This window comes from Calonectris borealis, chromosome 3, assembly GCF_964195595.1.
Source record: "Calonectris borealis chromosome 3, bCalBor7.hap1.2, whole genome shotgun sequence".
Classification (NCBI taxonomy): Eukaryota; Metazoa; Chordata; class Aves; order Procellariiformes; family Procellariidae; genus Calonectris; species Calonectris borealis.
In genome coordinates, this window is record NC_134314.1 from 60,665,244 (window position 1) to 60,787,139 (window position 121,896).

The window sequence follows — 121,896 nt, forward strand, 5'->3', positions numbered from 1 at the left end:
TGGATTAGTTCACCCCTAGAAAAATTATCAGCATTTGAAAAGATGCCCTCATTAAACACTAATCAATATGAGACTGTTTCTGCAGTCTTTTTCCATTGAGCTCTCTCTTTTTCCCCAATTAGTCTTGTTCGCTCCTTGCTACAAACTCGGGGTTTTGATTAAAGTCTTCATTATCTTCCAACCTGTCATGGAGACAAAACCACACCAGAAACTTCTTCCCTATCCACGGAGAGTAATCTAGCAGAGGTCGAGCTCCCTCCTGGGTGCCAGGGAGCCTGCTGTATGCCCCGAGGGACTTGGTCACATGGAGAATGCCAGATACCATGCAGCAATATGGAGAGGCTGAGGAGGAGCTGCTCTGGGGGAGAGCAGGGTCCATGGCTCCAACCCTTCTCTGCATTGCAGAGCAATTCACTCAGTTTTAGTCAGACTTTGCTTTTGCCACTTTGCTGAGTATGGGTGCCTTCCCTCACCTTTAGGCATCAGGGTAAAGAGGAGTCTGCTTGGATTACTTTTGATGCGTATTTTAAATGATGTTTTTAATAAGCCATTAGAAAATTGGCTTCAATGAATATTAAAAGATCAAGACCCAGTAATTTCACCCTCCGATCACCTTACTAGAACTATTTTTAGAAGTGAGACAGGCTGTAGTGGGGAGGAAGGGGACACGGGGAGAAGAGGAGGGCGGGGGCTCTGTGTCCTGTCGGAGCACACTGGATTGCCACTTGCATCCTGCTACGGTTCAGTTTATGAAGTGCAAAGGGACCCTTCAGAGGGCTCTATCTGAACCCAGTTTATCAGTATCCTTCCCATGTCAAGTTGTTGTGACCCAATGAAAACAGGTGGGGGTCAGACTACTGCAGAGGGCTAAGCAATCCTCTGGTGCTGGTGACAATCTGCCCACCGCGCAGCGGTGTCCATCGAGCAGGGGACAGGCGAGGCAAGCAGCTGAAGCCCCTGTGTGAGAGCTGCACGCAGCCACCATTGCTAATCAGTGCCTTTGACCAGATAGAGAGACCCTTCTCACCTTGCCTTCATTTGGTGTAGCTGTGGATGTTGTTTGTTCACACTCTGATATGGAGCTACAGGGTTGCTAAAAGAAAATTTATCAGGCTGGGTATCAGATCCTCACTGACAGGAGCAAGGAACATGGGCTATAAGATTGTTAGGGAGGTTTTTTTAGGGTGCCTGCATAGCAACTGAGTTGTACTGGGTATTTCGGCTTGTATATACCACACTGTTAAAAAAGTTAAACACAATGTTTCTTTTCATTTATTTTACTCCAGAAATTGGGTTATGTGTAGACCTGAGTGAATGCATTTTTGGCAAATATAAAATATAAATATAAAATATATCTGCTTTGTAATGCAGCTATGAACTGAAAGACTTCCTTCATCAAAAAGATGAGGGGAAGATGTAGGCATTTCTAAAGTCTAAACATTTTGTTTCAGTGGCCTTAAGACAAAAGAGTTTAATTTGTCATTTCAGAATACCAATTTTATTTTGATGTTGGGCTGCAATTCTAAGTGAAAGAGATAAGAGTTCAATTGCCTGAAAGCAAAGTGTTTTATTTTGGGTTCCCACAAAATAATTTCTTTGAGTTATTTAGGGGCTGCTTGGCTTTGGGCAGTGACAGTAAACCCTTGCTGTGACTCAAGATCTGGGGAACTGGAATTGCTTTTCCCAGATCCTGGCTCTCCCAGTGACTTGCACAGGGACTTTTCCTGTGTCTCTCCTCCATTTTCTGCTTGCCTGGCTGGGCTGAGAGCTCCTGGGGACAGGCATCGTTGTCAGACACCTACTCATGCACCTACTCTGTTTACATAGGTGCTGCTGCAGTGGGAGCACTTTAATAAATGTCTCCCCTCTCATATAAATGTTATTATAACTGCTGAGCATTGTAGAAAGTCCCACACCTGTCCTTTCCCAAGACTTTGAGAAAGAGAAGGGAACACAAACCAGCTGCAACTGGAGACCACAAAAGGTTTGATCAGAGTTCATCTCTGAGGTAGCAATACCAACCGTGCTATTATAACCAACATTTGAACCTACATTCGTAAACAGAGCTGACATTTGTTCCCAGGAGAGGCTGCTGATATGTCATGCACACATGAGCCATATGGGTGTTTCTTCTGATTCTCACACGCTGGTTACAAAAGGCAAGTAGCAAATCCAGACTGATACCACCTCCCTGCTTCTGTCATGTAGATGTAGCAGGTGGCTGGAGTGGTTGGGTACGTAATGTTTGGATGTCTTCAGTCCTCCAGAATTAGCCATGAGGCTTCACTAAAAGACTCCCTGAACCGTAATATAAAAATAAAATGTCAAACATATGCTATACAAAAAAGGAAACAAAAGAAAGGCTGTAGTTATAAATGTAATATGAGCTTACCAAGGTCTGGGCTGCCATGGACGTCACTGCTGTAGGTTTTAATGTGCTTTGAAATAGAAACCATTAGCATCTCATGTATAACAATTCTAAATATACAGTAATTTACAATCTTACCCCAGAGCCCATTGCATAAATCATTAATGTACTTTACTACTTTTTGTAGGCAGTGGAAGAAGGAATGAGATGCTCCTGCTCTCTGCCATAATCCCCATTGCTACCACGACACCCATGAACACCATGTGACAGAAAGGGACATAAATGGGGCAGAAGGAATCCAGTCTAAGCAGCTTTCACTCTTTGGGTTTTTTTATTTTCACAGCCTGTGACCATTCTGCTCCTCCCAGAGCACAAGCACTGGCAACAGGGTCACTAAGCAGGGCGCAAGCAGTCGAGGGGACCCTTTCTCCTTGAGGCCTCTGCAACTGCCTTTAGTATTTCAGCAAAGCTGGAAAGTATGCAGGGCTGTGTTTCAGTGCAGACACAGAAGGTTTGATCACTGTGGTCCCCTCTGCTGGTTTTGACAAAAGAGAGGAACAGAACAATCTGTCAAGCAGATCCAAAAATGTCCGAGGTCTAGTCCAAACCCAGAAACTCCCAACTAAGGTCAACTTTAAATCTGGTCCAGAACTGCGGACTGTGAAAAATGTGGTGTGATGGTTGGATGGAATGTCTGTGCAACCCCTGGTTGGACTCTCCTGAAACCGCAAATCCCACTCAAATCCCACCTAGATGATAAGGTCTCCAGACCATGGAGCATATCTTTTATTTGACTGCAAGACCCCAGGCAAACTTATTAAAAAGCATGGAAAAAAAAAATCAGCTGTGGTCTCTGCCATACCTACTTATTGAAGCTTGAAATTGGAACCTTTGACAGGGAAAGCCATGCTAGTGTATAGTATTACATATCCTACGTGTTGAAAAACAGTGAAATGAGGAAAATTCAGCGGCTTAGCAAGGGACAGCTGTCACAAGAAAGAGGAGAGATACTGTTCTTCCACGTTTTTCCTGTGCCAGACCTAAGCAACCTTCCTCATGGGTGGCACAACACAATGAGGTCCTTCTGCAAAACCTCAGAGTTTTCAGATTCAGCTTTTTCCAGAAACTTTTCCAATTTACTACTTGTAAGATCCTCAACCCTCGGTCCACCGCTGCCATCACCTTTCCCCATGGCTCATCACCATGCTACCATCAGGCTGTTGTTCACCAGATCTCCTTCCCTCTCCCTAGCACAACTGCAGACCTCATTTCACGGGCTCCTTTGTCACCTCCTCCAAACACAGCTGCCAATTCCTTTCTCTTCTGCCCTGTACACCCCTCACAACTGCCCTTGTGGTGCTTTGCCTCTCCTGCTCTGCTCTGAATTTGGATTCCTTCCTTCAGCTGCTGTCTGCAATTCCTATGTCCTCTCCAAAAAGATTTCAGAGAACCAAAATTACTTTATGCTGCCCTCTCCCTAGATCGTGTCCCTTGGATACCTGTATCCCCCTCTCTGCCTGTCTGTATCCCTTTCCCCAGCTTTCATCAGGATAGCCATAATGGGCATGTTCTCTCCTATTGTGGGATGTGTCCCCGTGCTTTATCCTCCATGCAGCACTGCCTTGGGCTCCTCCCTGGCTACAGCTTCCTTTCACCTGCCCTTCTTCCGGGTACCCACTTCCCTCTCACCTTCTGGCTTCTGGTTCTCTTCCCTCCTCTCCAGCCATCCCATTAAAGACCCAAGCAAGATCCTAGAGGGTAATTTCCTTCTTTATTCTCCTATAGTCCTCTGGCCCTGGTTTAAGTCCTCACTCACCAAGAGTAGCTGACCTACAAATTCTGCTGCGTCTTATCAACCAGGATGCAAGCTTGGGTGCCTTCTGAATAGTGCTAGAGTGCTACATTGATGGTTTCAAGGAGAAATCACTGTTCAGCTCTAAAATTCAGTGCTGTTTGTTTTGGTGTGTAATAGCTAGACTCGTTGGTACTAGTCCATTACAACTGACTTTTATTTTGTTTTATGATGATGCAATCAGTGTAGTCATGTAGCCACACAGAGAGAAACAGTATGGCACACAGTGAATTTAACATTCACACAGGTAAGTAGTAGGCCAGACTGCAATACATTGCATTAACTGTGCTTGTCTGACAACTCTGATTGAGGCCTAAGTCAAAAATATACTCTGTCTCTTCCCAGATAAATTATTTCTGTAATTCATTAAACTACATGTGTACGTAAGTCTGGAGAAGCAAGAATTTCTGAATTTAAAGACTTAAAGAGAAAACTGCAGCGCAAAAAAGTAAAGTTGTCATGTGTAATGAAGATAAAATACCTTTGCAATAAATTTAATTATGCAATAAAATGCCTGTGTGGTGTGCAAGGAATTTGCTCAAGGTTCCCAAGGTAGGCTTTCATTCATTTTATCTTGCATTCTTGAGCACTACCAGTCAGAATTCCGAGAGAATAGATTAAAATATGTATATTACCTCCCTTCATTATTTGTCTTTTTAAAATGTACCAGAAACAACGTGTACAAGTTGGTTAATGCAAACTCCTCAGTTTAAGAATGCAGAAGCCAAAAAGAATTCATGTAAAGGTAATTATTTATTTATTTGGTTTCTGCATAACATATTCAAATATAACATCTCAGTTTCTTTGAATAAAAATATCAGTGGTTTATGTCACTGTTTCGCACTTTTCCACAAACACATTGCCCCACGTCTTTGGCACTCTGGTTCAGTAATACAGATGTAGATCTCACAGATACTTTATCTGCATGACAAATATGATTATAAACTTGGTGATAATTATTCTGTTTCTTGGGTATTCAGTCAGCTGCTATGAATAGAGGACTTGGGGAATGGCCATGCAGCTTTTACAGAAACAAGATCATAACTGAAATTGATGTGATTTTCCCTGTTTGTGTAATTTTTAACCACAAGACAACGATAGCTTTGTATACATTTTTGGGTACAATGACCCACATTTTATGCTGATATATCCTGGCAGAGCCTCACTGACTTCAGTAGAGCTCAAATTAATTTGAACTCCCAGGAAATTCAGCCCACTTTTCCCTAGGAGCATTTGTAAATATTCCCCTGAGGAGGCAGAATTAGTCTCAGCATTTTCCTTGAGCACAGTCCCATGTGCTGCAGCCCCTTCTGTTGCCTGTCATGTTGGTCATTCCAGAAGGTAATCAGGTGGTCTATGGGCCTGTGGTCACATTTTGTTCTGCGTTTGGCCTGCAAACTGGTGGTGTTCTGTTGTACAATCTTGTGGCTTGCTGTATACGGATTTGGGCTTGGCTTGTACTCACTGTGGTCTAAAGTCATGTAGGAAGGATTAGAACCAAAGTCTCAAGCAAGAAGACAGTTTAGAGCCCTACAGAGTTTTTCTCATGGAATGGGAAAAAACCCTCCCACACAATCATCTCTAAAGAAGGGATTACCTGTTTTCATTTACCACTGAAACAAACCCAAACATCTCTGAGATGTTTTTGTGGTTAATGCACAGCTGGTATTGTGAGAAATACCGTAAATTGCAGCTGAATCCTCTTCTCAGCAATGCCCATGTAAGGCTGAAATGACTACTTTTTGCTGAAGGAGTAATCCAGTTTTACATTGTCATAACTGAAGGCAGAATTTACACCAATGGTTGAATGTCTTTGACCCAATGAAGAGACTAAACATAGTCAAATCAAAGCAGCACATGAGTACTCCTCAGAGGCACGCTAATTTATATCAGTTAAAACTGTCCTTCATATTAGGCCATTGTTCTGGAAAGCATTTGGGCATGTCCTTATCTACACCAGCTGAAGGCAGTAAAGCAGCTAAAACACATGCTGAATTTCAAGCTGATGTCCCTGAGATTGTAATGCTGGTAGTAAAGACTTTTGATGAGCTTCTACCTGTGCAGCAGTGCAATAGAAATTAGGTAAATGCGTTGGGTCATTGCCTTCCCTCCACTCCTGCAAAGCAGCTTCTGGACTGAGCACCAGGGGCCAAAGGGACCACATGTCAGTGGGAGCTAGCCGAGTCTGCAAGCGTGGCAGGACCAGTGGAAGACCCTGGAGGCTGTGGGCAGGACGGTGGCATGGACCAATTCTGCCTCACATCAGTAACTGGGAGTGATTTGGTTGGGTTCACGGTACGTTCGGGATGGCATTACTCTGCCCTCTTAGAAAGTCTCTGTATGCTCTGCAGTATCTTTCCAAGACCCCATTTTCTGGGCACCTTGGAAACCGGCTGCTGCAAAAATGTGGCAAAAGCCATGTCCTTTTTGTTTTCATACAGGACATGGCATTTGGTTGTGTAATATGGAAAACTCTGTGGCACACAGGATATTTGGCAGCTCTTGCACTGCTGTGTGGGAGTTGGGAGCGGTATTAAACTGAATGCCCAGGCTCGTGTTTTGACACACAGCTGGGACAGGGTTCTCACGAGCCCATATAAAAAGGAGTTATCCCTCTACGCTTTTAGTCTGGTTGCATGCAGTAAATATCCTTCCCTTGAGGTGTCCTGCTGAGTGGGTTCAGAAAGGAGCTGCACCTAGAACTAGCATCAGAATAGGATTTTGGCAATATTATGTTCCCTGCAGAGCATAACTCACAGCATGAGGATTATTCAGCTTTTGGTATCCAGCCTCTGAAACTCATTGACAAAGATCTGTGAACCACAGATGTCTGTATAGTTTGGGAGATGTGGCTTTTTATAGAGTCATAGACTGAACTCTTGGATGGCTGTGTATCAACAGCTGAAAAACAGTTTGCAGTCAATAATATCATGGTTCCTGTCTTCCTCCATCACTAAAAACTGTTAGTGGAAGATATATCCCAGCAGTTATACCTTCCATAGTGGAAGATAACCCAGGTTCTATGGAGGCTAGAGATTGGAGTGGGTGGGTTATACAACTTTCAAGAGTCCATAAAAATAACTAAAGGCTTACCTATACTTTATATCTGAAAAATAAAATATAATTAAGGTCTCCATTCCTCTGTGTTAAGCTTTTCCTGTTCCAGATCTCATACACCTCTCTCTTCAGCTGACAATACACAGAGATTTTTAGACAAATTTAATAGTGTTTTTGCATGCCTGCCTCTTTCCCAAAGGTGGACTTGACTCTTGTGTAGATGGGGAGCACAGCACTATACTGCTGTGCAGACATGCTTGGTGTGTAAGCAACATATTTACTCGAGACCATGTATGCTTTAAGTTTCATAACAGGACTGCTAAGGTCAGAGATAAAGCTTGGACATCATGCTGTTTGCAAAACATCTCAGGGTTACTAGAAATGTGCTGGAACAGCCATATTATACCCTATGGAGCCACAAACTTTTGCTTCTAGGAAGTTAGTCCTGCTTGGAACAAGAACTTGCACTGATCATTGTGTAGTAAATTACACATTTTTTCCAACGTCAACCTCATACTTTGGTTTTCCCTTGACACCTCTGATATTTTCCCAGGCCATGACCTGTTTGTGTATCTCATGTAGAGGACTAGTTTTATTACAGATGTTAAAAAGACATCATACTGACTAGGAAGTTTTGATACGTGTTCTGAAATCAGCTTTTGTAACATATCACTGTACCTTCTTTTTTCAGCTTGCACGTCATAGCAGCGTACGGTCATACGTAACAGGGACACTCCTGGGACAGCACAGCATGACACCCGAGACAGTCCGTGGTGGTGTACGGTGGCTGTGGTGAAATCCCACCACTTTGCTAGAGCATCTTTTCAAAAATCTTCACGACCTGACCCAAAGTCTGCTGGGAATCTTTTGAGGGCTTTGCGTCAGGACACCCTGGTCTGATTGTGAATTAAATGTGTTTAGGTGAATGTGCAGTACGGGACATTTGAGGACGTACCACAAAAGAACACTTGTATATAGTAGGCAATAGGCAGGATCGGTGAACTAACTTAACTTTAAGGAATTACAGTAAAGCATGATTATTTTCACATGCATGTTTCAAGGTAAGAAACTGGCTCTGTGTTTCTGTACTAGGTTCAAAGAGGAAAAAATATCATACATGAATCCAAACATTTATAAATCAGAGACGTCTCTTTTCAAAATTCCCTGTCAGAAAATTGGCAAAATTCTGCCTGTGTAGATTTTTGTATATAATAAAGTACAATAAGATGAAATGTTGTCTTAGGAACAGAGAGACAGGTTCCATGAAATCTCTCTGCAGAAATACGTGTTTTGCTTAGAAATCCATGGAATGGGAGCTCTGGAGCTTTTGCCTTTTTCTTTTTGTTCTGCTCGGCTTTAGCACGTACTCCCAGGTGCTCAGAATGTGTTACCATATTGCTTTTGCACTAGGTTGCATCATGAAAAAAAGTGAAGGTAGAGTTGATGAATCCAGAACACATTTTGTGCAGAAAATTCCTCTCCTTCCCCTTCATGGTGAGGGAGCATGTTAAATTTTGAGGGTATTTGAATGGCTTTAATGGAGCTGGTGTGAAGGCAGAAGTAGAGTTTATATATAGCAACTTAGAGCAGGGAGAAAAAGCAGCACATGTGCACTGGAGGGACAAGGACAGAGCTACCCAGAAACATCGTAAATTAACATAGTGTGATGACATATGAAAAAAAGGGACCTTGTTAACGAACCAAATTGTTATTGCAATGAATGTTTATTTTTAGAGTTACAGGAGGTATGTTTTAGAGGCTATTAGTCAAAAAAAAAAAAAAAAAGAAGTGGAGGGGGATTTTGTTCAGCATCTAACCACATGCTTCTGCCTTGCAATGCAGGGAAACAAGGAGAGCATTGGATTTCACAGATAGCACCACAGACAGCTATTAAGGCCTAATCCAGTGTCACATTTCTGCCCAGTGCTGGCTAACTACCAGCCCAATTTGCTGGCTTCTCTCTCCCTGTGTTTCTTCATTGTTTCAAGCCATGCAGAGACTTATCCTAATAATGGGTCAACCCTCAGCCAAATGTGTTCAATTGAAGGCCACCATGGGAGAATGGCAGGATATTGTCTTTCCAACAGCAAGTGAATTTCAGGCAGCTTAAGGCGGTATCCATTTCACTATAATGCTGGTTTATGTTACAGCCCTTTTCAAACTTCTAATTGCCCTGTACTGCTGACATTTATAGACATCCCCGACTTTAAATGAAAACACAACACTGAGGTCAGGAGGAGGTTCTGGGACAGCAGAGATCCCAGGTGAGGCCAAGGGAGGAAATTACTTCAAAACTTCCAAATGCCAAACATGTTGGGGTGGGGGAAGGAAAAGAGAGAGAAGAATAATACCCAGAGGTGAGGGAAACCCTATTCACAGCCCCAAAGGTATGGATGCTTAATAGCAACTCTTACTTATCCACACATTCGAGGCCTGGAGCACAGCTAGTCCTCTCTCTCCTCAGTTTCTCCCCCCTAGGTGTAAACATTATAAAATATTTATTCATCTGGATGTGTGACTCTATTTCAGCCCAGCTCTTCAGCTGTGTTACGTTGGTGGAGCTCCAGCAAAGCCAGTGACTTTATGCCAGCTGGGAATCTGGTCTCACTGGAATGAGAAAGTGCTCTGCCTATTACAGAGGAGAAAACTCCCAGATTTTCTTTCTTCTGTCCAGGCATCCTCATCTGAGGGAAACTGATTTAGCAGCGGCTGATGGCAGGAGATATCATCACATAGGCTGGCCCTTTCTTTCCAACCCGCTGCACAACCTGTCAGCCACAATGTGAGGCGAAATCTGAGTTAAAGGGCCAAAATGAAGAAACAAGACACGTCTCTCATTCACGCAGGTATCTGTTAGAATAGTAGACTTTATCTGCTTACTTCACATTACCCCTGTGGTGTAAACGGCTACATTATTCCAGGGGAAAATATCTTGCAAGGACAAAAGTGAAGGGATGCTACCATGTTTTTGTGGAGTGTTATTTGTCCTCTTGTATCTACAACTGTTCTTACACATGTCTGGGGGGCTGAAGCCCCGGCTGCTTAGCACCCCTGGGGCTGAGCAAGACAGAGCAGGGCAGGCCGCACTTTCTTCCTTCAGCCTGTTCAAAAGATGCCTATGCCTTCAAGGCATCATCCCATCCTATGTAAGGGAAACTTGCATCAATGAGAAACTGGTGGGAGTACCCAGTGAGAAAGGCTGCAGCTCCTCAATGAGGCACAGAAGCAGCGCATGATACCAGGAACGCTCACAGATCTGTCGAGCACATGCAAGGGGAGAAGACATGGCAGCTGGAGGGACGCCTTGGCTCTCAATCATGAGTGCCACGGCTCCTCAAGCAGTCTTAACAGGTCATCATTTTGCTCCTGCTGAAGGATTTCCTACTGCATCAACAGGGGATGATCTTTTCCTGCTACTGAATGAAGCGAAATTCAAGGGGAAAAGGGATAGGGAAGGGACTGCAGAGATGATGACCTTGCTAACGCCACTAAGTAATGGTACCCTGGGAATTTATTCTTTCTCTGACTTTGATTTAACAAAAACACAGGCAGGCAAGGAATAAGACTGCAATCCACAGTTAAATTGGGAGGAAAGATAATGCCAGGTTGGATGGAGCTTTGAGCAACCTGATCTAGGGGAAGGTATCCCTACCCGTGGCAGGGGTTGGAACTAGATGATCTTTAAGGTCCCTTCCAATCTAAATCATTCTGTGATTCTATGACTCTACGATTGGGATATGAAAAATACCTATGCTGTTTGATCTGCTGTTTGGTGCTTTATTTTTTCCCTTGGATCACTATCACCTTTTGAAAGATGGGATTATGAACTATGAGACTGAGATGAAGGATACATGATATTGGACTAGAACTTGGACAATCAACCCAGATTACTATTCTAGAATTGGACAAAATTAAGATAATTGTGCATCAATTATGTGAAAAGTTGTTAAATGGCAATGTAGACAGATGAGAAATGGACAAAATATTGCTTGTGTTTCAAGTACATTGTTTAAAAAATGTTTAAAACTTTTGAGTACATAATATTTTTTACTTGAAATACAATCAAGTTTATATATAATTCTATATTTCTGTGATTACAGGTTGATATTACTAATGAATATTTATAATGCTTTTATATAGCAATAAAAAAATCTTCTAAACATAGTCTACTGTGTGCTGATTTTAAAGTCCTGTGTTTTATCCTGCCCATAGATACACTTCTACACCTTTCCTGGTGTCTTGCAAATCATCTAGTAGACATGCACCAGCTATTATGCAAGATATTCAATAGCTGCATGGTGACAGGTTAGAGTACTTTAGGCCAGTTATTTAGGTTGCTAATGATGATAATGACTCAAATGCACCTCCAGTGACTTTCAGTGGGAGACAAGTGACAAAACATTTTTGAAAATCCTGTGACAAATGTCTTAATGGGTTTGATTCAGTTGCTCATACACAGATAATTAGTGTCACTCCAGAGACCTTACAATATCTGAGAGAGGGTATCTGCCACACAGGATTGGCAGACATAAATAGGATCTCCAAGAAAATCATACATTTCTGGACCAACAGCTTGAATATCTTATGGTAAGGGCAGAGGAGTGCGGGATACTCTCCTATGTTTACGAGAACTGAGCCCTGGGTGTCTCACAATGCTTATAGATATGACCTCTCCTGTTTATAGCAAGTTTAAATTCGAAATTATCAACCCAAAGGCAATTTCTGATGAAGAAATGAGGCTTTCATTGTGCAGGAAGAGGTTCACTTGCTTTTATTCCTGGTGGAAAAGAAGCATGGGAGCCACATAGCCAGCCCGTAAAATTCAGAGCAGATCCACTCACTTTAGTGGGGAGATGTTAATCTGCCACACTTAAGGAAAGGGCCTGGCAAGATTCCACTTCCTGGGATTTTTGCAATTATATAGAATCATAGAATGGAATATCACTCAACCTGTCTCAGCGATAGACAATGAGGAGAAACTCAAATTCCTTTGACTTGGTGTTTGCCTCTATTTTGAAAATACAGTTCAAGTGTTAAGTAACATCCTGTTAATACGGTGAAGGTTAAGACCTCAGTGAAATTTAGGACCTTATAAAGCAAACCTGGACCCAAAGTAGCTGTTTCTCCCTGTGTTTGTATCTGTTCCTACCTCCAGGCATCAGCAGAAGGTACTGAAGCTCCTCTTTGTAGAGACGACAGTGAAGTCCTATGGGACTAGTGTGGTACTTTGCAAGCTGGGACATAGGTGTGAAAGTGCCTACTGAGCAGAATGCACAGGACAGTCCTCCTCCTTCACTCCTGCAACTGCTCATCAGGCTTCTGCTCCTCACTCACAGAATGGAGACTTAAAAACCTTGTCTTTCACAGCATCCCACTGTTGTGTCAGGGTTAGTCAAGTAACATTTGCGCTGTGTTAAGCTTTCAGTGGCTTTTCTGCTGACACCTTGGAAAGCCTGGGCCACAGCAATCTTGTCCAGCTTCACTTTCTGCCTGATCCATCCTTGTCCCATGCTGCGTGGGAAACTCCAGAGCTGGAGAGAGGGAAAGCAGAGGGACACCTCCTGCAAGTGCATTCATACAATATCCCATGTTTGACTTTTTTTTCCAGAGTGGTGACAACCTGAGTGTGTGTTATTAATAGATCCTGTGACTGCAAAAAACCTCACCCGTTATTTTATTTTATTTTTGTGAGAGATGATATTTCCGTTAAAAATTCTCCAACTCAAATTTATTGCCGGAGTATAAATTATATTTTCTATTTCCTCTCTCTCCTCTTAATTTCTGCCAAGTGACAATACTGTCTCAGGAGGAAAAATGTCATTCTGCTAATGGGATGTGTCAGTTCCCTTAAGCCCTGGTAGTTTTTTATTTGATGCTTTTGTTCCTTTCGATTCTAGCTGTTCATGAAAAAAAGGTCTCTTCAAAACAATGCTTAACATAAAGATATTTACGAATGGGAAACCCATTTCTAATGCAACTCCTTGTTCTTACACTATCATTTCTGAGCAGAAACTCTGACCTATGTTTCCACTGTTTTCAGATTTCAGCTTGTTAAAGGGAGTATTCAGTATGCAGCACAACGTTCAGCCAACATTTCATTACATTTTGGGATCCAATTACTCATGCAGAGGGTTTTTTTTGTAACTTGGTGTAAGTTTCCTTTTCCTGGGGAGGTTTTATTTTAATTCCCTTCAGTCTGCCATCTCCTACAAGTATTTAGTGATATTTTTTAAATTGTGGCAGAGCTACAAAATAAATATCATTTTTTTTCTTCCTTTTTTTTTCTAACAAATCTGGAAAAGAACCAAATCCAGATGAAATGTATCTCCAAGATTTTTGAGTGAAAGCAACATTAAAGGATATCTAATTAGACCTACAGTAATAACATCACCATCCTTGTTATGGGACATATATATATCTAAAGGCTTGTGATCTGCTGAGTTAGGAAGTTAGCAAGCTGGAGGGTCTACCACAATTTCTGAGCGCCCAATCAGCTACACCACATATTACACACACCATGGAAATTATAACCTACTCTATAGCTTTTGTGTAATCAATTTGGAATGACCAGATTTGCTCTCAAAACAAGACTTCCAGGATGCAAAAACCACAGATCTGAACAAAACCACAACTCCCTATATGCAAACTATCACATTTTTATATAGTACAGTGAATCTAAAGAATTTAAAACAAGATGTAGAAAATCTGAAATGCCAGCAAAGTAGTTGTGCTGTTTGCCTATGACCACAGAAAATGACTCTGGATGTCCTATACAGCCTGTAACTTTTTGAAGAACATTTAATGAGTACATAGGAATTGCCATCTATGAATTCAGGCATATAGCCTCACCAAATCCTAATATAGCATCTCTTCTGCTTGCTGTTGCTTGGCTCCTGAATTCCAACACAATCTTTAAATGATAAACTTCCTTACTCTCCGAAATGTTGATCTGTGCTTGTGAATTTTAAGTAACATCTGTTCTTAAGAATTTCGATTACTTTGCTCAGCCTTGATGTAAATTGTTGGGGTTTTGTTTTTTTTTTTTTAGTTTTCCCCTTCTAGTGCATCTATTTGCCATTTTATGCAACATTGAGGTTTGATGCTTTTATTAATCTTGGCAAAAGCCAGGAAATTAAATATCATAAATAAGTAAGTCTGGTCAATTGGAATAGCCCATAACTGCCATGCACTGAAGGAGGCATTATGGACCACTTCTGTTCAAACAAAGGTACAAGGCAGCATCTTCCCTTGCAAAAGCCCCATCTATTTTGCTACATTTCAGTTGCCTTATCCCATATGTCGTGAATATGGTGAAGTTAGTGAAGTGAAAAAGAACACTAGAGGATAAATTTATCCCAGGCATTGCAGAGTCTGCATTCAACCTATATTCTGGACTAAATCTTGTTCTGTTTAATACTTTCTCCTTGTTGAGGTTTTAATGGGGAATGTTACCTGTTTTCTCATCCAACAAAGCATTTTTACTCACTAATTTTCATAAATCATCTTCTTTCTTTTCCTTTATTTTTGCTTGAGAAGCCTAGATTTGAAGCCAACAACCTAAAGCTCAAAAGACCTGGACCTAACTCCCAGACTCTTAAATAGCCCACTGGTATAGCCTGGGGAAAATCCTTCTGTCCTTATGGACATGGGCAGAGACAGGGGGAGAATGGAGAATGTTGACCTTCTCTCTTGCACCACACTGTCCTCCTCCGAGCATTACGTGAGCTGAACCCATCCGGCCTGAACAGCTGAACCCATCTATTTTAAAGATGCAGCCACTGCTGTTGCCTCAGAGGATAGACAGACATGCCTTTGCAGCACTTGTAAGCGTGGTTTGAAAACTGCAAATAAGGTCTAAGTTAGCAGCGCTGAGCAGGCTCTGAAACAAACTAAGAGAGCTTATAGGGACGCTCATGTCATCCCAGCAAGGGACGTGGCAATAAGCTCTCGTGGACTTGTGGTAACAAATCGAGAGGGCAGCAAACTGATAAAATACTCTGGCTACTTAAGTAAAAGTACATCTGCCCATATCCTTTCTTCTTCAAGCATAAATAGGAATTATGTCATTTTCCCCTCTAACACACATTAAGGATAGAAACGTTGGTGCCTGTGGTGGTTCTATACTACAGCAATAGGGACCGTACTCACTTCTGAAGAGGTACATTTCTTCATAGCAACTGGCCCCCACATTTTTGAGGGCAAATATTCAGTATTCTAAATTCAACCAATTCACATCACCCTAATAGTACCCTCATTTTCAGGTCATTTTATGCTGTCATAAATATTAGAAGTTTCTTAATGTCATGAAACTCTAGTCATTTGACTATAAATATCTACACAATAGATATCAGTCCCTGAGCTGCCCATCCTTTCTTCCCTTTACAGCCTTTTGGGAGAAAAAAAAATGTTTAGAATGGAATTTTTTTATGACACGCTTTAAAATTGTCTAAATCCCTTCTGCAAGGAGGGATAAGAGAGTGCACAGAAACTAGCTGGCAGTTGTCTTTATTTTATTATTCAAATCTTACCCACAGAGGCTCTTGGAGCGGCAATGCTTTTAAGACAGAGGTAGCTGAAGCCCTGATCTGAATGAAGGGGCTGCACAGCCATGTGGCCCCAACTGCCTCACGTAATACAGGAGCACATATTGCCCTGGCTGATGGCTCAGGGAACTAAAGCTCTCTCCTCTCACCTCTGTGATAAATCCATGCTTGCAAGTTATGGCAGCTGTAGATCAGAGAAACAAAAGATAGGGAGCAATAAGTGTCTGGTTAGAGAAATAGCCAAGCAACCTGAATCAACTTGCAACACAGAGGTGTCTATTTTGACACATAATAGCACAGTATTTATAGATCTTTTCTGGGCTCCAGGAAAATGTTCTGCTTTCTGTTGTACTCAGTGAAATAGATCTGGATGCTCTGCACCCCTCCTGTTATTTAAACACCTAACCCCTTATTTCCATCATGCTGTGGATCAAAATGACTGAGTGAATGTTCTGAAACTTTAAGCCATTAGTTTGGAGTTATTCCAAAAAATATTTGCAGATAGAGCCCATAAGGAAACAGATTTACCACTTTTTAGGAAAATATGATGGGGGGAAGGGGACAAGATTTCTTTTAGTGTTTGGTCCATACTGGGCCAAATAATGGTTAAGCTCAAATCATCTCTTCCTCTATCCTGAAGCTATTTAGAGAAATCAACACTTTTCCTGAGTCCTAACAGGGGGTTCTGATGGTTCACTGTTCCCAGACAAAACCAGTTGCCCAAGGCTGGGGACCCAATGCTCCTGTGCTTGGGGCAGAGCTCTCAAGAACGAGGAGAATTTGCAGAACACTTCTTTGTTTTGCTGAAAGTGTCTCAAATTCATTACATTTTCAAGAAAACAAATGCACACATTACACAGAGAGTGTTCTGCCATCCGGAAAATATTGACTGAATGTATTCGCAGTAAAAAACAAAAGCATAAAGATAAACAAGACCCTGACAAAAAAAAAAGTATTTAAACATTTTGAAGTATGTGTTCAAAGTTAAACATCTCCATAATCACTTTGTTGAAGTGTATCCAAAATACAAAACTAACCTACTTATTTTTCTAGAAGTGAAGTTGGACAATGTGGTCCCGGTTCTCTTGCATGTCCTGTTGTATCAACCACATAGCCCGAGAGAGTACAAAACCTCTGCCAGATGAGAACAGTTGTATTTAACATGCAGTTTCAACCCGCAGAAATATATCAAGCCCAGCAAACAGTTTTTGCATGCATATGTACAAACTCATCTACACACATACAGTCTAAACGTGTTTGCATTACTTCCTAAGCTGTTGCAAGGCATAAGAAGACAACACAGTCAAGTAGCCTACCATAGGACATCCCCCTATCAAACAGAATGTGACATAAGTAAAAACTGCGGTGTAGCTTCACACAGCTTAAGCAAATGCATTATTTAGTGGTGAATTTCCTGGGAGATCTGGTGGAGCCCTAAGGAGGTCCTAAAGTTCCTCTTGCATCAGCACCCTGAGTGGTGTTTCCCAGGGTAATAGCCACACCACTGAACCGTTTATTTGCTCCCACCATAGCTGCACCCAGCACCGTCGTGTCTCTTCTCTGTGTCCAGACACTTCCTTTTACCATGTTATTATGTATGAAGAACACTCTAGTATGATTTTCAGCCTACAAAAGCAAGTACTTAATGTCCCTGTGTAACCCATAAACTCTGAAGTTTTCCTATCACGGGTAGCATCTACTCATTGTGGGCAGGGGGGGGAGTCTGAATTGCAGCAGCCGCCGCTCAATTACATCTTATGTAAACTACCCTTCTATAGGAATATATGTGGAAAAATGTGAAGGTAATACGTGCCACCTTCCCTACGCTTGCAAATAGTTGCACTTTCACTCATTCCCCGTAACTTTAGACATCTGCCTCTGGCAGCGTTCCTCTCCCTCTTCACTGACAGAAAAAGAAATTTAGCGAGTCTGCCCATAACTGAAGCATCACTGTCAAGGACCTGAAATTAGGTGGGATGATTCCAGGTTTCTGTGATGAACTGCCGTGATCCATCTCCACTTAAATTTCTAGGTGCAGCTTCAGTAATGAGACATTTTAGTCATTGAAACTGTCCTTGCCCTGCCCAAGATTACACACTGCTACATACGGTCATGACGGTCAATGCTGCAAATGAGCCTAGCAGGTAGTCTTTCATGCACTTCATGATCATGTACCTTGGACGCGTATCCTAAGACTTTTTCCTAACTTTCACACTGACACAGTAGCTAATTATAAAAGCAAACTGTAAGCCTATCTGTTTGCCCTTGCCTGTTGCCAAGTAATGTTTGGTTTGACGTGTGACAATAGTATCAAGATGCTTGAACCAAGGTTGATATATAATAAGAGAATGATGTTAAGAGGAAACAATTGCAATAAGTAACTTTCCTCATAAGGAAAAGAATCAGAAAACTATACACAGTCTTAACATTTTAAATGCTTTTCCACTTTAGAAATAGCTTGTATGTTAGAGGATAAATTTCACTTTGTGTATTAAAACTACGGCCATCATTTCACTTTCTTTGATATTTATAACAAATAAAGAAATATGTAGCTCTCTTAACAGACTTACAAAAACCCAATAATATCTAGAGGGCTAAACATCCAGCCCTGAAAGATCAGATGAACCTTTCTTTTTATAAAAGAGAAGAAAAAGAAGAGGAAGATAATATACTTATAAACTATCCAAGTAAAGTTTTGGATCCGTGATTCCAGAGCTGTCTGTTTACTTTGTCTGTGACTTTGGTCCGGCCAATGTCTACAGCTATGCATAATTTTATATATTCTGACCTTTGTGCAGCCAATGACAAAGAAGAGGTAGCTAATGCAAAACCAGTTACAGATTCACACCCTAATCAGTGCAGCATCCTTTTCACCTTTGTACACCTTTTCAAGTTGTGATAACCTGACTAAAATTAACATACTTTCTCAGGCATCAGAAAGCAAACAAAAATGAAGCCTTGCTCAGAATATGTATAAATATTTTGTCTTCAGGATTTCTAGAGAAAAGCTGAATCCACCAATTCCAAAATTTCTGAAACCTTTTCCTAATTTAGCCATTTATTTTTATATGTGTTATGTTCAATTTTATATCCTAAATCCACAAGTTTTTAAATCAAGCTACTTAGAAGCATATGGGAGAGTTGAGCCGGCATTTTTATTAATGCTACTGCAGTACTGACAAGTTCCTAATATGCAATCTTTTGCATTTTAAATTCTACTTGGTTGTCAAACCCAGGCATATATTGGAATAGTCTGTCCATACATAAACTTCCTAAATTACCATTCAGTTGATAACATCATATTCTTTTGGAATTCCTAAGAATTGAGAATAGTTACTGTTTTCCTTGCTCAGCAGTCAAAGGAAATCCCCGTGGCTTCTACTCAAGTCACTGAAACATAGAGGAGAAAAAGAAGTGCAACTGTCCGATATTCGTGTACCTTTAATGTTAGACGATACGAGTTTGGATCTGGTTTGATGAAAGAGTGGTACCAATATCAAGGTGCTGAGTGTCTATTAATTTCTAATAGAGATGCACCATGGCTTCAAAAAAAAGCAAGAAAGCAAATCTCTTCATCATTCTCTCCAATTCATTTATGGCTTGCTCTTTCCACCCAACCTTCTGGAGGCATTTTTGTTCCTCATGACCCTTCAGCACTTTCTCTGGATGCCTCTGCCTGTAAAGAAAGATAGGATTGGCTTTTGATTTATCAGCTAAGTCCCTGGTGAGAATGAAAATACTTTTCCTGTTGTGGGTGGAGAAGGAGTGCTTGCAATGGCTTGACCTGCCCTGACAGCTCTCTGTTTAGTAACTTGTCTGAAATACTTGTTTTGGGATGTCAGCCATTTATCTCAATCAGTGTTGAAATTTTTAATAGGAGACTACTGGAAAACAACTTTCTGTTAGAACTGTTGTACCTTTACATAACAAGCAACAAAATACTTAATGTTCATATGGAAAAATCTGAAGCAGAATGGACAATAAATTTTAAAATTTTACTGACATTATGTATTATTGGGCCTTGTTTAATCACATTTCTAATTTAAATTAAAATCAGGGTCCTCATTGCATCCAGAAGAAAAAATACTTTCACCTCCACCATGTAGTGTACAAAGACGCAATAGCAGATTTAAGAGACAGTACAGCCTATTTCTGGATGGCAGATGCTCTAGTGTAATCATTATTCATTGGCTGCAGGGATTCTCAGGCAGGCTGCCAAACAGTCCATGTGCCTCTGCTTATTGCCACATTTCTTAAAGGTAGGCTTTTCAATTGGAAAGCGAAGAGACCATGTGTGATTTGCTATGCAGTTTTTGACAAGTAATTTTTAAAATTAAATGCTATGCTATTTTTTCTCATGGAGGAAACTTTGGAGAATGTGATCTGCCTCTCCAACAATCACACATTAAACTATAAAGCTCCACAGAACGCAACTATTGATAAGAAGAGAGAAAAACTGGAAAATGATTTACACCGGGCTGCAGTTCGGGCCCTTAGATAAGTGCATGCAAAATGTAATGCACATATCCACCATAAAGAGCAAGTGGTATATTCACTAATGCATTCCTTCTCCACTGCAAAGTGCTCTTACCAAGTACTCTTCATCTTTACCTAGACCTGTGTCTTCATCTATACTTTGTATAATATACCCCTCCCATACGGCAGTGGATAAAACACAGATCTACAGACGAGTCTAATTCCAAGATTTGATGGGCATGACAAACATATGGTTTGCATCTTCTAGACCCTATCTAAGATTTCACAGCTGTCCAGATCACCAGATCCTTAGGTCTTGATCTGTAGATATAGGATGTAGCCCTATAGGGATAAAACTATAGGATTTTGTCTTAGAGGAACTAGAATATGGTGAAAAGATGAATACATTTCTTCACTGCAAACTTGAAAGGCCCAATTTTCACATCTGAATGTCTAGAACCCATAAATCCATTTGTAACCTTCAGCTTATTTCAAGTTTGTAAGACTTGATTTCAGCACCTCCAAATGAAAATGTCATCTAGATATATAGATGTCTTAACAGGTACCTAGCTGGGCTTCCTCTTACTTCATGTGTGTGTCAGCAGTGTAAATGTGTGCATCTGAGCTGGTCATCTAAGCTCTTCTTTTAGACAGTCAAGGAAGAGGCTCCTGTAAGGTACTGCTTGTCTCTTCCTGAAGTAGATTTCGAAAGTAAATTTGTTAACCACACCCTAAAAATGCCTTTTTTTTTTTTTTTTTTTTTACATTGACAATAAAGAGAAGCTAGGGAACTAGCCCCATGTAGACATCTGCATTGTAGACATTGCACACACCTTGTATACTAGCCCACAGGGCTAATGAAACACAACCAAGCTTAAAAACTGGAAGCAAGAGGGACTGCCTGTGAGGAAAGACTGGAAGTGCTAACGCATTAACACAGCCTCATTAAGCTGTGACACAAGCCCTCCTTCATGTTCTTCAGCATCATAAGTACCAAGAAAGAAAAAGAAATTTTCTTGATCTGCTGGGGTTGCCCAGCTTTATCTACATCACTTGACTGGCAATAAGACTAGCTTGCCTGCAGACTGCTGGGATGAACCCATCTCTGAATGTGGGAGGAAGGAGACCAGAGGGTATACCAGCATCCCACCTGCACTGTAATGTGGCCCTGTAGGAGCCACTGCCACCTCCTGTGCTTGTACCCACTCCTGGAAACCCCCCTTCACCATGCCTCCTGCATCTATCCTGTGTTTCAGCACCTCATGAAGATTTTGTGATACATTACCAAGGGTCAGGAAGGCTGTGCTAAGACATATAGCTAGAAATAATGAAGTAGAAATAAAAACAAACAGAATAAGGAAGAAAAAAAGCTTCCTGACAGTGAACTCTCAACAGGCATAAAGGAGAAGCAGCTCATTACTTACAGACATTTTCTTCAGTGTCTTCAACACCAAAGGAGTTATGCAGCAGACAGACACACAGTGTGCTCACAGATTCCCAGACCTGGTTGATCAAAAGGTGTGAAGTCCCCTGACACTTCTGAAAATATCCCTGCAGGTAATCTGCTGCCTTAGCTACTTTAATAACTTCAGATGTCTGGCACTTTGCTCCACCTTCTTTAAACATACTAATGCACCTGCTCAACTCTCTTCACAAGATCTCCTCTGAAGTTCCATTTGATTATCGCTTTCCACAAAGTTACCAAGATACGAATAAAGATGTCCTGACTCTCATGTTCGCTCCCTTTCTGACTTATCCTCCCCTTTTATGAAAGCTGCTTAACTGAAGTTATTGGTTTAAATTACGTAGATCAAGTCTGCTAAGCTTTCAAACAATATTTTATGAGTAAACGTTGTCTTCCTCCCACTTGGAGAACACCACTTTGGTTTTCTTGCTTTTGCACCCTGATTGTTAAGGTTAGGGTATGCCTCAACAGAGATTTTTTTTTAGACCATGTAAAAAGTTAGGAATGTAAAACCTACAAAGGATGGAGAAGCTCCATTGTAGGGTATGATGCTGAATTGCCACAGGATAGATTAAAGTCATAGTGGCCAAAGCTGGGTTTCTGGGGGCTGCTGTGGGTTCTTCAGTTGGCAGGGATTTTCATGTGTTCATTACAGCAGGAAAGCATCCTACAGGTGAAGTGGTGGGACAGCAGATCTTTCCCATCCTTCTGCGAGCAGAAGGGGGTATTGGGGGTGACGAGGTACGTAAGGGAGAAAGGGGAAGGACCCATCGGTCAGGAACATCAGGAGCTCCAAGCTGCTGGCCCTGCTCCTCAGCTCCCCAGCTAAATAAGGGGTCTAAGATGTTTAGGAAGGAAGGAAAGGAACATCTCAGAACAAAAGCGTCTGTGAAATGTTCTCAGATGCCAAAGAAGTCCTTGTGGAAAAAAATAAAAATTAAAAAAAAAAGGGTTTGGGTCTGGTCTGAATGATTAAGCAGCTTTTTCCATCTCTAATTTCTATGACTTCATACTTGTGTGTTGAAATCCAGACTCCACTGAAACTGATGATGAAACTCCCACTAAATTCCAGGAGCCAGGCTTTTATCTTCAGTGTTTAAGGAGAACTTTTGCTAATTCTAAAAGTCCTAAGTGCTATTTGAGGAATTTCCAGCTGCCGTAAAAAACAGTGTTGTCTTCCTAGTAATACAAGCACAATTCCATTTGAAAAGAGATCTCTACAAATATACGTATTTGTGTAAGTATAAGACTCCCTTTCTGTTTCTTATTGTCTTTAACAAGAGACATTTCCACTGATCATTCTGAGAGTTAAAAACTAGTTATCTTACAGATGGGTAACTAAACCTTAATGGAATCAAAGATTGGCTCTCCAAGTTTATTTGGTCTATATGCTGCCTATCAACTTTTTTCAGACTGACAGTTCCTGCTGCTCACAGCTGACAGCCTGAAGTGAAGCTCGCAGGCTCCACCGGTCTATAGCTACAAAGGGAATAAGTGAGATCTGCAGGGAATTTGGAGAAGCCAGTTTGTTCCACACAGACGTGCCCATTGCAACTGCTATGAAATGTGGAAAGCAGGAGAATACTTTAAATGCTCCTTCTCTCTCCATGCTAGACTCTCTCCTCAGCACCACTGCAGTGCAGATGTCCTTCTGGGTTTGGTTTCTTTCCCTGGCTGAAAAAAGGTCACACCACGTCTCCCATGTTCCTGCAACTCTTTCATTTTCGGGAACTAATGAGAGGAATGCAACGTATCATTTCCCTTTAGCTGTAGCAATTTAACCTTTAGTCTTAGGAATGAAATATTCATGAACAGGGTAAGAAGGAACGAGTGTGAGTGGATCTCTGTGGTTTAGTGCCTCTCCCTTGATGATGGAAAGGAGAGTGAGAACCTTCTCAGAGGCAGGAGGGTATTCAATAATGCTCTCGCTTCTTGAATGCTGTCACCCACAACACGTTCTCTGAAAAGGGTGAGAAGGACTCTTACCTCTTCTACTTGTCATGAGGGGGAATGGCTAACGACACTGCCTTGCACAGACCTGGTTTGTGTAGGCATTTTCTCACCTTTGGGTAAGGAAGGCAAAGCAATATCCAGCCTGTGGATCCCAGGATCACTCAGAGCATCAGTCACTTGGACTTTCTGGGCTTTCTGATTTTCTTAGGACACATATCCTTCTCATACGTTTCCCTTTTCACAAATGGCAGCAGGCACTGGAGTATTTCCAGTCCATCCTCTGACTGGAAATGCTCAAGCTTCCAGTTCTGTTGCGTGGACCAGCATCAGTCTTAAAAGGGAGGGCAGGCCTATGTTTCCTCATCTGTGCCCAGGTTTCCACTTCCTCCCATGCCACCTGGGTAGCCTTGGACAAATGGTCAATCTCAGACCCCAGGAAGCAGCAAATGCCTAAAGCAAATCAAAAAAAGTTAGGTGTTCTGAGTCATCCTAGTGTGTAATTAAAGAAAACAAAAAATATGTGTGTCGCAAGGGTGACAGGTTGCCACAGCTCAGCCCAGCACCGCATGGTTGTGCTTGCTGTTGGCTTTATCCAGGAATCGTCATTTGGTAGGACTCCTTTCCACATCATCTGTATGGCAGAGTCAATGTCACTTACTGTCCTTTCTCGCTGTGGTGGTTTGGATAATATCTGCATAGTTTCATTCCTACAAAATACTAGAGACTCTTGACATTGATTCTTTGCAAGACACTTTTCCAGGTTCTTTCATTTTTAATTCATTCTCTTCCTTGACTGCCTTGAATGTTCCCATGTGGTTATAATTGCTTTTAGCGAATCCATGTTCCTTAAAAGAAGCATACAAGTCAGTACGCTGGCGCGGCCCACAACAGACAGATTGCAAAGTTGTGTTCAAGTTTGTTGAGGTTTCGTTCTTTACTGACAGAACTGGAAAAGGGTATATGAAAAGAGCAAAGCTAACTTTAGAAAATCCTTGTGACAATTGTTCCATCCTGCAAATGCCAATTTACTGTGCCATTTTCTTCATCTGATGTGTAAAATGGCGAGAAAAAACAGATTTGATCAGAACCATGTGCACAGCAATATGAATAACAGATTATATGAATATCATTAATAATCTTTCTATCAAAGGGTCGGGGCTTTTTTTCTTTAGTTTTCCATTTTATATAAATTACCATTATTGCCTGTTTTTTTCAGACATCAAGGCCTCCTAAAAAATCCTTAGATAAGGATTGAATTTAGCAACCATAAAGCAAAGCAGATACCTGTTGATGGTGACGTAGAAGGAACACTGTTGTGCAGAAAAAAATCTTGTATGGCAACCAGCCTTCAATCTACATTTCCCAAGGTAAATAACTGTAAGACTACAGTTTTTGACAGCTCTAAATTTATTCCTGGATCCCTCTTCTATAGGTATTTAACATGAGACATATGAATTGATCAAAACACACACCAACCTTCCACAAGTTGCGAAATAATTAAACCAATATGCCTTAGATTATCACCATATAAATTAGTAATACATCATTGTCTCAAATGAATTTATATCAATTTGGATGTGCTGCAAGTCTGGCCCAACAAGCAAAAATTCCCTGCTCTGGGGAAATTCCTTGGCATCAGCGCTATCCATATTCTAAGACTCAGCAATTAGTTGCTTGTGTTTAAAACAGCAAAGAAAAAAATCATGAAATTCATGGAAAATAGCTTTTCCCCACAAATGCTTGCAGAATATTCTGAGAGAAGATCTTTGAGATGCTAACAGTAAAATAGCATGAGACAGAAGAAATATTTTTGACCGGAAAAATCAGCAAGAAAACAACCAAAATGATCTCTTGCGTGTAACAGAAAACAGAAGTGCCAGGGAAGCTTTTTGCCATATAACAGACTGGTTTCTAGCAAGAAGGAAGAGCTGAAGAATGATGGTTTATGTAAATAAGTCAAGAAAATAGAGACTAATAAATTAAATGTCATTAACAAAAAGTGTAAATAAATCCCATGTTTATATTTGGATGCCAAAAAAAGTACTGACACTTAAATGAAAAAGGGTGTTTCCATTGCTATCAATACTGCAATACCTTAGCAAATTGCCTAGAAAATCATCCAAACAAGACAGCAAAGCCTCCCTGTCCTTACTGGAATCATATTCGCTGGAGAGAACTACAGTCACACTATTAAACAGAATTAAAGTTGCTATGGCAGGTTTAGTGGCCAAACAGCAGATAATACGTTAGAAATATATAGTGTATTTGTCAGCTAGACTGTGGCTTTCTGAACACTTCCAAACTATAGACATGGCAAAAAGCTTCCAGGAAACAAGATCTCAGTATATTTCCCAAAAAACCCAGACAAAATATGGAAAGATATTTATGAAAGGCTTAGATTTCCCTCTTTTGTATATTAGTGTTTGGACTCCATACCCATGAGAAGCCCAAAGAATGTATAACTTACAAGCTAATATGCCATCTTCGTGTGCAATGAATCATGATATGGATAAGTTTTGCAAATCTCTGTACAAGAAAGTGTGCTGGAATCAAGGTTGTCTGGGAGAGCACTTGGCTTCCTTTCCTATGAGACCGTCCCTTCCCTGCGATCCCCTGCCTTGTCCACTACAAACTTGTCATATTCTGCAGCAAAGGAGCCAGAAACCCCAATGAATAAAAACTGTGTTCTTACCATATGATTCTGTTTGAATCTTAGCATATGTATGAGGGCCTGCTTAACCTCTTGATCTGGTTTAGCAAAAAGAGGAGGAAAGGAAAGAGGAAAAGTGAAACAATGAAATAATAAAGTGAAGTGAAGTGAAGTGAAATTAAATTAAATTAAATTAAATTAAATTAAATTAAATTAAATGAAAGAAAAAGGGAAAATTTGGAACTTCAGGTAGATTTCTCAGTGTCTTCTTTAACAAGCGTCTTATGGAAGCAAGCTGCCACATGTCTGTGAGAATTTTGGTTTTTTTTTTCCTTGTTAAGCAATTTTTTTTTTTTTAATTGGGATAACTTCACAGTAGCTTGGTTTATAGTGTGGACCGATAAGCAGCTTCCCCTGGCCTACCTGAAAGAGTCATGAGCTGCAGTGCAGGATGAGAAGGGGTAATGAGGTAATGAGTGTGGGGAAAGGAAGTAGAGAGTATGCGTACAATGGCTTTGCCATCAAAGTTGTTGTTCATGTAACTGTCCTGAGGAAATATGATATTCTAACTATACATTTCAGATATTCTTAAAAATTTTCTGAAGAAGCTGTTGTTTGTGTTGTTATTTTCAGTTCCATTCTCTTGGGGATTTCCAGAGCTACAAGTAAATCCACACACAGCCTTTCGGAAAACTTGGAATCACCTTTTCTAAATTACTCCCATTCTTGCTCTAATGAATAAAGCTGAGAAAAAAATGGTATTTCTGCTTTATAAGAAATGTAGAAGTTCTGTTATTAGCTTTAATTTAGAATTGCAACAAATGTATTTTTCAATTTCCTATGAAATGCAATTTTTAAAAAATGTTTTAATACTTATTTTGTCAGCATGGCAAAATGTCATATCAGAAGTGCAAGGATTTTTGAAATCTTTACTAAAACTTGGGTTTAGGCAACACATGACAAAGCTCAGTGGCATCTGTAATTTGTGTAAACCTAAGAAATCAGTTGTGCCATACACGACAAATAGATACTTCATCAGTTTCAGTGAGGCTTCCTATAAGAGTGGGAGCTGCTTCACTGATTAAAGGAAAGACAAATACTGAGTTCTGTTCTCAGATATATTAACACAAAACTGGAATGATTCCAGTTAAAGTCAATCAAATTACTTTAGCTCCCCAAAGAAGTTGCACTGTAATGCAATTGATATCATCCCTCAATTTTCACTCATGTGGAACATAAGAATACTGTCCACAATCTGCAAGTCTCTTCTAAAAAACCTATTCATACAAATCTATACACAAGTGGAAAAGATTTTTGAGACTTGCATTTAATCATTTTGCTCTCTGAATTATGAAGGTTTCCTGCATTGTATCATGGCCATGCTTTGCATACCAAGAGATATTAGTAATGGCCATTAAAGTATCCTGTCATTTAAAAAAAAACAAAATTACAAAATCGTCATGACATTTGACAGGATTACCATTTGCAAGAAGAGAATTACACAAATGCAAGAAGCTGAAAGGGTCATCACTTTCTTTATTTCTTCATATTCACTTCATTGGATACTAATCTTCCTACCGTGTTTCCAACACAGGGAATTATGTGGGGGAGACTTTCAAAAGTGTTTTCTGTCTACTATTAATTGGCTTCTGTTGATGTCCATGAATTTAGACATTCACTTTAATAGCAGACTTTGTCCAACATGAAGCATATTTGAAAATCGCTTCTGCAAGTTACTGGGAACTTACTAGTTCTTACGAGTGACTGGGAAAAATGTTTTCCTCAGGCTGAGCCCTTCTTTGGTTAAGTATTGTCTCAAAATAGATCCCACAGTGGGACAAATGTGTTTGTTGCTTAGATATGGTCTGCCAGATTTTCATGTGGAATATTTCAAGCCGAGGAGGGAGAATGACCTGTACCGTGCAAGTTCTTCATGGGCGTTTAACACCCACAGTTTGAAATTCTAGCTCTGTTTATTTTCTCAAATAAAAACCAAGTGCTTGTTTCTGGGTCCTAGGTTTGGACCAGACCTCCCTGCCAGTGAGGCCTGGCAGGAATGACTGAATAAGTAACCACTTTGGGTCGTGCTAAAGTAACCCCGGGTTACTGGCTGGAGAGAGCAGCCAGAACTTGCAGTTGCTCCTGGGCTGGCTGACAACTGAAGCCTGTTGTTGCTAGCCCTTCCCCTGACCTTCAGCTTGGCTTTTGGCTACTGACTTTGTTTTGGTCCCTGAATCCAGATCTTCATCCTAAACACTCACTTGGACCATGCGCGTCCTATTGCTTAAACAAAGGTCATGTGATAGGTTTTTCAAGTGTGGAGAGTAAATCTTAAGAGTCTCATGTCTTCACAGAGTGCTTCAGAATATGCCACCCCTCGTGGATTTAATTCATGTGCTCCCTGGCATCTGGGTTAGCTGAGTGTGGATGTGAACAGCTACAGCAGAAAGCCATCCTCTCATTACTGCATCCAGATGTGCACACCTCTCGTATGAGGTGCTAGGACTCATAAGGACATATCCTGTGACTCACAGCGCTGTATGAAACGGCACCACTCTGAATTGTTTTCATTATGTGTTAGGAGAGACCCTGTTCCTTTCCAGATGCCTATGCTGAAGTGCTCGCAGCCCACCAACTCAGTAACATTTCCTCCCTATTTGTTATGCTCCATACTTCTGTCTAGGATTTTTATTCTAACAGACGGCAAGACACAGACTCTACAGACCTGTTCTAGCTGTTGACATTAATCCAGCTTTCATTTTGTAGCCCCAGAGCAAATTTCGTGACGTGAGGTGTACAGTGGAGCAACCTGGCATCCGAGGAAGGCAGCTTGGCTTTGTTAAGAAGATCACACACATTACAAGTGGATACAGCAGGTTTTAATAACTACAGCATTTCCTCATGCTGATTGTCAATATTGGAACAGAGTGCCAGGACTGTATCACCATGCTTTCTGGGGTAGCCTTTAAGAAGTCGCATGAGGGACATGCTCCAACCTAGACAAGGACACACAAATCAGAAAAACCCTATCAAGCCACAAATGGGTTGTTATTAAACATCTCACTAGAAATTGGCCTTTAAATGGCCAAAGGTTTGTGGTTTACAACAGTTTAATGCTGACAATTGCAGGGATTGTAATGAAAGGTGAGCTGTTGCTGTGGTATTGGTACTGTTGAAAACATCTAAAATTCCTGAAACCCTCAAACAAATCAAATATCGAGGCTTCCATCTAGTTTGTTGAGCTGGACTTTGTGAGGAAAGAGACAAGAAATCTGTTACTAGCATACACTACTAACATTTTGAGGCTGAGGTGGCACTGGAAGAGCTAAATTTAGCCAAGGAGCAGGACCTTGGTAGGAGAATATCTACCTGTGTTTGTACCTCTTCTGAGATTTGATGACAGAGTACATTGAAGACTGAGGAAATCTGTCTGTTATAAGAGAACACTAGAAGTTCGTTCTCCAACACACTGCCTTGAAATTTTCTGCTGCAAAGGAAATTGCCCTGCACCACTGTGCAGGCAGGGATTGAAATTTGGGCTAATAGGAACAGGATGCTAAGCGAGGTTTCAGGAGCCCTGTTCATGGCAAGCTGCTGTGGGATCTGTGCGCTTTGCAAGTGCTTGAGGCTTAAAATGATCTCAGGTCAGCCAGTAGATTGAAGTTACACACTGGGCTTCCAACCCAGATTTCCTCTGAAAACTCAAGAGGTAAAAAAACCTCATATGGATCAATATACCTATGCTTGTGGATCCTGCTTTTTCATCTGCAAGAATTGCTGGATTTCTATCACTGATGCTTGGATTGTGCTCCCTTTGATACTGTAAACCACTTTTTACATATTTGAAAATGTGGTTTATCTACTTAGATGCTGTCCTGAGTCACATCTGCTAGGGACCAAAAGTGAAATAAAGAAAATGGAGGTCCTGCCCTCAACTAAATCTTTATGTGAAAAATCTCACTTTAGCTCAGGGGATAAGTGATTTGTCAGTACTAGGCAAAAGCTGGACCAGTTAATGGCCTCACAGTAAGAGTAAAGACAGTGGTCTCTGAGTTACTGTGTGGCTGGCTTTTCTCTGTTGTCCTCTCCAGTCTGGTCTTCCTTCTTGCCCTTACAGAGGTCAAAGAATCCCAGTTTGGGGTTTTCTTGACTGAAAGGTGCTTACTTCCCTCTAGTCCCAAAGCTGCTAGTGACTGTTCCAGCTCTTCTTGTCTTTCTGCTCCCAGATGAGTTTCAGTAGCTCCCATTTTTCAGAATGAAAATGGGATTTCTTCTTGGGGAAATGGTAAGCAATTTGTCCAACTCACCATAGTATAGACGGGATCTTAGTGAGCTACCAGACAAAAACACTGGTCAGGCTTACGGACACCAAGAATGTCAGGTGCAACAGATTTGCAGGGACATACTGGGGCAACTCCAAGTGCAAGACAGTGCAGACAGATTATTAGGAACAGTTCTGAGAAAGTCTCGGATGAAGTTCAAATCACTGAAATGACTAATGCGTTTCAGATTTGGCCAAGAAGCGGCATTAAGCCTTCATTTTCAACAGAAGGGCACCTACCATTAAACGTGTTCTCTCTGACACATCACTTTTTACCAACTTCACTCTTGCAGCAATTTAATCACTAGTTACTTTTACTACCAAGGCAAGCTGTTATGTGAGTTTTGTGTGCAGATAGGATGATTCGTTTCGTATGTCCAAAATATGTTTGCTGCAGGCTGGGTTTGCTGCTAAGTAGATAAACCACATCTGAAGCACTAATGCTCTCATAAACTGGCTTGTGCTTTCTGATCATTTCTTTTAAACACAGCTTCTACTCAGCATCAAAAAACATTAGCACTTTTCAGAGAAACCAGATCCCTCAGCTTTGACACATGATTTAGCACTCTGATCATTACACAACACATGGTTTCAAAGTGTCTGTTGCAATTTTAAACATGTGTGATGCTACTTGAACTACACTGTCTTTTTCACAAATTGCCCTGGGGAGTTTATTGAACATATTTTCAATCAGGTTTCCTGGCACTTTAAGTATAGTTTTCTCAAATAGCCGGGAACATTGAAGCACTACATGAAACAAAATAATGCAGTGTGGACTATGCAGGTGCAACTTTCATGGCCTGTACTCAGAGGTGTGGTGAATTCACAAGTGTTTTGAGTTATTCCAGGTTAGTTTTGATCTGTCTTATCCCATCTTGGCATTTGGAGAGAGTCTAAAAACAAGTACAACACAAATGCCACGACTGCTGGAAAGCAACAAGAAGTTGCTTCCTGCCACCTTAATTTCCTCCTTTGTTATCCTGAGCCATTTATGGGAGGCAAACTCCTAGCAGAGGCAAACCAAGCACTTCCGAGGTAGCACTTGCTTACACCAGTATGGAGTTTTTCATGGTCAAAGGAGTGGGTGAGAGAGTTTAGTTTGTAATGGGACGCCCTCTTTGATCCAGCTTACCACAGCCCCACATAAGTGCTAGTGACAGCACTAGGGAGGGATGTGGGAGTGAAAGACTGAGCCCACAGGACAGGATGAGACCACCGCTTTCAGCAAAGATTAGATTTATACCAGATTCAAATGATCCTGGAGGTGCGGCATGAGTAATAGCCATTGCTCACAGCCACTGAAAAATCAAATCAGCCCAGGCTATGCCTATTGTTGAATCAACTCCTTTCTTACAGCTTCAGAAACACAAAGCTGTGCTGCCTGCCAGCAACAGGAGAGAACAAAACGTGGATCAGAAACTCCAGCCTGCAAGAGAATGAGGGAACTGAAGCTCTCTGCTCTCCCCTGAGCATCACTGACTGCGGCACACCGGGAAGAGGAGGCAGGATATTAGGGCTGATGGGAGCAGAGACACTTTGTTGATGGGCAAACGCTGGCAAGGATTTCTCCTTGACAGCAGGTTTCTGTGCTGGCTATCTTGACTGTTCATCCTTCTCAGTGACAGTTTTGTTGGTCCACAACACTGTGCAACAGCTCCCATGCTGCAGCTGAGGCGACAGCCTCGCATCCCTGCTTCAGCCAGGAGGCTGAGTGGGTACAAGGGATCCCGGCACTGCCTCGTGGCACACACCTACCCCGTGGCAATGGCCTGGCTGGGGCTATCTGAAAGCCAGCTGGGTTCTTCACAGCTGGGAATTGGGCTTTTCCAGCAAAAGCTGTGTTCTATGAAGCCCCTTGATTGTGTCAGCTTGGCCAGACAAAGGAAACGATGGAGCTTCTGCAAAAAACCCTTTTCCTGAGAGTACATTCAGTTCCCACCAAGTTCAGTACCAAAGTCTGCACTAAATAAGAGGCAGAATTTAGTCCTACCTATGCTAATATGGGCAGGTATTATTTCCACGGCTATTCCAAAGTAAATGGGGTACATGCCAAAATATCAACCCCCTTCACCTTGTGATTGCTCCCTGGCGTGCCCCTATTTCAGGAGGAGTAGGTTAATAAGGAAAGAGCCCGCTGCGTTACCTTAACCGTCTGAAAGGGGGATATGGTGCCCTGGGGGCTAGCTCCAGTCATCCAAGTTTTCCTGCAGACACTGATACTGATTGGCCATGAAACCAAAAGACATACCGGTTCTGAAATGTAGCTTAGTGAGATGAGCAAATAGTCATGGGCTGCTTCAAACCCACTGTTCCACATCTATAGACTGATGAAGAAAAACCTCTCCCCCTGAAGAACAAAAGCAAATCTCACCTTGTGGATGAAAGGATGTAATGGTATCATTGTCAGTGGTATTTTACTAGACTAAGATTTCTGTGTTGTGAAGACTCGGCTGGAAGACACATTTGTTTTTTTGGAGACGACAAAGATCTGGTTTAAAATCACACAATAATCAAAAGTTGCAGAAAGCTGCCCAATTAATGAAATTCAAAATTCTCAAATATAGAAAAGAGAGTTATTAGTTTGCACACACAAGTATAATATGAAGGTCTAATCTCAACTGATTTTACCTTTTCTTAGGCAAGACATGTAGACCAGGGATCTGCCACTGTGAAACTTTAAGAAAAATTGTATTTTGAGTCATGATAGTAAAGGTTACTGATCAAGATAAGCTCTGGCACTTTTGAAAAATGGTTGCCTGACCCTTGGAAACACTTCTTGTGACTTTAAAACTTGTTATTCCACTCACACTATTTTATTCTCTTCTGCTATTTGTCAATAAGGCACATATCACTGTTAGCAGTACGCATACAAGTTGACCTGGCATTTTCTTTCTCAGGTGGAAGAGTTGTTTCATTGTAGGCAGTCATGGTGATATAAGATGATATGGGGTTCATAAGATAGCAATCAAATCAATGAAATCATCATCTGGTTAAAGCAGAAAGCAAAACATATGTGAAATAAATTTTAAGGCAGCAGAAAGAAAATCCAGTTCTGTCATCACCCCAGTACTCTATCACCTGTACAGAAACAGTGCATGTGTGCTGGGTGTTCTTGCCACCCACCTCCTAAAATCACGTGCATGCTGACCAGTCCTGTCGTGCTATCATAAAGCAGAATTTATGCATGCTACAGCAACTGTGGCAAGAGTGCAAACCATCTCATCCCACATGCTTTCAGAGAATGTGCAGAGAAAACAATCAAAGGCTTTGGAAGGTTTTGGATCGTATTTCTGAGCAAGCAAGAAGCCTTCGTTCATGAGGGAAGTGTTCTTTCATATAAATAGCTTTATATCTCTGGAGTCTTCTTCCCACCTTCACAACCACTTCTCTGCTGTTGAGGACTGTTACTGTTCTATGGGGAATCCAAATCTGGGCAGTGGGTTTTAATTACGAAAGAATTACCACATAATACAGAAGCAGCTATTTCTGTTAAGCTTTGGTGTCAGGTTTTTTACACAAGTGGTGTCGTAGGATGATTATGAGGCTAATGTAAAAGCCCTGACTGAGTGAGGTGGAGGGCCAGCAGAGCGCACAGCACTGAGACCCTGACCACGGTGTCTGCCAGAACCGGAGCCAGCTCCTGCACAGACATTTAACACCTCCACTCCCTTCCAAGCTCCTGCTGTGCCTGGCCATGGGTCCACAATGATAACACCAGATCTGAGCCCTCCCAGCTGATCCACGTGCAAACATTTCATCTGGATAAAATGTGGAGATGCAACCCTTCTTCCAACATGTTAACTGGAGCCCATTATTTAAAATTCGTTAGTTTTATGCTTTCAAGGTAGCAACCACAGGATGGAGAATGCCTGAGCCACATAAACCTAACTGATGGAAATATAAACCAGTACAATTGACTCAACAAATTGGTACTAGCAAAATGAGTTTATTCACTAGCAAAGTTGTTCAGTACTTTGCATCATGTTTTTGTGGTAGCTCTCGATCTGGTAGGAAGAGCCCTTAAGATGAGGCTGTTATCTTGGTGAACCCCAGCCTCAAACAAAGTACTGCAGTGCCCAAGCCATAATAAACCCTCTGGACTCCAGTATGCCAGGAGTGCAGAGCAGAGACCTTCATTTTGCCCCTGCATGGAATCAGAATAAGATTGTCAGGGTTTATTACCTGGATCAACATTGGAAAATGGCTGAGTGGCCTTGGAAGTAGCACAGCTGGCTGACTTATTGTGAAGCCTGACTTAATAAATCCTGCTAAATTGGAATTTGTGATGCATGGGTCTGCTCTGGGGTTTCTGCACCCGTGGCATGGCTAATTAATAGTCTAGATAAACCATCCATAGATAAAGACCGACGAGGTCAGAAGTACGCATTTCAAATATCTGCTATCTCGACCTTCCTATTCATCAGTTTCTTGATTATTTCCTCCCTCTTCCCCAGTCTCCTGCATTACTAGTGCAGGCATGCAGTGCAATGCCTTTGGCATACTGGAGAAAGAGGTTGAGTTGGGAAAAGACAGCCGGGCAGCACATGCTTCCTCTCCAGCCACATGTCTTCCCTGAGAAAAAGAAAGGATTACTTTGGTACATGCTGTGTTGGCCCTGTGTACATTCTTCTGGAAGGCGAGATCAAACCTACAGGCCAGATTCTGCCTGCAAGCCTCTAGCTGAGCATCCCTGCTCTACATGTTAGAGCAGTGCTGAAAAGCAAAAGCTTACTAAATAAAGATTTGGGTTTTGTCTAATGAAAGGGAACACAAGTAGAGAAAGGAAACAAATCCCTCTGCATCCTATAGCAAAGATTGTTTAAAGTCCCCCATTGATTTTCCACTGGCAATAATGGGGGCTGTTTCCTCTACAGTTCTGCCCTGGGAATGGCAACTTCTAGCTGGACCTTACATCTTTACATTACCTCACAGCACACTCACATTGCTACATAGCACCGTGCAGCACCATGCAGAGATGAGCAACGATGCCAGAAACAAGATAACCAGCGCAGTGCAGCACTGCAGTGAGCAGCTTCTCCGAGTGCGGCTCATTTGCTTGGGTCCTGTGCCATACCGATGTGGTGACGCTGTTTCTGTTCCTGGAGCAACCTCATCCAGTGCCAGCCCAGACATCTGGCACCGAATCTCATCACACAGGCTTGTGTTAACTGTGAAATTTATGAATGGTAATTACCAATCCACATTTCTAATTCACATTACTACCCATGTATCCACTAAAAACTAGGGAGGCTTAACCATAGACCTCCATGGAAGGGCTGTAGTTGGACTTATGTCTCTGAACCTGGAGTCTGATGCACACAGTGAGGGTTCACGTCTGTTAATGTCTCTCGTATTTCTTCTTTGCCCCTTCTTCCTTCTCCCAGCATATGCTGGCCAGATCTTCTCTTGTAGGCAGAAAATCACCTGCGAGAGACACCCATGTCATTTGTTCATGGAGTTTGCAAGGCTGACTGTTTGGTTTGCTTCTAGCCACAACAGCACCAGCAGCCAATATGGTCACCAAAAACCTGTAGCAGCCTGGTCTATCTTAACAGCTCCTATTTCTTATCTCTGGGGTTTTAATAGCACATATTCATTTTACCAAGGCAGGTTCTTTTCTCGACAACACCCACTGAAAATGTGTCTGTGCCCAGTAGGATTCTCAGCGTTGTTATGCCACAAAACTTGTCCCTGGGGGGGTCTGGTGGCAGTAAAGGCTTGAAAGTTGAAGGAATATACTTACAACATCCCCTGTGTGAGAGCCTCACTGGTTTACTGCCTCTCTGAGGAACCCAGTGACTGCACAAGCCCAGATGAAGCAGCAGTCTTGAGGTGGACTCTATCACCGAAGCTTTCTTTCCCCTGTTGACAGTAACACGACTCACGTGTCCTTGAGCCTGAGGGCAAACAAGCTGTGAAAACCTCTGAGAAATTCGGAAGCCGTGGCAATGTTTTGCAGCATTGAATGCCAGCGCAGCAAACTCATCTCTGCAAAATGTTCCAACTTTGCAATATTTCAGCTACACACTACTAGAAAGCATCTAATATTAAGCCATACATCACCAGGAGCACAAGTTTCTCATTCCTTTGCTGCAAAGGCAAAAGTAGGTAACTTGCATGTGATTTATAGGGAAACCCCTAACGAGATGAGTGCAACACATACCCCATGCCAGCGGCAGTAAATCCAAGCCCTTTGTGCTCTCAAGGGAATGTTTCATGCAGTAGCCTGAAAAATATGTGCAATGCCTTTGAAAATCCTGCAGTTGAGGGTTGGTAGAAAATTTCTCACCACTGTCCTATATGGCTACCAGCCTGTGCTGAGAGACTATTACAACAGCAGCAACTGAAAAAAATTACCTGGTATCAGGCCTTATACCAGACTTGCCAAATCACTTTTGCATATAGTCAGGTTAAAAAGTTTATCTATGTTTATAAAGTCTGTCTTACCAGGAAAAAAAAAAAAAGAGAGAGATTATTATATCTAGCCTTGAAAAGGACGCTTTAATTGCAGGACTGAAATGTTTAAAAGTGTTACTCCAGGACTTTGGAAAAGTCATGTTCAAATTACTAAGAGGAGAGCAAAACAAGCTGAGGTTGGTAAAGGACTAGCCTGAAACCAGTATCAGTAAAATGAGTTTTTCTCCAGCAGGGTCCTGAGAATGTGGGACCGATGAGCAGGCAAAGTGGCTGGAGCAGGCAGCAAAATGTACTGAGGAAGAGGAGGAATTCAACTGGTTGTCATCAATTGTAAGTTGTTTTCCATTTTTATTTATGGAAATGGGTTAAAGATCTTTTCTTTTTAAACTCTGCTTAGCCTTGAGTAAGGAAAGGAGCTCATCCCTTGCCATCTAAATAATGCCCACAAAGAAACACGGGAGGTGAATGACTTGCCCAAAGTCAAGCTGTGGGATAGCAGAAGAGCTCAGGGGAAAGCAGATCCCCATGGCGCAGCGCTGAGCATCCTGACGCAGGACGTGTCTCCACCACCTCCGGCAGCTGGGCTGCAGCGGGGCAGGTCATCCTCGGGACCGAGAGGCAGCAGGGCAGCTGCCTCCCACCCTTCCCAAAGGAAAGGTCTGGCCTTGCGGGGTTCAGAGGCTGCTGCCTCCGCTTCTGCTCCTGCAGCGAGGGTTTATTTCTCCCTCTGCTCAGAACAGACTCCTCCAGATACAGTCTCCTGGGAAGATAAAGTAGACGCCAATCTTTAAAGTAATGGCATTTGCCCCCGCCCGGAGCAATATAACTATCACTGCTGAGGGGAAGGGAAAATTAAACCACTCTTAGAAGTCTGGGAGATGGCAGGCGTTAGCCTCTTTAATAAGAGTAATAAAAATAATGTCTTCTATTAATATTAGGTATCTGATTTCCAGGGATTTTGAACAAGAAAAGTGCAATACCTGCCATTTTAAATTACTCTGTCATGTTTTCATTCCTTCCTTTCCCCCTGAGATTTCAAAAATCTTGACGAAATGTGTGTGCACTCTTCAAATATTTCCTGAGGCCAGTGGGGTCCATATGTTCTTAGGAACAAGTTTTTCACTCTGTGGGTCATTCCTGATGACATTTAGATTTTCTGATTAGTATATATTGGCAGCACAGAGCTAGAAGATGATGGGGATTTCCCCTTGCAAATATAATGCAATATTTTATATAGTTTAAGGGCAGCGCAAAAGTGATATAGCATTTTACAAAGATTAAGCAGAACACTTCAGTGTTTGCATTTTGATTACAGCCATGGCTCCTAAATTAGAGTGTCATTGTCAAGGTAAGAATGATATTTTATTTAAACTGCTGCTGAACATATGGTGTTATTTATGCCTTAGACATCCACAGCAGAAAGAATTTTCTAAGTCTAATTTATGCTGTTTGCGAGTAGCCAGCAAAAAGATGAGACCTAGCTGTTTTTATTAGCTAACAGAGTGCTGTTTTAGATTAAAATAGTTAAGGGATGTATTTTTTTGCAAGAAAAAAAATTCTACACTGATTTGTACAGAAACCATGACTAATGTAAGCGTAGATCTATATCCTTCCTCTACTGTCAGATCTTGCCCATGACACCATCTCTGGTTGTCCTCAGCTACCCATTGTACATCATATCCCGTGACCCTCCCCTCTATCAGTAGTTTTTGATGAAAGTATTATTTGAACAGGTTGGGGCAGGTTATGTGTTTCAGGGGACGGACATGTCTGTATTCATCCATGCACATGCTGAGAATCATTTGCTCTTTTGCTTATATGGAACATGAAACTGCGCTGAAGTTGAATTTCAGGTCAACTTTACTTCGAAGTAGTGGCAAATGGTGTAGGAAGTTTTGTGAGTTAGTGCATTCTGGGGAATTTTAATTTTTTTTTAGAAAAAGAGGAAATGAGAGAGTACTTCAGAAAAAAAGCTTGTTTTTTATAAACAATTTAAATATATTTCAGTTCTGAGTCCTCTCTCCCTTCCTCATCTTCCCAGTACTGAGGGAAGACTTGAGCCCATATATTTCACCTTAATGCACTTCTTAACTCAGCTTTGTAGTTGGCCTTTAGAGCTACTACAAAAGTTCACTTCATTCAATATTTGATCCACCTAATCACTTCCACCAGAAAATAGATCTATTTTCTTTAAATGTTAGCACTTGCTCGTATTAGAGAGCTAGATAGAGATCTGCAATATAACAGTCTATGCTAAAAATAAACTTGATGCAGAGTTGTGATATTAATCATTAAAAGGGAGCTGCTAAGGGTGTGAATAGGTGGGAATGGACATAAGAATTTTACTTTTGAGCCAGAACTTCTAAGGATTATCTGATTTACATGTTTTTGTACTTTAGTTATATAGAAAACTTATATATTTTATATGCATATATTGAAATAAAAGTTTTAATTTAGGTTGTCCACCGTACCATTCATTTGCATTACACAGTGGCCACCCCCTGTAGCAGGTACAGGCACAAATGTGTAAAATGCCCTGCCGGCACAGCGCGGTGGGCTGGGGAAGAGGGACGGGCAGGAGAGGCAGCGAGACGGAGCTCCCTGAGCTGGCCCTGCTGTGAAAGGTGTCCATGAAACCTCACCTCCTGTGGGGCACATAACAGGTCAAGGGCTGGATTTGGTGCTGCCCTTGCGCTCCCAGACCCCCAGATGCAGCCCTAACTTCTAGAGCAAGGGCTTCTAGCCCTTCTCCACTTGCAGGCTCACTGGCAGCCGTCCCCCTGCCCATGCACGGCCCCACCGCAGGTGTAGGGAAGCACCAGGCTTGCAGCAGGGCACTGCTGCCTCCATCCTTGGCCAACACGGAGAAAGGTTAGTGGGCACCAACCAAAATGACCAGCAGGACAAGGTAGCTCAAGGTTTCTAAAGTATGTTTTGACAAGAGAGCCTGTTCATAAAAACAGGCATAGTGTTTCTGCCTGTTGTTTAAAAGAAAAGGCACTTATTTCAGTTCATCTTTGCAAAGTGCTTAAGTTCTGTGTTCAAAGACATTAAGCACATGTTTATATCCAATTCACCACCGTTATTAAGAATTTTCAACAGGATACGAGCAAAGTCAATAAATCTGGAAAACAGCCATTTGACAAGTCCTATGGCTTGCAGTAAGGACATCCAGTAATAACACAAAAAGGGGCTGTGACGCTTTCAAAGGCAGCATACGGTAACAGCAGACTGCATCAGCAGGTAGTGTCATTACTTCAACACCCACGTGGGCCCGCACACTCTCTCTCACAGCATCCAGAGATAAGGACTTTATTTCTCAAATTACACTGTTGAATGAAGTGACTTTGGGCTAAATTCCATCCATTTCTTAGCAGGCTCGCAGCTCCATCAGAGGTGGTTTTGCCTAGGTACCAGAGCCAAGAGGAGAGGGACCGAACATCCCATCAGCTCTGAGAATGAATCCAGACCCCACCTCCCTGCTGCTTTTTTACACTCTTTTTTTTCCCTGTTTGTTCCCCTATCCTCATAATTCTTCGAAGCCTTCTAAAAGGGCCTTTTTATTTCTTTAGAAATCATTTATGCAAAATTCTAATGCACAGGATATGCTTTTTAAGTAATTTATCCTCAGATTCTGTGTGTACAGAGCAAGTGTGAGACCCAAACGTGTGCCTGTGCACGAAGCAGATGTACACCTGCAGACTCGGGCAGGGGCAGTCTCTCAAACTGGTATTTCACACACCATGGTCCATGTGAAATGGCCAAATTTCATCAGAATCTGCAGTTTTATTTATGCCAAGGCCACTAACTTTTAAAATACTTGATTATTTTAAACTCTAGTATGTGATTATATTTTTTTGCTCTCATTTAAACTGAAGAAAACCCCAAATAACTTCACCGAATGAGAGGTTGATGTAAATCTGGAATAGGTCAGATCTGGCTCTGACAAACCTCCTTGGTTCTAGAGGTGAATAATTGTTTAATTCTGTCATGAGATGACGGTTCCTCTATTTGTTTCCCTTGCTTTGATGAGGGGGGATGAATCCGGGGCTTTGTTCTGACAGCGAAGGCCTGATAGTGCCAAAGCCGTTCGCACACAGCCCCTGACTTCCAGCCTACAAAAGCTGAGCTATTCCCATCCTATCTCCCCGGCAGATTCTGCCAATCATGACAAATTGTGTGAAATTTGTGGTGAATTTGTGATGTGGAGAAAAGTCCACTAGGGACTAATTTGACACCATCAGATGCAATTTTCCTTTATTACCCTAAGGCAAGATTTAAACTAGTTTCCAGGGGTGAGAGGTTACTCCATTAACCCACGGCGCTCGCCCCAGCAGGCTGCCACCTAGACAGTCTGGAGCATCGTTAAGCGGATGTATTTCTCCTGTTTCCTCAGTCTTTTCTGGGGTTTTCACTTCAGGGTGGCACTTTTATTCTTAGTCTTCAGATGGACACCTCTTTTCATAGTCGGACCGATCTCTACCAAAGCCTTTCTGCAGCCTGTTTTCGCAGGAGAAAACTAAGATTTAGGCTCAGTCGTTCCAACAGATCCGGTTAACCCTGTGTTGTCTGGAGAGGGGAGTGAGGAGGGCAGGGACCCGGTGAAGCTCGAGAATATAGGGAGGCAGAGATGGGCGGGCGTGTACAGAGACATGGAGCACAGAGTCCGCTCAGGTCCTGCAGGGCGTTGCCAGCCGTCCCAAACCGGAGCCGCCTCTGCACACACCTACCCCATCAGTCCGTGGGCACCCGGCAGGAGACCAGAGCTTTTGCACCGGGCCAGGCTCCGCTGAGCACCTGCCTTCGTGTGACCTTGTTCCTGAGGCACTACATCCCCTGGCGCCCTGGGTCAGCGCGAGGCCCGACAAGCAGGCTGCCCGCAGCACCAGCCCAGGCCTAGCAGGGCTTCCTAGCTTGGGGTTCACCCTCAGCCAAGGGAGCTACTTTGCTTCTGGATCCCAGCAGGCGCTGGAAGTGGTACAGCCGTATTCTCTTGAAATCACCCCTGAGTTATAGATCTTTAGCTTGGTGTTTGCTCATGTGTCTGTTTATCCATGGCACAGTTACCCTGCTGTCCGCATAAACTGCACACCAATAACAAATAACTGTGCAGATGTTAATGCTGGCCAACACCAGGTGAGATGGCAGAATCATGTCTGATACCCATCTTATACTCATTCAGGACCCAGTTCCACCGAAGTCCACCATAAAAAGTCGATACCACGAGTAAGAATGGCATTTGTAAAAAAGCTCAGATTGCACGTTGGGTTTTTTTTCCTTCTGTTTCTTCAGGTTTTTTCCTTCTTCCTTCAACTTCAAAAAAGTTGAATTTAGTTTAGTTCTGTGTCCTTGTGCTTCTCTCTTTCACACAGGCACTGACTTATGTGAGAGTTTGCAAAGGACAGGAGAGCTCCTCAGTGTTTTCAGTGATGAGTCAGAGAAGCAAGGACAGAAAATGAGAACTTTCCTCTTTAAGCCTGGGCATGAGACAGGCTCTTCTTACGATGTCGTGTGTACGTGGTTTAGCTGAACTAGGGCCTTCTGGTGCAGCAGAGGCATAACCACTCTGAATCTGCAAATATTGCAGTGTTTGTCTTCAGCAATAATTTGGAAAAGGCACTGCAGAGGCAGAAGCAAGAATCCCCAGGAGGGCAGATGCAACATTCTCCATGGTTTTAATAGCTGGCATAAATCCTGAATGGTGAGGTAGTTCTGCCTCTTTTAAAACACCTTTTTAATTGTCAAGAAGAGCTGTTATGTGAATTAAAATGAGCTAGTTTTAAGAAATGAAATGAAAATATTTATATAGGGGCTTGGACAGGTTTGACTTCACCTCTTTAACTAAATTAGGTGAAGGCAAAATGTTGGGGACTGATGATTATTGCAAAATAATCCGGATGAAGACTGGTTATAAATTTAAAGTTAATTAGTTATCCCTAAATGGTTTTATATTTACACTGATATTCTTGTCCTGAGGCAGACAACTGGAAAGACTCTGCAGGCTGGATCACCTGAGAGTAGAAATCTGGGCCACGGTACTTCTGATGACAGCATTGCATTTCTATCATTAACTAGCACCTCACGGGTCTAATGCTACTCACTGTCCTTCGAGAACTGCCCAACATCCCCGATTTTTGTGACATGCCCCCTGCCTTTTTCCCCCTCCAAGGCCCTGTGGGAGGCAGGCCCCATTGCCATGTAAGAGTGTTTGCAACACACTTCTCCAGGAGGTAGAACACAGGCTTGGAGGCATCTGCTTTCAAGATCAACAATTGCTTTGGGAGGGAAAAAAAAAAAACCAAACCAAACAGGAAAAGCTATTTAAACTGAATTACTGGCACTACTATTTTCACCTCTCCACAACCTAGCCATGACTTACAGAGCATCCTGAGTTAAGAGTTCATAATTCCAGCTGAACTTAATGGGAGTATTTACACAAGAATTATGTTGCAATAGCTAATAGGCTTGGTTGTAGGCAAGTCTGTTTTGCTGTGTCTGTATTGATTTTGGTCCAAAGAACGTTCCTACTGCTGTAGTTCCACCAATAGGTAGGAATAATTGTAACACTGCTGTGACTGATCGCTGCTAATTCAACAACCATATTGTCTAATTGTGGCCCAGGGCAGACTGAAACATTTGCAATCCGTGCTGGTGGCTGCAGCTGGCTTGTCCACACCCGATCTCCCATCACCAGTACCACAACAGAAGTTCTGCTGGTGGGCAACTTGTAAGGAAAATGTGATTTTCATCAGGTCCTCTCTGTCTCCGCTTTCTTCATGGACACGATAGCAGTAATGATATTTTTCAAGGTCACTATGAAGACTAATGAGTAAATGCTTATAAAGTGCTTTGAAGATGAAAAGTGTGAAATATTCTATTTGGTTATAAAAGCATAGATGAGGCAAAGGCAGCAGCCAACCATCTGATTTAAATAAAATGTCCTTTTGTAACGTTCTAGTGATGTTGGGTTTTGAATGTGACAGAGGGCAGTCAATCTCTGTACATAAACAATGACACCAGGAGATGCACTTCCTCTTCATGAACTTTGGAAAACCTGATCCGCTTCATTTAATAACGAAAAGAAAAACAAGGAAAGGAGAGAAAGAAAGAGAGAGACAGAGAACGAAAATATGTTCTTTAAGCCAATGTGAGGTGTAGGGAAATGTTTCATATTAACCCCGGCTTCCTCTTCATCCAGCTGATTTCTTTGAAAAACACAGCCATAGTTCATCCGCTGGTCCTATGGCCCATGTTGTTCCTCAGGGAGGCTCAATATTATGGTTAGAAAGAGCTGAAGGAAAAATATTGCTGAGGAATTCAACCAGATTTTTCAATCTAGCACCTTTGTAAGAAAAGGGGATGCATTGAAGCTAAAGATTCTAACGGAAATCATGTTTTTTTATTGACACTATCAGGAAAGTTTGAACAATTTCCAGCCAGGATGAGACAGAAACCACTGGATTGCACTGGGTTGGGTTCAGTTGGATTGGGTTGGGTTGGGTAGGGTAGGGTAGGGTAGAGTAGGGTAGGGTAGGGTAGGGTAGGGTAGGGTAGGGTAGGGTAGGGTAGATTAGGACGCCTTCTGAGGATATGGAGAGCTGGAAATCAAACCCCTGTCCCTCCTGGCTCCGAACAGGAAAACAAAGGTGGCTCTCCCCTGCCGCAACCAGTGATTTCTGATCAATTACTTCCTTTTTCCCAAATCATCTAGGACTTTTCTAGCAGAGAGACTGTCACAGAGGAAGGGAGATCCTCCAGCCTGCAGTGACAGGGATGCTCACCTGCTGTGCAGAGACCTGGTCACCCATCCCTGGTGCTGGTCAGACAGGCAGTGAGAGCAACCTGAGCAATGTGCTGCTCTGGAGCTGCTCAAAAGCTGGGAAGACTATTGACGGTAAGCTGCAGATGATGAGCTGGAAAAGCTGGAAAAGTTACATGTTACATGTCAACATGTAACATGATGAACACTGTTAGGTAAGATGTCCCATTCAATTTCTTGCTGCGGGGTCCATAGCAAATGTAATGGCAAAGAGGGACATGAGCACCGTGGTTTTCCCACGGAACAGACAAGCACCCTTGTCACCCTAGGAGGCACAGGCGTAAGAGGGGAAGAGAGCAGTGCTTTCCAAAGGTTTCTTCAAAATGCCTGTGTGAAACAGAGACAACAAGAATAGTTTTGGAAATCAGAAATATCAATGAGCTAGGGTTTAATTTCCCATACTCTACCAGTTGCCTGACCTTCCCTCTACAGTGCAAAAGGGAAGTTATTTCATCTAACTTCAGGCATTTACATATTTTAGGACACAATTCAACTCAGCTTTTAGACATCTATCACAAGACAAATAAATCAGTATAAAATACCTGTGTCTTTCCACTGACTACGAAAGCAGTCTAGATGACAAGTTCATACGCAGATGTGTGGTCAGATCAATTCTAACCCCATGACCATTCCCCCCACATCCTTCCCATTTCCCCGATGAAAAAAATATGGATTCCCTCACAGGTCAAGGCTCAGCACAAGCAGAGCTCTGCTTGCAGAGTCACACCGGGTTGTGTTCACTGATGAGTGAAACCAGGTTGAAATTCAACTGCTAGCTCTGGCCTCCCACTCATTATCTCTGCTGGGTGTTTAGATCTCAGGGAATTTGTGGAGTTTCTGGGTTTCCAGATACCAGATAGTCTTTTCTGTGAGGCAGTGGGTGTAATTCCTTCAATGATTGTGGAGGAATCTCTAGAAGGGAACCTCATGAGCATTGCTTTCTCTCTCCTTTAAGGGAAGAAATTTAATTCAGGGTTTTCTGACAAATGCTTGTTTTCTGCTGTTGTCAGAAAGCCAGGAGACATTTAGCAGCTGTAACAGTGGAAGCTAAATAAAAGCAGAAAGTTTCCAGTCTACTGCTACACTGGATACGTACGCAAAGTGAGGTTAAAGAGAGGTAGCTCTGCTCCAGGAGAGACTGTCACCCAGAATAATTTTTGAAGTGGCACAGCTCTCCCTCTCCTCTCACCTCGATATAGGTTTGATTCTTGAAAACACAGTCCAGTGACCACTGCAAAGACAGGATAGTTGCATACCCAAACCACAAATCAATGTTAAAAGTGGACTTACTTTTTAAAATAGAATATGTCCACAGCCTTCATCCAAGATACTAGTGTGTAACGGATGGGATGATATATCCAATTCAGTTACGTTTCTAATATGAAGTTATCATGTAATAGACTTAGTGTGTCACCAGATACTGAAGTCATACAAAGCACTATAGAAAATGATCTTCAATACAAGCAATACCTCCATTTCTTTGGGATGTGAAACTCTTTCACTTTCTTTTCTGCTTTTGTTTCCTAGGGCTCTGCTTCCTTCAAAGCTAAAACTGGTATTTGCTGGTTTGAAGGGCTATTTATTGCTGTGACAGTGACACAACACTCCAAGTAATGCCTCTTAAGTACTATTAGCACATAGCTGATCTGAAAATGTACAAACACATTCAAACAAAAATGCTGTATTAATAGACAGGCCTAAAATAAACAAACAGGAAACAAACAGAACTTTTTAAAAGAAGGAACTGCAGTTGAAATACTTTAAAGATAAATAAACTTTTAGATTTGACTCCCTCTAGAGTATTTTTAAGGAAAAGCTTGATACAGGAGATTCCTTTTTTTTTTGTTGCAGAAACTCCTGCACAGCAGTCCCACCGAAATGTACTTCTCTCCAAATGCAATAATCCCTTTGTGCCCAGCAGCCTCTCTTCAGCGGAGCTCTCTGGCTGGTGCTGGTCACAGCCAAGCCCCGGCAGGGCTCAGACCGGAGCGCCTCAGTGCCTCACTGAGACCAGAAAACAAAGGAAGATCTTCTTTTTTAATAAGAGGTGAAAGAGCCATAATAGTCCATGCCTATGTTTTCCAGAAAGGGGACCAAATCCCGCCTGTCTTCATCAATTAAAGGCAGTAGGAGGGCTTTCATTTGGTCTGCAGTGACAAGTCAGAACATAGTGGATCCACGTCTGTAGGGACCTGTTGTAGTACAGTTCTGTACTGTAGTACAGTTCTCTTTGACCCTTGGGGAGTCAAACAAACTCAACACAGTGTTAACATCTGCAGATCCCAAATGTCTATTTTTTCTAGAAGGAGGATCAGTTACCTCTTTCAAAACGAGCAGTGCCAATGTAGTTACTGAGGTCTTCACAACCCTTTCAGTTAAACGTCCTCAGTCCCGTTGTGCACAGCACAAGAAACACCAACGTTCAGCCATGCTCTGTATCCACTAATGCTCCCACTACCGCTCACTTTGGGGGAGCTGCAAAGGATTACAAGTAGTAGTGAGGTATTGAACAGAAGAAAAGGTAGCACAGAAAAAGCAACTGAATTTTCAAGAAATAACCCAGTGGAAAATAAGACACGGAGTCTTCCAAAGCATTTATATCTATGTTTCTAATGAAAAAAACTCAGAACATCAAACAGATTCCATAAGTTTCATACATAATAACGAAGAGGGAATAAAGGATATGCACAATTTTTTTTCTCTCTTTGCCAGGCAGTAAGATGGAAAGATACCTGGAGGAAAAAAATGTGTAAATATACTGTAGCTGCCCAGATCTGAAAATAGAGAAATTGGATTTCTTACTAACTAGGTGCATCACTTCTCAGCATGTGATGGATTCTCAGTTACTAGTTCTCTAAAGCCACAAAAGAAAGTGGGGGGTGGGGGGGGACAACACCCTAGCATCTTTTTAGCTGCGGAAATGTGTAGGTAAATTCAATCTGACTACAACTCATGTACTGCACTGCAGTCCCTCCAGGAATAAATTTGGATCACTATGCCATAGACTCCAAAGGGTCAACATGACATATTGCATCATATCCCCCTACACGAAAAAGAATTCACTAATAAACATCACTTCCAAAAGTGCTCCTTTATTCCCCTTTCACATTATAGTTTCTTATGAAATATTTCAGTGGATGACTTTGGTGCTTTGCCACATTTCTCTCAATCTATTTATAAACGTTTGGTTGGAAAGAAAGTAAACATTACAGGACAAACACTTTATAAACCTTTACTATTTTCATATAATACTCGAACCGGAATTGGTTTTGCTTAAAAAACAAATAATCCTGGAGTGTTGTGCAGAATGACATAAAATCTCCCATGCTTGTCAAAATGCAAAAAGGAAAAAAAAAAAAAAAACCCAAACCAAAAAGCATAAACCAAATTATTTTTATCTCATCTGAGAACACCATTTTTTTTTTCCTCTTTTATGAGGGAAAAAAAGGCCTGCCAGGTAGATTCCATCCTGCATAGTATGTAGCTGGTAACAGCCTTCAGGGCAATCACTGTTGATTGATTATAAGTAGAATTGACTAACATGCCACAAGAAAAGCGGCACCAACGATGAGCGTGTGATTCCCCCCCCCCCCCCCCCCAACCCAATAATGGATTAAACAAATGTTTCACACTTTAAGGCTCTGGCTGCATTTGGAAAAGCACAACTGGTTTCTCACAGGCAGAAAAGCGCTGGCTAACGTGCATGCTGCTGCTGCGATGGCTGCTAATGCACCCTTCCCACCCCACGCACCCAGTGACTTGCTGCTTGTTTATTTAAATGACACTGTTGTTTGAAATGATGGGGGCTTCTTATCCTCTTGAGTCATGCATTCTCTGTCTGGGATCTTCTGTTTAGGCACTTTTAGCACCTCATTAATTACTAACTGCAACAAAGTCATGCTGTTTTGCAACTCTATTGCCTTTGTTAAGAAATCTCAATCCTGTGTTAGAATGTGAAAGGGGACTGTTATCTACCATATGCCCTGCTTGACTCCGTATTACAAAATTAGCTTTCTAGTTCCTGAAATACATATACATGTGCTCTTTATAGCTATACCCCATGGTTAAACAGCCTGGCTTCTGTTAAATAGCCTGCCAGTAACAATTGCAGAAGCTACTGTTGCAGATAAAAACCACTCTTAACTCCACACGTTATAAATAAATGTTTTATCCAGGCAGATACAATTTCCTAACAGTGATCGTCAAGTCCTGCTACAAAATGCTATTTCAGATGCCTTTTTATGAATCTGTGGGTACTAAAACCCTCTCAGTTAACTATTAAAGATAAGTAACTAACAGATTACGCAGTTGGAGATTTTATTTCACTTTTAGTTGGCAGGTTGGTGGGACAGTATCATGTAAGGAACCGTGAAACTCTTCCCTGCAATGTCCTGAATGTTATTACTGTGTGTAACTCTGCAGGCACATTAAAGCAGGTTGGTACGAGAAGTTTGATCCAAGCAGGGACTTTGATGGCTGTGTGGAAAGCTGTGATCTAAGAATCAACTTCAGCAGCAGCTTAGCCTGGAAGCACGTAATTAAATTCACAGTGTCCTTCCTTGTTTGGGGTGAATGCTCCTCGGAGTGCAGCCCCTGCAGAGACCCAGAGCCAGCCCAGGCAGGACTCCTGGGTGAGCAGCTTGTGAGCCAAAGCTTAGCTTAGCAGAGCTAAATTCACTGAGGAGCTAGACCCAGCCACCAGCGGGACCAGGCCCCTCTCAGCAAGCAGTGTGCAATAGCTTCTTTATAAAACAGGGACAAAAAAAAAGAAATGGTAATGCTAATACCTTTGCTTAGTGGTTAGGATATACGCAGCCAGGAGATACCAGTTTCTGCTCATAAATTTGAGTTTAATGTGAAATGTGCAAGCAATCTTAAAAAAAAGAGGCAGAAATTAAGACTTCCCTTCATGTCGCTTAAAATCTGTTCCTTCTTATGGTCTGACACCAAGAATCTAGTCTCCTTTGCTACATGGTGGCACGGCTGCAGCAAGCAGCCTGTGGAGTGACACCAGCTGAAGAATCCCCTAACCAGGAGCCTAGGGTGTGGGGTGCGATTGCACTCTAAATCACACTCATACTGGAGGTACACATGGAGCATAGTCCACACTCTGGCCAAGTTTTATTGCCATTGGGCTTTTATACTAAAGGGGACTCTGAAAGAAAAGAGAAAACTGACTCAATTCTTTGAAAGAAAGGATCTGAATTCCTCCCCTGATGGAGGAGGCTGGCTGGCTGAGGCATGGCAGATATTCAGCTAGGCAGAAAACCCCAGCTGGGCTGGGTGTTTCCTTATTGCCAGCTCCTGCTGGCTTTCAGTTCAGGATGAATGTTGATTCTCATAGCAGTCTGGAGGAGTGCACCTACTCCCGTAGTTTATTTGGGGAGTTTAGACACATAACTGTTGAGTGTTGGATGTCACTTGCAAAGTCATATGCCTAAAATATAAAAATTGTTACTCCTAGGTTGAAGAGGCCACCATTTATTTCATTAAATCTTGGCTTTCAAGTTGTAGCTGTCTGATGCCTGGTTTGTAGCTTGTTCAGTGTAGTAAATGTTGATACTAGCTTAGCAGAAGTTCCACGTCACTAAATCATTGTTGTTCCACTATCAACCATCAGCCCCATATGACAAAGGACTAAGTCCTGAATTAAAACGCAGGGTGGTTCTTTCCAGTCATGAATAGTGGTCAGAAATATGCTGGAAGGTACACAAAAATGGTAAGGCTCTGACTGAGGAAGGTGTGTCTCTTTGGACAAGTGCAAGGGCTTATTTCAGTTCTGATGATGTCAGTGCAACACATGCATCTGCTTCATGCTCTTCAGGCATAGGGACTGACATCAGCTTGTGCTTGAAAGATCTTCTCAACAGAGACCTCGTCTCTGGTGCACCAGAGTTAAGAGAACATCCTTCTTCACGACCACCATTTTGCAGTCTTTCAGGACCTTCAATTTACACCTTGAAATAAGCAACAAGAGCATTTGAGTACAGAAGTGCTTCTTGATTGCTCAGCATTATCTGCCTAATACGATTATATGTTACTGAAATATCTCATAGAATAAGTATCAGTGACACATACCAATGTTTAGTGAAGGACCACCTCTCATAACATTTTAAATTGCATAATAGTTGTCTTCACCTGATAAAATTCTAATTAAGCACCACAAAGTATGGCCAGTGGAACAACTTTTCCTCCTGTGCCAACCCTGTCGGTTTGTTTAGGAGGGGCAGTGCTGCTGTTTCACTATATTTATTAACATGGGACCGAAGACCCATTATGTGTAGCTCAGCCAGATTCTTGCTGCCCTTCCCTGCTAGCACAGGGCAGGGCACCCCACACTTGCACACTCTGTGCCTCATGTTGTGACAGTGGCTGCCCAGTCCCTCATCAGAGCACAGCTACTACCAGCCCTGTAGTACCTCTTATGCCTTCAGGTCACCCGGGCTGAACTGCTTGAGGACTTCCTGGCAATGGGATGGGGTTGTTGAGGGCAGCTGGAACTGCAGCACATGAACTCCATCCACACTGTGCATCATCGTCCTTCTTCATGCCCGCCTGTTCCTCTGTAGGCACGCTAGCCAACAGGCCCATCACCCACGCTGGGCTGTGAGCACGCACGTTAAGACACAGGCTTCTCCTCTACTCCCTGCCTTTCCAAAGGACCCTACATCTCTAATTTCACCTTCAGTAGTGAGATTGCTTCACTGACCCCTTTGAGACACTCCCTGCCCTTACTGTTTTACATGTCAGGCTTTTCATTCCCACTTCCTCATGGTGAACCAGATCAGGGAACCGAATCTGCTGGAAAGAAACCTTCTTTTTTTGCAGGATTTCATTTTTTCAGCCCAATATTTCCCTAATCCAGTGTACAACTCCTAATCCTTGGACCAGCACAGCCCAGGAAGTGGGAATGAGCAAGTCCCTAGGGCAAGTGTGGGATCACTTAGGCTGACATTACCACCGAAGAAATTCACAGGAAACACTGCCAGAGTGAGAAAACAGCTCCTAACTTAGGTGTTGTGAATCGCCCTCCCAAATACTCAAATCATAATGAAGCGAATGCCTAGACAAATGGATGTGTCAGAGTCCTGTGAAACCTTTGTTGTCAGTTACTCACATCCTCCAGCTTTACCCAGTTATAATTCTACCTTATGGGTTGTCACCACAGGAGAAGTATACTTGGGCAAACTGATGTGTGAATTTAAACCAGTGCAGTTATTCTAGTACTGCCTTCTAGGTGGTTAAAGTTAGTCTAGACCAAAAGGATTTATTTTTCAACTTAGCATACGTTACAAAAACATTTATGTTAATCACTTCTGTTCTAGGTTGAGTATTTACACCCAAAATACACAGATACTTCCATGGCAATGCTGAGATCTTTTCTTGTAGATACAGTTGCTCTAGGCACAGTTTCTGCAAACACAGAACAAAAAGTTGGTCTGCATCCCAAAGGTTTTACAATCTGATCGCAAGTCCGAGAGATGACCAACTGATAGAGAAATACAGGGAAACAATGACTTAGCGAGGTTTGATCATCCTCATATTAACTGCTAAAACTTCCTCTGTGCCAAAAAGTTCTCAGTTTCATTTTGAGGCCTTCCTGTTGGACTTGCTTAACTGAACTGCATCTGGAAGGCTTGTACTGCAGAATGTGCCCATGTGTTTTTCCCACAAATATGCTTTTTTTTCCTACGTATAATAAAAAAACAATTCAGCGCTCTTCCAGTGTGATCCAGAAGACCAGATCCAAACCTCTCTTGGACTGATGAAGGGTCAAGCTGACAGCAGCAGGCTTTGGACCTCGCCCAGGCTGAGGGATAGTCCAGACTGACATGCTAATTTAGGGCCTGATCCTGCAGAGTTTGATTACACTGGGGTTTTATTACAATGACAGAATTGCACAAGTCGGAGATGGGAAAAATCAATTAGGTCATCTAGGCTATTTGTTGCCAGTGTAGGATTGTTCCCTACTGCACATTTTGTTAATGTTCTGCCATTACATCTTTTAAATATCTGAAGCATAAAGGCATTACTAAAGATATTGGGACTGGATCTTTAGGAACCTTTTTATTTTTTAAAAAGTACAGATATTCTCATAGGTTCAACTTATTGTGAGTAAAGCATTTCTCAACACTCACTTCTTCTGGTTTATTCAGACTATGCAATTACAATCTTCTGTTTGTGATATGAACAGCTTTTGAGAATGCTCATGCTGTTACAGAAGATTAACCTCCTAAACTGAACATGCCTAAAGCACAAATGGGTTAGAGTAGGAAACACAGACAAATGTAACAACTGTTAGATTTGGAAATATGGAAAAGAGTAGTAATACAAACACACACACATACTTACATATATATGTGTGTGTGTGTTTTGGGTGATTTCTTACATATTTGTGCCTCTCTGCGTGCCTTGCCCACTCTGTGCCTGCTTCTCAGTTTGTACAGAAAAAAAAAAAAAACCAAACCTGGGGCAAAGACTGTCGTGATTTGGGGTCCTGTGCAGTGCCAAAAATATTGTTGGTGTTTAATAAGTAGTAGATGTGTTGGATTGTGCAACCTTTACTCAGGATGACTGCTCCAGTCCTCTAACCCTTCTCCCTTCAGCGGACATTACTGACCCAGGTCTGTGGGGATGCTACCGTGGGTACCTCCTTGGTGGTGAAGTCTGATCTATGCCATCTACAACCTGAGTAGCACCTGAAAAATACGGATATTGTATTGGACACAGTATGCTTCATTTTCAAGTTATGTATCAGAGGTAATCCAAGGCCTTTATTTCTTTACTGTGTTTCCCAAGTTGAAAAGGCAAATTAGTGACCCTTTTGTTCACTTACACAAACTATTTCCAGTCTAGAGAAGAATGACAAAGGGTTAGCATTCAGCTGTCCTGTTCACATGGCTAGTTTTTATGACTAGAGTGCCATATTAAGCAAGCACAATATCAGCTATTAATTGAATATTATTGTCTTATTTTGGATATAATCTGAGCATCTTGAGCCCACCTCCTTTTTTCCCCAATTTGTTAGCTATTCTGAAAACTGAAATTAACATTTTCTAGCTATGGGAAGTTGCACAGGGAAACCGCTGGGCAGGAATTGCAATAATGAAACCACCACACACTATTCCTCTTTGATTAATTTCTTTTTTTAAAAAAAGAAAAAACACCACCAAGCTGATTTTACAGTCTCCTGCTGCTGGTTTTAATGTAGTTCAGTAAAAGAGCGGGCTCAGACATCTTTGACTTTCCGGCAACAATACGGACCATCAGCCATTCTCCCCCTCCCCACCCTCTTTAATAAACCCCAAAATAGAGAGGCACACAAAACCACCCTGGGAGCTGTTTCTGATTCACCCGTTTCAGTTGCGAGGAAATACTACATCCAGCTCCCTCCGCGCGCGCTGCTGCTGGCTCCTCACGTCCCCAGGCCTGGCGAGAGGAGGCTTTTTTGCAAGGCCGATCCCCCCGACGCCGGCAGCCCGCCGGCCGCAGGCCCGTGCGCAGCTGTGCGGCCCCGCGCAGCCCAGCCCGGCCCGCTGGCTCTGCCTCCCGGGGGCTGATGTCAGCCTGAACTTTGCCACCGATATCTCATCAGGATGAGCGACATAAACAGAGAACTGCACGCCAGAGTTTTGCTCTGGAACAAGCTCCTTCCACACATTTCAGCAACATAAATCTTCTCCTTTTATCGCGGAACGGCAGTAACTGTTTATGGGTTCGGTTTGTTATTGTTGTTGGGTGTTTTTTTCCCCCCTAACGGAGCTGGTTTGGGGGGGTAACCTGGCTCTCCGGCATCCTCTTGCCCTGCCTCTTTTCAGATCCCATCTCGAGTCAAGGCGCAGCTTTTGTTTTCTCCCCGCTCTATGCCTCTGCCCCCTCTTCCACAGCAAATAAGCGACCTCTCCCCCCCGCCGCTGGTCACTCATGCATACCCTGCCCTTCTGCTTGGCCCTCGGTCGGCACACACCGCACAAGTCGGTTTTGCCGAGGCTCTTGGGTGACCCACACGGTCCCCGGGACCGTCTCCCAACACATCTGCCCCACGCATCCCTGCTGTGGCAGGGACACATGGAAGGGAAGACGCCGGAGAGGCAGCGAGCAGAGTTTCTCAGCCATGCTTTGTCAGGACAAGGAGAGGGAGTGCACTCCCCGTTTGTTTAATGTTTCCCTTATGTTTCTCGCGGAGCGTTTATTTTTTGACATGCTTTCTCTGCCCACTGGTGCTAATGCTGCTCGAGTGAGCTGGCTGGCTGGCGGCAGGTTGGCTCACACGCGTGTCCCGTCCTTTCTCCGCAGCCTTGTTTATTTATGCCCCTTGCCTGGCTTGCTCAGAAATTTCCACACGCGCACTAGCACACGAGAAGTCTCAATCTCCAACAAAACAAAACACCGAGGTGAACGTGCTTTCTTCATGTCAGCGTAGCCCCTCGGCTTGTCTGCCGAATGACTTTTATTTTATGCCTCTCTGGCAATCCCACCCCATCCGGCTCAAGTATCCTGGATTAGAAAGACTTTCCCCAGAGTCCTTTTCAAAGGGAGCCTCCCACAGACCTTTAAATCCCCCACATTTTATGGTACAGATATTTAACAGCTCTGAGAGGGGCAGCGGGGGGAGAGACTGAAGAAAACAGTTACAAATGGAGTGGCTGCTCCTCACACCACTGAGGTTCCTGATGCGATCAGCGACGTTTTACCCGGCTTTCTTTCTCACCCCAGCGGTAGCCACTGAGATAAGAAGTGGAGCAAGAAAGGGTTCAGTGAAGTCGCCGATTTTCCCCTGAATCAGCTTCACCTCCCCCTTTCTAGCCCTCTCCTTCCCCCAAAAAAAGAAGCCCTTGCCGGAGAAAAGAAACGCGATACCCTTCTGTCAAACAGACGGCTGTGCCTCGCCTAGGTGCTGCTGAGCTGCGCCTTTGCTGCCAGGGCTCTGGTGAGGGTCCCCGCCGCCGGCGGGGAGGCTGCTGCGGGCACCCACGGGCGCTGCCGCTCGGCCCGGCCCGGCCCGGCCCGGCCCGGCCCGGCTCGGCTCGGCTCCGGCCCGCGGCCCAGCCCCGCGTCTCCCCTGCTGCCAGCCGGCCGTGGGGACGGCCCCCGGCCCCCACGGGACACGCGGCTTTGCTCTGCCCCGTCCCGCCGGAGAAGCCACCCCGGAAAATCCCTGTCCCGGGGGGAAAAGCAACAACGGAGAAAACCCCGAGGAGAGGGAGAGCCTGGAGACCCCTCACCCCCCTCCCATCTCCCCATCTCCTTTTTGAGCAGGGATGTGGGGGGCAGATTCAGGCAAGAGGGGGGTGCTGCGCTGTGTCCCCCTCCGCGGGGAAGGGGCCGAGTACACCGCTCCGTCCCCCCGGCAAGTGGGGGGGCTCCTCCCCACGGAGGGGCCGGGGTGCGGGGGGCAGCGGCAGCTTCGCCGGGGCCCCGGGAAGGCTGGCGGCGGAGGGGAGGCGAACGGAGACCGCCGGGAGGGGGCTACCAGCGAGGCTGCAGAGCCCCGCCGCCCGCCGCGGCCCCGGCCCCGGCCCCGGCCCCGGCCCGCCCCGCCCCGCCGCGGGGGGCAGCGCAGCCGCCGGGCCGGCGCGGAGCGGCGCCCCCCGCCCGGCCCCGCAGCTGGAGGATGCTTGGGCGCTGATGCCCCGAGGGGGCTCGGCCGGGCGCGGGGAGACTCCCCCCGCCGTGCCGGGGCGCTGGGGCTCGCCTCCTCCCGCCCCGCCCCGCCCCGGGGCCTCTCCCCCGGGGCCCCGCTCCGGAGCAGCTCCCGCATGAAGCCCGGGGGCTCCTGGTCGGCGGGCGGGAGAGCCGGGGGGGCCCGGCCCACCTGCGCCCGGCGGCTGGCGGTGCCCGCGGCGCAGAGCGCGGCTGCTCCGGAGCAGCGGCGGCGGCGGCGGGGCTGGGTCCTCCTCCTGCCCCCTCGCCGCTCCCGCCCTCGCACACTCCTCTCCCACCGCCATCCATCCATCCGTCCTGTCGGCACCTCGCCCGCCCGGCGCACACACGGGCGCGCACAGCCGCACGCACCCCGGCACCCCCACAACATGCTGCCGGCCACCGGCCCGGCATGGACCCCGGCGGCGGCTGCTCGGCTCCTCTCCGCTGCTGACTCCCCTCTGAGGTTTGCGGCAGGTAGCGGTTGGAAAGTGCAATAGGAAAAGCGGAGGGGAAAAAAAAAAAAAAGGGAAGAAAAAAAAAGGGAAAAAAAAGGCAAAAGCCATCAAGCCGGCCAAGCCCAGCTTTGGATCTCAGTGCAGGTACTGCTGCTGCTGTGTTCATCCCTTGCCGCCTACCACCCCGGTTTATTTTTTTTTTTAAAGGAAAGAAAAAAAAGAACGAAAAGGAGAAGTCGAACTCTCAAAGGGTTACTATGCAATTGCGACTGATTTCTTGGTTTTTTATCACTTTGAACTTTATGGAATACATTGGCAGCCAGCACGCCTCCAGGGTACGGCGACAGGGAAGAAGTAAGTGCGAAGAGATTTATACTTTGATAACTTCTGCTTCCTCTCGTTGTGCTGTTCACCTGTCCGGGGGGTTCTTGTGCCCCCGGTGCCTTTGCCAGTGCGCTGGGAAGCAAGTCCCGCGCCCGCGGCGCGGCCGAGCGGATCTGCAGGCAGTTTCATTGAGTTGGAGGGATGAAGGCGATTTTTGATCTCTTTCTGCTTTTCTCTCTCACCTCACCGGGATGAGCAGAGCTGGCTCCGGGAAGACCTGCGTCTGTTCCTTTGTATTTTAATGTCTGGTAAAGGGGAACGTCCTTTCTTAGCTCTTTCCATTTCCTAAAGGGAAAGCGCGATGACACGACAGGTAACTTTTGCCGTGATGCCCTAAGCGCCTTTCTCCACCCCGGTCACCATGTGGGGGAGGACGGAGAGAGAAGCCCCCATCAAGAGCCAGCAGTACAGATTATCGCTATAGGTTAAGCCTGGCGCCCGGCGATGCGGAGCGGGGGGCTGGGGTGTCGCGGCGCTCCCCGGCCCGCTGACTTCCAACCTTCACTCGCCACCAGTCACGTCGGTGGCACCGTCCGGGAAGCCCCTGGGCCATCCATCGGCACTGCCCCGGGGCTGTGGCCCCTGATATTTTATGTTTTTTTTTTTAAATCCCATGGGATGAAGGGAGCTCGTCCCTTCTGACTTAGCCAGCCCCTGACCACTGTCGCCTGGGTCCGGAGTGGCGGCAGGAGGGAGCCGGGCGGGCCGGGGCATCCCCGCAGGCCGGGGGGCGCGGGTCAGTAACCGGAGGTGCTGACAGCAGCTCCTTGGGCGCTGCCCTCCGAAGGAGGCGATGTGGGAGACCGGAGGAGAGGCGAGCCCCCCGGCATCGGGGCAGGAAGAAAAGCGAGGCAGAAGCGAGCCGCCCCCTCGGGAAGGCGCTGTCCAGGTCGTGGGGCGCTGCGGGCGGGCGGGCGGGCTCTGGCTCCGGCATGGGGCTCCGGCGTGTCCGGCAGCACCGGCAGCTCCGAGGACCCGGGTCGGCGGTGACCCCCCCTCGGCAGGGCCCTGCCGGGGCGCCGCAAGGAGCCGCCGACGGCGGCGGGCTGCGGCAGCGGGGGGCACTGGGACGTGCCCCCGATCCCGCCTCGCCACCCCGCCTGCACCGGACCCGTCGCCGTTTCTGGGGAGGCATTTTCTGCGCACCTACCGCGGAGGGGCTGCTCATGCCCGTCCTCTTTCCCCGACAGCTGCAGATACCGAGGAAATGTCATAAAACACGGCAGCCTGCATTTAATCGGCAAGAAGTAACTTCCTCAGGGAGGGGACGGGGGGGGTTACTATTATTTTAATTTTTTTTTGCTCAGCGCTCGCTCCCTTCCGCTGCTTGGCATGGCTAGCCCTTGAAAGCCTCCTTTGTATGGTTTGCCTCCTGCACACAAGGTTTGATTCACCTAAAGTGCCCCTAAAGCTGAGCCGAGGACGAGAGAGACCGGGGCTCCAGCTCTCCCATCCCCACGGCCGCGCAGCGAGGGAGCACTAAGGGCTAAGTAAAACATGTCAGGGCATCCGATTTATTATCCTTGGCAAGGGAGGGCTCCGCAGCCTCCATCACTTCCCACCCACTCCTTTAACCCCTGGCAGCCGCGGGCCCACAAGCTGCGGCCGGCCCCCCCACCCCCCCACGGGGGCACTCGACGGGCGCGGTGGAGGCGTTCAGCCCCGGGTCGGGGGCACGGCAGGGGTAGAGGGGCAGGACCCCCCCCGTGGGGCGAGGGTGGGGACCGGTCCCTCCTCCGCCCGACCTCGCTCCGGCACCTGGTGCGCGCCGCGCCGGGCCAGAGCCGGGCCGGCGGCGACCTCTGCTGTCCTGTGCCGCGGCGGGCAGCCCGCGGCGGCAGGTGCGGCTCCGCTCCGCTCGGCACGGCCCGGCCGCTGCCCCGCTCCTGGGGCCGCCCTTTCGGCGAGGGAAGGCAGGTCGCTGGGTGGGCGCCGGGCAGCCGCGATTTCCCAGCACCGGGGCCGCTGCGTGTGCGTGTGGTGCGCGCCCCACGCGAGCGCCGTCCCACCTAGGTCCTTCGTAGGCCCCCTGTCCAGCAGCGTAATTTTCGGGAAAGAGAGGTGGAAGTGCTGGCTGCGCATAATTAGCTGGTTGGTACAACGCGGAGAAGGTACTGAGTACTCGCTCAAAGTTTTCTGGTTAAATCAAGAGTTATGTTAAATTCACAGCAGAACAAGTGGCTGAAAAATCACAGCTAGAAAGAGTCAGAATGAAAGTCTGGCTCATTATTTTGGCAGTGAAGGCAAATAACTGTGAGAACACCTCACCTGGACACGGTGTACATCGTCCACTGGCTGAGGTCTTCAAATCGGGATGGTTGTAAAACATGCTTTGGTATAACTAGTGGTTATTTGGTGTGAAGCAAAATTAGAGCATGAGTGTTTATGAAAGTGATTATAAAAGAAGTTACAGTCACCACTTGCACTGATCATTTTGGCTTTAAAAACCTATGAATTGCTATTAATGAATACTGGAACTTGAAAAAAATGATAGTGTGCGGATAAAGAAGACACCTGTCAAATTCATCTGTTACATGCAAGACTTTCTCTGGATTTCTGTTTCTTCTGCCCAGTTAGTCCCCTTTAAGCACAAGTCCTAAACCCATTGCTAGGGAAGTGTTTTCAAATTTCCATTTAACCTATGTATTTTTAAATACAGTACAAACCACTTGCCATCAAGCAGTCAGTTGGCCCATGTTACTTCATTTTGTTTAATACCTGAGTCCCCCATTCTGTGTATTATATTGTAGACTCCCAGATTTTCAGATAAAGGAATAATGAAGCCTGAACTGACTAATTCAGAATATGCTGGGCCAGGCTCTCAGCCAGCATAAATTGAAGTTTCTTTGTTAATTTACCCCATCAGAAGGCCCTGGTCTTGAAGCATTACTTATTTTGTACCTATTGCCAAAGTAATCTTTACTAGGAGAAAAGTCTGGTCTGCAGTCCTTTCACTCCCCAAACTCCTACTGAAGTTTCTAATTCAAGCATCCTAAATTTCTGTCTCGTGATCAGTAGCAAATGCGTAGTTGGCTGTGCAGAGGCAAAACTCCTCTGAAGTCCACTACGGAGTGCAGAGGATTGGGTCCGTAATTAGACATAGCAGACAATAAAAGTTCAAAAGCAAACATATCGTTAGCAAAGAGATTTGTTTTTATTCTGATAAGAGCAATTAACAACAAGTTGCTTGTTCGGGTCTTACAAGAAAGATTAATATGCAGCTGAGTATAGACTAGCATACCATGTAAATAAGAAGTTCTATGTATCTGCCAGTAATTACAGTTTGCTTAGGAAAAAAGTAAGATTAAGTCAATAGTTCCAAAATATTTTGGCTGTGCAGGCCACCACCAATCCTCCAAACTTAGTACTGACAGTTGTGCACCTTTCTCATTGACCTTTTAACTGACAGAAATGAAGTATTATTTGCTATGGGTTTGTGAATGACCAGCAGAGCATTTGCCATGACCCTGTGGACTACCAGTGAGCCACGGTCTAAATCTGGAAGTCGCTAGAATAAGCAAAGTGATAGAAAATTCTGCATTTGTAGCACAACTTCTACATTTGGGAGTAAAGCTATCAGTATGACTTAGTGGAACTGCAGTTTGGATGTACAGCTACCATGATGTATATTATTGGTAGCCCATCACTATCTGATGTTGGCAATTGCCTCCTGCCTTTTGCTGTAACGGCCCGTTGGCGGTACCCGGCGTTCGTTCATTCCTTCGGTCGTTCCTTCGGTCGCTCCTCCGTTGGTTGCTCTGTTGACGAGGGACTGCAGGTCTGCATTTGCTTCTGGTCACGGTCACGAGTGGAGGGTTCCACCCTGCAAACTCGCTGCCTCTCTGGCTTGGTTTGCATGCAACTACTTATGAATTCAAAATTAGGCATATGCATAATAGCCCGTTTGAAAACATAGCTATATAAAATAAAACAAAACAGGAGAGAACTGACAGAACACAAACTGGTAAAATTACATCTTAATTTTTTTTATACCTTCGTGGAGGGTGTCATTCATATGGAAGTAAAATGTCAACAAGAAAATAGGATTTAGATTGTTAGTTAAAATAACACTGCATTTTGAAAGCAATTTTTTTAATAGTTCACCATCAATATATGTATTACTGATACCTCTGTGTATGTTTAGGGCTGGCATGGCACAGATGGTAATACTGCACATTCTATATATAACATAGGTGTTGTTACCAAGTTTTTTTAAAAGAAATAATTTAATATCTGAGTGCAATAATGTAAAGCAGAAGTTAGCCAAGCAAGCAGCCATCAAGTAAGCTGAATCTGTCCTTGGGCAGGATTAAATTACCCAGTGTTAGTTCTCCTTCAAAGTATTTGTATGCCGCTGATAACTTTTTTTCTGTGATGTTTTCATACTAGTATTGTCAGGGTAAATACTTTGCTGGTGACAAGTGCATCTTTTTTTGCAATGAAACTATATTTCTCATTTTTGGACGAGATCCTGTTTGTTTTGAAATAGACTGTAAAATTCCTATTGTAGTCATTAGAAACAAAAGCAGATGGAGAACTGTTTCATCGTATTTTCATAAACTGTGAACATATTTTGTAGTAGCGATATCTTAAAAAATTAAACATTAGAAAATCACTACCCATTGCTGCAAGCATTAGAAGTAGTATAGGGATAGCCTGCTTGTGTTGTTTTTTTTATAACTCTATGTGCACGGAGATCTGTGCTTGAAGTATACCAGCTGCATGTGGAACGATACATGTTATTATCCCAAGAGACTAAAGGACGTTACAGACCAGTTCCCATTTCATACCTGACATCTGAAAGGGTGATAATTTCAATTTGTTTCTTTCAGCTACTGAAGACGTCTTACACTATTTAAAATTTATGTTAAACTGCAAATACATATATCACCACCACATCCCAAAGCCATTGATGTAGGATGGTATATCAGCAAATACATAAAAAGTCCTATTTCTCTTTGCAGGCAGAATAAAATATTGCTATTATTAATGAGATGGTTTTAGAGCTTGAACCTGCCTCCTTTGCTTTCAGTGGAGAAAGTCCCATGGACTTCACCAGAGCTGGAGAGGGCTCTTTTTCTGCAGGACCTCAGGAAACATTTTGAGTTTGGAACAATTCCTGTGCTGGAGTACTTGCAAAATTGCATGATCCAAATATGTACGATACCTATATAGGAAAAAACAATGCTCTGTACCTTTCAAAACTGTGATATATAACCTGCTTGAGAGGCAATCTCTTCCTTAAGCATATGAAAAGAATAGCTATTTTACTGCTTTCACCTATTGAGCCAACTGAAGTCAAGAAAGTTAACTCTGAGATTAATTTCTTCTTTTAAGCTTTGTTATTAGTGTATCAAGCCTTTGCAAATCCCCGCTCTGCTGCTTCTTCTTGCTGTAAATTTTTCACTGAAGATAATGGAAGTTGTGCCTAATAAAATCTGAGCTAGGACTTAAAAACCAGACTTACTCATTACCTCTTGCTTAGCATGCTCATTTTGCTTTCTGGTTAATAAAGCTAGTGTGCTGGCTCGACCACTGCTCTTTATCACTAACATTAATAAGCTGTCTACCATTTCATATTCAATCATTTATACACAGTGACTAGTAGGAAAACTCATCCATTAAAACTATGGAGGTTCTTAAGAAGTTTTTTCCCCAACAGTAAATTGTCCCTTTTGCTCTTGAAATCAAATGAAAAGTTGCGAAAGCCTGGTGGAGGAGATACAAAAGCCAATAAAAAATAATATTTTTGTCTCATTTCTAATTTTGGAGTCTGAACTACTCAAAATCACTTTGCCAATTTTTTACCAAAATAATGCAGAACAAAGCAATCTTATCAGATGACAAAAGGCAGCTGAAACCATGTACGTTTTTATACAAAAGTCTGTCTGTCTGCTATTACCACAAACAATGCCGCAGATAAAAATATTCAGAGAATATTTATTCATGCAAAACATGTTATGGCTGTCAAAAAAAAAAAAAGAAGAGCTACAACTTTTTAATAAATAATTGAATAACTGAGCTTCTGGCGATGGCAGAATGATTACTTATTAGACGCTTTGTCATAATAAAATCCAACAGATTTTATTAATTATTACTTTAACCCTATTTTTGTTGTTAGCAGCGAGCAGTGCGATGAGCAATGCTACTTAAAAGGAAGGAACGATTGTACTACAGTTATACGATAGCTGACTAATAAACAATTTTGTGTGTTTCGATTTCTAAATTATGAGCTATAGACCATGCATTTTAAAACGTTAGTGTTATTTACTTGTGTGATCAAAAATAGCACTCACTGAAGCAAAGGAGCCACAAAAGTTATATCCCTCCAGTGCTGCTAGGGAAGAACTCAGCTATGGGGACCGGAGCTGAACTGGGAGAGACATGAACTGTGACGGCACTGAGCTCCCGCCTGCTCCAAGCAGCACCCCGGCATTGCGCCGATCCTTCAGCTCCACACAACAGAGTAATTAGGGGGAAGAACATAAAGAAATGCATATAGTGATACTTTTAAATGAAAGTAAAAGCCCAAACCACAGGTCTACAGCAAGTTCTGGTAGCACACTGCTATAAACATTATCCTTTCAAGCTTCTTATTGTGTGTCAGTTTTATGTCCTGACATGTTTCATGTTTAAACTTGAAAGGTCCTAGATGGGATTTCAGACGTTTGATATTTCCTGCAGGGTAAAGCAGATTTCGGGGCACTGTAAAATAAAACAGGAGCTCATTGATGGGTGTCGGAATAGCAACGATGTGTGATTCCTGCGGCTTCCTGTAAAGTGCGAGGGCAGACACAGCAAGGCTCAGATCCAAGAACAGGACTTAGGTGCCTAAGGTGTGTCTGGGGCAGGATTTAAACACCTGAGTCCCTCACCTTCAAAGCCCTGCTTAATTGCCACCTCATCCTCGACGCACAGGCATTTCTCAGATGTTTTGTCATTTCAAACATGAGACTTCACCTTTCTGACATTGAGCGTCCAGCTGGCAGGACGCATTGAGCGTCCACTTCTGAGCGCAGGTCCCTTCTGCAGAGACTTTAAGATTTTCTCTTAAAGAAACCCTCGGTAAAAAAGGCAATAAATAAATCATAACAAATAATTTAAAATTAACATTACAAAGTTCTTCCACAGGGAGCAAGGACTCTGCAGGTGATCGCTTACTGACACTGAATATAGCCACATAGATCCCTGCTCCTGCACCCGGGCCCCCCGAGCCCTTTCCTCTTCTGTGCTAACTAAAATGGGTGCAAGAAAATGGGTGGAGATTACGTGCAAATCCAGGTGATAAAAAGAGCAGATCAACACAGGCTACAGTCATGCTAGATAGAAGAATTAATTTAACTTAGATTTTCAACTCCTGGTCGAATATTTTAGCTGCCAGGGTTTTGGATATATTAAGGCTGCTGCTCCCTTCTTCGTGTGTTTCAAAAGAGTGAGGTCTCCTTTCTTTTGTTAAAGAATATATTGGCTTGCAGGGCTGGGTAACAGTGCCAGAGCACCCAAACCCCCTGGGCAGCCAGGATTTGAGACAGTTTCTGACCCCAGCATTTCCCCGTGACTAGGTTGAGAATCCCTTGTTCAGCGTCCTGGTTTTTGTCAATCCCTTTTGGAGGCGCCCAACTCTTCCCACCTACTGATAGGCAAGTCGGATGCCTCGCTCAGGGCTGCCAACTGTACTTTGATGGAGGCAATTGATGGAGGGCACCGCTACACAAAGCAGGGATGTTCAGAATAGCATAAATCCTTTATCAAGCACCACCCCACTTCTCTGCAAATAACTCACCAGGTGCGCAGCTTCTCTGGTGATAGTGTTTTCGTGGGAAGCTCTGCCAGTTAGGGCTTGAGCCCTTTTTCCTCATCTCCCCGATAAAGTGAGGTTCTGTTTCAAGAGGAAGGAAGAGAAGGCTCTCATGTGAACCAGAAACGTAGGAGCAACCAGCTGGTGGAACAAGATTTCCATTGCATTTCTCGACTAACATTTACAAATATCCACGTGCAGCACAGCTACTAAAACCTGACACTTTAATATGTTTACAAAGTTTATGTATGTTATCAGCACATGTAATACTCCCAACAGGATTTATTACAGGTTTCTTTAGCAACAACATTTTTTATTCATAACAGCTCAACTGGTCAGGGAGAGGAAAACAGCCAGTTTCTTCAGAGCGCGCCTCCCACGCACACTTGCCCAGCGTTATTGCATTGCTTATTTATGAAGATTACAAACACCAGCGTCGGCAAGTGTTTCATAACCTTGTTTCCTTTTCCTAGAACGTTCATAATTAATTTCACTTTTTTCTATGCCACTGAATAAGGAGTTGCTGGTTTTGTTTTACTTTATGTTACACTGCCGAGTGAAGAATTACCCCTCCAAAATAGAACCAAGTGGGACCAAAGGATATTTATTCAACATGGGAGTCGGAAGATGTTAAGTGCATGTATTTACCAAATACATGGAGATGGATGAAGATTCCAGAAAGTTTTAGTATAACACAGAACTGAAAATAATCAACTAAGATGAGACCTCTTTGTGCTGGGCACGATGGCCACAGAAGTCATAAAATCTAATAGACAAGATCTTGAAGGCAGGAAAGGTAAATAAATTACACGATTTGGTATTTTGCAAAAAAAAACAGCTTCTGTTTTGCAGTCCAAAATGAAGTCACACATTTGTCTTTTGTGTTTACGTTTTATCAAGGGTTGAGCAATTAGCGAGTTCCAGAGTTGAGGGTGTATTAAAAGTGAAAGTAGAATTCTGTACGAGAGTGTAGAACTTATAACTTGTGTTATGTCCTGGACAAGCATTTTGAAGCCCAAGGCCCTGGCTTTAGAAATGAAACAACTTAAATGTGCTATTTAAGCTACCCATCAAGGGGAAGCTTCAGTGGTGTAGGAATTTATCACCAGGATTCAGTTGTGAGTGAATGTCAGCAAGAGGACATCCACATGGCTGCTTAGGTCATATATTATTTCGTAAGAAAAGACCAAAATAATTTTAAAGAACAGGTAAATATGAAAACAAGTTCCCCTGGACAGATTGCGGACAAAAATATTTCCCTTTCTCTGTTGGCATAATTTATTTCTGCTAACAACCTACAAAATCAGTATGATTTGAGAATGCTTATTCTCTTCCATGACTGGGTACCACGAGCTTTCATCTGAGTAATCCACTGAGATACTAATCACGCTTTAAACCCCCAGCTTCTTTCAAATGTATGATGTCTTAGAACAAGTAAGCTGTTACATTACTAACTCTGAGTTCAGTATATTTCAGGAAATAATGTAACAAGCGGTGACATATATTATAGTTGTGTGGTCTCTTAGAGGTCAAAGTGGGCTCGATCACTCCATGGACGTGAAAATTATGGAGGAGGTTTCAGATAGGCTTTCTTTTACAATTTATCTACGTATTGTGGCTGGATACTCTGATGAACACAAGTCTTCCCAAGCTTTATGGAGGTTAGAAGCACTGGGTGGGGATCGACCGGAGTGGGGGGTCTTATTCCTATTTGCCAAGATCTTGCTGGCCACAAAGGAAACTGTAAACTGTACCCTTTCAAGATGAGGACAGGCTGCTATTCACCTCTTTCTGAAATCACATTATTTCCCGGCTAGCCAGTGAGCGGAGAAGTTCATTTCTTCCTCAGTATAAATCATACCTGAGTCCAGGTAAAACAGATTAATCAAAAGAGTAGTCTTCTCTTGCATTTCTATGCTTCATTGATTATGTAAAAAAGGATAGCTACCACTAAAAGACCACCAAGCATTGTGAAAGTCAATCCATGATCCTTTCTGAAGCCTTGCATAATTTGTTGAAAAACAAGTTACTCATCTATGGAACTTGCTGGTTGAGCCTTCCTCCCTGGTTCCATGACTGACTGTGGTTACTGCTGTGTGCACCAAAAAGGGCCTGTGTTTTTCATCTGGAAGTATGCAGAGACCTTGGACTCATCTCGTCCAAAAGAGATGAGCCACAGAAATTGCGGTACTGCATATAAGAGAGCTTATACAGAAGAAGAATCTTCCATCTCATACTCCCTGAGTCCTATATAAGCCTTTCCTAGAGCCCCCTAAGCCTACAGCTGTTGTCCTAGGAGTTGGAAAAAACTCCTTCACACAGTCTATGCCCATGATCTGCTAAAAAGACCTTTTTGACCATCAGCATCTATAACACTTGACAAAGGTGTCAGAAAACTGTAAACCTACAAAAAAGTGCAGGGTGGTGCTTAAAACCGTTCACAAAATATTGACAAAATTCATAATTTTGATGGAAAATATAATAATATTTTATAAAATATAAAAATACAAATAACAGAAATGTAAATAATAAATAAAAATAATATAAATGCTCATACATTTAGTCATCTCTCCCTTCTCCCCTACATAAGCATATCTATATCTATATATACACATTCACATACATACACACAAATTCACATAGACACAAGCAAGAATTAAAGATCTTGATGTGTTCTTACAGTATTTTCACTTTGAAATTGTTTTAAAATATAGGTAAAAAGGATACTGATAAGCCCAGACAGAAGTTTTGTTTCAAGCCACACAAAGCCCTTTGGTTTGTCTGAAAACTCCATCTCTTCTCTCACTGTTCTTACAGTCTGTTTGGTCACGGAAAACAAAATAATTAGTTTTGTATAAGCTAAACCAAACATTAAATTTAAAAAAAAAAATGCAGTGGAAGCTTGGTAGGGGATCCTCTTCTCTTTCTGTTGAGCTTGGCATGCTTAAAAGTATACCAGAAAGTTATATGGACTCTTCCCTTTTCGGTTGTGTGCAGGTGAAACTTTTCTGGCTTTCCATATGACGTGTATCACTAGGCTGGAAATTTTACTCAGCCGCTGAGGAGGAAAATGATGTTCCTTAGCCTGGGCTCTGGACAGGGGAACTTGGTGGTGCTAGAGAAGAAGAGTCTTTCCTTGCCCCCGTGACAAGCCAGCAGCACTCCTGCTGAGGTTCCAGGGGGGATGTCCGCGCATGGGGGCGTGCGTGTACCTGCATCTGTGCATGTGCTGAGCGAGCAGCAAGGAGAGTTAATATTCCTCTCTTTCATCAGCGAACAGAAATGTCATGATCGTGAGGGACATGTCAGACTAACAGGAGGTTTTCAACTAAAGTCTCTGCATTGTTTTTAATGGGAGTTGGTTTAGGCAGAATAAACATCTCATAAAGGTTAAGGGATTGATTCTGCTTCTAGTTACAACCCGTGTCAGGAAGCAAATAACTCACAGAGCTCTGCCAGCATAAAATTTGCATGTGCTCAGAATCCAGCCTGAATGTTTATACAGGCTATTAAAAAAACATGATAGTTGGTGGGGGACTTTTGTTCTCACTCACCAAGAGAAGGAGCAGCAATGCAATCTTCGCAAACTTCTCTTTGCGAGGTGCTGGTAAAGGGCGTGAGGGTATTCCACCGTCTTCTGTCAGAGAGCAGCTGCAATTTGCCACTTGAAAGTGTGGGAGGGATACTTTTACTCTTTTCCCCATGCTGCACTTACCCACCCTGCCCAGCACTGTGTACTCATCAGCTTTCTCCTACTTTGCTGTCTGCTCAGCTACAGTTGTCAAGCTTCCCTCTTCCCTCTCTTCCTACAGGTATTGAACTGAGGCACTGTTTCTCAAAGTAGTGACTGAAGTAATTCGCAGAGTGAGAACATACACCAAACCAGACTAGCTAAATAAGAGAGCACAGGGATAGACCCAAAATGCTTCATTTTCTGAAGTGGCAAGTGGTAGAGGAACTCTACATCAGCTCCATTAGCCTGCCTGATTTAATACAGGCATGGTCCATGTCCTCTTCACTATCCGTAACATGCCTGGATCCAACCCAAGCCCACTGGAAACAAGAACTAGCAGGTGAATGTGAATGAGAGCAGACACACCAGAATTCACATGTGACAAGGTTATGTACGTATATGATAATGTGCCCTTCGTCAAATGAATTTTTTAAATAATTTTTTTCTCATTGTCCTATCAATTCCTGTTCTTCCTTAGTGTCACCCCAAAGGAACACTCCCTTAGCGTTCCCTCTCCCTCACTCCCCTATTCGTACCTATAAGCAAGTTTCCTCCTCAGCTACTTTTCCCTTTTGATGCCAAGTCACAAGTTATTGCAACTTACAGTTCTGAGCCCAGGGTTTTGAGGAGAAATGGTGGAAAGAGAACGGATGCCCTTGAGCTGTGGTGTGGTGACTTGATGATAGCAGTGGGCTTCTTGGTGAGAGAAAAGAAGCAGTGAACAGCTTCCTTGATTTACAAAGACAGATTGTAAAAACAAGCTATGAATGTTTGCATGTACAAAAAGATGTGAATCCTTGGAGCCTTTGTCAGACACGGCCTGGTAGAAGTAAGGAAGGAGCTGGAAAAGTTTGCATGCTGTAATAGAGGACGTAGCCCTGAGGTGTCTCAAATACAAGAATATGAAGGGTGGAGTTTGGAAAACGGTGAACTATTCTGAACGTGTCAGTTGACATCAAAGATGGCTATGGCTGTTTGACCAAGCACAGATACCAAAGTATTCACCCAGTTTGTCTACTGCTCTCCAAGCAGCAGTGCAGGACCCTTCAGGGACCAGTGGAAAAAGTTCATCGTTTGCAAAAATATTGGTGGGGAGGAAAGCCCCCTCCATAATGCTTTGCATTTGCCCACAACTTTGTCAGGGAGTGTCATGATGGATGTCAGGGCAACTGGCCTCAATTTAGTACAACTTACAAAACCGTCCTCCTCAGCTGCAGAGCGAACTGCTTGCTGCACTCTATAAGCAATTCCCAGCTTTCGTAATGCCTGATGGTCCTAACTTTTCCTATGCCAAGCCCTTTCTCCGACACATTTAATTCCTCAAAGCTCTGCACATCTCTATTCTCTCTTCTGACAGCAGTTGAATAACGTCTACAAATGGAAACATCTACTCCTCCTCTTGGCTTGCTGTGGAGCCATAACCCCCTCCCCCAATATATTCAGTCTAAGTGGAATTACAGAGTTAGTCTGACAGTTTCTGAGACAGAAAACCTCTGGTTAACAGCAGAGCCCAAGCACTGCTCTTTCTATAGGCAGGCCAGTGCTTCTTGCTTCTTTTTAAGATGGACTCCCTCCAATGACTGGGGGACGGAGGAGATACCACACCCCGTCCAGCCGTCGGCCTCTTGCTGAGACAGCTATCATGACTGCCAGTTCTTTTTGAAGGTTTTACAATGCGTACAGTTTCAAACAAACATCAGATGAAAGCAATTTTGAGTCTAAACCAAGCACAGCCAGGTTTGCATTGGTGATTTATTGGTGAAAGTCATCAGCTCCTATTACCTATTTCTTGAGCCATCCAGTTCTTTGGCTTCCAGCCATTTCTAGGGCCCGATTCTGTTCCTGTTGAAGTTAATGGGAGGTTTTGTCACTGATTTCAATAGGAGGCCATTAACTTTCCAGCTTTCTGTCTGTAGAGGCTTGAAGTGCTTCCAGGTTTCCACCATAGTCTGCGGTTCCCCTCTTTAAGTCAATTGGACATTAACGGATTGCCTGGGCCCACACCTCTGGATATAGGAAAGCTCTAGATCTGATTCAGCTCTCGCTCACACACCAGCTTTATACCTCTGTGGAGTTCCGTCTGATTTATACTGGCAGGAGAGCGAGGTCCAACGTTACTTATGTCTGGGTCACTGCCAGCAGAACGCAGAGAGAATTCAAGTCACTTGTTATCCCCTTCCCTGCACCTCTCAATCACAGCATATACGTACGTATATATATGTGGATATATTAGAATCATCTGGACTCTTTTAAGTTATTCACCATCGAAACTGACTTCAAATTCAAGTTTTAAAGTTGAAATAACAAAGAAGGAAAAAAGAGCCAGAAGGGAGCCAGCTGCAAGGGTACTCACAATTTTCATCAGTCTACAGGACACTCCTAATAACATATTTTACTACTTTGTAGTGAACTTTCTTTGCTTCTGCCATAAATATATTCCCTATGCTGTAAATGAATAGCTTGCAAGCTCAGTAAAGTTAATATAGAAGAATAAATCTTAACTACCTAATGTCAGGTCAGAAATATAAATCTTATCTAATATGCCAGGTCAGAAGGAAAGAATACTCTTAGCTGAAAATAGCAAATACTTTCCAGTGCAGAGTAGGAACTTATTTTTCTCTTTAAAAAAATATGCTGTCCCTAATAAGATGAGTTGAACAGTCTCCTTTTAGAATCTCCAAAAGAAAAATAAACACATAGAGCAGAGTTAATTTATAAAATGCTCCAAAGTTTATCTTGGCAGAACAGTTTTAGGCAGTGAGATTTCTCTCCCTCTCGCACATGCATTCATACACATACACATTCACACACACACACATGCATGTGCGTGCACACACACACACGTCTCAAAAATAGGACAGGCCCTTACAATAGCAAATACCACAGAAAACTTCTATATCTGGATAAATTCACAGATCCTTATTCAGGCAAAGCTCTCATTTTCAAATCCATGGAAATTTTTCTAAAGCAAGACAATAATCCTTGAAGCTTTTTGTGTAAGTAAGTACAGACCTGCTGTGTCACAGTGGGAGACAGTGAGCCACACGAGTGCCTCCTGTCTCGGGTCTCCTCCCGTGCGTCGGCACTTCAGCCAGCTGTAAAGCAGCAATGCAGCTGCCGTCCCCTCCTCCTGCCTGCCCGGGGCCCTGCTTGTTGGGCACAGCTGGATAGCCTGGTGGGTGATCTGCCAGCCAGCTGCTGCGGGCACACAGGTCCCTCCAGGAGCCACAGGCTTCCAATGCTGCCCATCCTCTTGCTCCTGCTCCGCACCTCCTTCACGCACATCTTGCGCATGAGAGCCAAGGCAACTTCAGAGGCTCTGGAGGTGAAGCCCACCGAAGGCTTTCTTTCAGCCTCACGGGCTTAACTTTTTTTTTTTTTGTAGTCCGTATGCCTGCAATCAGCCTGTGCCGGGGAGCTGCAACAACAGGGGAATACTGCAGGCTCCAGATCTAACAGCCAAAAGACTGCCCCAGTGCAGGGTGCAATGCAGCCGACAGCAAACAGCACCGTGCCCTACACTGACATCCCCAAAGAGTTTGGAGCTCCTCCACCTCTTGCAGCAGCCACTGGCCTTTCAGACAGTTTATTTACCTCAGGGTCTGCAAAGCAAACAGTCACTTCCTCAAGATTAGCAAGAATAGAAGCAGTTTACATGGATGAAGCACAACTCGAGGCTGGTGCGCACACAATTCTCTGGACCATCCTTGCTCAGTGCCACCAAGTTACAGAATGCAGACCCTGACTTACTAAAATCCCACAGAAGAATGCAAAAACGCGCGGGTTCATTTTCTTTTCTCTTCTCTTCTCTTTCCTTTTTGGCTGCTGGGAAGTTGCCAGTAATTTCCAGCATTTGCTCTGACAACTGTTCTACTGTAAATATTTAGAAGAATCCATTAGAGATTAAACAAAGTGTAAGTAACTGCTCCTAAGTGATAGCTCTTATTAATGTTTGCAGCAATAGGCGCTTTACAAATGCGTTCTACCTCTAGGCTGCTTGTAGGAAAGGGCAAGATAGAAGGCAGCAGCCAGAACACAGTGTAATTTGAGCATCAGTGTGTTATCATTATAAATAATCAGTGCAGAGACAGCATTCTGTAATGTGTGCACCATGCTTGCAAATCTTCTAGACAGCAATGGGTAGAGTGCGCTATCCTGACCAATGTATTTTACATGATCTGTATCAGGCTGCAAAAGGACTTCTTTACCTTTCTCTGGTCTGCCCCAAAAATATTAAAAAAAAAACAAACCAAAAACCCCAAGCCCCCTCCCACCCCAAAATGTATCAAGAGTCATCAGACAAGCACTGCTCTGGTGGAATTTGTAACTTTTATTGTATTCTAAAATTATCCCGACTATACAGTGTCTGAAATGTTCACTGTGCAGTGTGCTATTACTAGCAGAGAAGGGATGAACACTAACAGTGTTCTGGGGCTGATGATAAGACACTTAAGAAGTAATGCTGGCAGAGGTCACTTTCCAGTGGACTCAATTTTGAGGATAAACAAGGCCGCATTTACAACAAACTGAGATGAATGAAGATGTATAAATGCATCTACACTCTAGCCAATTTCTGTGCTGAAAAAGTATGTGATATTCTAGCCACAAAGTGAACAGCAGATATATGTCTATGTATGCCCATATCATAGCAGAATTTTCTATCCCAACAAAGGTTAATGATACTGATTTTTTTTCATTGTCAGTTTGCAGTGAGTAGAGTGTGCTGGTTCCAACACAGAAGAGGTAAAAAATGGATCACAAGTCTTGGCTCCAGTGTCCACCTTGCACTGGTTAGGTCCTGCAAACAAAAAGGCCTGGGGCTTATGCAGGCCACTCACGAGGCTTTCCTGGGGTGGTATGTCTGATACTCAGAAGTAATGCATGAAAAGCATCGTTTCTAATTTTTTAAGCTGGCAGCCCCCTTCTACTTTCCTGTCCCCTACCTTAAAGGAAATGTCTAGATAGTCTCTAGGAGTTATCTGTGTTGTTCATACTTTCATTTTAGTTCATAGCCACATCTGACTTTTCAAACCATTTTCTGTATGCGAGTTTAGACCTTTACTGAAGAAATAAATAAAAGCAAGCTGAGTAACTGGGAGAGTTGGGTGTGAACTGCTGAGCAGGAACATGCTGACTTGTTGGGTACTCCCACCAGTGATCATGGTGGCTTATGGAGTTGCTGGATTCAGTGTCACAGCAGGGAAGAAGGATAAAACTTGTTAAGGTAAAGTCTGGTGCTGCAGGTTTCCCAGAGAAAGAAAAGGGGAAGATCCAACGCTTGTGATCACCTGAAGCAGGCCTCAGCAAGTTCAACAGAAAGGGTGGTGGCAAAAGAAGTTATTAACAGCCTCTTCACTAGTTCAGATGTTGGGCTGGTGTCAAGAGTGAAGAGGGTAACATCTGGTCCAGCTTCTCCTCTGCATGATCAACTAGTACTCAGCACAAATGAAGTAAACCTGTTGTTATCACCAGTTCCCAAGCATGAGATGGACTCGAAGCATAGGCAGCGATGTGCCTGACTCGAGTGCGTGCAGGTGCTGCTGAGACAGGGCCATCTCTGACGTTTGGCTGAAGTCAGTAGCCATCTGCCAGACAATGACTGCTACAGGCTGGGTCTGGCCTTGCACCACACATTGTTCATGTCCAAAAGCAGGAGACAGAAAGTCATGAAGTGTTCTTTAGGCCCTGGTGTTTCTGAACTTGTTTATAGGCTTCCAGGTGCCCACACTCTTCCATCTCTAGAGCCAGTAACCAGCAGGAGGAGAGGATGAGGGAGCCATCCTGAGCATCTTGACAGTGGCAAGGATGATGAATGTGAGGTAGGATGTAAGGCTATCTATCTTCTTCTGCACCTCCACGTGTGCATATATGGGAGCTTCAGGAAGTCAGGCAGAAGAGACGCTCATGCTCTAGAAAAGCTACAGAGGGGCAGACTAGATGGTCTCTTCAAGGAAGAGGAACATTAGTGAGGAGTGTTTCTAAGCTAGTGGGCTTGGATAGCTGAGAGCAACTGGAGTTGTTCTGCACAAAACTCCCCTAAGTGACTGTATTAAAAATAATAACAATAAGAAGCAGCAGCAAGAATGCACCTTTCAAAACCTGTACAAATATCAGTTCATTGTTCATATTAATCCTCTTGACAGGTTTGCAAGAGGGCACTGTCATAATTTTTCAAAAAGTGAAAAGGAGACGGATAAGTTATCTTCTAAGACGAGCCAACAGCCGTGATCTCATTTTAAGACACACAGATCACTTACTTGCAAATCTTGCTGGATTCCAGGTGGTCAGACCTCTTATGTACCTCAAGGAACAAATCTTCCACTGGATAATTTGGCAGGGCTCTGTTGATTTTTACAGGACAGTGACATTTGACCCAAATAAATTATTTGACCATATCCCTTGACTGCAGGCATTGAAAGTATAAACACCAACAACTGAGCTAGTCATTGGACATTACACGGCAATTCCCAAGTCATCTCTTTCTTAGGCAGAAGTTTAAGATAGTTCAGATGGACTGAGCCCTAGAAGTGTCTGTTTGCCTCCAATGACTGCAAAGTCTTGTGTCCCCAAGACCAGAAGATCTCCCCCTCTCTGTCCATAGAAGAGTTAAACCCAGCAAGACCTATGTTGACACTTGAGGAGGCTGGACAGCTGGGTCCATTATGGATGTCCAAATCTTCAGTGCCTACAACCAGGGGAGATGAATCCCAGCATGGGTCCCTAAGTGCAGGCACCTTAATTTTTAGATAAAAATAGATAAAATAAATTAGATAAAAATATTTCAGAGATGCTAAAATGTAGTTGAAAGGGAACTGAACCTCCAGAGCTCTTAATTCCTACACTGGAGCCATGCTTGAATGTTCAGGGGCAGCAGACATTTTAATTATACATCATTTCAGAGGGATTGCTGGGATATCATTTCCCCTCAAGTTTGTGATGCTGTGGGCCATTTCCATTTATCTTACAATGTAATGATCACGGTGAAAACAATTGTTTCTCAAAATTTGCTATTCCATTGCTGTATGGTTGGTGACAACATAAGCACATGCAATTTGAGTGTGAAACTGCTGATAGAGACTAGAAGCACTTGACAGCCACTTAGCCCAGCTGTGAATGCATACCCCGGGGTCAGCAGGAGGGTAGATCCAGCCCCACACTTCCAGAGCAGGAGCCACAGCGCAGTGGGGATGAAAGAAAAGTGTAAAAAAAGAGGCTATAATAATAAAGGTGATTTTTCTTCTTTTGCTCCCAGCCATGCTGGCTGAGGGAATATGCTGTTTAAGGTAATGGTGTCTCCAAGTTCAGTATAAGACAGCACCTTAAACACTCCTCCCAGATGCTAGTTTGAAGAAACAAAGTGGAATGTATGCTGTCGTTCAGAAAAGACAGGAACAGTGAATAACTTGGCTTGTTATTCCTTCTGCTTTTTGAAAGAGGAGAAGCATTCCATCATTTCACTCCATTTTTACATGAAAAAACATTCCATCTTTGCATCCTTTTAAAAATACTAACTTATTAGTGCTTTCTTAATTTCCCCTGATATAAAGAATAAACAAACTGCGGAAGAGACCGTATGGCTGAAGAATTTTAGATACATGTTTAGGTTTTAAAAAATGAAAAGGTACTGTTAATTTTCTTTTGTTTTGCCAGTAATTTCATATGAATGTTAAACTGTGTTAGACAAGCGGCTAAGACACAGAAAGAGAAAATTATGTGAAATCAAAAGGATACTTTCTTGAGATTCTCCCCTTCTCTATTCTGCACAAATATATCGTGGTAAAATCAACAAGTCTCCTACCATCTGTTTGCTTACACTGATGCCTCATCCAGCAGATATGCTACATTGAAACCTTATGAGACATAAACATCCAATTTTGTTCATAAGGCAACAATGTGGAGTTTGTTTTAAGGAAACTGAAGTTTATTTTATTTCTGAAAACTCCTGTGAAGCAAGTACTTCTCAAATCACAAAGAAAATATTGGATCATCACCCTATATGAAAAATATGGCATTTTTATTTGCTTTTATCCACAATTATTTCATTCTCTTTTTTTATGTCGTCAGAATCAGGTTGATAAGCATAATACAACTCACTGCGAGTAAGAAAATGATGATATTGCTGATGCTACCTTAAGGCAAAATGGTAACAAACGGCTGGCTCGCCAGCGCGTGCAGCCCCTAGCCAGGGGTGCAGCGGCAAGGGATGTCTGCAGGTGCCTAGCAAAAACTGTAGGACCCACTCAATGGTTGCTTTCTCAGGCACAGTAATTTATGGTTAAACTACAGCATGCTTTTAGAAAGATGTCTGACGTCTTATTTGAAGCATACATGCGACTGAGATGATACTGCCTCCCTGAGACTGTTGCAATGATTTAACTACGAAGGCTTTCTGAAATTTGTCTTGGATAATGCAGTTGAGACTCACTGATGCCCGTTTCCAACCATCGATCTATTGTATCTTTACTTCCGGTAGCAGATAGCTTTACAGCATCGATATTTTAGGGGCAACACCTAACTACAGACTGACTTTTTTCCTACCTAGAGAAAGAGGTGCTGTTATAGAGTGTGCTTCAGGCCAGGCTGGTTTTGGAGAAAACACTCCACAAAGCTAGATGCAGTTTTTACCATGCTTTTTTATCTCTGAGAACAGGCATGACTGAGGCTTTAATGCATTTGATCTCAGCCCTGTTCTATGCCAGTGTAACTCTTTTGGTGTTAAACTTTCATGGAGCTGTTCTTTGCTTATAAAGTCATAACAGAAGAATTGGCGCAGGGTCTACAACAGTGCTGTTCCTATGTTGTGACCAAGCAACCGTGTTCCTGATGGAAGTGAAGACCATGAAGACATCCCAGTGCCACTTTCCCTCATGGCTGTGCCCCACCTGCCACCAGCGGCTCTCAGGCATTACGTAGCGTCAAGACACTTCAAAGCTTAGAGATCTTCAGAGGAAGAAAACAGCAGTGAGGTGATGCATTGACCCTCTGAATCCCTAGTAGTGAACTATTGCTTCAGCATGGGCATTGGGATGGCTACGCCTCCTCCTTGCAATATAAAGCGGAATCAGGCCAATAGCAATCATGCTGGGTTTGCTGGTAAGAGCCAGAACTTCAGCCTTAGAGGTTCCCCAAATGTCTCAGTTCAGACTAATAGCAACTATCAAACAGGCGGTGCATTCCCTTTCTTCTCCAAACATGTGTTGTTAAAGAGCTGCTGCAGTCACCTAAGAGAGAGGCAATATGACCCCTAAAGCATTTACTTACATCATGGAGCTGCATCTTAGTTGATTGCTATAAAGTGCCTTGAGGACGACAGGGTGAAAGGTCCTACAGAACTGCACATATATTCGGAGTCTTATTGTTACTGCTGCTGTTGCTATCTGATTATATCGTGTTCCCGGGGGTTTCTTAAGGATGGTTGAAATCACAATACAGTTTGCAATAATTATATTTATTCTCTTTTTCACATGCCCATGAAAAACTTTGCAATCATTTTCCCTGATCATTTGGCCTCCTTTTCACTTGGCTTCCCTTTGAACACCTCTTTCTAATTTTCTGTGAGAACACCTTTGTTGTACTGGCTTTTTTCCATATGGAGTGTTACATATGATGTTGGTATGGAAAGTATTATATAGTAAACAGCAGATTTAAGCTGAAAAAGATACTTTAGAGATTAATGAACAGGCTTTGAGTTTCTCCTTTTATAGGACACCAGTTTGATTCTTACCAAAATCAAAGCAATCTGTTTTCCTTCCTATCAGGATATAGTTTAGTAGCCCCTTATGAAATTATTTAATAATCTTAAAGTTGAAAATCTTTATGTTAAAAAAGCAATGAAATTATCATCTGTGTTGGGACTCCTGCTGAGACACAAAGAAACAGGGCTGCTAACTCCAAGCATTGTAGGAATCTTACTCCCAGATATAATGGCAGTGATTTAAAATGCATGAACATTAATTTTAAAAAAGTTAATAAATTAAAGTAATAGTAGAAGCCTTTCATAAGCCTCTTGAATTCACATAGCTATGCTTTTCTCTTCAGAATTAGGGCAGAGAATTTATTTTTTTAATCTTTTGAAAAAGGAGAAAAGAATAATGGTTTTGCTCTCTGGAACACCAGGAAAACATAGTCATTATGTTGAAAATATTTGATATTTTATTTTTTCTACTACAAAATTACCTAAAAATATTGAAAAGTTAAAAAATGAAAAATATTTTAAACTTTGAATTAGTTAACAGCTGAGAAGTTCAAGGCATTTTTTTCAAAGTTAGTATGTTAAGAGTTAGGCTTTTGCCTACTTCAGGAAGATATGTGTCTGCTCCAAGCACAAGAGCCTCTATTCAAGAATGTGTCCTTAATTTTAATCAGGTATTTAAGTCTAATTGAAGTCAAGGGGTCTGTAACACATGTGTGAAGGTAACCATATGCTGATGTGCTTTTTCAAATGGGGAGGAATTCAAGCATGGGCTTACATGGTAATTGTTCGGGGTTTTTTTCAATTGGGTCTGGGAATGCCGAAAGTAGCATAAAAGGGATCAACAAACATTGAAGCTTGTTAACTTGGTGCTCAGTATGGAGGAGAAAAAGGACCTTTTATTTCCCTGAAATTTCTGACCTTTTTTGTTATTTTTCTTCTCCCTGTTGCTCTTTGCTCACCAACCACAGCTCTCGTTTGCTGTGGACAATTCCCAAAGGGAACATTCCTTGCTGGAGTAACTTACCCAGCTCTTTTCCTTAATTTACAGTAAGTACAGCACCTCTTGCAGAATGCATAGCAGACCCTTTGGCTGCAAGCCAGTGCTAATAGCATGTTTTCCAATAATCTAATCTCTTCAGTCACAGAGCAGAAATCAGAAAGTTAAAAGAACTGGCTTCTCAACTTGTCTCAGTCTGCCTTTGAAATCTGTGCACGGAAAGGTTGTGCGAGTGACTGCTATAAATTGTTACAACACTTGCACCCATGACTCAGTAGTTGGGTTCATAACAATCATCTGATGTATATGTGAGAATCCCGTATAAAGCAAGGTTTAATGCAGTGCCAGGAACAGAATCGCACATGAAGGCTTGCATTTGCAAAGAAGCCAGGAATTTCAGCCAAAGCTGAGGACATATTGTAAACACCCATGAATTAAACACCTCAACACTCCTAAGAGATAGGTATCATTTCTCCTTTGCAGATGAAGAAATTGAAGCCCAAAGATGACAAGACCAAAGCTTTAAAGTTTGACTCTAGAAATGAAGCAGCAATCCTTTGATTGGACTCCTAAATAAATAGCTGCATTTTCAGACCTCTGACCATCTGCATCTTCCACAGGCACTCTGAAAATCAGGTTATGTATGTAGGAATGAACCAGGAGATTAGTTGTCTCACTGGAGGCCCTGGGTTTGAAAATGTGGATGCTAATACTTTTAACTTTCCAATGCTAGAAGGGGACCATAAGCAGGCAACTTCACCAACCTTCAAATCCCAGAAGCCCTAGCTTTCTCCAAAAGCCCATAACTCAGTGGTGCTGTCAGGGGGGTTTCAAATACAGGGAAAGACAAAGTAACTAGATGTTGAAAGTTCGCCTGTTGCTTTTGTTTTCTTCCACGCTGATTGTTTCTTTTTTATCTGTACTGGCCTGTGTATATGTTTGCTTTGGGGTTGGGGAACTGATACCATCGCAATAATTTTTCCTCGTTTCTAACATTATGCAGACCTCTGGGGGTCTACAGATTACAGGTTGATAACTGGGTCCATCACTCTACCCCAGGACAGAATCTCCTATACGTACAATTTTGCTTGCTGTCACCGGGGGCAGGTACTTACGGGGAACTGCTACCTCTCTGTAAGAGCAAATTGCTTGACTTGCTTCATGCAACTTCATGAGGTCAAGGAGTCAGTTAAGAAGGATGTTTTCATACGAGGGCACAGTTCAACCTTTCCTTTCACTTATTCCTTTTTGGCATCTGCTTGTGTCATTTTTTATCACAATTTTTGCTGCAGCAGCCCAGCATTTGGAGTGGTGTTGTTGCGGTCATCTCATATCCGAGCCCTGTCTCAGGGCAGCCCAACGTGGTGCCGCAAGCCACTAGCCACCAGTCCAGCTGCCAAATATTCATCGTATTGGATGCTTTAAAAATAACTGCTATGATTTCATGTTTTTCTAATATCTAGGGGATGTTTAGTTTTCACCAAAGCCTAACTAATTGTTGGTATAACTTATATTAGACGGTTCTGTTTGCAGTAACGGGTTCTATTTCTATCCTTTATTCTGCATTGTCTTAAGTTAATTATTTTACAGCGTGACAAAACAGAACTGAACAGTCCTCTCTTCCTCATTACTGTAGTTATTAGAAAAATGTTCTTCAACAGAGCACTGTTGCAAAGTGCCAAGGATATTTTGCAAGCTGGCTAAGGCATCTGACACCAGAAAAAGCAGCGCTCTCAGGCCACGAAACAGCAAATGGATCATTTCGATGTGCAGCAGGTTGGGTAGGAAGAGGTGTCTCACAAATTTGTACTTGCACGTGCAGCGTAAGGTTAAATATGTGCCCTCAGGATGCTGCTGTGATCCAGCCTAAATTGTGTGACTCCCACCATTGTTACTGGTGAAATACTTTAGCAAAAGTATATTTTTAAGACCACTTGTTCAATTGTGCATAAGAAGTGTCACATATCACTTTGGATGTGCATCAGCAATATTAAATAATGTATCAGACAAATAAAAACCAGTCATCCCTAAAAGTTGTAATTCATAGATTAAGCATTAATCTTTCCAAATGTTTTTGTCTTCAGTTTGGGTTAAATTGGTTTTAAAGACACATAAGGCGCTTTTTTCCTTTTTTCTTTGCTGTTGTAGAAAAACATTAAAGTGGCTTCAAAACATTTGACTTTATAGTTCTTACTATAAAATGTTTAATAACACTCATAACACTAACCCTAAATTTCCTAGATATTTAATTCTTGGTTTTGTATATAATGATATAACTTTGTTTGTTTGTTTGTTTGTTTTTCTTTACCTAGTATTGTCAATAGGTGGCCTCAGTTTATTTATTTTTTTACTTTAGAATTTCCTTTTTCTTTTAAATTGAAATTCTATATCTTACCATTCCATTTCACCTTTACGTTGTTACTATTATTATTTCAAATTAAAGCCACTTGGAGAATCACTGACAGAACAAAATTCCACTAGAACACATCACTCTTTAAAAATAGAAATATTTTTTAAAAAAGCTTTGACATAATTTTGTCCAAAATTCTTTAAAATAACTGAAACCAAGTATTCCCAACAAAGTGAAACAGATTATCTTTTAATCTTTTGTGGAATATTTCATAAATTTTTGCATTTTATGGCAATTTTGCATTAGTCCCACTTCTGAAAATCCTTGTGAAATAGCATTCCTGTCATTCCCTATAGGTGTGACCCTTACGGGCAGACATCAGAGCAGAGCAAAACGTTCATAGAGACCTTTAATCAATTAAACTGATTTCCCGGTTGCTGCACATCCTCTCCAGGGCATCCTCAAGAGGCTGGAGCAGCCTGGCAGCTTTCAGCCTTAGGTTGCAAGGGAGGTGGTGGCCATGGGGCTCCTCTTAGCGGGAAGAGCGTGGGTGAAGGTGGGTACGGGGGACCTGGCTTCATCTTGCGTTGACCCAGCAGCCGCAGGGGGTGTCTTCTACGTTGGAGGTGGCACCACGGGCACAACAGGACATTTTGGCCTCTGCCCGGACCTCTTTGTGCCACTAAGGCACACAATAGGATTGCTGCAGGCAAATCTATTGTGGAATAGAAAGAAAGCTGTGATCGATTGGCTTACTGACCACTGAGGTCGTAAGGGTGCTGCCTGCCATCTACCTGCACGGCTGCACGGAGCTCACCCGGGCTGCGCAACCGCTGGCTACAACAGCGCAGCCTGCAGCTTCTATTTTCAAATACAGCCTGTGCATAAGCTTTCAATTAATTTAACTATCTGGGAAGTTTGATGTGTCAGCGTTATACTGTTAATTGGTTTGGGGATAAAGAACGTACTTTTACAGATGTTACATTAAAAAAAAAAAAAAAGGCGTTTTAATTCCTTTTAATTCATTTTCTCTTGCCATCAACTGAGCTGATTGGTGCACAAATCCTCGGCGAAGTGGTGGTACTCCACCACATAAAAAATGAACTGTATCCCTGCTTAAGCACAAAATGGACGATAGCCTTGATTTCATCACCAGCACCCCAATAATTCAGCTCAAATACTTCCTAGCATGGCTTTAGCTCGCCTGTAAACTGCCTGCTGTGTATCACTGCAGTGATGTTAGATGTATTACGGTTTTGGGGAAGTGAATGATGCTTGGTGTGAGCGCTAAATTTCTTTCATGTGGGTCAGCGTGTGAGGCAGCGAAGCCGGTTGGGAGGGGAAGGCTCAGACTTCAAAGGGAGGGCAGCGCGCAGAAGGGGTGATGAAACAAGCCCTAACTACGTGCCATTCATAGTTACTTCACAAGAAGAGCCAGGCACGCGGAGCTGTTGAACTGAGTCAGTTCCTCAGGAATCAGACGCCTTACTTAAATCTCGCCCGTCCTATTACTTAATCCCAATCAAACCAGGCCATCCAATCACACTGCCCTCTAAAAATCAGATAACTGTAGTCCCAACCATGGACTACACTAACGTCGATTAACAAATTAGTGAAATCCTCGCCCCCGTCTCTTCGCAGGAGTTTTGCCATTGACTTTGGTGGGCCAGGACTTCCGTCAATGAGTCCGAGCTGACTGGTGATGAAGTCTCTTGTCTGTTTTCCATCAGAGTTGAATTTGATTTCGTATCACACTGTTCATGCTTTGCAGTCAAAAACCCTTGACTTCTTTTTTTCAGACTGGCATGGGTCCCAGTGGCATGAGGGAAAGGTGAAAATAGTTGGGTCGTGATCATTTGCTGAGTGTTGACAGCATATGCATCACTACACAGCACTACAGCAGAGAAACAGTCACTAGAGCTAGTATTTTAATCATTAATTTAAACTTGGAATTTTGGACAGTATTTTGTGTCACTGACAGATGGATGGTCCAGTCAGCCTGGAGAATTTACCCTTTTTCCTTTATGAAAATTTGAGATCAGTGTTTCCCCTTGTTACAAATTGTAGAAAACAATTTTTAGAGACCTTCCAGCACTGTGATACTCCTTAGTATCTATACTCTGGGTTCAAATCTTGATATGAGACTTGAATTTAAAGAGACAGGTTCCGCTTCAATGTTTGCAGGCATCAGTCCAGAACAGTTCCACTGCAAACAACATACTTCGGGGCTTTTAGTTAGCTTCAGTATGGTATGAATTTAATCGTTACACAGAAAAAAAAATTTCATTCAGTACAAACTTTTGATCAGTTCCACTTAGGAAAATATACAAAATTGAGAGGATATTAAGTAATTGACCAAAGGCACATCAGAGCAACGCCAAGGCAGTGGGCTGGCTTGCTGTCTGGCTTATTAATTTTTTAACGCTGTAAACATGGTAGTAGAAAATCATAGCTTCGACATGGGATTACAGGCTTTTGCTGTCTAAACCCTTCTCCCTAGTCCCCAGCATGGAAAGTAAAATCTGTTACATCCTGCTGTTCTTTCTGTGGTTTCTGAAACAAAACTTTGAGAGAAAAACTCTGGTCTCAAAAGACCCTGTGGGAAACGAGAAACTTGCAAATGCTACTGTAGTTGTGTAATGTTGACAGTATGAGCTGAGTGATCCTTATACAGCTTGGAAGTACACGAGCATCTGTGTAATACGCAACAATAAAAGTCTCCAGTATGTTAAAGGAACAAGGAGAAGTAAATGGGGGGGACAGGCTCTGCTGCCACCAGGACAACCTGAGCACCAACGAGCTTTGTTAGAAACACATAAATGACAGATGGAACGCTAGCATCAAGCAGAAAACCAAGCAGAAAGACTGCATATTTCAAAGAATGAGCGTGTGCAATATACAGCTGTGCTTTTTTACGTGATAGAAGTATGCATCTCTTGTAGGGAAGAGATTGGGGAGGCATGGGAGTCACAGTGACATTGACAACTTTGTTTTTAGAGTTCTGTGTGCATACGAACAACGTAAAATCAACTGGGGATTTTCATGACGGCATCTTGCAGGATTAGAGTATTAAAATACTGTCTAAATGTATGTGCATCAAATATAATCTCTTTCCAAAACTCACGCTTCCTTTTTTCATCTCAGCACAGATGCTTTATTTGCAAGTAGCCGAGTCTGACAAGTGTCATGACACGTTGGTTATACAAGTATTAGGTTATACAACTATCAGATTACTACTCTTTATAGATCCCATGCTTTCACTTCTATAACAGGTCATCTTACGTAGACAATACGGAGGAGATAATGTAATTCAGTTTTCCATTTTTAGAGAAGATTCATTATGTATAGTCCTGAAGGCTGGGTATTTGGAAACAACTACAGCTGACTCTAGAAGTAAGATCTGTAGTTGCTGATAGGATTTAGAACTTGATGTGAGAAGGTATTGCGTGACTTGGTCCTACCTTTATCATCACCACCAGGGTGCTTAAGGCAACTTGCCTGGGGGATCCTTTTTGGTTGCTATACTGCTTAAACGTCCTGGATCCCTGACTTTTGGTGGTGCTCCGTAGTACGTGGGAAAAAAAAGTCAATTTCCCTTCTCTCTCCATAAAAAGAATTTTTCAGTTTATTTACAAAACTCTCTGGAATGAGAAGGAGCCATTTGTGGTTGCTGTGGCTGATTTCTGTTGTGCTGAAGATGCTAGGAGACTGCATAAAACTCTGCACCCCTGGTGAGATTTTTCAGCCTGTTGATGCACTTTCTAACCAAATTCAGGGGAAATGTGTTCTGGCAGCCAGTATACTTAATTTTCAGCATCACTTTGCCAGACATGTGTTTAATAATGATGAGGCATTCTCCAGTGAGATCTTGGCCATTTGGGCTGAGGGCCTCCTTGCTTGTAGACACCACTACAAAATGGTTACAGATACTCCCTGAGACTGCGGGACACTCCCATACTCACGTTTCTGTTGCTTTTTAGAACTGTTGACACTTGGCAAACAAAATAGGTTGGTTTCTTTTTCCTCAGACGGGAAGTGCCTCTTGAGGAGGAAAATATTCTGTCAAGCCAGGCAGATGTTTGAGGAAATTTTTTTTCAGTCCTTATGGGATCTTCTTCCTTCAAAACACAGGAGGACACTTGAGGATCTTCTTTGTTATGTGTTTTGTACCATAGAAGGCAGCAATGCTCTGAAGTGAAATTGAAGTCAGGCAAATCTCTGGAGGAGTTGTCATCCTCTTAGAAAATCTTAAAGAATTTGTGAAGCACAAATCACAAAGAGAAACAGAAGACGTTAAGCCTTTAACAGTTGATTTTTAGACTCATTTTTCCTCTTTGCTCCTTTTGCAGCTGCCTCTCCTTTCTAGGCTGCCTCAGACTCCCGTAGATCCAGGGGAGGCTGGACGGAGAGTTCACCTTCCTCAGCTATCACCACTGGTTCAGTTGCATCCCAGAAAACTTATGGCCAATCCAATATAGCAATTGCCGTGTATGGATTTATCCTCCCCGCAGAGCTCAGCTGCTGCCCTATCAAGTCCCTTGCCTCCCTGTGGGTGATTTAAGGCCAAGCGATCAAGCAGAGCTTAGCCTGCAAGATTGAGCTCAGGTTTCATCTTGGCCCAGGCTGGCAATCTATTTAGCAGTGATAATACAAACCGATCAAACCCATGCGTACTTGCTCTCCCAGTGCTGTCCCACCACTCCTGGGCTTTCTCCTTGCTCTGCACTGCGTCTTGCCTACACCTTGATTCAGTGGTTTTGCCCCACCATTGTCCGTTCCGCTTCTAATGCATTTCCACACAGAGAAATTCTGTCCAAGAAAGAGTCTGAGGAAATACGCTGTGGTTTGCAAACAGAATTCCTTAATGACTTTCTCATTAGAAGAGCTCACTGCCAAATGCTGTTTGCGTTTGCCTAAAGGATGGTCCGCACGATTAAGAGTAGCTCTGCTTTATGTGAAGTATTGTTTTCAGGCCACCGCCACAGGCAGCTGCTTCACACTAGGCGAGAGAGAGAGAAATGAACACCAGCGAACGCACGGAGCGATCAGGCGACACAAGAACCCAAGGGATATCCCGTCCCAAATCCCCCCACCACAAGGGCTAGTGCCCACGTGGGTGCCGTGTGGTGGGTAAAGCCGAGGCAGGGCCTGGGTCTCGCAGCGAGGGGCAGCCCAACCGGGGCGGCTGAATTCCAGAGCAGCTCTGCTGTGAAAATATTTCCCGTGAGAATGCGCAAGCCTGAGAAATCAGGAGTAGCAGCAGCTCTCTAGCAGGGATGGTTTTCATTTGTCTAGCACATCCATTTCAAGAGCGAGCCTCCAAATGGACAGCTTGTCCTTCAATATTGGTGATGAGACAGTGCATTTCAGCTGCAGCAAATGGGCAAAGAATGTTCTTCTACCCCAAGCTCTTCCCCTGGCTGTCAGAACATATGCCCACCTGGATTCCTCCTGCATTTTCTTATTTTCTTTTTTTGATCCCATAAATTTTAATCTATATATAAAATAAAACTGATAGAAAAATTTCATTGCAAAGGTTTTAGAATTTCTTTGCTGCATGCCGTCAAAATCTCCTATCGTCTCGTTATTGAAAGTTCAGATTCAAATTCAGCTCCTTGTCCCTAACTTTCTATTTTTAACACAGAGACCACAACTTATTGTATCCAGAACAGGGCTTTGGAAAATATTCCGAGAAAGGAAAATCCCCAGTGATTTCATTTGCTAATGAGGCTTAAAACTAATATCTGGACAAACAGCTTGCACAAAAAAAGGCCTCCAAGCCAAAAAGGGATTTTGCCTCCAAGCCAGGAAGGGGAAGAGAATAGTTCAAGATTAACTTAGTGTCTTCTCTGATCTCCAGTATTTAGGTTTTATCAAAAGAAAAATGGAGGGATGGATTCTGGACCTAAAGCCAGTCACAAGCCTGCATGTACATACTTTGTACCTGATGAGTCAGGAAGCCTGGCTGACGCTTGTGTAAGAGGTGGGGAAGAAATTGTCTGTGGGCCTCTGTGCTCCCACCACTTGCTTTGCCCATTGCTATGCTGTATTTTCCATCCTTGAGAGTCTAGGATTTCACTGTGCTCAAAGAATGTTTGAATACAAGGCAGACTGCTTGATGGCTGGTAGGATCATCTCTAATAATCTAGACACTGCTCCTAACAGCCCATGCACGGAATACTTCATCCTCATCGAAGTCAGTTCTGAGGGTTGTGGAGAATTTTTTATATTTCATTTTATTTGCCTTTCTAATGGAGCAGGTTGCACCAAAGACCAAGTAGTTACAAGCGAGAGCATTTCTTGGACCTATTTGCGATGCTAAAACCCAGACCTCCTGGTTCTGCAGCCAGTGCCTAACCAACGAGGCCACAGCGCCTGCCCCTCTGCCAAGAGACTGGACCTCTCTCTGCCTCACTTACCGCATCTAAAACTTGTGGCTAACAGGAGTAGTCTGCACTCTCCTAGTGCTTTTTCGCCTGTAGACTTCAAAGTGTTTCTTAAAGTGGATATACTTACTTACCCATTTCTACTGTTGACCTAAGTATAGAAACTCGACGTAATGCTTACACCAGGCGTACCGTGACCGGATTTCACTGGATGGGGTTTATGTTCCCAGCTTATTGCGGCACATCACTTAAACTCTGAGCTCACAATGTCTGACATGGGGAAAAAAAGGGGTAAAACTTCTGGTTGCTTCCTCGTGGTTATGGTGTGCAGTTGCTGAAGTGCTTGAGATCTGTAGGCACTAACGCCTTGCTGCAATGAGAGAGGAATAGTAAGGGCCAGTTCTGTACCCAGCAGTGATAAGTTCCTTTCCTATGGCAGAAAGATGTTTCAGCGCCTGAGTTTGCCCCGTTTCCTTCTGGAATCCCTTCGACCCCACTTGGCCTCCGCAGGAGGGGAGGGACCGTCCCCCACACTGCAGGGATCAGGCAAGCGCCTGATCTGAACTGGAGAGGGAGGAGGCTGAGAGGTAACTGGAATGAGATCTTCAGCTGGAGCTTGGAGATGCCTTATTTCAAACATGCTATCTCATTTTCTAGACACAAATAATTTTCCTCCACCATCTATTTTCTCCCAGGTTCAATGACAAAGCCCAGTGCTGTGCTTTCAAACAGAACCAATTGCTGGAGCGCTCGGCTGTCCCTGCTTTGCTTCTTGCCTGAGCCAGAATAAAGGCCCACCTAGCATTCAGAGCAAGCGCAGTGAGAGACAGTTTCATTACACAGATACAGGGCTCAAAGAAATGCCAGACACAAGAGGAGACAATCAAAAAAGGATCCCTTTAACAGCTTTTAAGGGAAAAAATGCCTTTCTTCATTTAAAACGTCAATTCTGACTTTTCAACGAGACTTTTGCTCTATGCATTTCCAAGAACAGGAGCTTGTTTTGCTTCACGTGTTGAGTTATAACATGGCATGAAATCAACCTTTAAATGGAGCTTGACTTAAATATTTTAACTTATTCCTTGCTCTGTAATACTAACAATATGATTCCCCATTCAGAACTACTTTTTACATGGCTTTCTTTTTTTGCCATGTTTTTGTATGAGATGTATCTGGGATGCATGAAAGGAGGCAGAAATTGTGAAAATGGCTAGGAGTACATTTTATTTCATACTTAATACTTCTGGAGTTAAAGGGGAGATGGAAATTGGCCATGTAATGGATCTTAGCTATAGAGAATTATCATCTTTTGGTAATAAAGTATTGCTTGTCTCAAGGGCTCACACACACAGCTTGACCTCAGAGCAGTTGCACATAATGTTTTCTCTGTCAAGAAAATCTATACATAATGACGTGTCACAGGTGCTCACACATAATATGTTTCCCGTCAAAAGTGATCATCCATATTTTATATAGCAGCTTTGATGACACATATTTTGTACTTCAGCTGCTTTTTCTTCCCTCTGTCAGACTTAATGAAGGAAAGTCACGGATAGTTTTAAAATAATGTCAGCTTCTTAGATCACGTTACTGTGTCTGCCTTTGAAAGTAGCTTCACACAAGAGCCACAGGACAGGGGAGAGAGAGGCAAGGACATTTTCATTTACTTAACTTTAAAAAGAAAGCCAATTTTTCAGGCTCTTAATTTCAAAATCAATGTACTCTGTATCTTTGGAATCTTCTCAGAAAAAATTACACTATACTTATTGAGTACTCATTATTTTGAGAGTCTAGTGAAAGCAAGTCTGATAACTGAATCAGAGTTGCAGCTTCTCACTACTCAGAATGTCATTTATTCTCATAGTAGTGGTGTGTCCTGGTGGTAAAAACACTTTCCTCCAGGTTGTTCTACAAAGTGAGTGCCTCGAGGGGCAGAGAGAATTGGGTTCTTACATTCTCATTGAAATTGTTTATCCGCGGCAGGGCCAAAGTTTGCTCTTCTCCTACATGTTCAGCCCTACTGAGAGAAACAACCCTCATTCCTCATTCTATTAATGAAAGAGGAAAAGTGAACTTGAACTCCCTTTGAGGTTTCTCAGATTTCGGGACTGGTCATCGAAACCTCAGAGCATAGAGGACTGCTTTTCCCATTCATGGGCCGTGCCTTTTTTGCCAAAACTGTAAGTGAACAAAGTACAGAGGTATTCCTGAACTTCCCTGCCACCAGGCAAATTCCCCTGAGCTAGCAGAGAGTGGTGGCTTTCAACCTGTAAGCCATGGATTCATATAGGCTCCAAGGGATCCACAGAAGGCAGCTGACAAAAACAAGTTCATTGTGTATGCAAGCTATTTAGCAATGTCTCAGATAAAAATAAAACACTAAAATAGGCAATCAAAGTATGGCACGTGCATATTTATAAAATTATCACTGGCCTGAGGAGCAGGCAGAACAGGAAGCCAATAGTATTTACAAATAAGATTTACAAATGTATATGAGGACTGGATTTCTCTTACATATGAAATATAACCAGATATCTCAGGTTGAGAGATGAAAGCTTATACTTAGAAAAATGCCTAGGTTTTTCACACAAGACGAGGCCAAAAAAGAGGGGACACAGCGTCTGCAGCTATTTGATGCTTAATTATTTTTCAGATCCAACTCCTATTTAAGAATGCAACCAAGAGGAATTAAAAGTAGGTAACAACTTCTAAAGTACAGGAAGATGCAAAACGTTATTCTCTGAGAAGTAATGCACTGACTAATGTCTGCTACTGAAAAGACAGTCTGCTATAGCGTTCTCTTTGCTGCTACCCCCAAGCCCCTAAAGAAGAACTGAATAGTCTTAAGCAGTGAGTGTAATAAGTTTTCCTTTCCTTGTCTGAAGAATTAGAACAATTCAATTGAAAGGCAAATATAATCCTACCTATGCTCCATGCTGGGACTGGAGCAGCGTAAATGCCACAGTTAAGTCTGAACATCAGGTTGTAATTGTTAGAGATTAAAAACATACCAAAGAGAACATTCCAGGGAAAGAAGGAGGGTGAGAAGGATGGCCCTCCTGTGTCTTTTTATTAAGGCAAATTAGCATCAGATCTCATAAGGGCATATTCCTGCACAGCAGAACTCAATCAAATGGCATTTAGTCAATGAAGGAAATTATACACTAGGTTGATTTTTAATCATCCAGCTAAGAAAAGCAAAGATAAGTGAACATGTATTTATCTGCTGAGCCAAGTGCATATAAGGCAGAAAAGCCACTGAAAATAACTAAAAGAAAAAGAACTGTTCTCTAGGCTGCTGCTGTTCCATAAAATCTATTTCAAATATAATTTGCTGTTAGCTATTTCTGCAAGATGTGAGCACATCAGCTGAGCTTCTCATTTTTATGCAGATGAAATAATCGCTGAAATGAAATGTCAGGTCAGAAGAGACACAAGAAAAAATGAAGCGATCTTTAAGAGCTGTCAGAGAGGTGGATGGTCCACCCTTCCAAATACAGAGGAACCTTATTTCATGGTCTTGTCTAATATCGTGTTCTCTCACTGTTGTTTTTTTGTTAATGCTTGTCTTCTCAGTGCATCCTAACGTGAGCCAGGGTTGCCAAGGAGGGTGTGCTACGTGTTCTGACTACAACGGATGCCTGTCATGTAAGCCCAGGCTCTTTTTTGTTCTGGAGAGGATTGGCATGAAACAGATCGGAGTATGTCTTTCCTCGTGTCCAAGTGGATACTATGGGACACGGTACCCTGACATTAATAAGTGTGCAAGTAAGTGCTGGGGAAAGGGGAAGCGCATGGATTTGTTTGTTCTCTCTTGAATGCTGTGTCCCCTTAGGAGTCAAGTCAACAGAGAAGCAGATGGATAGGCCGTGTCTTTATTTGTTCACTTCTTTTATAGTAGTGCAGTAAATATTAACCCGAGCAAGAAGTTAAGGTGAAAGATCACAAAATGGCCTAAAGCTCAGGGATCCCGGCTCTGCGTGGCTGACCTGCCTAGGACCCAGGTGATGGTCTCCTCCTCCACAGCCCCAAGCGAAAGGGAAGCGCCGGCGGGCGCCAGGCACTGCCCTCCGGCAGCAAGAGGGAGCGCCGGCAGCTCCGAAGAGCGGGGGCCGAGGGACGCTGAATCTCGGTGGCTGGAGCCGTTTAACCCACTGCCCTTCCCCGCCTGACCCCTGCGACAAGGAGAGAAGATGGCAGGTGGCATTCTTTGGAGATGCGGTTTGCCCTGGTCTCTTTATAGCTTGTCTCACACTCAGTGTAGTCCTCTGAACGCCTGTAGCAGCTGGCCGGGTTTCAGCTGGCCAGGTTTCAGCCTGATTTGGGGGAAGTGACCGATTCGTGTTGCCTCCGGGCTGGGAGACAGAGAACCCAACTCTATTCTTTACTGCTCGGGCAACATTTTGACCCCACTATGTATTTTGAACCATAAATGAACTGGAAAAGATCACAATGTCCTCCCCACTCCTCTTTTTGTTGTTGAATTCACTGTTTTTAATCCCGCAGGTGATATAAAAACATAAGAGCGACGGCCAAGCAACCCTCCCAGTTTTTACCTGGTAATAAAAGTTATTTAATGAACGGACCCCAGAGTAAAGTCTTACAGAGTAACTTGACACCGTAAAGTATTTGCTCACTTTTTAGCAGTGTGTGGCCTTGCATATCAGACACGAGCTGTACCATACACAAGTTTTTATGTATTTCTTTTAAAAATATCTGAGAACTGGAAAATATACCACCAATGCCGATTTGGATAGTCATATAGAGTATACATGAAATACTACAGGACATCTGATTGAACATCAGGGAGTCATTTAAAAAAAGAAAAAGATGTTGATGCAAAACAGTCTTAAGCAGATTCTAAATTCGGGCATATTTTTATTTCTCCTGGATGAATGGAGATAGATAGTGTGGAACTGGCCCAGTACCTGTGCCCTATGGGGTTAATTAGTACCTATGCTGTGTCAGTGTAGGGCAGAAGCAGTATATTGTTATTCTGATGTGCTGTGCTCTGTCTTCCGTTTGCATAGGTCTGCAAGAAGACAAGCAGTGTGGGGCCGTTCAGCATCAGGCCATCCTTATTAAATCCTCACTCATGCCAAGGTCACTTGTGGCTGGCCTCACTGTGTGCACAGGCCATGAAGAAGATCTAAATATAATTTGCTTCCTTTGAAGATCGTTTAACATTGCTAGAATTGTGTGATTCTGGTATATGTGAGAGAGCCCATGGCGTTTCGTGGCAAAGAGCAACAACATTGTTGTTTACTGTTTGCATTTCAGAATGTAAAGCTGACTGTGATACCTGCTTCACCAGAAACTTCTGCACAAAGTGTAAAAGTGGGTTTTACTTATACAGTGGAAAGTGCCTTGAAAAGTGCCCTGATGGGCTGGAAGCCAACAATCACACGATGGAGTGCACTAGCATCGGTAAGTCCGGTCCCCCTGTGTCCTGCCTGGTTTTCTCACAGGGAATGGGGGATCTAAGGAGGGCATGAGTTGCAAGATCAGTTACACCATTAGGGAAGTGCAAAATGGAAATGTTCTGCATCACAAGATGTATTCCCCAGCACAACAAACTCAAGGTATTTCCCAAGTCTGACATCTCACAAGAGGCACCAGCTTGGTTGTGCCCCACAAACACAGCCTTGACGCTAAGGGCAATTCTGCCTCAGGAAATACGGCCTCTTTGGTCTGCCCTGAGGTAGAATGGCATCCATCTGTTCCTTGCTCTGTTACGGTGTTATGCAGCACTGCTACATCAAAGGTTCAAAAATCCTGAGCCAGATCCCACATGTAGTTGAAAGATTAAAATACTAACTGCTTTGCTTTAGCAACCTTGTACTACCTGAGCCTTCAAAGCATGCATGCATGCATCAACATTTTGAAGCTTACCTTCACAAAGGTGAAGGCTAGAAACTAAAACATCAAGGAAAAAAAAAACCCCAAACCCAAAAACCTCCAAATGGTAAATGTGCATAATCACCTGACTCCAGAAACTGAGCATTAAAATAAAACACCAAATAGTGTAGCACTGTCACACACTGAAGGAATGAGATTGGCGACGCTGGTCCTGTGACTCACTGGCTGTGGAGAAGAGACCTGCTTTTGTATCTCTCCAGCCTCTGACTCACAAGCTCCGATTATTCACGTCGGGGCAATTTTGGAGGTCACCACACCTAGCTGTCTGCTCCATCCCTCTGCCACCCCTCCGGCTGAAAGCAGAACAAGTGATATATTTGCCTCTGGGCTGCTGCAGTTGACATCCCCTGCCATGGACAAGCCGAAGCTGCGGCAAGGTTCAGCTTATTTTAGTACGCTGGCTGTGAATTGTGGTGGCTGAGGGCTGCGAACTGCGGTGGAAGCGGTAACCTCTTCAGCCACCAGCAACCAGGGAGCACTTAGGCGCAGTCTGGCCATGATGGAAATCTCCTCCCCCAGAGTATCATGCACATAGCTCTCCCTGGCATCGCATGTGTTAGAGGGGAAGTAATGCAGGAATAAAAATAATGTACAGTAGTTTGGCATTTTCCTTCTCAAATATATATTAGTTCAGGTGGTAGTGATGGTTTTTACGGTTTTATTTTCAAGCAAAGACTTTCCTCTTTGAAAGAAATTCAAGGCATCATTTTTGTTTCTTGATGGCTGTTTCCCAGTGCTGTAGACTTAGCTGCTTTAACAATGAGTCAGTCTCAACTAGGAAAAGCCATTTAAAGCTACGGAGGAAAAACAGAGCCTTTCTGTGCACGTGAAGGCCAATTATTTTAACAGGAGAGCTCCAGTGTAATATGAAAAACAAAATGACCCACATGACAATTCACTGGAAGAAAGCTCAGAGATTGCCTGAGGTCAGTTATATTTTCAGGTTTTGAAAAATTTGGAAGTAAATTCTGGAGCTGGAAAAATGTTGACTTACAAATTCCTCCTTATAGAGGGGCTGGAAGTCTTTCCTTCTTCAGTGGTGGTTTATAGCCTTAAGCACGCATGTGAACATAAAGTAAATATAAATGTTTACTATCTTTTATCAAGAGAAGGATCTTGAGGAGATGGCACAAAAGAAGGATAGTTATTAAGAGCATGTTGTTAAGCTTCCAAGGTTACTCCCATTTTTGTCTACACTGTTTGGACAAGTGTCCAGCTGTACACCTTTTGAGTTCCCAATAGTAGGGGATGCGCATTCAGATCACTGTGATTTATAAACTGTAACCAGCACTCTTCTGAAAAGCTTGCACCCCCCCCAACCCAAATTCTCCTCTGCTTTGCCTACTTACAGCTTGTATATGCTACAGATGATGGCTCTTTCACTATTTAAGCTGAATACCAAGCAGCAAATCACCAAAGATACTTAATTCTTAATATAATGCCTTTTGATATCAATTAGTCCTTTATAACTCTATTGATTTCCAAATTCAATACCTTTGAGACCAGATGCAGCAGCTTGACCCCATGACTTCACTCTCCTTTCACATAGGCATGACCAAAGTTTAATTCCACTGAAAATACAAGGATTTATACCTCCGCAGAACCAAAGCAACCTCAGAACAATCCCCAGTAACTGGTTTCACTGAGACCAATTGTGTTGTTGTCGTACCATTTCAGGAACGGAATTACGAAACATCCAGTATAAAATAGTAACTGACACAATTATTTGACATTATTTTGTGCAGTATATCTTCAGCAGTGCAATTTCTGTCAATTCGCTGCTGCAAATCCTGATTAATTCCATTAATTCTTGCCACCTTTTGGCTGATGCAGAATAAAATTAATGTACCATATGCATTGTGTATACAAAAATATATTGGCCAGGCTCAGCTTGTCCTATGTTTATTGCAGTGCACTGTGAAGCTAGTGAGTGGAGTCCATGGAGCCCTTGCACAAAGAAAGGAAAAACATGTGGTTTCAAAAGAGGAAATGAAGTAAGGGTCAGAGAGATCGTACAGCATCCGTCAGCAAGGGGCAATCCTTGCCCAGCTACAAGCGAGAGCAGAAAATGTATTGTACAAAGAAAGAGATGTCAGAAGGAAGGAAAAGGTACCACGTTATCATCGTCATAATATGAGATTGGTATTGTGCTTGTTTAATAACTCACATCTGAATTCCCAGGCCTCGATTGCGGGCTTCACCAAAGCTCCCATGGATGTGGTGTTCTTTGGGCTGGAGAGAACTGTGCCCTTCCCTGGAGTAAATAAAGTCCTAACGCTGCTCAAAAAATGTGCTTTGTGTGATCCAGAGAGGTCAGGGCGGGCTGGATGGGAAGGCACATTCTCTCTCGGTTCTGCTGAAAGAGCTGCCAAGATGAGGGGTTGCATGTGGAGCTCAGAACAAAAAGATCCATCGTAAAACATGTCATGGTCGGAGTTGTTTGTTGGGTATCAGGGAGCCAAGTTTCACGCTTCAACCATGGGATTCCTCCAAACCAATTCCTATTTCATGCTTCCCTACAGGTAAGACCATAACTCTTGCAACTGCAGCGCTGTGGCCTCTCTCCCACCCTGAACTCTTTCTACTAGCTCTGGCTGAACAATGTGGCCTGATCCTGCCATCTGCACCTGGCTCAGGGAGTCCCAGCATGGGAGAAAGACCACAACACTGCGTGGCAGCCAAGGGAAACTTCACTTGGTTTCACCCAATAAGCAAGACTGCCAGCAGAGGCACCCCTCCACGCGAGCCAGCTTGTTGGACTTATTCCCCATCACGGCACCTAGTGAATGACATCCCACATGTTAAGAATGGGAGATGCTTAAGAAGTCTATGAAATAATAATTTATACAAATTCCACCCAGTAGAGATTGTTGTTCCATTCCCTTTTCTCCCCTTCTTGCAGCAGGGAAGTTACTTGCTCTGTCCCCGTGCAGTTACTCTGGTTGGCACAGGAGTGTCGATGGAATATTTCCTTTTCCTCCCAGTTTCCCATCCTTCCCATTTCCCCCTTTCCTCCCAACTCAAAAGCAAGGTTTCACCCCTTTTGAGGATGAGTGGAAGAGGTGGAGCAGCTGCTCCCTGTGTGAACATCTGCGAGGCAGCATGAGCTGCTGGTACCAAGCAGTAACTTACTGTTTCCTTGTTAAATGATCGCTAGGGTTGCTGCAGATTACTCAGAGAAAGGTTAAAGGGGTTTGGAGCTTGTAATCCTTTTGAAGGTTTCCCTAGGAAAATACCTCATGAGAAGGGAAATAACATTAGAAGGAGGATCTTATGAACCAGACAGCTACAGGTGCCTGCTCCTCACCCAAGAACTGGCTAGACCTACTGATTTATGGGAACCTATGGGGTAGATGTCACCTCCTCCTCCTTGTGTCAAGCAGTGCCTTGAAGCGGTAGAGAGGTGTATCTGCCCCAGGGGAGCAGCCAAGGCAAGCTATTTACGGATTCCCTTATGCTTAGAATCTATGTCCAAAATGTCCATGCTTGCTTCTGCTCCTGCGTAGTGGCACAACTTGAAACACAGCCTCTCACTAACCCATTGTAGCCGGGGGAAGAGTTTTTTTTTTTCTACCGAAGCTAATTTTGCCAGAGCTGAAAATATAGGACTGAACTGTAGTTTTGGAACTGTGAAACTGTTTTTTTGAGGTGATAATGATGTTGTGTATTTGCTTATGGCAATTTGGCAATGTCTTCAGATTGGATATTTCCCTTTGAGAAATGCCTGCTGTTCCTGTGTAGTAAGTACTTTAGAAGAAACTACTCACGTATTTTACTGTCAATTCTTATTTTATGGGATCTGAGTCAAACCATACTTGAAAAATACTGCGCACCACAAGAATTCGTTCACAATCATGAATCTTTTTCTTTCTTTTTTTTTCTGCAATGTGCATAAAGGTGGGGTTTTTTCTTCCTTCTGAGCAAGTCATAGACTATATTCTAGCCTGTTTTACGCTCAGTAGACAATTCCTTCGAAACCAATGCAGGCAGATGGAACCTATGTTCCAACTCTACCCGTGCCCTTGGGATTTGTATGTGTCTCTGAGAGCCATTTTTTTTAATGTTCAGAAATATACCACTATATACTCCTCAGTATCCACAAAAGTCTGTCCCATTCACTTTCATACACCTTCACAGGGAGATGAATTTAATTTTTTTTTTAAAAGATAATTCTTAATAAAACTGAGGAAACTCACACATAAAACATTAGGTTAAAATAGCTTTAAGGGATGGATTATGGTGACAAGCCAGGAAACTGAGAATTAAGCTCAAAGTTTTCCTTCTGTTCCTACTGGAATGGGGAAACGAAGCTTTCCAACTTAATCTCCAGGCAACTTATCTTCCCTACTGCCACTGTCCCTTATTACACAGACAGAAACTTCTGTTCCCCTTTGAACAACAGAATAATTGCATGAGAGACCAAGCCAGGCTCTGTTCTTATGGCTAGCTGCGTCCAGTCAGTGAGTGCAGAGGGAGGCAACAACAAAAACACTTTGGGAAAGGGAAGGGAAAGTAAATATGTTTGTATTTACTGTTAAGAAATATTGAAAATGCTCTTTTGTATTGTACGACTCCGCATTGCTGCTCAGGCATTGCTTTGGAGTTACCAACAGTGCTGCTAATCTTTTCTCCACGGCCACGAAGAGGGAGTTAGCTCGGTCAGCCTCTGCCGTTTCCATGTTGAATAGATAGATGTCTGTAGCCAAGGGAGTTAGGGCAAAGACCACATGATGACGGGGTATGCTCGTCACAGATGCCTCAACGACTTTGCTCAAGAAGTTGAGGTCAGAGACAGGATGTTAGTTAAGTCGCTGCTATCGCACAGAAGCAAGGACATGTTTCTGGAACGGTTACGCAAAACGAGATAAAAAGGATGAAGAGGGTTTTTTTTGTTTCCATCTGCTGGTTTGTCATCAAAGTGGTGAGATCTATTACAACTCTTTTTTTTCCCCCACTGGCTATAAAATGAAGTTTGACTGGGAGAAGGTGCTAGTATTTTCAGAATGAATGCAAACAAATGGGAATAATGAGGATACAAATAGCCCTAGCCTAAAAGGTTCTTTTTACTCATTTGAGCACTAAATTAGTTGATCCCAATGTGTTCTGACATGGTAATTACCATGTGTTTCACATATAGGCTCCTTTTATAGTTCCGTCCCATCCAAACCTCACCATAATTTATTTCATAATTCTCCTCTTTTAATCCCATGATGCTGAGTTCTTTTTAGTCTGCATGACAATATGATTTTAAGCTCCAGTTTCTTCTTCTTCCTTTCTTTCCCTCACACTTTTTGTTCTGTTCCCCCAGTGCAGCGCACTGTTACTTTTACCTTCCCACACTTAACATCTTCTTGGCTCCTACCTTGCACTGACAGACATACGTCAAGAGTCACGTGTTTCTTGTAGCCATGTCCATTAATGGCAAACGGCAAATAGATGTACTGGAAAAGCGTATCTTGCAGAGCTCTTCAAACACTGCAAATTATCCGTCAATATTATTTCTTTGCCTTAATAAATGTGCTCTGGCCAAACACAAGTCCTTTTGGACTGCTGTCTGCAAATGTGTGAGATTGACTTTTACTGCCCAAAAGACAAATATCAGAATTGCATACAAAAGTATTTTTGGGGGGGAATTGCATGCATGAGTAAGTCTGCCAAGAAGAGAACATTCACCATATGACTTTCTGTTGAGTCCCAACTAAACCCCGCAGAAAGCAGACAGTTTTAAGTGCTTTCAGAGAACATGTTCTGATCAGTTTGAAGAGACTAAAAACACTCACCAAAAGAGTAAGTGCATAGTTATGAACAAGGAAGACATCTTAGAAAGCTGGGTATTATGCAAGCCAATAGATAGGCTACATTGGTTGCACAGTTGTATTGTTGTAAAAAAATAAATAATACATTTCAAGTGTTGCTTGTTCATATATTGATTCATTTGCATGCTGGTGGCATTTAGATGTTCAAAGGAGAGAACCAATGTTAACTGCGTCCAGTTCTGTGCAAACACAGACTAAAGAAAGTTCCTGTTCCTGACAGGCAAAAATTAAAGCATTAGACATGAAGACATGGTGAGATGAATAACATAAAATGATAAATAAAATAGCATATTACTTTTTGACTGTGGAGTGTAGGAATTGTCACCTTGTAGAGGTGACACCTCTGAAAGCAGGGTACGGTTATGAAAGGAAGAGGGGTAATTTTAGTCAAAATTCACAAGACTGCAACCCCCTGGAGGCAAGGTAGCTTGTCAGTTAATGGTTTGTGCTGAAAGGAGATACAGATATTATGCTGTGATTCTTTTTTTAGTGTACAGCAAGAATCAGAGAGAAAGCAGTGTCTTTGAGATGAGGAGCTGAATTCTAGATGCAGACTGGCGAACAGAAGGGAACCACGGGAACAGGATTTGTTGTTGAGCAGTTTTAATGAGGAAGTGTATATAATTTAGGGAAATAAAGTAAAATAAGTGATTCTATTCTGCACTGCATACATGTGAATATAAAAATCCAGGTTTGATTTGAATAGATCAGAAAACTGAGGCTCAGGTCATCTCTGTTATTTCTTTGAACTAGTTCCTCCACCCCTTGTTGCTATATATCCGCATAATGCTTCAAACATATTAATCAGATCATGTTTGAAAATGTCTTCAATTGGCTATGGTGTGAGGAAGGAATCTTATCAGGCATCCATCAGATTTCTAAAGCCACCACTCAGCTAAAAATCCCAAGCCATTAATCAAGAATTTACTTTAGCTGAAAACAATGTAACTTAATACTAACAAACTTAAAATATTAGGCGATAAACTAATTTCTCTCACTCAGCTTAAACTCATTGAGTTACCCACCCTAATGTACACACTCTGATGCCATATGGATCCATGTAATAATGGAGCACAGAGGGCGCTGGAGTCTAAACTAAGTCGCCCCTTTAGTATTTCTCACAAAGAAAAGTTTCTGCAGTTGATCTCCGGTTGAGGTGCACCAATTTCATTAATCATCAGTTAAGCTGTCCCAGGCAAAACAGAGAAAGAAAAAGAGAGCCCCTACTAAAATAAAAGAAAAGATGCGTAAGATGCATCACATTTTAAAATGTACGTGGAAGTAGAGTAGTGAAGGAAGCCATTTGAAATCAGTGGGAGTTTCACCACTTCTTTGTACAGGTTTTGAATCATGGCACATAAAATCAGGGTTTCATGACCTTCACAACCCATAGACACTCCACGTAAGACTTGCATAAGTATGTGCCACATCAGTGTGTTTATTCATGTGGTAATACCCATTTTTCCCCCAAAATTCTGGACTGCCAGGCCTCTGGAACAGTTGCTTGTGCATTTTGTTGAGCACTGTTGTCACACTGGACAACCTGAATTTGACGTGGATGCGATTTTCACAGAGAGGGTTTTGCTATGGGAGAATTCAGACGAGGAATGACAAGCTGGGACTCCACTGAGCCTCCGTAGGCTTGGCAAGAGTGTGATGGGACTCACTGCACTTAAGCTGGACAGCTAAAAATTAGTTGGTTTTGTCAAAGCAAGGGTCATGTTAATGGTGGGGTTAATACTGCACCTGGGGAGGGGGATCCATGACACTGTAAGATGGATTCTAAGAAGGGCAAAATAATTTGCCTCCTGAAAGTGCCTATTTCTTTCCAATGACTGTTAAGGACAGCCTAGTATGAGTGATCTGGACTTTTACCGTCTAACTTTTAAATTAAAGCGCACATTTTCTCCACCTGCACTACAATGACTTTGCAACACTGCAAAATCTAAACCAAGGTTCATCCAAGCTGACTCTGTAAGCAAGGCGAGCATGTTTCAGGGGATACATAGGCCAGCCACAGTAAAACAAAAAGCAGAGTTGAAAAATACTCACTCCCAATACTAATTTCATTCAGTGTTGGCAAAATCAGGGTTAGAGCAGCGTTTTGTTGTTTGTTGATAAACACCTAGGAATGACTGTACACCTGCTTATTCAAAGGTGAATTGCCCTTTACAGAACAAGCTATGAATAGTCTGTCCCTCTACACTCCACACGCCAAAGATAAAAGTCTCTTCCCAGGGCAATGGAGGCCCACACCAGTCCAATAATTCCTCAGTGTACTATTTTTAAACATTTTTTTCTGATTTAAAAAAAAAAAAAAGAAGGAATTGGGGGAAATTCTGTATATTCTCGGTACTGAGTATTTTTACTTAATCACATTTAAGTCCTAAGCATTGCTACGTGGCAAAGTAAGATATCCCAGTCACAGCTCATCCCAGAAGTCTCCCTCATGTACAGCTCAGTGGCATTTAAAACAAGAGGGCTGGAGCACGTGAGCCGGGGAGACATCACAGTGCACAGTTCGCTCGTATAACTGTGAGAGATGGGGTGTCCTGTGTGAAGGTCACTAGTGTGGTTATGGTTAATGACCTTACTCCATGGCAGGTCACAGGACTTCTGAAGCCTCAAAATGAACACAAAGCTAATTACTGCATCCCTGTGTTTACATACTGCATACGCCAACGGGTCATAACTCTGGCCTTTGCGGGCCTGAGTTACTATAATTGAGGAATCTCTCTTGTGAAGAGTTTGGTTGTTTATTTTCTGTTTGTTGCTGCCAAGAGGACCTCTCATTTCCTTTCCTTGCAGGGGTTTTGACTCTTTAACTTTAACACATTTCCAGCCTCCAAGAGTAAGGCTGTTGAGACCAGGAATCCGCTAGTTGCAACATGAAGTGAAATGGCGTCCTGGGGATACCCCGAGCAAGGCAGGGCAGGGACAGCACGGGGCTGCCCACCGCCGCGGGCCGGCAGACAGAGATCTGGGTCAGAAGGGTGAAGAGGGGAAAAATAGGACCGATATGAGTCGGAACAATTTGTGAATCCAAAAGAGCTAATAGTAGAGGATGTACTGGCTCTACAATTCAAGGGCTGAAAAGGTTGGAAAAAGCCATTTTTAAACTTTAATCATAGCATTTTCAAAATTTAATCACAGGCAGTTTTGAAAGACTTATTAGGTTACTACCTGCAGACTGCGACCTTAAAATCTGAACTAATTAACGGTAATATTGCGTTTTGCTGCAAGTATGTTTATTTTGTTTGTGTTAGTGTGAACATTAAATTCTCATCACACCTCCCAGTTCTGACAGACACGTATCAACCGCTCAAGCAGGTAATACATACACGCTGTGTGCCTCTGCACATATGGCACCAGACACGTATGCAGGCACTGCGTACATGTGTACTGTGCCAAGGTTGTATTCTCTGAACAATATGCATCTCGATGAACAGCTGGGCTGAAAATGGCTGTGGCTATACACCAACCTGTCAGGCCCTCGGGTATCAAAATTGGTTTTAGCCTCGCAGGGTGCTGAGCTGACGCTGTCTCTGTGTTCCTCGGGAGATGTTCTCCTCTCCTGCTGCCAGCTCCTCTCTTGCCACCTTCCGTCTCCTCCCTGTCCTGGGGGGCCTGGGAGCAGAGGGGAGGTTGCTCAGAGGCCCTGAGGTCCTCTGGAGCATGCTATAAAAAATGTGCTGGACACGCTGCTGGTAAACAGCATCTACCTCGTATTAACAGGAATGGTGTCAAAGCTGAGAAAGAAGCGTGTGGTCAATTGCTCCTGTAAGGGAAGTGAATCAGAAAAAAGCTGATTGCATTCTTCTATTAAAATGTGAACGATGTGAGAGCTGTTCTCCTCAGATCACTAAACCAAATAAGGGATAGAAATTAGCTCTTCTTCTCTTTCTGATCTTCCCTTCTGGTGCCTCCTTGTGCTCCAGAATTGGCTGGCTGACTATCTTTTAGATGCCTGAGCTCTGTAGGAAAAACAGGAGGGAATACAAACCTCTCATGAGCCCCTCTTCCTCCCCCTCCCAAAGTGCCCATTCAGCACCACACTTCCAGCACCTGCCTAAAATCTTCCCTCTTGAATAAAAATGTTTGGGATTGAGAAGAGCAGCTCCAGCTTTAGAAGGTGAAATCTGCAGCTACGTCTATACTGCTACAGAACAGCAGGCAAAGGTCCGCTCCTTGGCCACAAGGCCAAAGGCCACCTTCTGGCTTGCACCCAAACTAGCTGGGGCTATTCCCTCCATAGCAGATTTGACTGGGGGAGAGGGACGGCTGTTGCAGGTCAAACAGAGTCCAAAAACAAACTACCAGTTATGCTGTGCAGGCACGCAGGGGTCTGCCTGCTCTCTGGCCTTCTTCCCTGCTATGGCTGTACTTTACTTATCCATGGCACCTCCACCTTCAGCGACTTCACATTGTTGAGTTTCAGGGAGAGGCAAATAGGAAACTGTGGCTACTCTCCCCCTCAGCGCAGGGCAGAGACCACGAGCGAAAGAGCAGAGTACCGTTCTCTCTTGCCCACATCACTCCCTTGCTCTGCCGGCACATCCTCACGTACCCGCCTTTCTCTCCACACCGGTCTTTCTATCACTTCTTGCCGTCGATGCTTCCGAAGCCCTTGCCCTAACTTCTAGTGCTTTAAGGAGCTCTTTCTGAGGGAGGGACATGTTTGCCACAGCTGGAAGGGGAAATGAGCCTCTTCTGGGCTGTGTGCCATGGCAAGATATCTTGACAACTTCTTTCTCTTGACTCTCCAGAAGACCACAGCAAGCTGTTTTCTCACCTTTGGGCAATACTACCACAAAGTAGAGGCAAAGGGAAGAGGCTGCTGACAGCAGGGCTCACCCAGCCCTCGCCACCTGGAGATCTGAACCCCTCGCTATTTTGGCCTGGGCGTCCTGGAAAGGAGAACAAATGCAAGAGAGAAGTTTGCTAGTACTTCTATCAAATTTAGTCCAAGAATGCAAAACATTTGGGGCATGTGAGCTACAGAGTAAATCAGGCAGTGGGTGTTTCAAGTCTAATGGTGACACATGCAGCACTGTTTAATCAGCTAAATCCTGGGCTGTGGAACACTTCCATGTATAGCAATGCTGTTATAACACTGCCAGTCGTGGACAGCAATGGCACTCATGCACTATTGTATTATAGCTGCCCTTCTTTTAAAGGGCCTGCTCCAAGACCCACTGAAATCCCATTGATTTCAGAGTGCTTTGGATCTAGCCATAAAGAAGAGCTTTTCAGCATTCCTTTGTAACAAAAAAAGAAGCACTTTTTGGCTGCTGTTTCTCCTCATCTTACTGGATATTTGCCTGTTCTTCCCCACCCAGGCAGCTCTGTTTGCTTTTCCCCACCCAGGTCCCTGCATCTCCGGTCTCATCGTCTCTTCTCAGCTCACTCTCCCTGCCAGCTCTGACACCCGACGTAGCCTTTGGTCTGCTCAGGCTGCCACCTCCCAGCTCTCTTCCAACCTCATAACTTTGAAAAAGAAAACACTCACTGCCATAACTTTCCTTTATAAAGTTCCAAAGGAGCTTCAGAGTGTTCCCAATCAGATGATAACATCCAATATTATTATCAGAGATCGAAAAGATCAGGAGAGAGGTTGTGGGAATCTCCATCATGGAAGATTTTTAAGGAGGTTAGACAAACATCCATCAGAGACAGTTTAAGTATAGTAGTTCAGCTTCATAGCCTAGTAAGGGACTAGGTAACGCTTTGATAAGCATTTCTAAAATTGCTACAAAATTTCCACAAAACTTTTTCTTGCCTGTTGCCTTCTGTAAGACTTCCACAGAAAGACAACGTACTACATATTTACAGAGCACAAATCCAAGTATCTCTGTCCACTGACATCAATATAAGGCCTCCTGCTGTCTTTACCAAGCTCAGACTTTTATTTGGGCCTGAGTCAAGGAACTGAAACCAACTTTCCTTTCATTTTGTCCAGCTTAGTCATTTGCATTGCTGAGATATCTGTTCACGTTCCTCTTTGTATTCATCAGCTTTGAATCATTCTTATAGGAAGAGCATAGTGCTGGGTTTTCTTACAGAAAATCTGACTGATTCACCAGAGATATAAGCTAGCACCTCTCTACCAGTTAAGCTATGTATATTTTAACAGCAGATGAAGATGTGGCCCATGAGGGTAAAACTGCTGTATGCTTAGACCTGAAAAAAAAATGAGCTAATTTTAAGGATTAATGCAAACAAATATTATTTTTCAGTAATTTTTGTTGAAGCAATTTTGCAATGGCAAGAAATTAAAGGGGAGGAAAAAAAGTAAACATTTATCATTTAAAGATGCGGTGGCCACTCAAAATTCAGAAAAAACATTTCCTAAATTTTCTATTTTTAGTTTCTTGAAATCCAAAATGGTAGCAACAGAATTAACCAGCGTCCATGTATGAAACATATACAAGTGATACTAAGGCTAGAATTTAACGATTAACTGTGGGGATTTTTCCATTGTTTTTTGGTTTACAAGCAAAATGACCCAGTAATGAAATTTCTAAATTCTAATCTAATCCTGCCCAATATCTATGGCAAACAGTAGCCCTGGTATGGAGATTTACAGCTACAGTTATGTCCCTGCTTTGTTCTTAAGCATGTATTTACTTCTGCCCATTTGCTTTCTGAAATTCTCTCTCTCATTTGTCATCTGAAGAACTCCATTTAAAAGGAAAACAGGCTTCAGACATGAAACACAGCTACATTCCTGAAACATGAGATGAACAACCTTTAATTCACGCAACCTTTCATTTACAGTAATGTTTAATGGATGGGCCGGTTTCATTATGGACAATGCCTCTCCCTGTCATTAGCCTGCAGAAAGGTCTAAAACCCTTAAGCATTTAAAGGAACGCTGTTTCAGGCTCCGTACTCTCTCCTTCCCTCCCTCCCCCTCTCCCCATCACCCTTTCTGACTGCCCTTCTTCTAAGTGCATAATCTAAACGCTGTACTCTGCAAATTGCACTTATTGTTGGCTTCGAGTTTCGAAGGACCCTTCTGAACACTTTTTATACAAATCCTAACAAGGTCAGAGTTGGAAAAATCTCAGCTGGTGGACTTGGATCCCATGAGCTAGTGACCATTTATAATTAATATTAATGAATGGCAGATGACAGATGTTTATTGCTTAAGTAGAAATGTGCGTTGCCAAACCAGAAGGATTTAGTTTAAATCCAGAGGAACTGACTTTATTTCTTGTATGGATGTGGGTGGTGGGAGGGAATGCCAGTGGGTGATCCAGCCCCTGCTACCTTTAAGCATGGGCAAGGAAACAATACTCTGTAAAGAAGGATCCTGAGCTCTCTATTTGATTGAAGCATGATGTTTGCTCCTTCAAAACATTAACTGAAGTAAGAAGGAGTCTCTCTGTCCACTTCAGTGGCTTTGATTTGCACCAGTAGTGGTTTTCATATGTAGATCCCACAGCACTTACCAAAATTAAGGAACTCCACGAAAAATCTCCATTTTACAGTTATGGAACCCGAGGAAGTCATATGAAGACTGTATCATAAAGAAAAAAAGGCTCATCACTGAGATGAAGGATCACATTCCCAGCTACAGTCTATTTTATCTTGCTGGATTTTTTTCCCCACTGATCTTAAATCAAACTAAAGCTATGATGGATAAATCTTTTAAGTTTAAATGTGGCACAGTGGAAGACGCAATATGGAGGTGGAAGAGTCTCTGTGAATCCTTCCAAATACTATAGGGCATATTCAGGTTTAAGGTTGATGGAACCTCTGTTTTCTAACTGAAAGCAACTCACTCTTTCAGAGCACATAAATTAGCTTCCTGGACATAGAGACGTCTTGGGCAACATTTTCAAAAGCACATGAACAATTTTAAGTACCTACTTAGAGTTTATGGTTGAGGTTGGGGTAAGGGTCTATTTGCTCTGGATTCTTTGGACAAAGAATCCTGCTCCTTTTAGTATCTTACTACAGTATGTATGCACCAACTGTTTGCTGTTTTCTTGCCCCAGAGATTTCTACACTTCTGTATGACAGTCTATAAAGTGTTTCTGAGCATGTTATACGAGATCCTTCCAAAATATTATTGGTTTTACAGGGTTGGTCTCAGATGTTACAGAAGAGTGCCTAAGGAGCTGCTAGAAAAAGCAGGCGACACTCAGATTTGTAGAAATAGTGAGTAGTTTCTCTTTTTGACTAACAGGAAAGTTCTTGGAGCAGGCAGGAAAGTGATTAGTTACTCGGTTTTCAAGAGAATCATAGAATCATAGAATCATAGAATCATACAGGTTGGAAAAGACCTCTAAGATCATCGTGTCCAACCGTCAACCCAATACACCATGTCCACTACACCATGTCCCTAAGGGCCTCATCTACACGTCTTTTAAATACCTCCAGGGATGGTGACTCCACCACTTCCCTGGGCAGCCTGTTCCAAGGCCTGACCACTCTTTCAGTAAAGAAGTTTCTCCTAATGTCCAATCTAAACCTCCCTTGGCGCAACTTGAGGCCATTTCCTCTTTACCTATCGCTAGTTACTTGGCAGAAGAGACCAACACCCACCTCGCTACAACCTCCTTTCAGGTAGTTGTAGAGCGCGATGAGGTCTCCCCTCAGCCTCCTCTTCTCCAGGCTAAACAACCCCAGTTCCCTCAGCCACTCCTCATAAGGCTTGTGCTCAAGTGTGAGAAGCGTGAACATATCAGTTGACTAGTGTACAGTGGGCTTCTTCATCTGGTGGCAGGAGGCAGCTGGAAAGAGAGACTGCTGGTCCCCACAGTCCCAGTTTTCAGAGGCTAGAGAAGGTTCTGACTTCTTGCAATACATCGTAGTACAGAAGACATCACTCGCTGAACTTTTGCTCCGGGTTCCCTAGGACCTTTTTGCAGCCCTATAATTCGGCTCCTGTAACCAGCCCTGCCGTATGGGCTGTGCACACCCCACAGGTACACCTGGAAGTGTAAAGCCTGGGATTGCTACCAGTTTACCAGCACTGCTGTAGCGCTCTTAAGACACCAGCCAAGCAGCAAGCAGAAAAATAAAACATGCCTGCAGCAAGTTCTGCTGAACTGCCGTTGTATGCTGCTGGTAGGAACGGTGCTAGACAGGACGCAGGGCAGATCTCCCAGTGGGGTGGCTAAGGGGTTACAGATTTTCCTTAGCACTTGGTGGTACCTTCTGCCATGACAGGCTGCCATGCAGCAGTGGGGGCTACATCTCCTCTAAGCTTTGGGCGATCCATCCTCGTTCGTATCCCATCTAAATGGCATGGTGGTCAGTTTGTAAAGTATACTAAGTGAAGCGGACTCCAGTGATGCACTGTCACACGGCATACTCATTCTTCACATTCCACTTCAAGCTACTCATAAAGCCGACTGCTCACTTCAGTGTGCAAAGCCTGTGTTACTACAAAGAGCTCTAAATGCACAGTTCATTCCCAGAGGGATTTGAAAAGAATAAACTTATCACATTCTTGGGAAAAAAAAAGAAGACAAGAGAGCCTGGATAAAATTTATATGGACAATTTCTATCTGTGATTCATTTTAAATTGAAGACTTACGGGCAATGTTAAAATATTTGCATTCAAGTTTTTTCATGCATGTCCTCCATGACCCTTACTTAGAAATCTTTTTTTAGTATTTTATAGGGCTGAATTTTCCAAAGGAATGGAAAATACCAGATTACCAAAGTCATCACATTTCCCAGGAACTTGCTGATTTCAATGAAGCCCCAGTGGAAAGTAAGCAGGTTTTGAACAACTTTGCCTTTGTGTTAGGTTTCTGCCTAGTGTCCTGCCAGCTTGTCCATTGGGTTGGCCCTTGGAAACCCACCTGGCAGGCTGACAAGGACTCGAGAGCCTGAAAACCTGAGATCCCTTTGACAGCATCTTGGTCACCCAGCTCCCCGAGCTTCCTAGGGCTAAGTCTTGAATCACTTTGGCATAAAAATTTCCTGAGCCTTTTTCAGAGGCAGCCCAAGGGTCTTGGTCATCCCAATCCCCTTCTCCACAAGCTGCTTTCTACTTGGTGAACTGCCAGGTATCCTCTGAGTAGGTGAGAAAAACTCTTCAGAAACATATGGAGATGGCCAAAATGGTATGTCATATCACCCTTTTTGAAAGGGGACCTTTGGAGTCCCTGATCTGTATGAAATTTAGAAACCTGACCTGTCATTTTATTCAGGATGAAAATGTATTTGGAAATATTGGCACTACCTAGAGAGGGGAAGATCAATGCTTTGGCCAGCTGAAATAGTACACACACATCGGAGACACGAAACAGAAAGAAATAGTTGTTTTTCAACACCTTGTTTTGAAAAGTATCCTTGAAAGCAAATTCTCCCTTCATTTACACCAGAGACCAACCTTGGTGACCTCTGCCTGTTTGAGCAAGTACAAAAGAGGGCAGAATCGGGCCTCTGGCGAATTTAAGTAATAGCACCCTGGCTCTGGGCTGATGGCTTTGCTGAGTAGATCCGTCAGGGGCTGCTGTCCCCCTGCATGTTAGCTACTGCCGACCGGCTGATCCATCCGTCAGGCTGGCCTGGGTTACCTGTGGGACACGCACAGGCTCCCATCTACCTGTCAGCACAGGTGTCACCCCAGGGAGGAACGCAAACAAACTGAGCTTAGAGTGGAGAGGACAAGTGAACCGTGCAGAGCGGGGCCAGAGGTGCATCCTGTTGACTCCTCATCTTCCTTCACCTTCCTGGCACATCGGGAACCTTAAGGAGATGTAAGGAGGGGGTTCCAGGGGGAGGGTATAGCTGCACCTATACCAGCAAATGAAACTGTGGAAGATGCCCAGGTTCCCTGGCCCTGGCCTCTAGTACTGAGCTGCTGGCCTGGCCCAAGCGTTAGAGTCAGCACTCACAAATCCCCTCCAGGATCCATACTCAATCATCGGTATAGCCCAGCTCCAAGCCGTGGTCGTTTAGAGAAAAAGGCATTCTTAGGGATGCATCCAAACATTGGGGTCCTATGAGTATCTTCTGAATTGGCAGGTTACATTAACGCAATTGGTTTAAGCAAAGCCAAGGAAAACGGCTTCTCTCATTTATCCCTGCCTTCAGAGCACTCCAATTACAAATTTGAGTACTAAAGAAACAAGTTTCTTCGGGTGTTTTCTCCTTTTTACTATTGTACTAGAAAGAGTTCAAATGTCTGCTGAGGCACTAGCATCTGTCTCTTATCATGTATAACTTTTCTTGATTATTTCTAGAGAGGCAGACTAAACATGCGGCTCTGACATAATGCAGCATCACATTTTTATTTCTGGTTTGCTCAAAAGCCTGCACCAGCTGAATTAAGTCTCTAAAAAGAACTATATTTATGACCTCAATCCAGGCTAATGGGAGGGCTTGGACCATTGATGCCTGAAAGGAAAACAAACTATTATAGATTTCTGCCAATATCCTGACGCTCTAACAACAGGGCAAGGTTTTTTGGTACCAATCACTGCTATCACCAATCTTTGTATTGGCATCTGATTCCGCTAGTCTTAAAAGAGGCTACGGTGGATTTGGACACTCATCTACCTTTTTGCAACTCTTAGGAGAGCTGTAAAAATTAAACCCCATTCAGAAGCCATTGTTAAAAATCTCAAAGCAAGCTTGGTGAGAAAACGTCACTTTCCTAAATACCAGCATGGTGTATGTCACTTCCCGTCCTAAGCAATGTGGAGTGGTTTTCTGCTCTGCTTAAATAGCCATTACTTTCCTGTCTTTGGAAGCTGTGTTCAAAGTTTATAAGCTGCGGGATCTTATAAGATGAAAACTGTTATGTAATTATAAAATTGCTGTTGTTAGCACAACATTAGTCCTGATTAAAACAAGGCTGCTAACAAATTCCTTTACTCCCAACAGACAAGTGCAAAGGAAATAAATCCCCGCAGGCTTTGTTTGAAGAGACAGCAGCAAATGTCGCCACAAACAGCAAACAGAACTCATTATAGAAATCCTCCTCCTCTGGCTGCTTCTTTGACTGGAGGATATTATTGTATTTTCAGTCACTGGCAATGTCTTTTCTATGGCACAGGAAAGGCAGATCCAACCCATTTCTGTTGCAAAGAGGTCATCACAAGACAGTTAAACCAGGGACTTTCCATAAAACTTGCTTATAAGCTCATGAGTAGCAGTGTCATTTCCCAAGCAACCCACGGAAGAAATGATCCCTTTCTACTTCCCATACATCTACTGGGATACAACTTGCTCTTTATCTGCCACAGCAGCAAAGCCTGACGTCTCCTGTCTCAGCAGAGCTGATCTGCTTAGCCTCCTCTCTTTCCTCTCTGCCTGCTTTATGCAAACGGCTGTTGCGCAGGCCTGATCTATTCTTGTATTTAGACACGATATTCTCATTCCCCCAAATGTGCCTGCCTCAGCAATGCCCTTTTCTTGCAAGGACAGGCTAGCACACACGACATAAATAAGAACATTTTTCAAGTAAATGCCATTTAGTAGTCCGGATCCTATTTTCAGAGGCAAATGAAGATCAAGGACCCCAAATCTCATGGAAAGACTACTGTAGGTCTCAGGCTCCAACATCACCTAGAGTCTGCATCTAGAGAAGTATTTCCATTTTCAAGAGGAGATAGGCACATAAGTGTAAGTTAGTCACTAAGTCCTCTAATGCAGTTGCTCAACCATAAGTTTCGATATCTTCTGAGGTATCTTGGGTTATCTAAGATCACCACATAGGACTGTGGATATGACACATGCCTTAAGACCTGTATCCATCTGGACTGGTATGTGGAAGTCAGGTAGGCTGTTCTCATGCATCTCAACAGCAGGAGAACCTATGTTTTGCCAAATTAATTGCTCCTTGAATGTCTTTGGACCTTAGTTCCCTTAAAATTTTTACCCAGATTCACTTCAGCAGTTGGTGGATCTTCAAGAGTAAGGCCAGGAAATGCACTGAGCCGTGTAGCACCTAGTAGCACCTAATTCTGAAGCTGTTGACCCTCACTATTCTGGTCACCTGAAAATCTAGTGATTATAAAATACGGCCACTATAACTAGGAAAACAATGATTGCTGATAAGAAAGTTATGCTGTTTAAACTTCAAAACGATGTACCAGATGAATCAGCCACTAATGGCTTGTGAATGAAAGGACAATGTCCTTTGCATCACTGGGCAGTTGAGGGTTTGGAGGCTTGTTATCTTGGCAAGTAGTTGAGTACATGTTACAGCCTGTGTTCCAGAAAAAAATGCGTCACTTTTCTTGAAAATGAGATCTACTGATCTACTCATTTGCATAATATGTCATGACTATATTGTAGATGGAGCCGTAGCAAGTGGTTTTAGAGCTGGGGCATGCTCCTCTTACTGGTATCTTTGCTCGGCACAGCTTCTTCTGGGTTGTCATGCTGTTGTTGTCCAAGATGCGTTATGAGGAAAGGGTGACAGACTTTTAGTCTAAGAGGACTAAAAAAAGTCTCTGAGAAGGGTGTGAATAGGTGGGAAGGAGGGCAACACAGAGTGGTGGCACTTAGCCCCCAAGTTTTGTCCCTGTACCTCGTGGGGTACGGAGGTGTTGGAGCGCTGGTACCGGAGCACCAGTGCTGCCAGTGCTTCAGTAGCTGGGAAAGTGCTGAGAGGTCAGCCGAGGCTGCAAGGGGTGTGAAAGAATGCTGTGGCGCGTTAACAGCTGTGGCTTGTGGTCTTTTATTATAGCTCTTCAGCTTATTACAGTGTAGCGGGGAGGACTTTGTGGTCCGTGGTGACATGCACCGCAGAAGCGCCAGGACCCTTCCAGATAGGGGCCTATTACGTCGGTGCCTGCAACCCCGCCGGGCGCAGTTCAGTGACTCCTCTTGCCCCTTCTGCTCTCCCAGGGTAAATTTCTTCATGGGAGTGATCTCTCCAAAAGAAATATGATCATCCCAAATGCCTGACGCCAGATTCTCATCCCTCTGGGGTTTCCACGAGACCTACCCTGTGACACCCCCCACCACCACCAAAGCAAAGGAGTTTGCAAAACCAGATTTTATGCCTTCCTATGGTGGTTTGGGGTTTCAGTGTCCAGGGAAGGGAGAAGTGAACAAATATGCTGCCCTGAGCTCCCTGTGGTAATTACAGCTGAATATAATAGGGTGGGACTAAATGACAATGCCTAAAGTAGATGAAGTCTGGAACCTGTGGTAGTTAATCCACGTCAGCTGTGATTTTTTCAGTAAGTAACTCTCTCTCACATGGTAGTCTTAAGTACCAAGTTCTCCTAAGTTGTCACCAACCCTTCCTCCCTTTACTCCATAAAATACAGCTATAGGTCTTGGTGGAAACATTGCATCTGATGCAATAATGCAAAGACTTCTCTGAAATACTCTGGCTTGCATACTTAAAGATGTATTCAGACATGGATTGCATAAAGACAGACGCAGGGATTTCTTTGACCGGGGACTATAAATTAGATTAACAAGAACCCAGCACCTGTAAGCTGATTTGACATGTAATTATATTGTTCTCTGAATTAATATCATGTCTGCATTTAATTTGAACTACTGCACTTCTCAAAATTATAGCATGTCTGTAGATTTTCTTCAATATACAAAGTTGCTATTATTAGAAGCAGTAAAGTATCTCCTATCGACAAGAAAATTCACTGGACAGTGCCTACAGACTAATTCTTCCAGTACAGTTGGCTGTACGAAGTTTCAGTTCTGGAATAAAAGCTATTTTAATGCCAAATAATTACTTCACAGAACTATTAGAATCTCATGAATCCACATGTTCAGGAGCAAAACATTCTCTTGGAAAATGTTTGACTATCTCATATTTAAAGAGACTTACCCTCTTTTTTTTTTTTTTTCCATTTTTAAAGGTTTTATTGAATCCATAAGAAGACATAAACGTTAGTAGCATTAGTGCACCACTATAAGAGCATTCTGTAACCCACCAGGAAAGAATGATATTCCCATGTTGTGGCACAACACGCTGCCTTTTTTATATCCTCTTCCTGGCATACTAAAAAAAGTTCGTCGTGCACGCAATATAAAGCAAAGACAGAAGATGTAACAGCAGACAAAACGCGGAGGAAGGGAATTGGACGGGAAGGAGTCCTTCCTAACTCCTCAAAAAATAACTGGAGGGTAGGGAGAAGGAAACCTCCACGCTTGCGGAGCCGCCTGTTCCGCCCCGGCCGGCAGGAGCCGGAGCCGGCCCCGAGGGCGGCGGGCCGGCGCTGTGGCCCCCCCGCTCCCCGCCGCCTCCCTCCCTCCCTCCCACCGACCGAGCGGCCTGGCGCGGCACTGCGGCGCCCCCGCGCGGGCGGCAGGGGCGCCGCCGCCGCCGCCGCGCCCGCTCCCGAAGGGAGACCTTCCTTTAAATGCAGCATAGCCATGTCAAAAGGCACTGATACATACATATGCATACATATATGCACTGATATATATATATATACACACACGCATAAAATGTTGAATGTTCAAACACAGAAGGATTTTCTAACAACAACATTCTTCACAAGGGAAATTGAAATTTCAGAATGTTTTCTTCTAAGTCATATTACTGCATCGTTTACTTCTTTGATGAGTTTCAGTTTTAATGTTGTTCTTGCTTTTTCTTCTTCTTCAAATGCAAAGTAGTTCAGAGATGAACTTGTAAACACAACAAATTTTTGCACTTCTCATTTCACAGATAGCCAATGCCCAAATTTCCAATGAATTTCCACAACTTCTGGCATTCAGTTCCATGTGCTGTTATGAAGTGGGCTTCAGCAAGTAGTAGTAAGAATTAAAAATATTCAGGAACAAGTCTCTGCAGAGATGACCCTTCTATACTTGATTGCATTACCAGAACAGCACAGGTCTAGAGGGCAGACCTTCTCACAAATGGCAATGGAGATGATGGCATTAAACCATGTATAAAATTGCACAGAGGACTCTAAACTAGTTATCCTCAGAGTAGAAGAAAATTAGGATCGAGTTTTAAATACTCTCCAGAGATCAGTTTTGCTTGTCCTTTATGACACCAGTCTGATTAAAACAGAAACAGTGAAGCCGTGCCTAGATAAGTTTCTAGCTAGACAGAGATAGTGTATTCTTAGTATATTCACACACATATGTATAAATATATACGTCCTGATCCACGACTGAAAGGGAAACCATTAAATGTCATTCCAACATACTTAAGAATTGTGGCTAGGAAGTCACAGCTGAAGGATTTTGACTAATCACCAAGTGATCAACGTCAAACACTGAATGTCTGGACATTTTCCATTCAAATAACATTTCATCTTGGGCCAACTGTATTTACAAACCACTAGAATGAAATTCCGTACTGTCATTTATCCATTAGTAAGTGACAACATTACAGCTGGGTGAGATGCAGGCTTACTTCTGCATGGAGCTCTCCCAGCTCTCCCAGCGGTGGTAGCTCCCGCTGAGCTTCACATGCCCATTCTGCAGGTCTCTCCTGCTCACCTCTGTGCATCTTAGATGGCATTGCCAAATTCAGAGAGGGTTTCTGCAGGTATGTGGGTGTATAGCGCGGTAATCTCTGACTGGTTACCTAAAATTTGAGGAGCCATTTTTCCATTTAAAGCTTTACTGCACGTTTCAGAAACAGCAGATGAGAAAAGCAGACATTTGTCCCTACTTGACTTATCATGTGTATCTAAACCTTCCCTTGCTCTCCGATCTCAGGCAGTGATGGTAAGGAATGGAGAAGCTGTAAAATAAGCCCATAGAGCTACACAAGAAGAGGATACAGCATGTCCTCACATCTTAGTCTTACTCCTTGCTTTCTGCCTTTTCTTCACCTCCTCTGAATCTCTCCTTTATCTGACCGACTCCTCCTTGGATGGTCATCTGTTCTCAGAAGAAAGCCACTGCCCCTGCACCTACTCCCCCACTGTGACCTACTCCCACAGAGCCCATCGAGGCACCAAAAACTCCCAGCTCTGGTTTTGAGTCTGGAATGGGCACAATTCCCTGCATTCAGCACCCTCCACAGCAAGAGCTATTGCCAGGTTTGTGTAACTCCCCCAACACTGATATAGGAAAGCCTGGATTATCTCTGCTGATATTTAAAAGCAAAAAGTATTTTTGCTGTAAGAAAGAGGGATAGATTATTTTCAATAGTATCATTACCAGGACATCATAAGACAGAGTTTGGCCAGATGCTTTTCGATACTTGTCCAGAAATTTCTCCATGTAAGGAGGCATACAGGTCAGTATGACATTGTATCATGAAAGTCTCAAGCAAGGTTGCTTTTGAAGACATCATTGGGATTCATCTAACCACAGGTGAATTTCAGCTGCATAGCTCAGTAGACAAACCAGTTCCACACAGAAGAAAATCTAATCTGTTTTAGGCTTGTGTGTACACACAAGTTCGATTCAATGTCATACCTGCATTGGTTTGTAAAGCAAATAGAAGAAATAGAATCATAGAATCACAGAATGGTTTGGGTTGGAAGGGACCTTTGAAGATCATCTAGTCCAACCCCTCCCTGCCATGGGCAGGGACATCTTTCACTAGATCAAGTTGCTCAAAGCCCCATCCAGACTGACCTTGAACACTTCCAATGCTGAAGCATCCACAACTTCTCTGGGCAACCTGTTCCAGTGTCTCACCACACTCAGCCTAAAAAATTTCTTCCTTATGTCCAAGCATAAATGCATTATACAATACCATCTCCACAGCCAATACACAAAGTTTTAATGTTCCTTTAAACTTTATTGGAGAGGTCTGTAGCAGTAACAAAATCCGCAACATCTTACCTTCATAAGTATTAAAAGCAATGAAGTACTTGAATACCTAAGTTTGTAACGATGGTCTAAAGCTGGATTTGAGACTTGGAACACCACGTTTTAGTCTGAAGAGGGTCACATACCTGTGCTGGAACTGACACTTTGTCATGGGATTCATGTTGCGATACCAAGAATCCCCTGGGATGTGGGTGTGGTGGGGGTTAAGAGAGCGGAGAGGGATTTTTAAAAGACGTAGATCCTGAGCATTGGCAGTGAAGGGGAGTAACATGATGGCTCACCATACGCTCTGGGTCCCAGCCCAAGGTAAATTTAGACCAGTCAATAGTTAATGCTACCTGGCTTCAGCCATAGATGTCCCCAAACCAGTTGTGTTTTGGTGGAGTACATGGAGCTGTGCCCCTGGCTGTGGGAGACAGGCTATGAGTCTGTGAGATATTTATACCAGCTCTAAAGCACCCGGAGTTTTCAGCTCTTTGCTTAGAGTCAGACTAATGGGAGGTGCTAGTCCAGTGGCCGAATTTAGTAGTTTGATGAAGAGCTGGACACTTCCAAACACTAGTACTAGTGTCCAGCTGCTAACAAGAGGTGCTAATCCTGGGCAGGTTTTATAGGCTATGGCAAAGCGAGGGAGTCAGAAATTGCAACAGCCTGAGCAAATCCTCTAATGTGCCATCATTTTTATTTCAGGGAAAAAAAACAGGGAGGAGAAAAGAAAAAAGTCCAACAAAGACGAAAGCAAGGAGACAAGACAGGAAAGCAAAGGGCGAGCAGCCCGAAGACAAAACCGAGAACAGAGGGAAAACAACAACAAAACGCAGCCGAAGAAAAGAAAAGCCCCAAATAAAGAACAGAACCTGGCACCCGTCGACACTGCACATTAACAGCCCTCCATGATTGTTTAAGTCTTATGATGCTGCTATCTCTACCAGATCGCCCTGACAGGTGCTCCAACCGTTCAGGCCGCAAATGGACAATGCTACCAGTTATTACTAAACTTTAAACAACATTCCAAATACTTCCTATATTCTCCAAGCAACCATAGTTTATTAAAGAGATTGACATGAGCCAAGGAAAAAAAAATCTAAAAATGGGATACTTTAAAACTGTTATATTATATGCTTCCATGCATCTGTAAAAGGCAATTAAGAAATTTTGTATATATAAATAATAGGGTATAAAATATAGCAATATAATAATGAATGACATTCAGATGAACAATGTTCTTTTTCTTTGTAAAATATTTTTCAAGTTATTGTTTAAGTATGAGGCAAGAGATATGTCTAAATCTGAGACGCAAATCGTATCCCTTCATATATTGTACATAAATATTAAGAGAAGGAGGAAAACGTTTCTGAAGAGCCAGTAGGAACCCAAGGTTTTATAACCTCTGGTGGAGCAGGATGGGGTTGCCCTGTGGTTCCCTGGTCCGTGCACCAGACACGGGTGAGAAACACCAGGGGAAAGCCGGCAGGGCTTCGCAAGCTGAGGGAAAAGAAGCAGAAGCATCTGCAGCTTTGAAGACTGAACCCCTGAGGCAGAAGGCGACGGAGCTGAGCTCGGATAGCGCTCTTATCTGTGGGACAACACAATGTTTTCTGGTCTAAACAGTGGTACCGTGTGTGCTGGTTTATGCTTTTTATACCTATGTGTAACTTAAGTCTACATTTCAAATCTTCTGGTGAATGACAAATCGTATTTGTAGGAGACAATGTTGAGTTAATAAAAACCAGAAAAATAGATCATGTAAGTATGTGTTTTTCACAGCGATGGTGTCGCCTTTCCTGTTGGGGGAGAGAATCATTTCATAGCTTCACAGGCAGAAGAGGACACAACTTACACCCACAGTGTGCCTCTAGTGAAAGAGTATCCACGACGATAAATCTATCGAAGGACAGAAATTACAAGCTTCTGTCCAATTTTAAATTCTTGTTCTAGTTCTTCTCTCTGACACAGCAAAGGTGAAAATATCCACTGCTCAGAGGACAAACCAAACCCCTCGGTACCATTCTGGCTATATTAGTGGCTAGAGTGACCCACAAGTGAAGCACAGGCTATGCTATACACTGACTCTCTGCTCAGAAATGGATTTACCCTTTACAGACACACACTGAGGAACCAACATGCTTCATAGTATGTGTTTTGTTGCCGTGCTTTCCCCAAGGGCAGTTGTCACAGGGGTAACAGCCTGCCCAGTGTGGTGCGTGGACTAGAAAACGTGGCAGGCGAGCATTCCCAGCCAGTTCCTGTCCCTATTCACTACTTCTGTTTTTCACAGTGAGTTTGACCTTAAAAAAGACTCTGCCCAACACTGAAGCCTGTCTCTCAGGCTGAAGAAGCCTGAACGACAGGCTTCAGTGACTTTTGGAGGAATATCCTCATCATCCAGACAGCGATGCAGGACAGTTTCCTACATTTTGCTTTGTAAGAGCTTTGTCTCTTAATGATGCATGTATAGATGCATAATAACATGGGTGTTTAAGGCTCCCACAGCTTGCCTCCAAATTCCATGAGAATTAGTCAAAACTTTCTGTAACCAGTCCCCGATTATATTTTTGCTGGTGAGAGGACCTATATGCTAAAGGCTGAATTTTAAAGATCGGTATCATACGCAGGTAAGTCTCATCACGTACAATGAAGTCTGAATGAGTAAGAGAGAAAAGTGTGCTGAATGCCTGTGAGAGGCACCTAACAGTGGGAAACTGGAGTGGGGGTGGCTATCTGTGGCCTCCCAGCTCCATCACATAACTTGCCTACGCCCTCCTCCAGAGTGAGCTGGTCTCAGTCTCCCACTACCGATCCTGGCAGCAGCAGTCATCTTCCTCCACCAGCATCTTCCCACCTTCTTGGCAGCAGCAACTGCAGAGAAGCTGGTCTCAGAGAAGTGGAGGGTGCAGGAACTGCGCTCAGCACCGAGACTCCAGGTGATGCTGAAAGGAGGCAGAGAGAGGAAAGAAGAAATCCTGCTGCTGCCAGACTCGGGTTGGCACCAAAAGATGAGGTGCAAGCAGCAGTTCTGGGCCGAAGGGTTGGTATCACCACAGAAAGCAGCATCTGGTGCTTCAGACCCTCTCCTGCAGCTGCAGCCACCCATCTGTCTGGGGGGCTGGCGGGCAGGCGGGCAGGCGGGGATGTTCAGCGGCTCGGGAAGAATTTACTGCTCCATTTACTTCCTCCAGGGATGGGTTGTTGTCCAGATGAAGTATGCCTAGTTGGATTCAGCAAACTAGACCACCAGCTGGACCACACGGATAACTGAACCCAGGGGAGCTTTGTCTATGACTCTTAAAACTAACCAGTAGGATTGTGTCTTTTCCCTGCCTTAATTAAATATAGGAGTTAAACGGCAAGGGGTTTTCAGATGGGAGACAGCTCTTGATAAATGCACAAGCAAAAGCTATAAAAATGATCAAGAGCGTTCAGAGGGGAATTAAAAAGAGGAAAAAGCAAAACAAGGAGCTAAACCCAGCATGTCCCTGATCTCAGTTATTCTCTACTACAACACTTGGAGGAGTCAAAGGAATGCCATTTATCTGGCAAAGATAGAAGACTGGAAAAGCAGTATCAAGTAGTTCAAGAGCTACAGATTGAAGGAAAAACAGGAGGGTGAAAGGAAAAGGAGAGAATTTAGGATACAAATGTGAGCTTTGTTATACACTGCCACATAAACCTTTATTACAAACTCCAGTGTGCCTCTCCCTGCTTACGCAAATGGCAGTGACAAGAGAGACAGTTTGTCTTACCAAGAGCAAGACTTGGAATACTATCACCTTTCAGCAAGGGATAAAAATGTAAAGGAGTTGGCTTGTGGCAGTAGTAATTCATAGCAATAGTACCTGAAAAACCATGATACAACTTTTCCTGGAAATGATCAAGGAAGCTGCCGTCATGTTGTTCCTTCCCACACAGGATAATGTTTGATAATATTTCCTGTAGCCATGGTGAAGCACTAAAAAGTACATCCAACTCATCTGGCAGCTAAAATTTTCTCCCGTCCTGGCACTGAATGTAGACTACCCTGATGGTAGGTGAACTACTCCATTGGGACTCCCAAGAACCTGAAGAGGCATATGGACCTTTGCAGGTCAAATATATTG

General features: G+C 43.2%; 1 protein-coding gene across 1 annotated transcript; it reads left to right on the top strand.

The window, feature by feature from the left end:
- Positions 1 to 56,906: 56,906 nt before the first annotated feature.
- On the top strand, positions 56,907 to 119,539 carry RSPO3 (R-spondin 3). The gene is made up of 5 exons (XM_075145795.1): positions 56,907 to 57,376; positions 91,941 to 92,132; positions 93,645 to 93,791; positions 96,195 to 96,392; positions 118,490 to 119,539. The coding sequence occupies exons 1-5, from the start codon at positions 57,280 to 57,282 to the stop codon at positions 118,681 to 118,683; spliced, it is 828 nt and encodes a 275-aa protein (XP_075001896.1). The 5' UTR covers positions 56,907 to 57,279; the 3' UTR covers positions 118,684 to 119,539.
- Positions 119,540 to 121,896: the final 2,357 nt, after the last annotated feature.

Excerpts from the sequence above, each read along its gene's own strand:
- RSPO3 (XM_075145795.1), top strand. The coding sequence starts at position 57,280 with ATGCAATTGCGACTGATTTCTTGGTTTTTTATCACTTTGAACTTTATG. Across the intron at positions 57,377-91,940 it reads GGTACGGCGACAGGGAAGAA|TGCATCCTAACGTGAGCCAG; the intron begins GTAAGTGCGAAG and ends TTGTCTTCTCAG. Across the intron at positions 93,792-96,194 it reads GATGGAGTGCACTAGCATCG|TGCACTGTGAAGCTAGTGAG; the intron begins GTAAGTCCGGTC and ends TGTTTATTGCAG.